At 43.7% G+C, this 144,179-nt stretch overlaps 1 protein-coding gene across 1 annotated transcript; it reads right to left on the reverse strand.

Moving 5' to 3' along the window:
- Positions 1-5,136: 5,136 nt before the first annotated feature.
- LOC126176592 (homeobox protein bagpipe-like) lies at positions 5,137-119,321 on the reverse strand. The gene is made up of 4 exons (XM_049923753.1): positions 119,172-119,321; positions 97,172-97,195; positions 20,914-20,991; positions 5,137-6,174 (listed from the first exon to the last, which is right to left on the reverse strand). The coding sequence occupies exons 1-4, from the start codon at positions 119,319-119,321 to the stop codon at positions 5,686-5,688; spliced, it is 741 nt and encodes a 246-aa protein (XP_049779710.1). The 3' UTR covers positions 5,137-5,685.
- Between the last annotated feature and the right edge of the window lie 24,858 nt (positions 119,322-144,179).

Raw genomic sequence — 144,179 nt, forward strand, 5'->3', positions numbered from 1 at the left:
CGCTGATCAAGGAAGTCAAGTACCACAATCTCCCCACCGCGTACATATGACCACAATCCTTTGGAATTCTGGCAGTTGTGAAATTTGAAGGTACTGGTCTATGCCATACCCATCAATAAAGTACACAAGATACACATGTTTGTGACCGACACTTGTGATCAAATCTCATAGAATGTATATTCTGCGTTACACATAAACTAAAGCATTTCTGGGTTATGCCTTTGACTTCTTGTTTCAAGAGCAGTAAATGTATCAGAGGAATAACTCTGACTTTGTAATTAATAACGGAAGAAAGAATAAAGAAAAGTCAGTGCCCCTTTTTGGGATTCGTGGAACTAAAGAAAGTCTTCAGCAGTTCAGTGCGAAATTGTGTATTCGAAAGCCTGACACTAGTGATGACAAAATGGAGGCATAGACAAGTGAATTACGATGTGTGAATTAAAAGAAATCAAGTTTTGTTAATGACAGTGGAGGGTCAAGTACGTGTAATGAAAGGGATGAAGGTGGGGTTGAAGTTCATCACCACTGTTGATTAACTTGCATACCGATTAAGCAATGAAAAGGCGAAAAAATATCAGCAGGGAAATAAACGAACAAGAGGACTCTATGCCAAGGCTCTCAGGTGACGTCCCCCTCTACTTAAAAGTGAGAATGACTTGCTAGGTTACATGGACAGTACAGCTACCACAGCCGATGTGTTAAGTATTAACAAAGTTGAGTCTAAAGTGCAGTAGTGTTACGGAGTGTACTTGCAGCTTAGTTAACACCAGCTTTGAGAATGACACAGAAATAAAAAAAGTGAAAGAATTCCCCTGTGAAGGAACAAGAGTACCCCGAGGGACCTATGTAAGAAGGACGTCAGAAAAAGCTGCCGCAGGCTGAGGACGCGTTCTTCAGCATAAGCGCTCTGCTGGTACCAAATTACTGTACTGAGCGAATATCGCTGGAGGCGATGTACTGTAAGAATATCATGATCGACCCTAGAAATCGTGACAATTTTTATTCAAAACGCAGATGCCAAATTTACATTTTTTTTTCTGTGCTACACTTTATCACAGTTTTCTATAATTTAGTATATTTGGAATATAATATTTGTCTGTTGGGTATAAATTTCGTGAACAGCAAAACATGAATTACAGTAACTTGTCGTCTGGAGACATCTGAGCAGCTGAAGTGCTGCGTAGAACATCACAAGCTTTCATTCGTTTATAAATTAAACGCTTTTTACTACCTGAATAATTACTACTAATCTTCCAGATGTGTTTCGTCCTGTGGATCGTCAGTGGATTTTCCGTAATAATCAATAGATTTTTATTTTTTTACATACATTACTTACAGAGTCTACATAAATAAAATATTACATGCAATTCCTTTCTGGCAGTCCTAGCAATTTATGTGTTTCTTTTTTTTTTTTTTTTTTTCTTCTCATGTGTACAGAGGTTATGAGACAAACTTCCAGTTCACTTAAGAAAATTCGAGACATATTCGTACCCAATTTTTCTGTTTTCCTGTTTCTGATTTTGCGTATAGTGCATTGCAATTGCATGAAACACTTCAACGATGATCTGCCAATTACTTCATTTTGATAACAAGAGACCTGTGATGATTTTTGCTAGAAACACTGTTTGCTTAACGTTTCCTTAGTTTTTGTTGTTGTACAGAAATAAAGAAACTCTAAGTAAACAGTGCGTGTGTGTGTGTGTGTGTGTGTGTGTGTGTGTGTGTGTGTGTGTGTGTATGTTTAGAACTGTATGTCATTCAGAATTAGGAATGAGTGGAAGACTGATGTTAACATATGCTGAGACAATCCGAGAGTGGATTAGGGGAATTGCAGGATGTGTTGCAAAATGTGAAATATATTAGAAACAGATGAATGATTCTCTGAGCAGAGGCTGTTTGCAGGGAATCAGGAAGGGTAAGGGAAAAGGGGACGTTTGACAGTATTCTGATTGTCGTTCAAATGATTTGTTAAGGAATGTTTATATATTCGCTACAGCGAATGGCCATACCAACAAATCTGTTACACGCTTTTAGAGAATTCTCTACAACGCTACAAGAGTGGACAGGCTGTTTCACGTATTCTCTGTCATTACTTAATTTAAAATAATTTTCTCGTTCATACATTAGCACTTTGTAATAAAAAGTAATGTTTCTACCTATCAAAGAAGTCGAGAGACTTTTAACGTTATCCACCAGTAACACTGGACTTCCTTAAAAATAGAAAACAGTAGACAATTTCATCTGGTAATTGAAATTCGTACATTCTTTTAGCTGTATAGTAAGACAGAGAATAAACTGTCTTCATTTCACAAAGAAAATGTGCAATTGTGTTGTTGTGCCGGCCGGAGTGGCTGAGCGGTTAAAGGCGCTACAGTCTGGAACCGCACGACCGCTACGGTCGCAGGTTCGAATCCTGCCTCGGGCATGGATGTGTGTGATGTCCTTAGGTTAGTTAGGTTTATGTAGTTCTAAGTTCTAGGGGACTTATGACCACAGCAGTTGAGTCCCATAGTGCTCAGAGCCATTTGAACCATTTTTTTGTGTTGTTGTTGTTGTGCATACGGAGTATCCAAAACAAGACGAAAAAAGCACATCCTAAGTTTATTAATTAATGAAAGACTGAGCAAGTGTTCGATAGTGGATGGATCTGTTTTACAAATGCTGTGGCCAGTTTACTACATACACAGGCGAATATCAATTTCTCGTTATATTTATAAGAGAAAAACTCGTTATTGGTAAATCTCATTTGTATATTTAACATCAACAATGCATTTAATCAGTACAGTGCCTGTTTTATTTGAATAAATTAACTTTTAATAGGATAACTATAATCTCAGTACTAGGGTAATAAATACTTAATAATATAGATTTACAATCAGTGCATTGCTTTGGTTTCAGTAAATTGCCGTAATGGGGTTCATAGTGAATTTCTCTTCTTTGCTATAACGTGATCAGTGTAATTTCTGAACAATATTTACATGTGATGAATACAACACAACGAGTACGTAACAGTCTCTAAGGTTTTACAGATGTATCGAAAGTAAACGTTTTGCATTAAGTGGCTGACCAAAAAAACAGCCACCACTTTTCAGAGTTCACATTCAACACAAGTACTTAACAGTCTCCAGGGTCTTACAGATGTGTCGAAAGTAAACATTTTGCATTAAGTGGCTGACCAGAAACAACTACCAGCACTTTCAGAGTTCACATACTTCTTGGCCTTCCCGAAAGACGTACGGAACGGCCACACGCACAGTCTTGGAATTACTTCAGAATGATAATTACACGCTTGCAGAAATGAAGATAGTTGGAAATAACGTTTTGAATATTTAAATTCCATGCACTGTATTTCATCAGTCAGGCACACCTATAGAACTCAATATGTTACACGAATCTTACGAGGCATTTCATTCCGATACACAGAATAGTTACATACAGTTTCTTGACACTTTTAAAAATTTAGACACGTTCTGTGATCTACAACGTACTTAAAAGTCATTAAAAAGTAACTAATACCTCTGATTTAATTAAGAAACGTGTTGTTAAGTAAGACGTGTCACAACTGTCGATAGTCTTCTCCATTATCGGTAACATCAGTTTGAAATAAGAACCGTACAAACATAAATTAATTAAAATATGTTCCAACTTCGCTTTAAAGGCTTCTGTAAGTTCCCTATGCAGCGTTTACAGCTATTCAGATTTAAGCAATGACGAGATTAGGCTGGTCTTTACGGTCCTAAATAATGAAAATAAAAGTAAAAAGAAGAGAAATCATTGGCGCTACAACCACTCGTACATTGGTGCGACGACATAACACTCCCCCAACATACGTTACTTCTAGTGAAGAGCTCAGGTATTATTATTCAACACGAAATGGAGCGCACTTTCGAGTAAATATCTGTGTATCTGTTCAAAAGAAAAGTATTGAATAAGTGCCAGGCAGTACACTGTCAGATACTCCGACTGAAGTGCAGCGTGGTTTCCTGCAAAAATATAAGCATCTTTTACTACCAATAATTTCTCAGCAGATGCCAGTACAAACTACTGATAGCATCAACTCATTTGTAAAAGAAGAACATCCGACATACAAAACATATCGATTCTATATTTCTTTGTTGACAATAGGAACACTACATATTTGCGAATCTACCCTTTTCTAACGATATCGTAGATGTGCATTGTGAAGCCATTAAAGAAACAAGTTTACTGCCTACAGAACTTCTTGAGAAGGGATGTGATTGTACCGCTAAATCCCTGTTGTTATTCAACAGAATAACGAACACTCAAGACAAAGTACTTCCTTTTACATCAGAAGTAGAGCGTGCTTGTTAAGTGATAATTCTAATAAGTGTGCTGTGTCCAGTATTTCATAGTAGTCCAGATAACCCTGAACTATCTACAAAATGTTCCCACAATAAGCAATATCCAAGAGGAGACTTATGAATTTACTTTCCACAGTCGACGTTAGAAGGATTGCACATTAGTAACAATAGCCGCGATTTCTGTCCTTGACGTAACCGATCGAACAGTCAGAGGCACAGAGAGTTGCAAACCGTTTCCCTCAGCATATTTCAGTGACTTTTGTTCAACGATATCTCGTCAACTGAAAGTCAGATTTTCTTTTCGTGCCCACAACTTTTACAGTCTATTTCGTAACTATACTGGTACAAGTGGCACAAAGAAAGTTTTCAAGAAGCATTGAGACCTGCAATGTCAACTTGAAAACAAGATTATTTAATTTCGTCCAGTACTTTATCTGAACAATAAAATTCTGTGTATATCCTGTAGTGATACAGTGAGTTTTGGGCGCTGTGCAAAATTATCGGGGATAAGTTTTGTTCTTCGTTTACTTGCAAAAGCTATTTGAACTTCACTGAAAGGCTTATCGTTTGTAATCCTCACTGAGACAAACAAATAATACCAGTGTGAAGTAACTTCTTACAAGTGAGACTAGCCTTCAGAACTATTCTTAGTAAAGAAAGAAAATCGAAAAACTGGCGATAAAAATCATTATTTAAGGAACAATATATAATAAGGTACATGACAGTGATTCCATGGAAATTGTAGAATAAAAGTTGATTCTGGGGCATGATCTGACTGTTTCCTCTTGATTGTGCATTAACACGTAACATCGACATTGTTTGTAGAGGTGCACACTATACATCTGCTTCACAAAATCTTTGGTTGTGGCTACAATTGCACGAGTGCCCCTCTTAACCATCTGTCCAGTGGTCGAGAGGGCGAGGGGTGCTGATTTGTCTGGAAGGTGTCAAAACAAACTCCACTGGGAAGTGAACCATCTAACAGCTAAATAGATGCAGTTAGGGGACTCCACTGCTAGATAATTTTGTCCACTGGTGAGTCACCATGAGCTTGTGGTTCCACTTAACAACGAACGGTCCAACTGGCAAGCCACTGGAGCTTTGAGGTTCCATTCAACAGAGGTGTATCAGTTGTGTGTGTATGCACTGTCTGGTGGCTCGACCAGGTGGCGATTTGTAGAACGAGTCTTTAGAGTAGTCTGGGGGTTTTGCAGGATTGCGAATTGTCAAATGGATTAGTCAGAGCCAGCAAGAGGCTCCACTGGGCAGCGAATTGTCCAATGGGTGAATCAGTCTGAGTCTGTGGCTTCACTGGGTGACCAACGGGTCAGCACGAGCTGGAAACTCCAATGGCCAGCTTAAGTCAACGCGGACTAGAGGCACCACTGGGCGGCGACAAGCTGGGGTGAGCCGGCACGACGCTTGGTGCTGGCTGACACAACAATGGGTGGTAGTAGTAGTAGGGGAAGGGCAGCGGCGGCAGCTGCGGCGGTGGAGGGGGGTACAGCGAGAGGGCTTTGCCGGCTGCAGCGGCGGCGGCGGCCGCCGGGCTCACGGGCTGGTCGTCCCTCACCAGCACTTTCACCGCTACTCTCTTGGCAGCCGCTGCTGCGGCGGCTGCAGCTGCGGCTGCGGAGGACACGGAGGTGGCCTGCAGCTGCTGGTGCTGCTGCTGCTGTTGGTGGTGGTGCTGCTCCTGCAGCTGCAGCTGTTTGCGCTTCGTCTTGTAGCGCCGGTTCTGGAACCAGATCTTCACCTGCGTCTCGGTCAGCTTGAGCGCGTGCGCCAGGTCAGCTCGTTCTGGGCCGGAAAGGTAACGCTGCTGGTTGAATCGGCGCTCCAGCTCGTACACCTGTAACAGTGGAACACCTCATCGTTAGGAACGCTGTCTACTGGAGTGTTTGAGTGCACCTCAGCTAGGAATGTGCTTTCGAACTTCGAAGTTCATCTTTACATACATATAATACTTGAATACTTAACAAAAAATGTTCAAATGTGTGTGAAATCTTATGTGACTTAACTGCAAAGGTCATCAGTTCCTAAGCTTACACACTACTTAACCTAAATTATCCTAAGGACAAACACACACACCGATGCCTGAGGGAGACTCGAACCTCCACTGGGACCAGCCACACAGTCCATGACTGCAGCGCCTTAGACAGCTCGGCTAATCCTGCATGGCAATACTTAACATTATATTGCGAAATATATTGGGTATATTGGTAGAAAGATCATTTTCAATGAGTTACGAGGAACATAAAAATACGCTCAGATTAAGTAATTATGAAAATTCGATTATTGGTAATCATGTAAGTGAAATAGGTCACCCCAGTTAGGGAACATACTTCGAAATCTTGCTAATAGAAAGAGTGGAAGGAAACACGACCTGCTGGTAAAATTGGAGATCGCCATTCATGCAAAGAAACATTGTAGTATACTCAAGGCACAACTGAAAAACAATGGAACGATATTTCTTAAGGGACAGGAAACGTAATACAGAAACAAGAAATAAATGTGGCAAATGAAACAAACAACACTCTGCAGAAAAGATAAAATATACCTAACACCACCACAGACTAATTCAACAAAGCAGATACATACCAGCTAAAGTGCAAAGACTGTGATTCAATGGACATTGAAGAGACATGTAGGAATTTTAAGATAAGACACTCAAAACATTTACGAGCACTGAAAAATGGCAGCATACATTCCATAGCGGCAGATTCCCTCAGCAAAAACAACCACCATTACAACAGTGACATGGAAACACGCCAAATCCAGAAAGCTATCACATACGGCAAAATAGTTATCAATCCTCAAACAGTATAATGTCACAAAGAGCTATTCAACACTCTTATCGAATTACCGGAAAACACACAAGTGCAAAGAACACACACACACACACACACACACACACACACACACACGCGCGCGCGCGCGCGCACGCACACACAGGCGCGCGCGCGCGTGCGCGCGCACAGGACTGAAACAAGCGGAACACATTCAAATTTCGCGGACGTCACTCCAAAACAAGAAAGTAAGTAAACGGAAGCACATCAGAGACGTAAATTTGTGCAGTGAAATGTGTGTCCAAGCCATAGCAACATAACAGGACTCAGTATTTACAAACTAGGAGGAGAAAAAGTGAGTAAACACTGTTAAAATAAGAAATATAATCCACGAATAAAAAAATGGTTCAAATGGCTCTGAGCACTATGGGACTTAACATCGGAGGTCATTAGTCCCCTAGAACTTAGAACTACGTAAACCTAACTAACCAAAGGACATCACACACACATCCATGGCCGAGGCAGGATTCGAACCTCCGACCGTAGCAGTCGCGCGGTTCCGGACTGAGCGCCTAGAACCGCTCGGCCACCGCGGCCGGCTCACGAATAACAGACTACGCGAAATAGTTCGCCATACCTAAGCTTCACTTAACCTTGATCGATGTTCACAGATTCAGCTCAACTAGACAAAACAACTCTGATACATAAGAACAAACTTGTGACAGGTAAGGACTAGCAAAATACTACAGTGGTAAGGCCAAAAACTGGCATACGCCACGAATTTTTCCAAAACATACATTTGAAGATCGAATAATATACTAAAAACTCAGTGCAGGAGATTTTCTGACATTCCTCATGTTTCCAGATGACATGGTGTACTAATTCAGACCCGTGGATAATTTTGGTCGGCTGCAATGAGACACACACATTGTAAAAGGTAAAGTGTACATGCAATTTAAATGACATTAAAATCTGATGTATCACGTTCCTTAACGTAAAAATAACATCTATGAACCTCAGGAAAATAATTAAGAAAACCACTGAAAAACCCTGCTGAGGATGCCACAGCTGTGGTCAAACATGTCTGGATGATAAAACAAAACAATAATTTGTGTACCTGCATAACAGGGCATCCATCCCTAATTCATTATTATTTGTTAATGGATTAGTAGAATTATTTTAAGGCAGAAAAAAAATGTTCAAATGTGTATGAAATCTTATGGGACTTAACTGTTAAGGTCATCAGTCCCTAAGCTTACACACTACTTAACCTAAATTATCCTAAGGACAAACACACACACCCATGCCCGAGGGAGGACTCGAACCTCCGCCGGGACCAGCCGCACAGTGCATGACTGTAGCGCCTAAGACCGCTCGGCTAATCCCGCGCGGCTTTTAAGGCAGACACGTAATTATAAACTTGCAGTACCACTCTGACGAAATAGATAGACGATCGTAGACTTAGGAAATGCGGAAAAGTAGGCGACTAATAGAGCAGCATTATGGTTGAGCCAATAGCTGCTCTTAGGCGGTAATACGACGGACATGGCAGTTCACAACAGTACCCGGACCTCTGCAGAAGCGTCACGTTGACCCTCTTAGAGCCCACACCAGGTCAGCAGGAAGAGACCTGGTGTAGTGGCGGTGTGAGATGGGAAGCCATCTGATAGAAGTCGACGATTTTAAACTAATACTTTATTCTATTTTATTTTATGAACGCCGTGATTATGTTGGTGCATTTTTTAGTGTTTTAGCCTCTTCAGTTAATTTCTTACAAACTGATGACGAGAGCTTGTCTCTACAAAACTGTTATCAAGCTGTATGTAGCAAAGAAATATTGTTGAACGTTACCAATTATTACTATAAAAACACACACTACGCTTCATTTAAGATGTATAATAAAGCGTAGCCTTCCCGTTCGAACCATGGCCCATGCCCCAGTGGATTTTCTGGGTGCCTCAACAATACAGTCTGCTGTAACGAAGGTTCAACCGAAACAGATGGGTATCTGTGGAAAGGCCAGACTAACAAGTGATGCGTCCATAGCGAAAAAAGCGTGCGGGTGAAAGCCAGTGTCGGCACATAGCCTACTTTCCTCGAAGAACACCAAGGCGTTCGCCGAGCTCCACGTTCCCCGTTCGACGAACGGATCACGAACTCAGTTGTATCACATGGACTCGCTTCATGAGGTATTGTGGAGAGTTTTGGAATTTAATCCAGGACAATGGTGCATGACTGGTGATCAGGAATTTCCACCACCGCCTCTCCTCCCCTTTACCGTCAATATTGCCAGTGAATGTTTCATCCTCCACCTGGATTCGAACCTGCTTACCTCCGAGACGAGTGCCAGAGCACAGGTGTGTTTTAGCGACCTCGGATACAGAGGCGTGTGTATATGTTATGAACCACGAAAATAAACTTAAAATGTGAGCAAACGAAGGTTAGCAGCCAAATATCTTCCATCTTCGTATATCCATAATTGTATGGGACGACTTGGGACGTCAGCTAGTATAATATATGTTAAAAAATGACGAAATACCTCCAGCTGTATTAAGGTGTTGGTTTTATTGGCAACTAGTTTCGATGTTGTTACACCATCATCTTCAGGTCCTGAATACAACATACCATACATAAACAACCCATGCAACAATAGTAATTTATGAGATATTATGCAAAACAATATTATTATAACCATATTAGATAATGGATAATTTTAATGAAACTAATTATATTTTTGGCCATTTCCGTTAAAATACCATCACTCTGGACATTAGCGATTTACGTGGTATTACAAAATACATGACCGTTTATTTCAACTGACATTACCTAGATTGCTTCTATTTAGAGCATTGCCATGTACCTGATCGTACTTTTGACCATGTAAACTTGCTGGAATTGATTATTTTAGACCCTGATGAGCCACCGACATAGAAATTATTTCAGCAACGTGATAACTTATACTGTATTAGAATTAATAGTTTTTTTAAATTGACTAGCATGTATTTTACACTATTGACTACCCTGTATCAACTGGGTTTCACACCATTTTTTCGGTCCCTTACCTATTCTTTCGTGGCGTTAGGAACGAAGTTGTCTGAGTAAATTACGCCACTGTTACTTTAGTACGACGACAGTACAGAATTTTGCAAACATAACTGTAGTCTACCTTGCCCACCGTTCACTACGAGTAAACAGTCAAGTTTACCTAACATATGTCTGGCTGGCAATGCGTATGTTATCCTTTTTATAGTTAATTATTAAAAAAAAATTTACAATGTTCCACGGCTATGTTATTATCCATTAGAATAATGGCTTGTCACTTAAGCTTCTATATACTCCCATTTTTTAATACCTGATATTAACTTATAATATAACGATTATGCATGTACAGCTTCATTTGTATTTAGTAATACCACGTAAGTGACTAATGTCCAGAGTGATGGCATTTTAACGGAAATGACCAAAAATATAATTAGTTTCATTAAAATTGTCCATTACGTAATATCATTATAATAGAACTGTTTTGCATAATATCTCATAAATTACTGTTGGTGCATTAGTTGGCCGGCCGGGGTGGCCGAGCGGTTCTAGGCGCTACAGTCTGGAACCGCGCGACCGCTACGGTCGCAGATTCGAATCCTGCCTCTGGCACGGATGTGTGTGATGTCCTTGGGTTAGTTAGGTTTAAGTAATTCTACGTTCTAGGGGACTGATGACCTTAGAAGTTAAGTTCAAAAATGGCTCTGAGCACTATGGGACTTAACTTCTAAGGTCATCAGTCCCCTAGAACTTAGAACTACTTAAACCTAAGTAACCTAAGGACATCACACACATCCATGCCCGAGGCAGGATTCGAACCTGCGACCGTAGCGGCCACGCGGTTCCAGAGTGTAGCGCCTTTAACCGCTTGGCCACTCCGGCCGGCTAGAAGTTACGTCCCATAGTGCTCAGAGCTAATTGAACCATTTGCATTGGTTGTTCATGTATGGTATGTTGTATTTAGGGCCTGAAGATGATGTTGTAACAACATAGAAACTAGTTGCCAATAAAACCAACACCTTAATACAGCTGGAGAAATTCCGTCATTTTTTAACAACAAATATCTTCCAGTCTGCAGGAATCGTTGACTTATCGATCTCGTAAGTGGGAGCAGTCTTTACGTGTGTGAATATTGCAATTTGGCCTTATACCGGAAGTTAAAAAGAAGTCTTAGAGTTTGTCATGTGAGAGACGCTTAAATGTGGTTCCTGGCAGTAAATTACATATTTTTTGGTTTCGAGATTGTGTAACAGACTGCTCTGGCAGCCACGAGTTCACTTTCTCAGTGGAGCATTGCAGTGCGTGGCTCTGCGTGTGGGCGCTGCTGGTCGGTTCTTAGGCAGGCTATTCCGGCAAGCGGGCTCCGGTGCTTCAGAGCGGGCGGCCTGACAGGGCTGGCGAACAACACAGCGACGCGGCCATTTGGCAAGCTCTCCCGCGCCTGCGCAGACTCACCGCTCTCGATGGTCCGGCCGCAGTAAACAGCAGCGCGCCGCTCCTCTGTGTGGTGTACAGCGAAAGCCAGGTTGGCCGGAGGGGACCTCTCCAAGGGTGCTAGAGAACAGTCCGCTCTCTGGCAGGGTGCACAGTAAGCGAACAGGCTGTTTTAAACACTGCTGCTCTGACCGGCTGTCGTAAATGTCAGTTCCTCATTGTCTACATCAAAGAGTGCTCGTCGAGATTCTAGGAAACGGACGTATACTTAGTGGAAGTGAAACCTTTCGGGAAACTCTCACATGTTGTTCTAGCAGCCCACTTCATTTTTTTTTCGAATTTTTATTTAAGAATGCAATTATCTACAATAAGAAAAAAGGTTCAAATGTCTCTAAGCACTATGGGACTTAACATCTGAGGTCATCAGTCCCCTAGACTTAGAACTACTTAAACCTAACTAGCCTAAGGAAATCACACACATCCATGCCCGAACCAGGATTCGAACCTGCGACCATAGTAGCAGCGCAGTTCCAGACTGAAAAGCCTAGAACCGCTTGGCCACAGCTGCCGGCTATCTACAATCCCTAAATTCACAATAGTCTCTCGTAGCCGAGTTGAAAACTACCAAATGAGTTCGGGTGGAGTATTCATACCCGTCTGATACTCGTTTTGTCTTGTACATCATGTAAGATATGACTAAACACTGTACAAGAGATTACAGCATAAATGTGCCAGTGGTGAAATGCTCCTATGGGAGCACAAAGCTACGAATAAACCATATTTCGTATGATATTCGTCGTCTTTTGATTAAAAAATATAGATTCAAAGTTGCATTTTGCAAGAACAACAACTCGCAAAAATATCTCATTCATAATCTCAAGTCCACAGTTGCTCTTAATCACAGTTCAGGAGTATACAAAATCACTTGTGATACGAGTTCTGTTTATTATATACGACAAAATGGAAGGTCATTTTGTGTTAGGTACAAGGAACATTTGTTGGGAGAAGGAGGCACTAATGTACATAATTCCACTTTTGTTGATCATCTCCTAATTTCTGGACACAAATCTAAACGCGTTGAAGAAATTTTCAATTTATATGGAGAAAGGAAAGGTGATAGGCTCGATGTACTCGAAGAGCTGGAGATTTTCTGAGAACGATGGCCTCAATCCCAGTGAACTGTTATAACTACGTAACAAATATTTTTTTAATGCTTTCAATCCACTGCTCGCATAATTTTGACTCCTCTATTCTTACTATGCTTTCCCTGCTTCTGGATTCGAAACACTATTTTCTACTAATCTCATAGATATGTTCTGCTGAAGTTACCTTCATGCAAATATTTTCTGGGTTGTGAACCTGTTTGTAAATTTTTTTCTATGTCATTCGTCCTTTACCAAATAGTATTCTGTAAAGCCTAACAGATGGCTCTATTATACTTAATCTTCTTCAATACTGTGTGTTTTCAAAAAGACGTAAGCTCTCATTATATATTGTTTTTAATATTAACTGTCGTTTTTTTCAATTATTTCTGTTATAATGTTTCAACTCGGCACATGTTACCCCTGCGTGATAGGCGGCGCAACTCGTATTGTTTTCGTAGCAGGAATGTAAACCACTGGGCCGATCAGTCTCATGTTCTCAATGTTCTTTTACGTAAGTAATCTATCTGCATCATGAAATTATCATCTTTATTAATGTGTTTTTGTGATACCTCTTTTTCTAAATATTATTTTACAGGCTTTAGCAACATTTCATTCTGATGAGGACGGCTCTAGTAGGCGACCAACCGTAGGTCAATGTACCTACCGTTTATGTGCATCCGGTTGGCTGTTTAATGCTATGTTGAAACTAATATACGGTGGCTGAATAACAACCACGCTCAAAACTGCAATATGTTCCTGTTTATTTAAGACGCTCTGACCGAAAAGTGAGGTACTGGCTACCTAATTCTACATTCCTCAACGCCTTTTAAAAATTTTCACGACAAATTTGGCATTCGAATATACTCGAGCTCTTTTCAACATGCAACTGACTGCAACTCCCACAAGCCCCCATAACTGTAACTCACTCACACGCATCAGTCCATCGCTGTAAGTTGCTCACACACATCCACTTCCAACTGCACTTTATGACTCACCAATTCAGCTTAACGTCTTGTCATTATCTCTTTGTGTCTCTCTGTCTCTGTCTCCTGTGTCACAGCGACAGCCCCTTCGTCCTGTCCAACTTCCTACTACTTTAGTCTCCTCTCAGTGTCACAGTCTTCCTCTAGCTCTCATTTACTGGTAATACTTCAGTCCTTCTTTCGTACTGCTGCTGTGTCTTCTCGCTATCACTAAATCTCTCTTCCTCGTTGTCATTGTCATTGACTGTGTTTCTCATTATCCCTGGCTCTCACCTACTTCCACTTTCTCTTTATTCCTCCTCCCTTGGTTCTGTCCCTTCCGAGCGAGGTGGCGCAGTGGTTAGTCACTGGACTCGCATTCGGGAGGACGACGGTTCAATCCCGCGTCCGGCCATCCAGATTTAGATTTTCCGTGATTTCCCTAAATCGCTCCAGGCAAATGCCGGGATGGTTCTTTTCAAAGGGCACGGCTGACTTCCTTCCCCGTCCTTCCCTAATCCGATGAGACCGATGACCTCGCTGTCTGGTCTCCTTCTCCAAAAACAACCAACCAACAACAACCTCTGTCCCTTCACTCTTTTACTAATATCATTCTATAACTGTCAACTATGTTCTGCTGCTACTGTGTCCCTCTCTTTCTCTCACATTGCCTTTTTCTCCTTCCCTCTTTCTAGAATAGAACCACTGTCTACTGTCTTCCAGTATTTATTACTTTTCCGTCTCTTTGCCGCTGTTACTGTCTTCTTCCCTCTGAGCATAAAAAAAGCGCAAGTACTTTCTCTTGTTTGGGAAAATTTTTGAAAATTCTAAGTAAGGTAGAATGAGGAAGCTGGCACCCCATTTTTCAGTCAGAGTCTTTCAAATACACGTGAAGACATTCGCATTTTTTATTCCCCAATAGGAGTACTTTTCCGCTGGCTCCCTTCTTTTCCGTGCTGCAGCAGAGCTTGTAACTCATATGGAAAGACACGTATTGGTCAGTGTAGTTTAGACATTTTAGTTATGTGATACTGAAATAACGCAGAACTTGTTTTAAACGTAATACTAGATTTTACGTTGAAAAAAAGAACTGCATGTACTTCATTACTACAATATGGACTTCATAGATAATAACGGACACTGTTTACAGCGTATTTCCCCGTGTTACATCACTTTGTAAATTACGTTTTGGCCTCACACCGGATTTTAGGTGCACAAGTAGGGCAAATTTTAATCTCTGTATCTCGGAAACGGATAAAGATATGAAGATAATTTTCAAGGCTGTTCGAGATCTGGATATTAGAAATAAATCTTAAAAATTTCAGTAATCTACGACGCATAGCCGTCTTAGGACCCTCGGTTCGGCTTTTGTCCGCTGGTGACCGTGAAAATGTAGTAAAACTATCCTTTTTTGGGGTTTTCCAGGAACCACCCATAAACTAATGGTGTCTCTATAAGTCCCATGAAGCCTATCGTACACCATATCAAATGCAAAAGGAACCAACCGATTCGCCACAATTGCCGAAGCAGCAGAACGTGCGTAATATTCAAAATACGACCCTGAACTGCGGGATAGCCCAAGGGCTCTCTGAAACACTTGACCTCACATTTCTATCACCAATAGAACCGGAGGACTCGCATTCGGGAGGACGACGGTTCAATCCCGCGTACGGCCATCATGATTTAGGTTTTCCGTGATTTCCCAAAATCACTTCACGGCCCAGTTCCTTCCCCGTCCTTTCCTAATCCGATGAGACCGATGACCTCGCTGTCTGGTCTCCTTCCCCAAAACAATCCAATCCAAGAACCCGAGGTATGAGCACTGGAAAGTCCCATTTATATGAGTGGAGTTCTGGAACATATTAGGTATGCATGCTGTCGCATGCATGCCGATCACATTTCAAACTTTCCTGTTAAATAAGCACATTACCACCTTATTTCGCGAACTAGTCACAGCAACAATTTTGCTGAGATTATTCTGTACCAGGATCGGGTGCAGTCCGTCAGTATAATCGAAGTGTTCCCTCTGTGAGTTTTGGGGTGAGGCACGGTCACCTCAGACGCTTCTGGGCCTATTTAGCCAGCGAGCGTTTTAGCCGGTATGCCAGCACGCGGTGCCGTAGCATTTCGAGCTAAACTCTTGTTCCAGGTTCCGCGCCACGTGGATGTGTTCCTTCTTCTCAGTGGTGTGCTGAATGCGGCGTGGCAGGCTATCAGTCTTGGCGAGAAGGCGCAGATTATTGTGGTTATCTGTAGACACAGCCTTTTCGCAATGTGATTTCTTTATGCACGCGATATATTTATAAGTGGCGAAATTGGCCCGTTTGTCGCGAGCGGAAGCATACTCGGTATGTCGTTACCAGTTCATTGTCTTAGGCTGTCTCTAGTTACTACACGTGGTACAGAATTCTCTGATTTAAATACTACATTTTCCCATGCTTTGCATGGATCTAGCAGCCAAGAAGGTAAGTCTTGACGCTGATGGGGCTCCGACAGACGCTGTACCTGTATTTACAAATGGTTCAAATGCCTCTGAAGCACTATGGGACTTAACATCTGAGGTCATCAGTTCCCTAGACTTAGAACTACTTAAACCTAACTAACCTAAGTACATCACACACATCCCTACCCGAGGCAGGACTCAAACCTGCGACCGTAGCAGCAGCGCGGTTCCGGACTGAAGCACCTAGAACTGCTCGGCGACAGCCGCCGGCCTGGTTCTACAGAAATGTACCTAGCCAGTGGTTCACAACCAGTCATGATCGGGTGATCTTTACACAGCGTTCAAGTACAACTTGATGAACTATGGATATTCAACCTCCCTAGGAACTTATAACTGATTTTTCATATTCGCTAGTGTTCACTTACTGGCATTACGCCTGTTACTTTTACACTGTGTGACTGTTGTGTGTTCTGCTCAATTCTTGTTATTTCGCTGGTCAGATTGTGATTAGTAATGAATTTTATGGGTCATTACTGGGATTATTAAGAGGCATATATTTCTCATAACACGACAAGACAGTCCTACCTTGCATTAAATAGTTTCCAGAAAGAGCAAACGGATTACAGATTACAGATATTTACCTGACATTTTCTTTTATGTGAAGACATTAAGCAAACAGAGCCAAAGCCAGAACTAACTACACGACGATTCGTGATGGATCGTCACATATGCTCTAGCTTAGCAAGAGCTTGGTTCACATCTTTTGCTACTCTGAAGGTGTCCACCACTAGCTTATTATGATACATTCAACAAAAAAAGAAAATTTAGTCGGTATCATATCTGCTAGTCGATTTAACCAAGAACCAAGATAACAGTGCTTCCTGGCACGCCTCCCGTCAGATCCAAATTCTCAATGTATGTCACTCCCACAGATGTAGTGCACCTTCTCATTAGCCTCTTTACTCGAAGCATCTGATGGGAGGCGTGCTTGGGTAGTCCTTGCGGTTGTGGTGACCACTGTGTCTGAATGTCGCGGTGGTCAGAGTATCAGCCTAGTAAGCAGTAGACCCAGGTTCGAATCCTGGTCCAGCACAATGATGCATTGATATAAATCAGTTCCAAGTGGAAGCTAACGCCTTTAATTGCCTCATGTCTGTTTTCATGTTATGTTCGTTACTAATCTCATTTCTGATACTTCTCGTTATTTTTATTCTCAGTAGACAGATCATTACATTTAAAAAGATCCTGTAATTCTTTCATACTTTCACTGAAGGTGGCTATGTCATGAGTGAATATTATCACTGATCTACTTTTAAAGTGAATTTTAATCCCACTTCAGCGCCTTGTATTTCTGCCGTATCCTCTGCTATGTGCAGGTTGAAAAGGAAGGGACAAAGATTACATCCTTGTCTTACACCGGTTTTAATCTGAGAACGTTTTTCTTCGTCTTCCATTCCAATTTTACCCTCTTTGTTCTATACAGTATCCGCTACGGCTTTAACCTGGTTTTCAGAGTGTGTCAAACATGGTGCACCAAGTTAATTGCCGAATTTTTTCTAGGCGACATATCCCACGAACATGTGTTGATATTTCGTATGTCATACCTCCACAACATGACAACTGTCTTTCTGGTGCCTTCATCTTTCCTACAGCCAAACTGCGGCCTATCAAATATGCTACTTCATGAAATCTGCCTCAGCACTGTAGTTTGTTGCAAGCGAGATAGTGTAGCGGTCACGCGGTTCCAGACTGAAGTGCCATGAACCGCTCGTCCACACCGGCCTGCGCCGCCATATGGCAGAGAACAACACGGGGGCCGGTCGTTACTGAACTGCACGACAGGGATATTACGAGGAGCTCTTTTTTTTATTCACTCTCTCATTTGCTCTGTATTTGACAACTCAAGCACTTATTTTATACAGACTGTGAGGTGAGAAAAGTGATGCCATAGTTGTATGCACATGTACAGATGGTGGTATTATCACGTACACAAGGCATAAAAGGACAGTGCACTGGTGCAGGTGTCACTTGTACTCAGGTGATTCACGCGAAATAGTTTCCGACGTAATTATGGTCGCACGACTGGAGGTATCAGACTTGCCAAACGAAGTGGCGGTTGAAGCTAGACCCTTTGGACATTCTGTCTCCTAAATCTTTTGAGAATTCAGTATTTTAGATACACATTGTCAAGAGTGTGCCGAGAATACCAAATTTCAGGCACTACCTCTCACCACGAACAACTAGCAACCGACGGCCTTCACGTAACTCACGAGATGAGTGGAGTTTGCGTAGAGTTGCTAATAGACAAATAATACTGCGTGAAATAACTGCAGAAATCAGTGTGGGACGTATGACGGACGTATCTTTTAGGACAGAGTGTTGAAATCTAGTATTAATGTGATGTGGCAGCAGACGACCGACGCGAGTGTCATTGCTAACAGGACGACATTGCCTGCAGCGCATCTGCTGGACTCGTGACCATATCAGTTGGACCCTAGACGACTGGAAAATAGTCGCCTAGTCAGATGAGTCCCTGTTCCTGTTGCTAAGAATTGATGGTAGGGTTTGAATGTGGCGCCATGGACCATGAGCCGAAACTGTCAACAAGGCACTCTGCAATTTGGTGAGGTTCCATGATGCTGTGTTCTAGATTTACATGGAATAGGATGGTTCCTCTGGTCCAACTGAATCGAGCATTTATTGTAAATGGCTACTTGCAGACCATTTGCTGCCATTCATGGACTTCATGTTCCCAATCAGTGATGGAATTTTTATGGATGGCAGTGTGCCATGTCCCCAAGCCACAGTTGTTAGCGACTGATCTGAAGAAGATTGTGGACAATTCGAGCGAACGATATGGCCACCCACATCGACCGATATAAATCCCATCGAAAATTTATGATAGATAATGGAGAGGTCAGTTCGTGCACGAATTCCTGCACCGGCAACACTCTCGCAGTTACGGGCAGCTATAGAGGCAGCATGGCTAAAACTTTCATCAGCGGACTTCCAATGATCTGTTGGGTTCATTCCTCGTCCGAAAAAAGGAGGCCCGATTCGATGTTAGGATGTAAACCATGAGTTCCGTCACTTCAGTGTAATGATGAGGGAAAACGTGCAAAACCGCAGAACATATGTGAGCTGAATGTTATGTCCGGTTTTGATTTTTTCTTTTCATTGTTCAGCAATATGTGTTAATTTTTTGCAAATGGGCTTTGAATTTTACAATCACACAGACCTCTTAAAAATACAACAAACGATCTCATTTATTCACACACTATAGTACCATATATTAAACGATCTCGTTTATTCACACACTACAGTACCATATATTTAAGTCACAACCATCATTCCATTCCCAAATGTGGATGGCTAGTCAGTCATGTCATACTTCCAAAACACTGAGTACATTCAGATGTCTCGCACAAGCACAGTAATGCATACAAAATGGTTCAAATGGCTCTGAGCACTATGGGACTTAACATCTGAGGCCATCAGTCCCCTAGAACTTAGAACTACTTAAACCTAACGAACCTAAGGACATCACACACATCCATGCCCGAAGCAGGATTGGTAACGGCTTCTGTTAGCTCTTAGCGTGCTTGAATTGTTGAGTTGAAATCATGTTATTTCGCTTTTATTTTCCCTGTTGAATTGGTAAGTCATACCTCTAGCTAGACGTATTACAAGGTTAAGGTGAACATCTCTCTGCCTAACGGGAAAATTTTGTGTTTCCTAGTAAAAGAACTTATTTTTCGGCAGACTTCTCTTTTATCTCAATTTACTTTGTCCAACGCTTTCCATAAATGCCTGATACTGGGAAGCCCATAAAATATCAATTTAGGTGTTTCATAAACTCTTCATTGGACACAAAACGTTTTGTAGCCTCATATTACTTTAGATATGGAGGAGAGAGGTGCTTGACCTACTGAATAGGGTGGAAGGTGCTACAAGTCGTGTTTGTATAGTTTTCCAGCTATGAACGCGTCCTGCACTTTTCAAATGCTTTCTGACTTATTTTACACTCCAGTCCTCATATGTGTTATTCCATCCACTCGTTTCACAAAGGATACTTAGTATATGGGAGTTGCCGCATTATCCTTACCAATTCAAACATTAAGATTAATCTCTTTTGTAAAATAAATATCTGCACTGGATAACAACCAGAGTATGAATGGTTGTTATATTGGCGGTGAATAATTAGTTTTCCAATATTACATTTGCTCCACAATGGAAATGAGAAATTAACGAAAACCGTCATACTGTCAGATGTGCCAGGTTCTAGAAAAAAGCTAAGGTCGATTAGAGCGGAATTCAGTGAAAAGAGCACTATCCTCACGCGTTTCACCATATTAAGACAGCTATGGTTTTGGTTGCTACACAGTATTGCTTGCATCGTTAAAAACAATCCTATCAAGATAGCACGGTTTTGCGTCGCGGCTGTAACTAGCTGTGTATCGAGTGAAACACGTGTGCCAGTTATTAACACAAACAGAGCAATAAAGCAGGGTTCATAGGGTTAACACACTATGCTCTTTCTCTCGTGATCTCCTCTATTGCTTACAGTATAAACCCTTGTGTGAAGTCGAGGCGAGTGGTAGTGAACAGTGGAAAATTGTGGATGCTCGTTCGCTTTGGTGGCCATGGTGGTGTAGCAGATAGAGTCTACAGTCAGGCCAGTAGCCCAGGTTTGTGACACAGACAGTACCACTGCCGTTCGCTTCCACTTGCTTCGCAGTAATCGATTCTTTACGTGGCTTTCGACTGTTCTGGACTCACCTGCGCATGCGAGAAGGCCGCCCTGGACCTCTTCTTGCGCTGCTGCTGCTGGTGCTGGTGCTGCGGCTGGTGCTGGTGCTGGTGGCCGTGGTGGTGCGTGGGGTGCGCCGCCAGGAAGGGCGACCTCACCAGCCCGGAGGAGGGCGAGAGGGCCGCCGCAGCCGCCGCTGCAGCCGCCGCCGCTGCAGAAGTCTGGTGCGGGGGTAGCAGGCCCGCAGGCGTCGCAGGCGGCGACCCGAACAGCAGCGGCGGCGACGGAGAAGGCGAGCCCGAGTCCTCCCTGCAGCCGCTCGTGTCGGAGTCGCAGCCATCTACAAGGAGGCGCCAGTCAGCCACTCTTCGTACAATAACACGTCATTGTCAGTGGGAATACGTTGTATTTTCTCTGTCACGTTTTATTGTGTAAACTGCTATAACCTCATGCAAAAGCTTAAGTACATTTCGTGTTTCAGCCATATGAGGGGTGCCCTAACAGTCGTCAGACACATTTAATTTGATATTTCGGCAGACATCTGCAATCTGTTTCACTGTGGATGTAGAGAAACATGGTGAGCTCCCGTTTCTAGATGTTTTGGTTCGTAGAAAAAAAGACGGCTCCATGGGTCACAGTGTGTTCCGGAAGCCTACGCACACAGACTTGTATTTAGAAGCTACGGGCCGTCATCATCCCTCACAGCGCAGCGGCGTATTACGGACGCTAGTGCGTAAGGCTAGAGCCATCTCAGATCAGGACAGCTTATTAGCAAAGCTTAGCCATCTCCGCTCTGTGTTTGCCCAGAACTGGTACTCTGAGAAGCAGATCCGGAGTGCATTTCGACCAGCACGCTCCTCAAAAACAGCCTGAAGAAGCAGAGAACACCACGGGGTTGGTTTCTCTACCGTATGTCGGTGGCGTGTCTTTTAAGATGGGCAGAATTTTCAAAAAATACCGGATTAAATGTTTCATATCAGCGCACACTCCGCTGCAGAGTAAAAATCTCATTCCGAATTAAATGTTGTTTGCCAGCCGGAGTGGCTGTGCGGTTCTGGGCGCTATAGTCTGGAACTGAGCGACCGCTATGGTCGCAGGTTCGAATCCTGCCTCGGGCATGGATGTGTATGATGTCCTTAGGTTAATTAGGTTTAAGTAGTTCTAAGTTCTAGGCGATTGATGACCTCAGAAGTTAAGTCGCATAGTGCTCAGAGCCATTTTTGAAATGTTGTTTTCCGGCCCCAGCACGAGTGCAGTCAATGATGGGCTCTGTTAAAGACAGCCTCGACCTGAGAAGACCAGGAATATATAAAATCCCGTGCCACTGTGGGAAGTCTTATATTGGCCGGACGTGTCGTAAGGTTAAAGACAGATCCGACTATCATAAAAGTCACACGAGGTTGGGTCAGCCAGAGCAATTTGCGGTTGCTGAACACTGCCTCGACACGGGACACAGCATGAACTATGAAGAAACCAAGATCCTCTCGTATACTTCCACATACTGGGACTCCATCATCAAAGAGGCGGTCTAAATACGTATAAGCAGTGACCTGAGCAAAGCCTCGGAGCCTGCCTTGGCGGCACTAAGGAATCGTCAGCCGCAGATTAGTAACTGCACCGAGTGAACGCAGATGGGAAACCTTAGCGCAGATGCTTAAATCGCGCGCCAACACATCGCGCGCGCAAACGGGGTCCGTCGCTCCCGGCCGAATTTTCCCGCGCCGCAGCTCGCTTCCGGAGACCGCGATCCATTTCTCCAGCGCAGGACTCTGGTATTCGACGCCGTCCACGATTGGTCTTCGATGACGTTATGCCCCCGCTGGCTCCTGCGCTGTTCTAGATAGCCAACATATAAATTGGCGAGCTTCTCAGCGACGCGACAGTAGCACCTGAAAATGGCGGGCAGTTGTCTCGCTGAAATATTGTGCCGTTTCTAGAATATTATCTGGCGTAATTTCCGGAGCCTATCAAGCATTCCCGGGAATCTATCAAGCATCTGCAATTTCGTTTGTGCAGTGTGCACCTAGAGTCAGCCCAAACAAGTACTGATCCTCATCTCTTTCATGTGATGCACTGTGGCGATCGACAACGTCGATTTCTTTACCGTTACAAACAAAATGGTTTTTAAAGGAGAGTTTCACATGCAGAATCGGTAGAGCACGCTAACTGATTCGCTGCAGTGATAACACCAGTTCCCGCCAGATTACCGAAGTTAAGCACTGTCAGGCTTGGCTAACACTTGAAAAACTGTTCAAATGTGTGTGAATTCCTAAGGGACCAAACTGTTGAGGCCATCGGTCCCTTAGCTTACACACTACTAAAACTAACTCAAGCTAACTTATGCTAAGAACAACACACACATCCATCCCCGATGGAGGACTCGAACCTCCGGCGGGAGGGGCCGCGGAATCTGTGACATGGTGCCTCAAACCGCGAGGCCAATCCGTGCAGCAAGCACTTGAATAGGTTCAGGTTCTGCCGAGCTCTGTTGGCAACCGGGGTGCATTCAACGAGTGTGAAACTCGTTCAACTACTCGATTGAGAAGTAGCGGCTGCAGTCACGAAATCTGACAACGGCCGGGAGAGTGGTGTGCTGCCCACATGCTCCTCTGTATCATCCAGTGACGCATATCGGCTGAGGATGACGCGGCTGTTTGTCGGTGCCGTTGCGCCTTCCGAGGCCTGCCAGGACGGACTCAGTCAGCCACTTACTCAATACCGCAGTCCAAAGTAGTGCAATATTTGTTTTGTCAATAAGTAAGAGGCCTATTCTTGTTTCAAGACCTAATCGGTTGCGAATCAAGACCTCAGTGAAAAATTCGTGAAGCTTTGAGTAGATATGTTGCGTAGAGTCTCTAACACGCCCATCCATCATCTTATATCGCGCTTCTCAGTTCAGAGTGGGCAGTGAGCACGTAAAGGTGTCTGGAACAATAGTGTCTCCCACCAAGTGTGAAGTGTGTGCTGTCATTCGATTTCTTTTTGCTGAGGGGTTTTGCTTAATTTCCAGGCACCACATATAATATAACTGTCATGAGTGACAGCAAAGTGAGGCTATGGTACAGAAATTTTAAAAAAGAAGGTACAGATAATCGCCATGCAGGTGGTCAGGGGAGGAAGCGAGTGTCAACCGAATGCCTTCTTCTGCGAGTGGATTCGAGAAAGCCGTCTACGAAGGGCAAATCAGAACAAGTGGAGAGGAATGTTGTCCTCAGGCAATGCCCTTCATGACAATGTTCTCCCACACACTGCACCTGCAACAAAGATGCTTTTGCAGCGTTTTCGATGCGAAGCGTTTGACTACCCACAATGCAGACAGTGAGCACGTAAAGGTGTCTGGAACAATAGTGTCTCCCACCAAGTGTGAAGTGTGTGCTGTCATTCGATTTCTTTTTGCTGAGGGGTTTTGCTTAATTTCCAGGCACCACATATAATGTAACTGTCATGAGTGACAGCAAAGTGAGGCTATGGTACAGAAATTTTAAAAAAGAAGGTACAGATAATCGCCATGCAGGTGGTCAGGGGAGGAAGCGAGTGTCAACCGAATGCCTTCTTCTGCGAGTGGATTCGAGAAAACCGTCTACGAAGGGCAAATCAGAACAAGTGGAGAGGAATGTTGTCCTCAGGCAATGCCCTTCATGACAATGTTCTCCCACACACTGCACCTGCAACAAAGATGCTTTTGCAGCGTTTTCGATGCGAAGTGTTTGACTACCCACAATGCAGACACTGAGCACGTAAAGGTGTCTGGAACAATAGTGTCTCCCACCAAGTGTGAAGTGTGTGCTGTCATTCGATTTCTTTTTGCTGAGGGGTTTTGCTTAATTTCCAGGCACCACATATAATGCAGCTGTCATGAGTGACAGCAAAGTGAGGCCATGGTACAGAAATTTTAAAAAAGAAAGTACAGATAATCGCCATGCAGGTGGTCAGGGGAGGAAGCGAGTGTCAACCGAATGCCTTCTTCTGCGAGTGGATTCGAGAAAACCGTCTACGAAGGGCAAATCAGAACAAGTGGAGAGGAATGTTGTCCTCAGGCACTGCCCTTCATGACAATGTTCTCCCACACACTGCACCTGCAACAAAGACGCTTTTGCAGCGTTTTCGATGCGAAGTGTTTGACTACCCACAATGCAGACTGTACGTGGCTCCCTCTCTTTGCTTACATGAAACGCTGGCTGTGAGGACAGCATTTTGGCACAAATAGCGAGCTGCTGACCAGTATAGAGAAGTGGCGGAAAAATACAGGCCTTCTACTAAAAGGGTATTGGAAAGTTGGTAACACGCTACGTAATATGTCTGAGTCGGAGCAGCCACTATCTAGAGAAGTAGTTGGAAGGTGTGGCTAAATGATGTAAATAAAACATTTTTTATTTTCACCGTCTTTTCCATTTCGCAGCCGATAGGACATGGAAATAAATGACCCTAATACATATCGATAAAAAGAATATTACCTCAGATTAATTTGGGACCGCTCTATCGAATGTGCACTTAAAATTCCTCTTTCAAAATCATTTTGTTTGTGATGGGAATAAAAGCTACACTTACTGTCGACACTGGGCATCGCATTAAAGATGTGGTGAACAGTATTTGTTTGAGCTTACTCCAGATACACATTCCAAAGATGAAACCAAATATTTTCTAAAACACAAGCAAAAATGCGCCTGATCACTCTTAAGATGGACAAAAGCAATGAAAATTAATACTATTTCGGTCACATGGGAAGAAATTTCTGAATTCGAAGAAAGCATAGACAGTTTATCACAAGGCTCCATCGTTGGTCTTCCACAGTTTCTAATATGAATTATTTTACAGTAACTGGAACTCACCTGTTGTGGATAATTGTCGAAAATCATACTGAACCAATGACGGCTGCTACGAAAATTTCTGTTACTACTATCCTGTGTGGATACATGCATGACGTCCACCACCCTACAAGACTAGTCATAAAGTTCTAATGATAATCCCGCCACCCCCCCCCTCCAAAAAAAAAAAACAAAATCCATAATTAATCTTTGGTTTGTTTCTAGGTACTATCATCTCTCAAATATGTCTGAGCGACATGAATCGCGTTACGCATGATTTGTATGCAGTCCACATAACTTAGTTTTCTTGCAGATATTATAATCTCTTTGTGGTACACTCTATTGAATATTCAAAATGTTTACCGCAAGAGACCATGAGAGAACGTTGTTTTTTTTTTGGCAATAAATCGAGATGTAAATTAATACCAAGATATTGCAAAATTAGAAAACACATTATTAGAAATAAGATAGTCCTCAAGGGTTGTAAACTCAGATTTATTACAGTGAATGTCATTTCAAAAATATTGCCACAGTAATTTCCGACATAACTAAGAACCGTAACTCCCATCATATAAATCAATCAGTAATGAGTAGTCATAAAGAAAACCTTTTATGAATAACAGATTTTAAAAGAACTGACTCCAAAAGTTCTACGACAACTCTAAGAAATCTTACTCTCTAACATCTACTAACTAACCGCTGAACGCGTGGCGGGTGGTTTGTTCAGATTGATGGATGAACTAATCATGAATCCTGTGAAAGGGAATATAGAATTCGAAACCAAATCTAGTAGCAAAACTTCCGGCTTCGCGAGTCGAAATAAAACAAGAAGTAAGTGTCCTATGACCATATGTGACGATTGTTTCATGAAATAAAGTTTCTAATCTAAGAAGGTTTACTGGTAACAGGTACTCTGTTTGTGGCAACTGCCGCCTCTGTCGAGGTCCGCTCTAAACCGATTTATTCGTAGGCGTCGGCGGGGAACATCTTGTTTACTATGGATGCTGAAGCATTGTGCAATCCGAAATTCTTCAGCTGACATTACTAACGGTGAAAGAATCTATCAGTATCTGTTAGAAATGGATGCGTTAAGTGGGAATCGTACCCATGCCTGGTGCATAAGAAGTTACCAGGCCCTTATAATTACCAAGCAGTTACCCGCAGAGGTCCAGTGTGGGCTGTAACCATACTATAGCTATGTGTAACTTGGCAGATATACTAATGCGTTAATGCTGAAACAATGATGCCCTATACGTGCTCTATTGGAGACAGATATAGTAATTGAGTGGGCCGCGGAACATGCAGAAATTTCGTAGAGCATGTTAGGCTACAACATTGGTACGTGGGCGAGTGTTATCCTGTTGGAAAACACGCCCCGGTATGCTGTTCGTGAATGGAAGCACGAGAGGTAGAATCACCAGACTGACGTAAAGACTGGCAGTCAGGGTGTGTGGGATAACCATTAGAGTGCTTCTATTATCATTCGAATTCGCACCTCATACCATAACTCCAGGCGTAGGTCCAGTATGTCCAGCACGTACACGGCCAACACTGGCACCGGGGCAGAACTAATTTTCACCTGGTAACACAACAGGCTTCGATCCTGGTCTCCAATGAGCTCTCGCTAGATACCACTGAAGTCGCAAATAGCGGTCGTTTGAGGCAGCGGAATGGACGCCACAGGACCTGCTCTTGAAGTAACTAATTTCTAACAACAGTTCGTTGTGTCACTGTGGTGCCAACAGCTGCTCAGATTGCTGCTGCAGAGGAACTACGATTCGCCATACGCCGAACACAATGGTAGTGCGTCGTGGCCGTCCGGAGCTCGTTCTTACAGCTACCGTACATTCTCGTGACCACCGCTGCCAGAAATCATGTACAGTGGCTATATTCCTGCCACGTCTTTCTACAGTGTCGCAGAATAACATCCAGCTTCTCGTAGTCTATTACACGAACTTGTTCAAACTCAGTGAGGTGTTGAGAATGGCATCTTTGAAGCCTTAAGCTGTTTCTTGACTAACATCAACTTACCACGTTGAATCTCAAATGTAGCTAACGACCACAACCGTTACAACGTGCATTTCAATGAAACCTGATTTGCATCCTGAGACTGACACCACTAGCGCCACTTACGCTACTGAAGTGGAATCTGAACAGACCCTATCTTTGAGATGCAGAAACACGCCTACCAACTATCGTTTATGCCGCCCAACTCCTTGATTTTGCAATTTTTTCCCGTCAGTGTATACACGTCAGTGTCCTTCTAACTCAACCATCTGAGTTATGCACTTGATTTTGTTACCTGACGACCATTGGTCAACAAGACCAGGACTAATATTTAATACATTTTTTGTTTTCACAATAAAGATATCAAGGAGTGACCGTCTAGTTTTTTTACGTCAAGAGGAAGGTAACATATTCATTTCTGTTCTCTTTATATACTTGCCGACACAACCTCAATACTGACGAAAGCACGAACGAGACATCGCTTGCTTTTAATACCAACCAGAAGACACAGTATATAAAGGCAAAAAAGAGGCAAACGGTCTGTGGTGTACACGCAAAGTCGAGCGCTTGAGGCCACTCGTGCCGCAGTTACAGCTCTATAATTACGAATACTTTAAGCACTAGGGTTTATCTTATCAGTTTATGTTGTACTTCTAAAGTAGTAACCAATTACGGTTTACAGAAAAATGGTCCAAATGGCTCTAAGCACTATGGGACTTAACATATGAGGTCACCAGCCCCTAGACATAGAACTACATAAACCTAACTAACCTAAGGACATCACACACATCCATGCCCAAGGCAGACTTCGAACCTGCGACCGTAGGAGCAGTGCGGTTCCGGACTGAAGCGCCGAGAACCACTCGGCCACTGTGGCCGGCTTACAGTTTAAAGAACTGACAGGATTCGAACACAAATCCAAGACCTGCAGCATGCAAATTTAACGATTTAACAATTACAGCACTACTGTACCGTTGCGCAGCAGCTCTGTTCCTCGGTGCACGAATAAATTTTCGAAGTTACTGCTCTACACAGACGGTAAAATAACCAATTAAGACTCAGACCGGGTGTCACTATCATAATCCGGAGAACCCTAAGAGTGACAGGATTGTAAAAGTAGGGCAACAGTCAGAACTCACTGCTACACAGTGAGGGGAACTATCAAGGAGCGCAAATGGTGCAGTACAACGGCACAAAAACATCGTTCTGCGAATCCTACAGTACGTAATAATAGCATGCAGAATCTGAGCTCCGCCACTCCAAGGCATTCTAGTACTGACGATAAATGCAAAGGCATGGAAAACCGTACTTACTACAGTACAGAAAGGATCACCGACACCTGTGGTCAAACGCGGGCAAATGGCCGCCTAGCCTGCTACAGTAACGTGATGCTTGGCTTTAAACGCCCCTGTTTTGAACATCTCGTCCTGAGTGGGTGGAATCCCGATGGAATGACAGCCTTGCTAGTTACAACTTAACTGTGCCGGCGAATCGTGATGTGCTGCTCACTGCCTGTTTGATGACTTCAGCTACGAGAAAGCAGCTAGCCGTCTGTGGGTGGAATTCGTTTCTCCGTGCTGCCGCCACCGATGGTTCACAGCCACGACTGATAGGATGCGGACTGACTGGACCTTTCTCTGGTGAAAGGCCAAACCGACGGAATACAAGTTGCCATCTTCCACTCGGTGGGTGGGTGGCCGAGTACCTGTAGTACACAGTGCACCTCCCTCCTGGCGTTACGCTGTGTGTACTTGAGTTGGGCTCTACCAAAACAACGAATCGATAGTTTTGGTACACTAAATAAATGACATAGTAAATGGTAGGATTAGGGGTAGTATTAGGAATAATGGTAGGGAAAGTGTGTAAGAGAGTACCTACTAACCGATGACTTCTCGTTGTTTCGTCCGTCTGTTTGTTGTAATTATAACCACACATAATTCTGTGTTAGTCCATTGCGTATTTTATATGCTTACAGAATATAAACTGCGTTTTATAAGTGATAAAAATTAGTCGATCGCGTGACTTATGTGCCTTTATGATACAAGTAAAGCTTACGCACACAAACATGAAAAATATGTATAATGCTTGGTATCTTGTACTCAACAGAACATTCTTCATCATGATCAAAGGCAAGAGATTCCAGCTGTTGTTGGTAAATGCGAATGTTGTTTATGAATGACATAAATACGTTTTATATGTGTTCGGTGAAGTACTGAAGCAATGTTCGATACATTTTTCTTTTCCTTTTTTTTTTATTTTACCTTTTTGTTGAGAAAAATCGCTTTTTCTAGCCCTATATGATAAATTTGTATTGTTTTCTTTATTTTTACTAGACATACCAACGTTTCACCTACGAAATCAACAAATTCCGAATAGAACCGGAATTGAATGTTGAGAGGTTTTATTTTGTTCTAAATAATGTTTAATTTTGACTAGGAAACACGAGGATAACTTTGTGGCACAAAACTGTTCTGTGGGTTAAGCGCCCACTTATACGTCCATATTCAGTTTCTCGACCGTACACCACTTCAAGTTTTTAGAGTGGTCTAGTAACACACCTGTCGCATACGTAAGGAAACCGATCGTTATCAGGTAACTCCTGATAGGTATGCAACACACCTAATTTACAGGCAGCACTGGTACGACTAACTGACCAAAGCCACTAGTAAAACTACCGTAATCTTACTTACGATAACCTACGGTAACCTACAGTACTTTTACAACTCTAGTGTGTACTGACGGAGCCCTGGGCAATCAAAAATGGGTCAAATGGCTCTGAGCACTATGGGACTTAACATCTATGGTCATCAGTACCCTAGAACTTAGAACTACTTAAACCTAACTAACCTAAGATCACACACATCCATTCCCGAGGTAGGATTCGAACCTGCGACCGTAATGGTTGCGCGGTTCCAGACTGTAGCGCTTAGAACCTCTCGGCCACTCCGGCCGACCCCCTTGGTTAATCTGGGCGGTTAGTTGCTCGTCTATTCCCTGGTACATACCTCCGGAACCGTCGTGTACCCCTGCCACTTATGGCTCATTGCCTCTGCGTCGGTATTGGATTATTCCATTTTACCATCCACGCATACTTTAACGACGGCTGTACCTGAATAGTTTACAGACTTTGTCGTTTTGGAAATGCTTCCACCCATGGCCCTAAAGTTAATGATCATGCCTTTTTGGACGTCAGATAAATAGCTCCTTTTCGGCCTTGCGTCAACAGCACCTTTTGCACGTCCTCCGTGCATGGTTTATATCCCCCTCCACTGCTATTGCTGCCACCTACAATCACTAGGTGGTGATAGAACTTTGACATCGAAAAAAGGCGGTAGTCACATTAATGTGACAAGATCATGTATAATAATTGGGATAACTGGTGGTCACATTAATGTGACGGGATCATGTATATTAATGTTGAAATAACTTATTTACATGTGTGTTTTAGTATTTTCCCTACCTATTCCAAGAAACTATCTCCAGCCTTAGGTGTAGCAGACTAAGAATGAGACTTCCAGACTCCATGATGAGTGTAGCATAGAAACTCCCCTGAGCCTAGCACGCTGAACCGAACGTGAAAAACCTGGGATTAAACTGTGGGATCTGCCCCCCCCCCTCCCTACCACCCCTCCCCCTCCCCCTCCCCACTCCGATCTCATGGACGTGTTGTTGCTCAGTAATTCCCTTAAGTTAATATGAATATGTATGGGATTAGAACAATTACTGAAACAGAAGAAGCAATTATGTCGAGTGGAGTGCCGCTGGAAGAAGACGTACCTCACATTACGAGTTTGGTAAAGGCTTCCAACAGTGTGAACGTTGGAACTACCTTTCACTGCTACACTGAAAAATAGGCTGGATTGCATGGATAGTTGAATAAGTTACAAACTACACAAAAATCAGATCACAAAAAATGGTGTAAATTTAAAAATAAAGAGGTGTAAAATCACAAAAGAATTAAAGCAGAGACATCCTTTGTCCTCAGAAGTGTTGAATACTATAAGCCATGCAGCCCATGAAAGAGACAAATAACAGAGATTAAATTCAATGGTGAAGAGATAGCTACATTAGATTTGCTGATGACATAGCGACAGTGGATCTTGTCAAGCCCACTTACAGGTTTCTGGCCGATCCTGCACTTCTCAAAAAGTGTTTTCATGGCAAAACCCAAAATCCAAATGGGTCTTTAAATCCACTCATATGGAAACGATGCCCTAAAAATACATTTGCATCTGGTACAATTGTCAGAATTGCTACTTATGATGGAGTTATTGTATTTAATGATGGAAACGTCGGGAGGATGAAGATATAAGAAAGAATGAGCTTCAAGATAGGAAATTTTACTTAAGACATCCTGAGAAAAATACATTTACAGCGCACCTCTGCAGCTGAAAAGTCAGTTGAAAACCTGGAAAAGGGATGAATCCAGACAACAAGAAACCAGAATAGAATCCTTGAAGGGGAAGACGACTCAGAGTACAAATGTGGTGCCTTCTGAAGAAGTGACATAATGGAAAAAGTTAGATTGAACTTTAAATTGCGCTTCCTGAAAGGTTTGTTTTTTAATGTTTATGTACCTTTTCCTCAGATTCTGTGAATGCTAGAATTATGAAATTTTGTACACATATTTGTGCAAACCTAATAAATGTTGTCTCAAGAGCAAATCTTGAAATTTTGATTGCAAGCTGAGATATGGGACGAAGTGCTTGGAATTTTGCATGAATTTAAAATTGTACTTGTGGAATTATAATTAAAAATTAAGAAAATTCTCCTGCTTGAGATATTCCAAAAACCTCATGAAAGAGGCTTACAACATATAAAGAGATTAAACAGAGAAATTTTGGTAGAAATCTCTTGAATACATTCTGAGAAAAAGGAACATACATAATATTTTAAAATAAAACTTCAAATTTAATTCAAAAAAGTTGACTATATGTAATCAAAGGATTTTATATGTAACTGTGTTACTTTCATATAAAGTGTAGTACATAATTTCATTGCCATACCTCCAAAACTGTGGATTTGGTGCATTTTTGAAACAGTGTGTGTTTTTCATCAACGTCTCCCTTTAAGAATATTTTTTTATGATTTTGTTCACTTTTTGATGTGTGAATCCTTCGTGAACGCCTTTTGTGGGGGTTACAAGAATTACTAAACAAAAGAATATAATCTGACACGCCAGGTAAAAACCGACTAATCTTCCCTCACCCGACCAGACTTGTACAATAATCGCTTCGCCAGTCGGACGAGAAGAACTCGTAGCTTCAGTCCATTTCCATTCTTCTTCATGATCCCCAGTTCTGATATTAAGTTTCTCGTTGTTCTCATTGCTGCTACTTCTCATTCCTTTCGTCTTTCTTTGATTTACTCTCAATCCACTTTTTTATTCATTGCACTATTCGTTCCATTCAACAACTCCTGTAACTCTTCTTCGCCTTCACTGAGGATTGCAATATAATCAGCGAATATTATCATTGATATTTCACCACGAATTTTACTCCCACTCCAAAACAATTAGTTTTTTTAAATAAAAGTCATCATCAATGGCAGCCGAAGACTTCCAGCATAAGAAGTAATCCTCGATCTGCCAACGGCCTTGACAAAGAGGGCAGAGCGGTGGATACAGCTCCAGAGCACCCTCTTACACTTAGGGTGTGAAACTGTCGCTAAGAGACAGAAGAATCAGGAGTGGTAAATGGCATCACAATGTGAAGGCAACAGAAACCACTGCATTAGATACACTTGTACCCACTGGACACGTGGCCTGTAATTGCAAAAATGACGATCACTCCATTGGCAGAAGATTCCGGATTAGTCTCGCATTTGGGTCTCCGGGCGGGGACTGGCAATGGGAAGGTGACCACGAGAAAAAGCTGGAACAACCACTGACTGGATGGCATTCCACGAGTCGGAGTATGGAATATCAGAAATTTGAGCGTATTAGGAAACCTAGGAAATCTGAAAAGGGAAATGCAAAGTCACAGTGACAAGAATTTCTGATCGGACAGTACAGAGTGATATGAACAGCTGCAGAACATGGTCTAACGAGATTAGGATTTGTTATGAGTAGGAAAGCAGGGCAGATGGGGAGCTACTGTGAACGGTTTAGTGATAGGGTTGTTCTCACCAGAGTCAACAGTAAACCAATGACGACAAAGATATTCCATTTATACATGACAATGTCATAAGCAGAAGATGAAGAGGTGAAGTTAGTATTTGAGGATACTGAACGTGTAATTCCGTATGTGTAGAGAGGTGAGAATCTAATAGTCATGGGGGACTGAAACGCAGTTGTATTGGAAAGAACGGGGGGAAATGGTTACGGGAGAATGTGGGATTTACAGTCAGAGTGAGAGAGCAGAAACAATAATAGAATTTTTCAATAAATTTCAGATGGTAATAGCATATACTCTGTTCATGAATCACAGGAGGAGGAGGTATAACTGGAAAGGACGTCGAGACACGCGAAGATTCCAGCTGGATTACATCGGAGTCTGCACAGATTCCGAAATCAGATACTGGATTCTATGGCGTGCACAGGAGTAGATAGGGACTCAGATCACAATTAAGTAATGATAAAGAGAAAGATGTTTCAGAAAATCGTCCGAAAGATTCAATTTGGAAGAAAGTGAGACACTGAAGTACTGAGGGATGATAAGACGCGTATGGAATTCACTAAGATTATGGATACTGCGATAAGGACTACCAGAGTAGTGAGTTCAGTTGAAGAGGTGTGGGCACCCCTACGAAGGCCACTCAGAGGTGATGGACGTATAGACACAGTTGTAAGGAAGGTAACAGTGAAGAAACCTTGGGTAATAGAGGAAATATTTTACCTGTTCGACGAAAGAAGTAAGTACAAAAGCACTGAGGGAAAGACAGGAATGAAACAATATAAATCTCTTAGTAATGAAATAACTAGGAAGTGCATGACAGCAAAGAGGAAACGGCTGCAAGAAAGATGTGAAGAGATGAGAAAAGAAATGAGGACAGACTCAGTATGCAGAAAAATCATAACAAGATCGGTGACACTAAAACCATGAGGGGAAACATTAAGAGCGCAGCGGGGATTCCTTTACTAAACACAGAGAAGAGAGCAGATAGCAGGAAAGAGTATAGTGAAGCAGGATTTGTCTGATGACGCGACAGAAATTGGAGTCGGTATGGAAGACTTAGGGGACCCTGTATTACAGTCAGAATTTACATTTCCTAAACCTAACTGAAGATCTAATAGATCGCCAATTTTCTTTTTCATTCTTCTGTATATTATTCTTGTCAGCAGCTTGGATGCATGAGCTGCTAAGCTGCTTATGTGACAGTTATCACACCTGGTGCTCGCTACCATAACGGAAATAAGAGAAGGTTCAAGAGTGGGATTAATATTCAGGATGATGATGATGTTTGGTTTGTGGGGCGCTCAACTGCGTGGTTATCAGCGCCCGAATATTCAGGATGAAATGACATCAATGATAAAATTCGCTGATGACACTGCTATCCTTAGTGGAAATGAAGAAGAATCGCAAGATCTCTTTAAAATAATGAACAATCTAATGAGTTCGGAATATGGATTGAGATTAAACTGTAAAAAGACAAAATTAACGAAATGTATCAGGAATGAGCACAGTATGAAACTTAACATCAAAATTAGTGATCACGAAGTAGACAACGTTAAGGGATTCTGTTACTGTGCAAGCAAAATAACCGCTGGCGGGCGAAGCAAGGAGTAGATAAAAAATCACATCAGCAAAGGCAAAGTGGCATTACTGGCCAAGAGATGTTTACTGGCGTCAAACGTAGATCTTAATAAGTTTGAGGAAGAAATTTTTGCGAATGTACGTCTGGTGGACAGCATTAAATGGCAGTGAATTATGAACAGTGAGGAAACCTCAAGAGAAGAGAACTGAAGCATTTGAGATACGGTGCTACAGCAGGATGTCGAAAATTAGATGTACTGATTAAATAAGGAATGGAGGCTCTCCACAGAATCGGTGACGGATGCATCACATGGGAAACACTGGCAAGAAGAACATGACGAAATTACATGTGTTAAGACTTGAAGGAATAAGTTCCGCTGTGCTAGAGGGAGCTGTAGAGGGTACAGACTGTAGGAGGAGATAGAGGTTCGAAAACACTGAACACATAATTAAGAACGAAGGATGCAAGTGCCCCTCTGAGTGGCTGTATCAAACCAGACAGAAAGCAGATGACCCAAAAAAACAGGGGGTGAGGGGTGGGGAAAGTTGGTTTTTAACTAAACTGAGGTGCGCCAGCCTATCGCGACAATAACTTATTTGGATGACATCGTAATTTTACTACCAGCGTCGTCTCACCATACGGCCATTGCACTGGAAGGTGTGGTCTCAGACTGGTCAATGGCAGAAGAGAATGGCTTGGATAAATTGCCTTAAAATTCCACCGTACACTTGTGTGAGCTAGAACTAGGGCTGTCTTTCTCACTCCACTCTACTCTGAGTGTGACCAAGCCAGTGTCTACAAAAGGGGACAGATCACGTTTTTGGAGCAAGCTTTTCGCAACACTGTACATTTAAAGCAACTTTCAGATTGATAACTGGCGTTTCCTCTAGGACACATGGAGCATGGGTGGGTCTCAAAAGAATGGCGCACGCCGTGATGGTACCTCCTTTAGCAGTCTTGCCACAGGGGCTCCCTGTTTTCCGAGCGTTACAACTGTTACCCCCCGTGAACTAAAGAGACAGTGGCCCGCGTGAGACGCGCACCCCCCTTCGATACGATGGCGCCGTGCCCACACGCTGCTACCGACTCCCCTATTGTGGGGAACTACGACTAACAGGAAATTCCGTTACTGGAGCGACGTCTCGTTTACTTCATTTGCGACTAACCTTGCTCAGTCACAGAGCAACAGTGAAAGGTACTTACACTACACAGAAAATGGGAGGTTAAATGTGTTATTTATTGATCTTTCGCAACATTGATTTTGCTTAGAGATCCATGTTCATTCTGCCTCCAACCAGAGAGATCTGTTGTAGAATTTTAGAACATGGTTTTTTCTCGAGTATCATGTCGTTTTTGGAAACCCAGAATCTACTCTGTAGGAATCAACATGGATTCCGGAAACAGCGATCGTGTGAGACCCAACTCGCTTTATTTGTTCATGAGACCCAGAAAATATTAGATACAGGCTCCCAGGTAGATGCTATTTTCCTTGACTTCCGGAAGGCGTTCGATACAGTCCCGCACTGTCGCCTGATAAACAAAGTAAGAGCCTACGGAATATCAGACCAGCTGTGTGGCTGGATTGAAGAGTTTTTAGAAAACAGAACACAGCATGTTGTTATCAATGGAGAGACGTCTACAGACGTTAAAGTAATCTCTGGCGTGCCACAGGGGAGTGTTATGGGACCATTACTTTTCACAATATATATAAATGACCTAGTAGATAGTGTCGGAAGTTCCATGCGGCTTTTCGCGGATGATGCTGTAGTATACAGAGAAGTTGCAGCATTAGAAAATTGTAGCGAAATGCAGGAAGATCTGCAGCGGATAGGCACTTGGTGCAGGGAGTGGCAACTGACCCTTAACATGAACAAATGTAATGTATTGCGAATACATAGAAAGAAGGATCCTTTATTGTATGATTACATGATAGCGGAACAAACACTGGTAGCAGTTACTTCTGTAAAATATCTGGGAGTATGCGTGCGGAACGATTTGAAGTGGAATGATCATATAAAATTAATTGTTGGTAAGGCGGGTACCAGGTTGAGATTCATTGGGAGAAAATGTAGTCCATCAACAAAGGAGGTGGCTTACAAAACACTCGTTCGACCTATACTTGAGTATTGCTCATCAGTGTGGGATCCGTACCAGATCGGGTTGACGGAAGAGATAGAGAAGATCCAAAGAAGAGCGGCGCATTTCGTCACAGCGTTATTTGGTAACCGTGATAGCGTTACGGGGATGTTTAGCAAACTCAAGTGGCAGACTCTGCAAGAGAGGCGCTCTGCATAGCGGTGTAGCTTGCTGTCCAGGTTTCGAGAGGGTTCGTTTCTGGATGAGGTATCGAATATATTGCTTCCCCCTACTTATACCTCCCGAGGAGATCACGAATGTAAAATTAGAGAGATTCGAGCGCGCACGGAGGCTTTCAGACAGTCGTTCTTCCCGCGAACCATATGCGACTGGAACAGAAAAGGGAGGTAACGACAGTGGCACGTAAAGTGCCCTCCGCCACACACCGTTGGGTGGCTTGCGGAGTATAAATGTAGATGCAGATGTAGATGTAGATGTAGACGGAAACTGGAACTACACGAAACAAGTCGGACTCACATCTGGCGGACTCGGTTCTACAGAAACGAAGAAACTTTACCATTACCAATAAAAATATATTTTGTTAGTACTAAAATTAATGAAGTAAGCAGACCGACTATCTCGGCAGCATAATTACGGAAGGTAAAAGATATTTAACAGAAGTGAGGAGCGGAATGGCTTTAGCGTATAAATGGGTATGCAGGTTGACTGTAGAGAATCAATTCAGATGCTGCGGAAAACTCTCCAGCTATAGCAGGGTGCAAAGAAAATGAAATCTCGAAGTGGTCTTAAGTCAAATAAAACGAATAGAATGAAACAAAATGAAATTTGTAGGATGTATTCTCATAAATACAGGGTGTAGAAACACTACGTACACAAAGTTTTTGTGTGTTTGTAGAATGTAAAAGCCACATCTTTATGTGTCAAAAAGTCCCAGGTGCATAGCTTCCCCTCTAGGGGGCTGTCAAACGTTTGAAGCGAGTAATGTGCAGAGTCTGTGCTCAAACTGCATCACGGTGAACATTGTTTCAGAGATGTTGTTGAAAATGTTTTTTCTTTACATTAATATACAGGCATCTGCGTGCTAATGCTTGTCTGATGCGCCAGCTGTTTCACAAATAAAAACTGCACTTTCAGCCAAGCGGGCAACCAGCTCTTGTGGAGTGTTTATCGGTGTCCCGTACATCAAACACTTCATTTTCCCAAGTAAAAGAAATCCACAGGAGTGAGCTCGGGACAAAGTGGTGGCCACTTTATTGGTCCATCTCTCCCAATCTAGCAAATGAAGTAAACATTGTATACAAGTACGTCAAAGTGTTGTTGTTAGCTAACTTGGTCAGAGTGCAATCAGCCAGCAAGAAATTACAAACATCAACAGACGCTTTCATGTAGACGCAGCATAAAATAAACGATAACGATGTTATCCAGGGACATGGAGATACTTAGCAGTAATGAAAATTTTCCCTTCCCAATAGTAAGATGTAACTGTGTTGCAAACCAGATTGCAGCGTCAGTGTGGTGCGTACGAAGCAGTCAAACCAACTGCGAACGTTGATCAAGGGGAGGTTTAGCGTGAAATCCCTCTAAAACTCCTAGTAGGGAATGGGTGCACACCTTAATAACGTAAAACAATATTTCTTTTTATCTTCTCTAAAATCTCAAATACTTTTTATACGTAGTTCTTTTTTTACATCCTGTATGGTTGAAGACCAGGTTTCAGACAGGAAACAAATTTGACGCCGGAGAAAACTCTGTGGCAAGAAAATTAAGACTAAACTACTCTACCTCGTATGCAAGATATATCAACAGGGGGCCTTGAATAAAACTGCAATAATTCCCACTACTAAAAAGGCGGGTGGTGATAGGTGTGAATATTACAGCACCATCAGCTTAATAAGCCATGGTTAAAAAAAGAAAACTAAAGAGGAGTGGAAAATTTTGTAAATATCTAACTCTGGAAAGATCAGTTTGTACTCCGGAGAGATATTTTAACACGCGAAGCTATACAAACCCTAAAACGTATCTTACAAGATGGACTTACAAAAGGTAAACTTACGTCTACAGCACTTGTAGACTTAGAGACAGCTGTTGACAAAGTAGACTGCAATACACTTATAATTCTGAAGGTAGCATTGATAAATTATAGTAAGCGGTAAATTATCTACGACTTGTACAGAAACCAGACAGTGATTATAAAAACCGAAGGACATGAAACAGAAGCGGGAGTTGAGAAGTCAGTAACACGGAGTTGCATCGTGTTTCCTATGTTGTACACTCAGCAAGCGGTAAAGGAAAACAAAGAGAAAATATAAATGCAATTAAAGATCGAATCATGCCTCGGGCATGGATGTGTGTGATATCCTTAGGTTAGTTAGGTTTATATAGTTCTATGCTCTAGGGGACTCATTACCTCAGCAGTTAAGTCCCATAGTGCTCAGAGCCGTTTAAACCATTGGAACCATGAAATGAACACTTTGATGTTTGCGATGACATTGCAAATCTCTCAGAGCCAGTGCAGGACTTGGAAGAGTAGATGAATGAAATGGATAATACCTTAAAAAGAGGATACAATATGTGTATCAGGAATAGTAAAAGAGTGGTAATGGAATGTAGTCGAATTATATAAAGTGTCACGGGAGGAATTACAGTAGGTAATGAGGTAGTAAATGTAGCTGATGAGTTTTGCTATTTATTCAACGAAGTAGCTGATGGTGGCTGGAGAAGAGATGATATAAAATGCAGACCTGCAATAGCAACAAAGACTTTTCTGAAAAAGATCAATTTGTTTACATGGAATATAAACTGAAATGTTCTGAAGTATTTTCTGAAAGTATCTGCCTGGAGTGTAGCCTTGTACAGCAGTGAAACGTAGACGGTAAGCAGTTCAGGCAAGAAGAGAACAAAAGCTTTTCAAATGCAGTGCTCGAAAGAAAGTCAAAATTAATGCGTAGATAGAACAGCTAAAGAGGAGATACTCAATCGAACTGGGTCAAAATGAAAGATGTTGTTCAATCTAACTAAAAGAATTGAATCGTCAGTCTGGTAATGAAAGGAAGTGTGGAATGTAAAATTCGTAGACCATTTATGCTTGAATACAGTAAGGAGACGCAACGGAGGTGCGCCAGTGTGCACACGTACGTATGTGTGTGTGTGTGTGTGTGAGAGAGAGAGAGAGAGAGAGAGAGAGCGTTCACTTCCTTATTTCACTTGTTGTCGAAGTTTTATTATTCCGACACTTTTATCCACATTTGTCTCAAAAACTTTTAGTTCGTGCACTGAAGACCTCATCGCTGTGCGCCCTACCAATACATTATCATCACTACCAAATAGAGGGGAGAATGATGGTGGTATCGTATTTATTATTTCCACGGCAGAACACTGCCCTCATTGTAAGGGATACTTAACTTTTTTCCCGCTGTAGCCTAACAATAAATGTCTTACCGCTGTTTACGTTTGTAACGCTTCTGTTCTGCTGGGCGCCATTGGCTTAACCGGCAACGCGCATGCGCGGGTCGCACAGTGGAGCGAAACAGCCATCTCTGGTGTGGCTTTGCCACGACTGTGGAGGGAGGGGAGGGGCAGAGTGACAGTGGCAAGGTACAGGGTGGCACCGTGTCACACGCCACGTGACTTCACTGGCCGCTCTCAATTACCAGCCGCTATTTTTTGTGCGCCTCGGGAAACTTGTGAATTAAATTGTGCTGCGTGCCTTTTAGAGGGCCTCTGCTTCGGGGAAATGCATCGCTGAGCGCTGTAGATGGTCGCCGTTTTTCTCCTGTTGTCACCTCTGGTCGCATCGATAGTAATGGTACCATTTTTGTGGTTCTCTAGTTTCTGTCGTCGTAATCTTCCAGAAAGTGAGAAAACTTTTACAATGTATAGTATTATCTGCCTCCGCAAAAAAGTATGTACAAGAAGATGCTTTTTTCCTTAAATCTGAGCATCACACGCAAAAATTGCATTAAGACTCGTGCTTCTTGGTGGCTTGTACTGGTAGCGATGAAACGTCTTAGTAAGCATACAGCGCGAAAGCGACAATAAAATAAAACTTTTAATATCTGTAATTTCGTAATGGAGCGGTGCTGGTGAGGCTTTGGTACAGTGAAAAATAACTGACAATATGTACGGCTGCCTAGGTTCGACACGTTAACCGGTCGATGAGGCTTGCCTATCCCATATACGTTACAAAAATGCTTGCAGTATTTCAGTGAGTAATTGTTCGTAGTGGTCAGTACATGAACACACTTAGTTCAGAAAAATGTCCGATATGGTTGGGCGGTAAATCGCATACTTAAAAACTTGTTCACTTTCGCTGCTGTGAAATACATCCCTTGTACCCAACAAGTGCTCAAAACTCTTAGGTACGCATTTTAGAGCCGGCCGATATGACCGAGAAGTTTTAGACGCTTCAGTCCGTTACCGCGCTGCTGCTACGGTCGCAGGTTCGAATCCTGTCTCGGGTATGGATGTGTGTGATGTCCTTAGATTGGTTAGGTTTAAGTAGTTCTAAGTCAAGGGGATTGATGACCTCAGATGTTAAGTCCCATAGTGCTTAGAGCCATTTGAACCATTTACGCATTTTAGAGCCTATGTTTATAGAAAATATTCTTCTGGTTTTGCTCCATATGTCACCTCTCAAAATACGTAGTAGTTTATTTTAATATACTGTACTTATGTGGTTCCCGCGTTGCTTACGTTGCGCCTTACACTTCTGTTGATTGGGTGTACACTTGTCAAGTCTAAAGTAACGGTTAGCAGTTTCTTATGCCCCAAACGTAGTGAATTAACTTAACTTCTTAATTGTGACAGACGTTTACAGCTCCTATGGAATCATCAACAGATTCTTAGTTGCTGTGGAAGCCAGCTTAGGGAGAATAATGCATGAGAAATAAACAGAAACCAACATTTACAGCAAAAATATATGTTGCATGTTGTACGTTTCTTAACCCTGATCATTCAGAAATGAGAACGGAATATGCTAATTGTTCCAAATAACACAGTTGTACCATACACTTCCGATAATACAACGAAAAAGACAAAAATACTCTGTCGAGTACAAGAAGTTTCGACATTGGATCAGTAAAAAATATAGAAGAGCTAAGGTGGTGGTTTTAATGCTTTAGATGTTCTACATTGCTTTCCCCCACTTGAGTACAACACACACAGCACGGCCTCATGACGAAGTGAGACTGCCAGAAAAATCTTTCTTTGGGATGTCATTCTAGCTGCACGTCATTTTGGCTTGAATGTCGGTTATGTCGACAAAGTGTTGACAATTCGTATTGAATTTTTATTTTTCAGAAGAAAAACAAAATGTACTCGGCACCATATCGGGTGAGTGTGGAGTACGTTTGAGAACGGGCACTTGTTTTTTCGCTAGAAATCTCAGTAGAACTACAGCCATGTGAGCGGGTGCGATGTCATGCGAAACGAGATATCCCTTCCCTTCCACTGTTGACAACGAATCCTCTGAATACTCTTGCACAAGCAATCTAAGTCACCCGAATAACACATAGAGATAGTAAAAACAGACCAGTTAAAACCGATACCGGTATTTTAGTTCTTAATAACCTGTACTTTTCGGTATTTGTTTGATGTAGCTTTAGAAAAGATGTTTTCTTCTTAATTTTATTATTAATAAAAAACGGAAATATCAATCAGCCATAGCAGCAGTACTAAAATTTTTCGTATTTAAATAGACCTTTTTTTTAAAAAAAAGGAGCAGTTTTATTAGTATAATTTGCATTTGTTTGAAATATTGCGTTACTATAGAAAGTGGGATAAGTGACATTTTAATAACACTGCCGTCAGAAACGAGCAACAAAAAAAATTGCATAAGAATTGGTGTAGGGTTGCAGAGACAGTAATGACCTTGTTGCCGTGTGTCTTCGCGTAAGGGAAGGTTTACTGCCTTTTGCTTCAAAAAACGGATTTTTTAAAAATTGCATTTTTGGATCCATAAAAGTATTTAGAATCCACCTCTGAAACGATTTTTCCAAATATGGAACGGAAATGTTTGTTATTCGCGGTAGAACAAAAAAATGCACCTTCCTGAAATCGGCCTTTTTCACATACCAGCTTTTTTCTTTCGGAGGACGAGTTATTGTACCGGTGCTTGGGAGGAAACACACGAAATTCAAATGATAGTTTGAACACGTGTGTTTGGAAGTTAGCCCCCAAGCATTTGCATTCTGGTGCGAAGACTGTGGAAATTGCGACTTTCCTTGCAGTGAGCAGCTTCAACGAAGGGTATTCAGCAATTCTTAAGACCATGACAACGATGGACGTCACCCTGCGACTCTATTCGATGCAGTTCGCCAAGCATTCGGACGACCACCGGATTCAAGCGACCGAAAACCGCTTGTCACCGACCGTACGAGCGGCTCTGGAGCAGCGCAGGATGGCCCAGATCGAGGAGACCGCCCTCTACGAGGAAGGACTAGTTTATGGACCCGGAATAGCAGATTAAACGTACGTTGCATAACATTGCATTTATATGTAGTCAAAACTTCAAACGCGTTTTTCTCGAAATGACGTTTTTTTTTGTCGCGTCGCACGGTATGGTAACTGCAAATCTACTGAACCGATTGGCATGATTCTTTGTTTCTAACGGAGCTAACTAAATTGTCTAGGAGTTGTACCACTTTTATTCCGATCCATCAACTATAAATATTTTTACTTGGCCGACGAAGTCGAGAAATCGATGGAAAAAATCCTATTTTTTTAAATGGCTGCCTATTTGTTTCCTATGGTCCAAATAACTTAAGCGAGGTATAACTCCTAAAGAATCTTATATATTTCGCTAACTTCAACTCAATTTTGATTTCAGACGAGCCGGCTGACATGTGACATACCACGCGTGGAGGCCTACATCGAAATTTGTTTCGTTCCGACTGCACTTCCGCCTTTGCTCTTCGATATTTCCGGTCGACAAAATTCCAGTTTGTAGAGGAAATATCAGTAAACACTTTGACCAAATTTGACATTGATATCTATAACACATCCAGAGAAAAAAATTCTCAAATAAAATGCCTTTTTCGGGCCAAAGATAGCAAACCTCCCCTTAAGGTACGCGTGTACGTTCAGCGTGCGAGACCTCTCCCCTCCTGGTCTATAAGGTAGTTTTCTCGCTGTCGCCACCGGACAGCCGCTGTGTTGCAGAGTAGCACCAACCACCTAGTCTGTAAATATTTTTATGAAGTGACGTAGCAATGAAGGACAATGCTTGATTTACTTAAAAAGATTAAAACTTCGTCTGCCGTTTCTACGAAGTAATAAAAGAGGAAGAAAATAATGGTAACAGTAATAAATCAAAAACTTAGCGAGAATTTATTGATAGAATACAATAAAAATAGAAAGTATTTGATCTGCGGCCTACGTCTACATAATATGCCGTTATCCTCCAGTGGCCCTTGAAACCGGACAAATTACCAGGAAGAACAGAGATTCTCAACCTCACTTTTCACCATTTAGCACTGACTATTCGTAAAGTCAAAATAATGGTATGATAGCCTATTACAGCATGATTTTTGGGCACAGTTTCAAAAAAGTAGAATGAGTAGGGGAATAATCGTGAGTTTTTGTAGTTTCAACCATTTACGCCATTTCGTGGAAAGCAACGGACAGTAGACTGACAAAATTTCCTTTTATTTTCTCTTTAATTCAGTATTTCTATTCTATGTGTCTCGAAACTAAGTGAGTCAAATTTTTTCAATTTTTCTTCCATTTCAACGTCTGTTAGAGGGAATAATAGGAATACAGTACCGAAATGAGTTATTTCAGAATCCAGTTTTTTGAGTCGTTTGGCACGAGGAAAAAAAAACGATTTATGCGAACATCGGTTGTTTTAGCGACAACCGCCATCCCTATTAATACTGGGAATCCACAGTGGTATTAGTGGGAACAAACTGCCTGTGGATAACGCCGTGAGTGTCACTAAAGGCGATGATCATTGCCATGCCTTCTTTGGTCTTGGTGAACATTCAGAGACAGATTCTGTGGTGTCACAGCCAGACACCACACTTGCTAGTTGGTAGCCTTTAAATCGGCCGCGGTCCGCTAGTATACGTCGGACCCGCGTGTCGCCACTATCAGTGATTGCAGACCGAGCGCCGCCACACGGCAGGTCTAGAGAGACTTCCTAGCACTCGCCCCAGTTGTACAACCGACTTTGCCAGCGATGGTTCACTGACAAAATACGCTCTCATTTGCCGAGACGATAGTTAGCATAGCCTTCAGCTACGTCATTTGCTACGACCTAGCAAGGCGCCATTACCAGTTACTATTGATACTGAGTCATGTACAGTCAAGAGCGACGCTCATCATTAATGGATTAAAGTTAAGTATTCCACCAGCTACGTCCGTTTTTCTAAAGTCTAATTTCCTTGTCCTGTTCCAGACCTCACGCCAGCCTGCGTGAGCTAAAACGCGTGCCTTTCGGCTTCCTCTAGTACCCGGTGTTGGCTCTCCTGCCAACCCACAACAGATTCTCCACTTTGTCGTTTTGTGGTAGGTTCTTACTGACAGCATCAAGTCTTGTCACTTGGTACGGTTTTCAGAAAGGAATAACTGTCCCCGTTTTTCCAGTTCAGTTAGGTAATGGTAGTCGTCCACCAGTCGACCTTTTGTTCTGGAGTCGGGGTTTGCCTGGCAAAATTTGCACACACTTTTCTCTTCTTCAAAACGTTCTGGATAATATCTTGAGTACTTTATTTAGGATGTGTCGTTCTTCATTAATAGCTCTGCAAGAGAGGGGAACTAATTTTCTCATTGTTTTAATCGGATGAACCTGAGTTGGGACAGCCAGACCCCTCTTTTTTTCTCGCACGATATCTTTACTATAAAACGTTTACACCATCTAAACACTTGTGCACGGTCTGTTGTTCACGGTCTCCAATTGTCTCCTTAGCCATTGTACCTAGCTGTACATGAAATCGAAGTACTGCTCGTTGTTCTATTGCGATCTGCATCTCAACACCGTTGACCCACTACGGCCGCACGTCCACAGCTAAATACTGCCTGCTCGTAGCTGACTAATCGAATTCATATCTGCTGCTTACAAGGTCAAGCTGACTCTGTAGTTCCTGTGCTGAAGTCGACGCCAGCAACAAGATCCCTCTTGGAATTTTTCGGACAGGCTATGTATTAGCACAATATTTTTGAAGTCCGTTCCCGGTCATGAGGTGTCGGAGAGGTGAGACACTGGGTTCATATAGTGGAAACAGTAGCTCAAATCCCCATCCGGCCAACTAGATTTAGTAATCTGTGATTTCCGTTTGTCGCACAGGACTCAGGCCGGAACGGTTGTTTTGAAAGAGCACGCCCGAGTTTTTTTCCTCCTCTTCCCCAATCCACACTCGTTTTCCTGTACTGATTTCGTCCACGACAGGACATTGAGCCTAAATCTTTCTACTGCGACCGCCATCCCTCAGGCCACGAGCTCAGTGGACTTCGATGTACGGCAGGTGTTAACAAATAACAGAGGCCAAGCTCAGAGGTCTGTTCTTTCGTCTACGGCGATATCTGTAACATTTTATTAACTTGAGGTACAGGAATTGGGGCGGGCTGTTAGCTCGGGAGTTGGTGAGAAATGCTAGACCCCCGCACTCTGGCATCTCACGTAGCTTGCGACAGGGCAGGTACACTGCGTGACAGCGAGGTGGTGCGGGGTTCCGTAGCGGGGACCGCTGTCCACGAAGTGATGTGTGCCGGAGGGCACAATACGCGCCAAAGTCATATTTCTCCCCCTCTTTTCCACTCGCGGCTCGCGCGAGGGAAAAACGACTGACTGAACGCCTCAGTACGAGCTCTAATTTCCCTTATCTTTGAATGGCGATCATGCGCGATTTGAAAATTGGGGCTAATAATAAATGCTCTACACCCTCGGCAAAGATTGGATTACGGTATTTAGTGAGCAGCTCCTTCCGTTTAGCGCGTTGTCTATCTGCAAGTGTGTCCCACTTCAAACTTTCTATGAGATTTGTAATTATTGATTTGTAATTATACCAGTCACGAATCTTGCCGCTCTTCTTTGGACCTTCTCAATCTCTTGAATCACACCCAAATGGTAACGGTCCCATACAGACGAACAGTACTCTAAGACTGGACGAACGAATGTATTTCCTTTGTTGAAGGACTGCATCGCTTCAGGATTCTATCAAGAAACCGCAATCTAGAGTTCGCCTTGCCCGTTACTTGTGTAATCTGATCATTCCATTTGAGATCATTTCGAATAGTCACACCACGATACTTGACGGATGTTACCGCTTCCAAAGACTGGGTGTTTATTTTGTTCTCGTAAATCAATGCGGATTTTCGCCGTGTTATTCGCAGTAGGTTACACTTAAAAATATTGAGAGATAACTGCCAGTCATTATACCACGCATCTATTTTCTGAAAATCCTCATTGATTTGTTCACAACTTTCGTGTGATACTACTTTCCTGTAGACTACAGCATCACAGCAAACAGTCAAATGCCGCTGTCAATACCATCAACCAGATCGTTTATGTAAATCGTAAAAACCATTGAACCTATTACGCTGCCCTAGGGTACACCTGAAGTTACGCTTGTTTCTGTTAAAGTCACCCTATTCAGGACGACATACTGCTCTCTGTCTGTTAGAAAACTTTATATCCAACCGCATATGCCATCGGATAGACCGTAAGTGCGCATGTTTTGGAGCAAGCGACAGTGCGGAACTGAGTCGAACGCCTTTCGAAAGTCGAGCAATATGGTCTCAACCTTGGAGCCGGTATCTAGAGCCTGTTGTATATTATGCACAAAGAGGACCAGCTGTTGTAACGTCCCCTTAGAAAAATTATTGAATTACTGTGCTTAAACTGACACACAATATTTTTAGCGCAACGCAATCTGACTTTCAATAATCCCTACAAAAGAATGGCCCTGACTGACATTAACCTATACCTTTCACAAATCACTTACCTCACAAAGATCTTCGTTACTCAAGCTACTGCAATACAGCGAGCGCCACTACTGCCAGCTAAATAAAAGATTCAAACTACTGAAGACACTAACTACTGATAGGTATAATTAGCAAATGAAAGATTTTGATAGAGAACAAACAATGTATTTACCGCAATAGTGTTCAAAAGTCACATTGTATATAGCAGTTCATGACATCCAGTCTTACAAATTTCAGAACTCCGCCATCTCTCTCCCCACATCCACCACTGCTGGCGGCTCACCTCCAACTGCGCAACGCTACGCGCTGTTCACATCCAGCTGCCCAACACTACAATGGCAGACAACAATGCAAACTAGCCACAGACTGCACACTGCACAGTCAGTGATTTTCATACAGAGAGCTACGTGGCGTTACCAATAAGTAAACATAAACAGCCTACTTACACTGTGTCTCGCATGACCGCTGTTTCCTAAAACCGTGCTGGTTTCTGCAGATGAGCTTCTCAGAGTCTAGAAAGGTCATTATGTCTGAACACAAAATATGTTCGATGATTCTACAACAATTAGATGTCAGTGAAATTGGCCGGTAATTATGTGCATCCGATTTTCTACACGTTTTATAGATTGCTATGACCTGGGCCTTCTTCCAGTCCCGTGGAACTTTCCGCTGTTCCAATGATCTCTGATCGATGATGGATATGAATGGTGCTATATTTGAAGAATGTTGTTGTTGTTGTTGTTGTTGTTGTTGTCTTCAGTCCTGAGGCTGGTTTGATGCAGCTCTCCATGCTACTGTACCCTGTGCAAATTTGAAGCATAGTCAACATATAATCTTACGGGGATACCGTCTGGGCCAGATACCTTCCTGGCGTCTAAGTATCTTAACTGTTTTACAATCCCGAAGACACTAAGCACTATGTCAGCCACATTGTGTTTATTTGCCTCTGTGGATACCATGGGCCTCAGAGCTCTCGCGAAGTGTCGTGCGCTTAGACCTGTACCCACAGGTCTTCCGAATGGTGGGTGTCGTGAAGGCCGAAGCCCAGGGCTTCCTCATCACATGCAGTGCCTACCCAGGAAGGCAATATACACACTCAGGTGCCCACTCAGCAATCAGAAGATAGCACCTTGCAGTCAGACGGTTTGGTCCGTCATCAGAAGAAACCGGTAGGTTCACATCCTCTACCGGTCGCGGCTGTGACCCGTCGATACGGGCAGCATGGGCGTTGAAGTCGAACCACAGCCAGTAACCTACAGTCCCGTAGTTGAAGTACTCAGGCAGGCACCAAGCAGCACATTACATTTCTCCAGTAGAGGTAACCTGTATTTACCGAGACTCTCATTCGTGCTGCAATGACCAGACACTGAGACCGAAGTGTCTGAGACAAGGGTATTCAATATTCAAAATCATACATGACATTATTGTAGAACGTTAGGTGATCATTTGCTCTTGTGTGTCAGCAGTCATGTCCGCACCGTGGTGTCTCGGTTAGCTGTGCTATTCCCGTGCCTCTGCATTTCTCATCAGTACCATAACGCCTATGAGTGCCGGTTGGTTGGTTGATTTGGGGGAGAGGACCAAACAGTGACGTCTTCGGTCCCATCGGATTAGGGTTCAAATGGCTCTGGGCACTATGGGACTTAACTTCTGAGGTCATCAGTCCCCTAGAACTTAGAACTACTTAAACTTAACTAACATGACATTACACACATCCATGCCCGAGGCAGGATTCGAACCTATGACCGTAGCGGTCGCGCAATCCCGGACTGCAGCGCCTAGAACCGCTCGGTCACCTCGGCCGGCCATCGGAGTAGAGAAGAATGGTGGAGGACGTCGGCCGTGCTCTTTCAAAGGAACCATCCCGGGATTCGCCTGAAGCTATTTAGGAGTGCCGGAGCTCTGGTGTTGGATGTCATTACTATGTATTGAAAGGGTTGCAGAACGGCGTTCTGGATACTGTCTTACTACACCGTTGGCGCTTTTTGCTAAGATTTTCCTCGCTGTGTGGCAGTTAGCAATGTCCTGCTTTTGCAGTATTGTCACTCTTCGTATGTTCCAGATAATGATTGAGACACACGGTCTGGGTCGGATTCGGTGGAGCAATAGCATCGGAAATTTGTTCATGCGCCAGGGAACGTGGTTGCTGTGCAACAGTTTCTTGCTTGCTATCGCACTAGAAGTGTTCCCAACGATTTAGAGCGTCTTGTTCTTGAATATCGTACGCCTCTTTACCTGAGTTGTCAACGCAGCTAAATGCCGTGCGAGGGGCCCGGTTTCGATCCCCGGCCAAGAAGTCGCCCGGGGACTGGATGTTGTGTTGCCCTCAACATACACTCCTGGAAATGGAAAAAAGAACACATTGACACCGGTGTGTCAGACCCACCATACTTGCTCCGGACACTGCGAGAGGGCTGTACAAGCAATGATCACACGCACGGCACAGCGGACACACCAGGAACCGCGGTGTTGGCCATCAAATGGCGCTAGCTGCGCAGCATTTGTGCACCGCCACCGTCAGTGTCAGCCAGTTTGCCGTGGCATACGGAGCTCCATCGCAGTCTTTAACACTGGTAGCATGCCGCGACAGCGTGGACGTGAACCGTATGTGCAGTTGACGGACTTTGAGCGAGGGCGTATAGTGGGCATGCGGGAGGCCGGGTGGATGTACCACCGAATTGCTCAACACGTGGGGCGTGAGGTCTCCACAGTACATCGATGTTGTCGCCAGTGGTCGGCGGAAGGCGCACGTGCCCGTCGACCTGGGACCGGACCGCAGCGACGCACGGATGCACGCCAAGACCGTAGGATCCTACGCAGTGCCGTAGGGGACCGCACCGCCACTTCGCAGCAAATTAGGGACACTGTTGCTCCTGGGGTATCGGCGAGGACCATTCGCAACCGTCTCCATGAAGCTGGGCTACGGTCCCGCACACCGTTAGGCCGTCTTCCGCTCACGCCCCAACATCGTGCAGCCCGCCTCCAGTGGTGTCGCGACAGGCGTCAATGGAGGGACGAATGGAGACGTGTCGTCTTCAGCGATGAGAGTCGCTTCTGCCTTGGTGCCAATGATGGTCGTATGCGTGTTTGGCGCCATGCAGGTGAGCGCCACAATCAGGACTGCATACGACCGAGGCACACAGGGCCAACACCCAGCATCATGATGTGGGGAGCGATCTCCTACACTGGCCGTACACTACTGGTGATCGTCGAGGGGACACTGAATAGTGCACGGTACATCCAAACCGTCATCGAACCCATCGTTCTACCATTCCTAGACCGGCAAGGGAACTTGCTGTTCCAACAGGACAATGCACGTCCGCATGTATCCCGTGCCACCCAACGTGCTCTAGAAGGTGTAAGTCAACTACCCTGGCCGGCAAGATCTCCGGATCTGTCCCCCATTGAGCATGTTTGGGACTGGATGAAGCGTCATCTCACGCGGTCTGCACGTCCAGCACGAACGCTGGTCCAACTGAGGCGCCAGGTGGAAATGGCATGGCAAGCCGTTCCACAGGACTACATCCAGCATCTCTACGATCGTCTCCATGGGAGAATAGCAGCCTGCATTGCTGCAAAAGATGGATATACACTGTACTAGTGCCGACATTGTGCATGCTCTGTTGCCTGTGTCTATGTGCCTGTGGTTCTGTCAGTGTGATCATGTGATGTATCTGACCCCAGGAATGTGTCAATAAAGTTTCCCCTTCCTGGGACAATGATTTCACGGTGTTCTTATTTCAATTTCCAGGAGTGTATTTCCATCATCATCGACACGCAAGCAGCTCAATGTGGCGTCAATTAAAAACACTTGCAGCCTGATGAGCGAACTTCCTCCGCTGGGAACTGCCGGCCATCAATGCGATTCGATCATTTCATTCCATTTTCTCGAACAGTCTCAAAATTTCTCTCGCATCAAATGTATCAGTCCCTGAAAGTTATCTTGTAGCTATTAGAGTACTCGGTTCTTCTGGAAGAACTTCGAGGAAAAAAGTTGCTAAAGGGAGAGCACAAGTTTCTGTAACTACTCTCACATCGCTAGGTGACTGAGTGGACACAAAATGATACGGTAGAGAAGGCACCTTACCGGGTGTTGCAGCAGTTTCCGTTTTAAAACAGCAACTTTCAGTACCGAGTGGGAGTGCTTACGTCCACAGCGTAGAGCGCCGAGGCGCAATCTGCGCGTCATTACGTAATTAACCGGCTGACTGGTGGTGGCACCATTACGCCGCCGCCGCCCCCGGCTCTGGCGCGTGTCGCTCGCGTTGAGTGAACCCCTCTGAATGAGAGACCATTTGTCAGGCCGGCCCCGCTCAGGCCTCTCGGACGAAATAAGCAATAAACGAGAGTGCTGCGGCGCTGGGCCGCCTTTTGAAGAGCCCAACAGCAGGTGAGCTGGCCGCAATCGCTTTCCAAGGACGACACGTTTCGGCGCCGTTGTTCCGTACGGACCTATTTATGAAAATGGGTTTCCGAGGAAAACTTTGATGGAAGACTTTCCGCTTCGTGTTATTTCACCATTATCTGAAAGCTACGCAGTTGATGTATTGAAAGGAAAGACTGCTAACGTCACTCGAGCTACTTTCTTACTTCTGGTACGACTGCTTTACTCGGTCACTGTAGATAGCTTTGTTACCAAAATAAAAGATACTTATTATCGGTTTGAAAGAGAGGACCAATTTCCTTACGTCAATCAGTGAAAAAGCATCTGTTTTACGTTTCAGCTGAGTACAGGAAAAAGAGCGAAGTGGTTAAGACACTGCAGACGTATTCGGGGTTGGGCTTTAATGTTCCTGTCTTACAGTTCACATTATGGTTTTCCGCCTTTTCTCTAAATTACCTCCGATAAGTAGCTCTCAGCCGATTTCTTTCCTTACGCCTTGTTCTAGCCGAAGTACGTATCTCGGATCACACCAATTTTGCAACATTTCCCTGCTCAGCACGAGAGCTTCGTAACGTTTCTCTGCTCAACGGCTAAGGTCCGCAACTATAACCTGCTCGGAAAACGAAAATGGCTCTGAGCACTATGGGACTAAATATCTGAGGTCATCAGTCCCCTAGACTTAGAACTACTTAAACACAACCAACCTAAGGGCATCACACACATCCTTGACCGAGGCAGGATTCGAACCTGCGACCGTAGCGGTCTCGGAAAAGGACGCTGCAGTTTGTCTAATACTGTCCTCACTGCCCCGCAACTAGCAGCAGGCCCCAAGTTTTGTGTTCGTGACTTCTCCAACGTATCAGTAAGCCATGTAGGAACGTAGAATTGTTAACCTAAAGATAACTATAACATTTTTATTCAAAGTCTGGAAACACTAAATTATTATGTCATATACCCTAGTTGACTGAAAGATAACGAAATAGTGCTTAAGGGAAATACATTAGATAATAATGAATTTCAAGTTCAGGCACTTCAGGGGATATTTGTAAGCAAACAATAGTATTTAAGCTTTCTAAGGAATACACTTCAGTAAATCAAACCTTTTCGTTCAAACATTTTGTGGTAGCACAGTTTGGTTCTGGATGACTACTTGTTTTCCTCTGCAGTTTCTGGTATCGCAACAACTATACACGTCAGAGGAGGACTGATTTGTTCCTCTTGTAAAATGAGAAACGCCAGAACCTGAAGTGCCGATATCGCGTGGACATACATTCTACCAAACTGACCCGCCTGCAATAGAAATCGTGGTTCTTATATGTATTAAACTTAGAGGTGTTACAGAACTAGTGGGACCTTTCCAAAAGGTGGGGCTATGTGTCAGGAGGGAGCAGATCTGTGACGCTAGCGACATTAAACTGATGACTAAGTGTCGTTTTTCAATTTCAGATATTCCATGGTGTCGTGGGCACATTCTTTATAAGTTCAGGAATTTATTAAAAAGGGTGAGTCACTCAAAGTAACGTGCACTTCGTGTCCACTTCCCGTTCCATCCTTTTCCGAGAAGAAAAATATGCTTATGCTTGGACATCAAATTTCAGCTAACAAATTCTGCAAAGAAACGGATTTCGCTTAGTGTCGAGCTTCAAGTGAAGAGTAACCTCTATGGCGCTCTGCGAGAAACCACGCAGCATGTCTACACGTAACTCATCGAAGTGTTCGCGAATTCTTTGCCGAGATGTGAAAGTGAACGCCTTCAAAGGTGTAACTATAAAATTTGATCAAAACGTCCGGGACCCCTATGTAATGCGGAACCTACTACTACATGTCAGGAGAGGCATATCAGAGGCATATCCACCAGTGTATAAGTAGGCGAGGGGGACTGAGTCGCCGTCAGCAGCGAATGGGTCGAGCAGGATAGCTCAGTGAATTCGAACGCGGACTGGTCATTGATGTCACTTGAGTAACGGATTCACCACGAACATTTCAGTCCTTCTACGGCTGCTCAAGTCGACTGTTGGTCACGTGACTTCGGTGTGAAATCGCAAGGTATCATCCACAGCTAACACAAGGTCATTAGCTCTCGTGTGCTGACGAAAAAGGACCGTAGGAATCACTTGTGACTTTCAAAGTGCTATCAACAGTCATGCTACTACAATGTGATTAGGGAGTCCAAAAGACTGGGAGTACAATGGCCGAGCAACTCCTCTTAAGCCACACATTTCCGTAGACAATACTAAGCGACACTTGAGGTGGTTCAAATGACTCTGAGCACTATGGGACTTAACATCTGAGGTCATCAGTCCCCTAGACTTAGAACTACTTAAACCTAACTAACCTAAGGACATCACACACATCCATTCTCGAGGCAGGATTCGAACCTGCGACCGTAGCAGTCGCACGGTTCCGGACTGAAGTGCCTTCAACCGCTATGCCACTGCGACGGGCACTTCAGGTGGTGTAAAGAGTGAAGCCACTGTACAGTAGATGATTGGAAACGAGTGATTTGGAGTGACGGATCTTGCTATACCCCGTGGCTGGTCGGTGGAATGGTCTGGATTTGGTGAATTCCTGGACGACTGTACCTGCCATCATCTGTAGGGCCATCAGTAAAGTATGGAGGAGGCCGTATTACGGTGTCCGTGGTTAGGTTTTGTAACTCTTATTTTACTGAATGCGGAAGGATATGAACATATTTTTTAACAATATGAACAGTATTCAGTTGAGTAACAGTACGGAGACCTTGATGGTTTGTGTGAGCGTGGTACAGCATCGTGTCATAAAGCAGCATCTGTAGGTTTGCTCCGGACCCCAGAGCCCCTCATCTCTACCTTCTCTGTTTTCAGCTCATGAGGAATAATTCCTCCGCAGACATCCAAGCACAGTCAGAAAGGCAAGGGTGAGCACACAGCACACATCGTGTTACTGTCCGCTAACAGTGTAAGTAGGCTGTTTAGGTTTTCTTATTGGTAACGCCACGTAGCGCTCTGTATGAAAATCACTGGCTATGCTGTGTGCAGTCTGTGGCTAGTTTGCATTGTTGTCTGACATTGTAGTGTTGGGCAGCTGGATGTTAACAGCGCGTAGCGTTGCGCAGTTGGAGGTGAGCCGCCAGCAGTGGCGGACGTGGGGAGAGAAATGGCGGAGTTTTGAAGTTTGTAAGACTGGATGTCATAAACTGCTATATATATTATGACTTTTGAACACTATTAAGGTAAATACATTGTTTGTTCTCGATCAAAATCTTTCTTTTGCTAACTGTGCCTATCAGTAGTTAGTGCCTTCAGTAGTTTGAATCTTTTATTTAGCTGGCAGTAGTGGCACTCGCTGTATTGCAGTAATTCGAGTAACGAAGATTTTTGGTGAGGTAAGTGATTTGTGAAAGGTATAGGTTAATGTTAGTCAGGGCCATTCTTTTGTAGGGATTTTTGAAAGTCAGATTGCGTTGCGCTAAAAATATTGTGTGTCAGTTTAAGCACATACAGAGTGCTGCGTGGCGTTACCAATAAGAAAACCGAAACAGTCTACTTACAATAGGTGTTTGGATACATTTCATCAAATAGTGTACACTAACAAAGAGACTGACATTCTGCATAGAGATCTTGTTTGGAGAAATCCTCATACAAATTTAGTTTTTTTTTTTTTTTTTTTTTTTTTTTTTTTTTTTTGCGAAGCTTAGTTTCGTCTCGTAGGCACAATCTACAGGCAAAATTTCAGACACACTGGTCCGAGAATAGCCTCATGCAAATTGTGCGTCTCATTGCTCTGATGTGACATCGTGGCGGGCGGTTTTAAAGTTAGGTGTGATGTGTGATGGTATCGTACATTTTTCGGAACAGTTTGGTTATTTTGATTGCCCACTGCTACCAACTTTTGTATGGTAACTTTTAACGGAATTTTCAATGAATGTCGTGTAGAAATCCTTATTTCTTATAATGCACTTACGATCTTCAGCTAAATGTTTTCTGCTTCCGCCACACGGATGAGTCGCCTACACGCCCCCAAATCTGGTTCTTTTCCTGCAGTATCGTGTCATGTCCAAGGTATTCCGATATGGGCCCCAAAATTGAGATGTATCAATGAAACTATGAAGCTGCTGTCATTCCGTCTGAAATTACTGTTGTCTAAAATTTCCTAGAGAGTATCAAAGACTGAATTAACCGTGGGAACTTCAACTAAGTAGTCTACTGCTTAAGAAGAAGTTGATAAATGCTACATTATATGTACTGTATTCCAAAAAATCTATATTTTTTCGCGAGCTAATATGATTTCATTCAATTTACTTCCAAAAGCTTGGAAGTCATAACTACCTCTTATGACTTGCTGTGGAGTAGAATTCCTAGGAAAATTTTTAACCACTGCACACTAAAAATCTTCTTTTTTTCATTCGATCAAAGTTTTAATCAATAACCGACGTCGAAGTATGTTGTTCAGGCTGTAGACACAACTTTCAGAGCCCACATGTGTCAATAGCTGACAACTCGTCACGGATATTGGAACAAATAGCACAGAGAGACTTCTTGACGGTAGTCGACAAGGTGAGGCCAAAATATGGAAGAAAAACAGTGCATTATTCGTCCAACGACAGTCTCCAGGTAGCATCGGCTGCTAAATTTGAAAAAAGTTTCATAATTCCGAAGTTACGACTATAGTTCAGCTGGTTCGCTATTGAAATTTCCTAATATTTTGTGGGCAACACACTTCGTTTGTACGAAAGCTCCGATTTCACATACACACACAAAAACACTGTTGCTCATATAATGTAAAGTTGTCATAAAAGCCTCCCTCGTAAATCAGTCTACACTGACTAGTCCGAGCATTATGACCACCTGTCTAATAATCGATACGTCCATCTTTGGCATGGATAACAGCGGCGACGCGTCGTGGCATGGATGCAACGAAGCCATTAGTAGGTCCCTGAAGGCAGTAGGCACCACATCTGCATCAATTGGAACTTGAAACTATGCTCCTCGCACCACTCCATGACAGTCCAGGTCTTGTGACACGGGGCGCTATCTTGCTGAAAAATGCCACTGCCGTTGGGAAACATGATCTTCATGACAGGATGTACGTGGTCTGCAACCAGTGTACGATACTCATTGGCGTCATGGTGGCTTGCACGAGCTCCACTGGGCCCTTGGGTGCCAACATGAATGTTCCCCAGGGCATAAGGGAGCCACCGCCAGCTTGTCTCCATCCCACTGTGCAGCTGTCAACGAGCTGTGTGGACTGCCGAGGGTCACGTGTCCATTTTAGTCGTAGTTCCCTACCTCGTGGTGTTAACATTTACACATGCTTCGGTCGTTGGCTGCGGAGGCCAATCGTTAGGAGTGTGCACTGTGTGTTCAGACACACTAGTACACTGCCAAGCATTAAAGTCTGATGTTAGTTCCACCACAGTTCGCCGCTTGTCCTGTTTTACCAGCCTGCCCAGCCTCCGACGTCCAACGTCTGTAATGAGGTGCCGGCGAAGTGGCCAAGCGGTTCTAGGCGCCACAGTCTGGAACCGCGCGACCGCTACGGTCGCAGGTTCGAATCCTGCCTCGGGCACGGATCTGTGTGATGTCCTTAGGTTAGTTAGGTTTAAGTAGTTCTAAGTTCCAGGGGACTTATGACCTCAGCAGTTGTTTGTGGCCGCCCAACACCACGATGTCTGGACGTCGTTTCACCTTGATTTCACCACGTGCTGAAGACACCCAACACGGCACTCGACAAGCCGTGTAGTTTCCGAAATGCTCTTGCCGAGTATCCGGGCCATCGCAACCTGGCGTCGGTCAGCCAGTGAACGTTTATCTCAACCAGCTTCCGAGTGAATAGTGTGATGGGACCCTCATGAAAATAGTATTTGGAGAGTCTGGAGGTACCAGTGTGATGTTTTGGGGGTGTTTCCCATACCAGTGACTCAGGCCCACTCATTAAGGTTACCGTGAAAATGGACAGGATGTTTATTTCAACATTTTCGGACCATTTATTTTACATCTTTATGAATAGTTGCTGTGGACACTCGTGGAGTCTGATGCGTCCAATCGCACTCCGATTTCACGCTAAATTACCCAATTGTAATTCCAGAAAACAACTATTTGGAACAGCAGGCGAAATGTAACGGTGAACACCTTCACAATTTGCAAACTCTACAGTATCTAATTATCAATGAGTGACTTCCGGTGGGTACAGCATCCCTGACGAAACATACTGACTGTTCCTCAACGAACTGAGGACATTATTAATAATTAATTTAGAGATATCCGCTTGAGTTAGACCACGACCGGTTTCGGGACTTAAAACCACATCTTCAGGTGTATGAAAGTATTTTATTTTGTAACACATAACACGTAGAAAGCTACAAGAGCTGCAGTCACGGTCCGCCGCCATGCAGCCGCACAGTAGGAACGGCAATCATAACTGGGTAGAACTGAAGATGTGATTTTAAATCCCGAAACCGATCATAGTCTGACTAAATAATTAGTACAACTGAAGCGGATCATTCTTTATTAATTATCATGCCTCTCAGCTGCGGATGTCCTACGAACAAAATTTCAAGACATTATTGAAAGAAGCAGTGGTACTCGATGTTAGCGTGATGTCTTCGGAGTTAACTGTTTATTTCTCCGTACTGTGTATTGTCACTATACTCGGCAATGACTACTGGGGTATTGTGAGTAATGAGCAGGACACGTGTGCGATAGACAGGATGTGGTGAAACAGCGAGGGCAGCTGACAGGCACCAGCCGAGCAGGTAGGCGGAGTGCGAGTGACGCAGCGAGTGAAGAGTGGGGCCCACTTGTGCGGCCATTACCGGCGCGGTACAAGCAAACTGGGCTAATCGACAGCGGCCGGTGAAGCCAATCGACAGCAGGCACAGTGAGTGACGGCTGTTTACTCTGCGCTACCGTGTGTGTGCCTGCAGGCACTCCGCGAACGAGGCCGTCCTGAGAGCTGCCCGGTCTGACCACCGGCATCGCCGATCCGCGCTCGTTCCACGTGTGGTGCTGAGTTGCGAGCACCACTGCTGGCCCGCGCTGCAGATGTTAGAGCGGATGGCTGTTTAATCTAACATGTATGGTATCTCCGGAAACGCAGGGAATTAAATCTCTGTGTTCTTCTCCGTCACTGTCAGAGATCATAGATTTTGCTTGTCGAGTAGAACTGTAAGACTTAAGTTCTACCGCGCGGGGTTAGCCGAGCGGTCTTAGGCGCTGCAGTCATGGACTGTGCGCCTGGTCCTGGCGGAGGTTCGAGTCCTCCCTCGGGCATGGGTGTGTGTGTTTGTCCTCAGGATAATTTAGGTTAAGTAGTGTGTGAGCTTAGGGACTGATGACCTTAGCAGTTAAGTCCCTTAAGATTTCACACACATTTGAACATTTGAACCTAAGTTCTCAATACCCACGCGACTTTCCTTGTACAGCAATGAAAATTAGAAACGAACATCCTGTAGCAATTGTCGGACATGAATGTAGTTTTATTCACGTATTCTACTGTATAAGTGTGGTGTCACCGCAAGACACCACACTTGCTAGGTGGTAGCCTTTAAATCGGCAGCGGTCCGTTAGTATACATCGGACCCGCGTGTCGCCACTATCAGTGATTGCAGACCGAGCGCCGCCACAGGGCAGGTCTAGAGAGACTTCCTAGCACTCGCCCCAGTTGTACAACCGACTTTGCTAGCGATGGTTCACTGACAAAATACGCTCTCATTTGCCGAGACGATAGTTAGCATAGACTTCAGCTACGTCATTTGCTACGACCTAGCGAGGCGCCATTACCAGTTACTATTGATACTGAATCATTTACAGTCAAGAGCAACGCTCATCATTAATGGATTAAAGGCAAGTATTCCACCAGCTACGTCCGTTTTTCTAAATTTCCTTGTCCTGTTCCAGACCTCACGCCAGCCTGCGTGAGCTAAAACACGTGCCTTTCGGCTTCCTCTAGTAAACCTGTGTTGGCTCTCCTGCCAACCCACAATAATAAGGTATGCTCTTATATAGCAGTAACAGCGTTAAGAGATACCCACTGAAGATAACTTTCAGCATATCCAAGTTACGCGCAGTCGTGGCTACTCTCCCACGTGTAATGAACATATTATTTTGGACGTCGGCCAACCACAGCCAAAATTCCATGCGGTGAATAAAATTTTCTACACTGCCACTTAAAATACTTTCCTTAAACTGTCACTATCGGTTACGCATCAGTGGAGATGAATTTCCACGTGATCTGTACAAAAATTAAAACATTAGATAATTACAATAGTTCGAAAATAGACGTGTAAGACCTTAAAGCGCGATAAATCGATGAAAGCTGGATACTCACATAGCGCCCTAGAAGATAAAACTGACTGGAAGCACAGAACACCTATAAGTGGTAGGAAGCCGAATAAACATATTTAAGTACCTGACTCCCGTATAATTATGGTAATTGATTGCTTGAAGCTGGCCGCTGTGGTCGAACGATTCCAGGCGCTTCAGTCCGGAACCACGCGGCTGCTACGGTCGCAGGTTTGAATCCTGCCTCGGGCGTGGATGTGTGTGATGTCCTTAGGTTAGTTAAAGTTAAGTAGTTCTAAGTCTAGGGGACTGATGACCTCAAATGTTAAGTCCCATAGTGCTTCGAGCCATTTGAGCCATTTTTTTATTGCTTGAAAATACCACATTAACATGTCGTAAACTTTGACAGACGGCTATAATGGAGCCTTGAATGTTTTATCTTGCCGTAGACAGCACAGCAGTATGCACGACGCCAGCGTAAACTTTACTGATGGGTCGATATTACGAGCCACATGTGTGAAGTGGTGCTAGCCTGCGTCGTGGACTCAAACAATGCTATCTGTGACAAGGAAGTGGGAGCTGGCTTTACAGTACTTCTAAATGACGTGCTACTACGTGTTATATGGTCAGTAGGAATTGTTCTGTTTTGAGACATTCGTAGCTATAGCAATCAAAAACATTAAGAAACAAGATAATATAACCATAAAAAACCTAACTAATAACAGGAATTTTTTAATGCTATATTGTACATTTTTAGAATCAGCAAGCATGTAGCGTATCTATAGTACTGCAGAGCACACAAAGAAAATTTGCTTGAAAGTGCAATAATTTCAATTTATTTAAAAAATTAAAAAAAGGTCAAATTAAGAGTTTATGGTTCTCAAATTGAGTTTTTCAGTCCTTATTATACGCCGAATGAACAAGTGAAAAAGAGTCCGTACATCATCATTTGAACTGGCCGTCAATGAACGTGAAGCTAAGAAGAATGTGCGTGTCTATTGCTTAAAAACCATTAAGACCTATACTACGAAGATTCTGTCACGACAATAGTTGTCTTTCCAACATGGTCTTTAAGAAGTAATTTTTCTTTTTATGCACCTGTGGAGGCCTTGAGATTGTAGCTCCTTCACTGTAATACACTACAGGGTCTGCTAATGCATTACACAGTCTCATTTACACAGTATAAACCATTTACTTCAAAGACCAGTTTCGCATATCTAGTATCCATTTTTAAATGATCTAAAGCAACAACAATAAAAATGAGGTTACTAACATACTGCGCAATCTCCACGTGATATTTTATGTATAATAAATAATACTCACGGATCGGTCGAACAAGTGTTTTGTAAGGCACCACTTTCGTGGATGAATTACATTTCCTTAAGAGTCTTCCTAAGTCTCCCAGCCAAGTGTCTACTTTTCCTAATATTAGTTTTATGTGATCATTGCATCCGTTTCTGATGGGTAACCCCAGATATTTAACGAAAGTTACTATTTGCAACTATTTGTTGCCATTTTGTGTAATACAACAGTGGTGGATTTCTGCGCCTGAATACGTAATACCTTTAAGTCTACGTAATAAGTAATGATAAATTCACTGAATCTGTATGGATCAAAGGTTCGAACAAAGTGATTATAAATATTTTTCATAGTGCCAATTCACATCATCTTTCAAACAATATACCAATACTATTTCACTGACGCGCACACTTACCTTTCCCTCATGTTTCATAAATCTGATTCTGATATCTGTTTTAAATACATTGAGCCGATTTTGTACCACCTGAACTTGTGAAAATCAGGTACGTGGAGTGTCCAGTTCTTTTTTTCTATTGCCGTGCGGAGTAGCCACGCGGTCTAGGGCGCCTTTCCATGGTTCGCACGGCTCCTCTCATCGGAGATTCAAGTCCTCCTTCGGGCATGGGTGTGTGTATTGTCCTTAGCCTAAGTTGTTCGCAAAAGAAGGTCTTTGCAATTTAGATATAATTTAAAGCAATTTTCAGCACAACCATTATATAAGTCATAGAAAGTAAAATGTGCGTTTAAAATACACTCAATCCAGTAGTAAATGGGTAGAATTAGATTTTCACTCTGTAGCGCAGTGTACGCTGATATGAAACTTCCTGGCAGATCAAAACTGTGTGCCGGACCGAGACTCGAACTCGGGACCTTTGCCTTACACGGGCAAGTGCTCTACCATCTGAGCTACCCAAGCACGACTCACGGCACGTCCTCACAGCTTTACTTCCGCCAATACCTCGTCTCCTACCTTCCAAACTTTACAGAAGCTCTCCTGCTCGCAGACGCTGTACTACTGAACAGTGGAAAAATGTTGTGTAGAGTGGCGAATCACGGTACACAATGTGGCGATCCGATGGCAGGGTGTTGGTATGGCAAATGTCCCGTGAACGTCATCTGCCAGCGTGCGTAGTGCCAACAGCAAAATTCGTAGGTGTTATGGTATCGTCGTGTTTTTCATGGAGAGTGCTTGCACCTCTTATATGTTTTGTGTGGCACTATCACAACACAGATATACACTGATGTTTTAAGCATCTTCTTGCTTCCCATTGTTGAAGAGCAGTTCGGGGATGGCGACTGCATCATTCAACACGATCGAGCACCTGTTCATAATGCACGGTCCGTGGCGGAGTGGTTACACGCCTGTAACATCCCTGTAATGGACTGACCTGCACAGAATCCTGACGTGACTCCTACAGAACACCTTTGAGATGGTTTGGAAGGCCGACTTCCGTGCTAAGCCGCACCAACCGATATCGATTCCTCTCTTCAGTGCAGTACAATCTGGAGAATGGGCTGCCATTCCCAAAGAAACCTTCCAGCAACTGACTGAACGTATGCTTGTGATACTGGGAGCTGGCATCAAGGCTAAGGGGGGCCAACACCGTACTGAATTCCAGCATTACCGATGGTGGGTGCCGCAAACTTGTAAGTCATTGTCAGCCAGGTATCCGGATACTTTTGATCACATAGTGTATTTCGCTTTACTGGAGCAACAGTTATTAATTCAGTGTGTACAATCAATCCTAATTTTGTTCATTATAAATGGCTTTGCGAAAGCCTGCGACTGTGAAAACAAAGGGTTTGTTTGTAATAACTTTTCTGCCACCAGCCAGGATTGATTCTTATTGCACACAACGCATTTTGGGAAATGATTACCATTTTAAAGTGTGTTTTCTCTTTGTACCACGCCATTTTAACGTAATGTTTTCGATGTGTGACGTTCTGCTTCATTTTGTTGACTACAATATGCAAAAAAGTGTGCAATTTTCAGTTAGTTATCGATTTTCTATATAGTTAGTGGCTAAATTTGGAAGAACTTGTATTTATAGTTTAATTATGGCCCATTTATGCAAAGTCTCACAAATGTTAAAGATCACACACAACTTCCAGTGCACAGTATATATTTAGAATAACTTACATAAACGGACAGTTAGAAAGATGTGGTTTACAAAGATAACGTTACAGGTCTTCCACAGAGTGTGAAATGCCTTTGCATAGAGGGTATTTATCTTAACAATATGCCAGAGGGTGTTTATCTTAAAAATATGCATCATAATTTGCTTATACCTATTTTTAAATGGTGTTTATTTCTGTGTGTTACTACTTTTAATGAAGTATATTGTAGAAAACATCTGAAGAAATTCACTAATTAACTTTCAACTGTTTCGTTTCATCTTTTGTCTTCACATTTTCTACACCGTACTGTGAATATATCTCCAACAAATCCATGTCATGCCCTTTATTTAGTCGGTGGATTACTGTGACTTTTTGCTTCACTTTTCCAAATGGGTGTCCTGTATTACGTATGTGCATGGCTATTGCTGATGTTGTGTGTCTATTGTGTCTGTAGGCTTTAATATGCTGTACGTAGCAGGCGTTGAAAGTTCAGTGGATCGTGAACAAGACAAAAGCATTAGTTACCTGGACCTAAATATTCAAGAAGCAACAATACATACAGTTTCAGAGTTGATGAGAAAAATATATTGAACGGCACCACAACTTCACGTCACCTGGACATACATAAGCAGGTAGCATACAGATCATTGCTACATAGGGCAACTAAAATATCTTTGAACCATGAAACAGTGCATCAAGAAATACATATAGTGGAACGGATTGCAGTTGCCAATCATTATACTGCTTCCATGGTTGACACATTTCTAGACAAAGTGTAGAAAGACCCAAACACAAAGTGCATCACAGAATAAACAGTCAATAACAAATGCATGTCTAACATCCCATACATTGACAATCCAGCACAGAAGCTCGTAAATATTTTCAAATATTGCAAATTAAAAGTTGTATTTTGTACATCAAATAAATCACAACAAAAACTAATTTATGATATAAAGTGTAATCATGACCCATACTCAGACTCTGGTATATACAAACTAATATTTCAGGAATGCTCCATGTTCTACCTACGACAAACAGGCCGAAATATCAGCTCCATTAGGTACACATAGCACATTAAAGCCAAGACTCACAACGGATACACATCAGCAATACCTACACACATACACAATACAGGATACCGATTTGGAAAATTAGAGCAACCAACCGCGACATGGTCGCATATACAAACAGTGATCCAATATTGTCAAATGTTTTTTTATTCTAGTCTTTGTTCACAATATGAATTCTTTAGACGATGATCGGTTTCAGTGCGTAATGACCATCCTCAGATCTTGTTTACCCCATGTCCATTATGGCTAAAAATGGCTCTGAGCACTATGGGACTCAACTGCTGAGGTCATTAGTCCCCTAGAACTTAGAACTAGTTAAACCTAACTAACCTAAGGACATCACAAACATCCATGCCCGAGGCAGGATTTGAACCTGCGACCGTAGCGGTCTTGCGGGGTCCATTATGGCCTTATCACTGTAGGACATGGTGTAAAATAGATCTGAGGATTGTCATTACGGACTGACACCGGTCATCGTCTAAAGAATTCATATTGTGATCAAAGACTGGAATAAAAAAAACATTTGAAAGTAGAGCAAAAAGTCAAAGTACTGCCCGACTAATTAAGGGGAATAAAATGGATTCCTCAGAGGAATGTTAGATATACTCACAATACAGAAAATATGAAGACAAAATGTCAAACGACATAGTTGAAAGTAAATTAGTGAATTTGTTCAGATTTTTTGAATGTGCACTTAAATAAAAATAGTAACACATCGAAATAAGCACCATTGAAAAATTGGTATAAGCAAATTATGATCCATATTGTTAAGATAACTCCCCTCTGTACAAAAGCATATCACACTGTGTGGAAACCCGTAACACTACCTTTGTCAACTGCATCTAAAAAGATCTTTGGAACTGTTTATTTATGTAAGTTATTCTCGATATATATTGTGCACAGGAAGTTGCACAAATGGACCATAAGGAAACGGTAAGTACAAGTTCTTCCAAATTTCGTCACTAAATACATATAAAAAATCGATAAAAAAACTAAAAATTTGAGAAATTCAGTGCAAGAGAAATAAATGTTCGACTAACAGTAGAACTTAGAATACTTGCAGGGGGTTGCCTGTGTAATAACTGCACTGATTGCAGGCAGTCATTTCGTTAACAATCGTTTACTTGTGGCACCAGCCAGAGGAAAAGTGATGTTTACCCGTTCATGAAGATGTTTATCCAGTTCATAGGCAGGTCGACGTAGATTAGTTACAGATTTTTTTTAAATAACAGAAATTGACATTTTACGTACCTGATTTGTGGGTTCTCAGCTGATGCAAAACCAGCTCACTGTATCAAACACAGCTACCAGAACTTGCTTCAAGAAACATGAGGAAAAGGCATTAACGTCGACGAGGATGCCCACCAACGAAAGTGTGCAAGTTATGGTACATTTTTTTAAATATACTGTGAATCGATCGTATGAAGAATATTCATGATAACTCTCTTGAAGTCTTTGATCTTTACAACTTTCAGTGTATTTAACCTTTTTTATTACTTAGACTAACGTACTGAGGATGATTAGTCTAAGAATCCCACTACTTCTGGATTACAGCACTGGCGACAGATCAGTGAAACCAATAACCGTCGTAAAATACTTGGCAGTAACCATCCAGATCGACGTAAAGTATAACGGTCACAGAAAACAAACTTTAGAAGAAACAGATAGTGGGCTGAGGTTTAGAGGCATAATCTCATCATCTTTGTCTCCTTCCAAGAATTAAATGCATTAGTCACCTGTCCCAGTGTACATCCATCCACCTAGTACGAGGTCCGATCGACCGACCATTATTTTTGTGCCAAATACTTTCTATCAGTCTATATACGTGAGCCTTCCACTTCATTCTATTCTCTTCTGTCTTTACCTTAACAGAAAAGACCTTTAAATCTGAACTTGCTCTTTTCATTCCTTATTTTATCTTTTTGTTACAGGCCCTTCCATATCTCATGAGTTTCATCTCTGCTGCCTGTATACCTGATTTTTCCTGTTTTATTATTGTCCATGATTCGGAACCATATGCAAGAATAACTATAGCTATAACTTCACAGAATGTCACTTGTGTGTCATTATTTGTTTTTCTTCCTAAAATTCTTTCTACTGTTTCGAAGACAGCTTGAAATTTATTAACCTCCTTCTTAATGTCTTTGTCATAATAAAAACGAATATTACATTATCGATAAGTGATGTAGGATACTTGTTCTAAAATTTCCTCATTTATTATTGTTTTCGATGTGATTCTATTCCTTCATTTAAAAGCCATCTTTGAAAGACCTCTGAGTCTGAAGTCTACCATTCCTTCAAGAGCACAGCTCAAAAAAGTCTCCCTGACGGGTCTCTAGTGCATGGAAGTGCATTTGCCTTGAGAACTAGCCTTCCTAAATTGATTGCAAATTTTGAAGCAGTGAATGATGTTGTTGATGTTGTGGTCTTCAGTCCCCAGACTGGTTTGATGCAGCTCTCCATGCTACTCTGTGCTGCGCAAGCCTCTTCATCTCCGAGTAACTACTGCAACCTACAGCCTTCTGAATCTGCTTAACGTATTCATCTCTTGGTCTCTCTCCACGCTTCCCTTTAGTACTAAACTGGCGATGCCTCTATGCCTCAGGACGCGTCCTACTAACCGATCCCTTCTTCTAGTCAAGTTGTCCCCCAAATTCCTCTTATCCCCAATTCTGTTCAGTACCTCCTCATTAGTTACGTGATCTGCCCATCTAATTTTTAGGATTCTTCTGTAGCACCACACTTCAAAAGCTTCTATTCTCTTCTTGTCTATGCTGTTTATCGCCTATGTTTCACATTCATACGTGACTACAATCTATACAAATACTTTCAGGAAATACTTTCTGACACTTGAGTCTATACTCAATGTTAACAAATTCTGTTCTTCAGAAACGCTTTCCTTCCATCTCCATTCTGTATTTTATATCCTGTCCTAATCTAAATGACAGATTATCCAAATTAAGAATCAAGTATGCCAACATGACTTACACCCTAATTATCACACATGCACCTATGCAGTTTGTCAAGGATGAAGGGATAACTTCCAGGATATGGTGGATAAAATACTAGCCAACGTGTCAAAATATTGTACCAAGTAAATCTTCTTATGTGTGATATCAGCATCAAGCGTAGGTTCCGGAAAAGGGTCGGGCAACATAGAACTTCCTCCCACACACATCGCGCGGTACGACCACGACGAGAAAATCATAGAAATTAGAGCTAATACTGAGATTTAATGACAATAATTCTTGCCTTGTAGCATTCGCAGACGGAACAGGGAAGAGGGCAAAAGGTAGTGGTACTAAAAGTACGGTACCTTCCGTCACAGACGGTAAAGGTGTTTGCGGAGTAGCTGTGAAGAGGTAGATGAGATTCTGCATCTTTCTGATGTGCTTCGAGAACTGAGTACTAAAAATGTTGTTCTTTATTTGACTCCATTTTCCTTGGGTGCAACAACATTGCAAACACGGAGAACATAGAAATCAGCGAGTGTATTTTGAAACCATTTATTCAGTGATGTGCTAAGAGATAGAATTCTAACGCAGTTCCTTATCAGGCAAATTGTTCATTGCGCAAAAGAAATTAACCGGAATAATGAATGGACTTCATACATCCTGAAGTCACCTGTTCAAACATTCGGCAACACCGATTAGTGCCCTTATGTAAATTTATTCAGCGACGAAGTTTTGTGCCAACAGTCTCTTCTGGCATCATAGTAGCTGTGATTTTTACAAATAGGATACCAGAAGGAAAGTGATTTGTATCATGCTCTAGTAAATCCTATTTTTACAGTGAAGGTGGGAAGCACATTAAATATAAAAACTCTGACATACAGAACTAGTTGTTTCTCCTTGAGAATTACTTACATTTCTTATAGGATTTATTGAGTTTAAGTAACAAATCATTTTTTGTGGCTTTGTAACTAGCCAGTTAAAAACGTCTGCAAAGTCAATATGCATATTTTAGAGAGAGGCGTGTAACTGTTACGAAATTGAAAGTTTCATGTCTTAGCGTTTCGCATGACTCTGATTTCTCGAACATGGTACTGACAAAATAAGAACCGTGCCAGTATCTAACACGCACTGTAACTCTACGATACGTTTTTAGACTTCCGCGAAGACATAGTATCAAAAGAGTGATGTGCCATTGTCTGCAAGTTGTCAGAGGCCGAGATGCTGAGTGTCATTTCCTAGAACCTGCGTCGTATAGTTAGCACTGTGTGAGATGCGCCAGTCCCTTCTGACAATAAGCACGCATCAGTCACGCATCTTACGCTCTCTCGGCTGAGCCACTCGGTGGAGTACTCGACTCGTGAACGAGGTAAAACGTTTCTGCGCCGCGGGCGAGGTCCTGTCGAGATCGCAGGTACTCTGCGTGCCTATCTAAAAGTAGAGTCACTTTGCGGTAGGAGGAAAAACAAACAGGCGGATGAAGTGTTTGGACCAAACTCTCTGGCGATGCACTGCTTCAAAAGTTCCTACAGTGCCGTTTACGCGTCAGTTGTCCACACTTTGAACGCACATCTGAATTCCTTCCAGCTGTACGGAAGTGTGTTATTCATCATGGTTGCAGATACTTTAGCGGTCTGTGGGGGGTGTACGGTGCGCCTGCTGCGTCTTCCATAGCAGATGCATGTGAAAACCAGAATAGAACAGTATTATTAAAAAAAAAATAGAGTAAAAGGTAGCGTATCTTCGTAAATGAATAGCTAGCTGGGTAGATATTGTATCAATAAGAGAAAAGGACGCTCAATATCTATGAGAGAGTTACGGAGATAAGTTGATGGATATGGCTCACGATTTTCGAGATAGACACTGAAGGAACTTTCACTTAGTCCACCTCTCTTGTGTCTATACAGTGTCCACACTAATCGATAAAAGGTCCCACATCAAAGCGACAGCTCATAAAGGTCGCGTGTCACGTGTAATGGAAATGAGCCAACATGTGGGACACGTGATACAGAATACGAAAAAAATTTCAGAAAAAGTATTGAGTTTGGCATAGCACAAGTAACGTCATTACGGAAGGCAAGAAAACCGAACTGAAAGGCAGCAGATGCAGCGTTTTTAAGCTGGTGTCTGTAAGCTGCGCAGGAAGTAGGTGCCGTCTTTCTTACAGATTTTCTCTCAGCACAGGATGGGACTCGAAAAACATGACTGGGAGTAGGAACACCCCTACTGACAGCATCCCGAACATTCGAATGGTTCAAATGGCTCTGAGCACTATGGGACTTAACATTTGAGGTCATCAGTCCCCTAGAACTTACAACTACTTAAACCTAACTAACCTAAGGACATCACACTCAGCCATGCCCGAGGCAGGATTCCAGCCTGCGACCGTAGCGGTCACGGGGTTCCACACTGAAGCGCCTAGAACCGCTCGGCCACCAACAGCCGTTTCCCGGACATTCGCCTAAGGAATTAGGTTAAAAGATGGAGCTGGCCATCCTTCGTCCTGAATTTTCACTGTTAATACAGGGCCTGCCGGGGTGATCGAGCGGTTCTAGGCACTACAGTCTGGAACCGCGCTATCGCTACGGTCGCAGGTTCGAATCCTGCCTCGGGCATGGATGAGTGTGATGTCCTTAGGTTAGTTAGTTTTAAGTAGTTCTAAGTTCTAGGTGACTGATGACCTCACAAGTTAAGTCCCATAGTGCTCAGAGGCATTTTGTTAGTACAGAATCCAGAAGCTCTGCGAGTTTGAAAGCTGTGATAAAGTTGAGCCGTCAACTGTTGTACTGGCAGACGGAACATCAGAAGCGTCAACCAGATTAACTCCGTAACTCCACAAGGGGCCTACCGCTGTGTTCCGTAAAATATGTGACCACGTGTCAAAAGCCTGAATAACTACCTTTCCCAGCTCGAACCTCGGCGAGACGTGCAGAAAGAGAGTAATGAGGAACTGGAAGGTACAGAGAGGGATACTTAGCAATGCTGACTCTAAATCCGTTGCCGGCTCCGCTATGTTTCTCCGTTGAGGATCCGTGGCGCAAACAACCCTATCGAGGTAGTCCCACGGATTCGATTGGTGGTCATGGGAGTACGGAAACTCATTCTAGTGCTCTTCGAACCACGCAAATACGCTGCGAGCAGTGTGACACGTTGCGTTGTTCTGCTGGTAGATGCCATCGTGCCGATGAGAAACAAACTGGACGTAGTTGTGGACACGGTCCCCAAGGACATTTGCAGACTTGTGTTGATACGTTGTGTCATCCAGAATGACGACATTACCCAGGGACTCCCATGAAAACATTCTCAAAACCATATGATCCATCCTCCGGCCTTGACACTTAGGATGATCGTTGCAGCGTGTTTGCTTTCAGACGTTTCACGTTGGTGGAACGCAAAATGTGGTTTATTGGTTTGTAAGGCCACCCATCGCTGATCAGTGTACGTCCAGTAGCGGTATTGGCAAGCAAATTCCAACCACCGTTGCCGATGAACGACAGTCACCATTGGCGTATGAACCAGTCTTCTGCTGCAAAGGTCCATGTGTAGTAACGTTCGCTTAACGGTCGATGAGTAGACACTCTTGGTAGCCCCTTCGGCCATTTGAGTGGTCAGTTGCTCAATTGTTGTACGTCTGTTCGCTCGTACAAAAAATGGTTCAAATGGCCCTGAGCACTATGGGGCTTAACTTCTAAGGTCATCTGTCCCCTAGAACTTAGAACTACTTAAACCTAACTAACCTAAGGACAGCACACACATCCATGCCCGAGGCAGGATTCGAACCTGCGACCGTAGCGGTCGCGCGGTTGCAGTCTGTAGCGCCTAGAACCGCTCGGTCACTCCGGCCGGCGATCGCCCGTACACATTTCTTCAGCTGTCGTTCACCCCTGTCATCTATGGCACCTGGTGCACCACAGGTGCCTTGGAGTCGGGTTTGGATAGCACCATATTGTCATACACACTATACTTTAACCACGACGTCACGCGAACAGCTAACAGACTTAGCCGTTTTGGATATGCTTCCACTCTTGGCCTGAAAGTCAATACCCTTTTGGATGCCAGGTAAATCGCACCGTTTCCGGATTATGACAACCACTGCACTGTTTTGTGCATCCCCCAAACACGCTTCATATACCCTTAATTGCTAGTGCTTCCACTTCCCATTTGTCGGTGGTTATTGCACGTTGAAATCGAACACAGGCAGAGCTGACGTAGATGTGACTGGGCCGTTTATATCCCCAGTCACACAGATACTCCTTATTCGAATACACCCTTTACACTGATGGTTAATGTATGCCAAGAAGTTTGGGTTCCCCAAGAAGTCGGTTACCACTCTGTGAGTTAAACCGAGAGATGAGTATGAGGATAACAGTGTGCTGCAACGGCCTGTCAGTATTCCACAAGCGACTACTCGACTCACGAACATATGACTTTGATGAAGAATTCTGATCACAGTGCCTTCAGGAACGGTGCTGAGTGTAACTCCAGGTCTCATTAATTCAAGTATTTACTATCGATTATCGACGCGAACTATAAACCATATCCGCCTTTGGCTGAACATACTGCTAGCTGAATTGTGTACAAAAATTGTAGTCACAATTTATGAATAATAGGGCTCTCATTTTTTGGAATTTTGTGGTAAGTTCATATGCGACCAAACTGTTAAGTTCATCGGTCCCTAGGCTTACGCACTACTTAATGTAACTTAAACTAACTTACGCTAAGGACAACATACACACCCATGCCCGAGGGAGGACACGAACCTTTGACGGGGGGAGCCGCGCGAACGGTCGCAAGACGCCTGAGACCGTGCGGCTACCCCGCGCGGCTAGCCGATCGCTATTAAGCAACCTGACCAGTTTCGAAGGTCGACCTGACTCTACCCACCCAAAGTTGTTCCTCCTCACTACATCCGATAAATGTTGCCAACGGTACCACTCGACCGATTCGGCCATGACAATTGCCTTCTGTCACTCTCGAATCGTCTGCTCTCGTCTCTCGCTCACACCTAAGTTGCCAGTGATGAGGGGACGATACAAGCCGTGTACAGCTGCGATGGTTATCTTGTGACAGTTCAATGGAACACCAGTGCTGTAATCATCATCATCAGTTATCTGCTATATTAGCAGGTCCTTTGCCTCTCCATTTTCTGCGATCCATTGCTTCCTTCTTAAGGCTGCTGTATGTTGTACCGTCCATCATGTCATCCAATATCTGGAATCTCTTCCTTCCTCGCTTTCTTTTCCCTTCTACATAACTTTCTAAAACTGTTTTTATCAGTCCGTCATTCTTTCTTAATATATGTCCAATCCAATTTCTTTTTCTTCTCTTTATTACATCTAGTAACTGTCTTTTCTCTCCCACTCTTCTCAGTACCTCTTCATTCTTTACTCTGTCCATCCAACTTATTCTTTCCATCTTCCGCCATGTCCAGATCTCAAAAGCCTCCAGCCTTTCTCTGTCTTTTTTCCTCATATTCCATATTTCAGCGCCATATAGAAGAACACTCCATACAAGACATTTCATGAGTCTCTTTCTGAGTTCTCTGTCCAGACCGCTGCAGAAGATTCTCCTTTTATTATAAAACGCTGTAATAACACTCCTCAACTACGTGTGAAGAGCTTCATATTTTCTCTAGCAATAGCTGTCTTTCTGGTGTTTGATTACCTGTTTAATCTGTTCCACACAAACCAGAGAGACTTTACATGATACGTGTGGGACAAATACAGGAGGATTATGTATATTATGAATATTTTTTCGGTTTATAAACAGCGTACACTTTACAAGTAACATAGTCTGAAACAGTATGTAGTGTGCAAAGCTTAATGGATTCGTTACGAATATTTCCTGCAACAGTGAATAGTTCATTGTCTTTTGTAGGTTGCTAGGTTTGGAACTTTCGTTAGACAAGGATGAGCTACAGCCAAGCAACTGGAAGGTCATCTTAGGGACCATCTCATTTAATCAGTGAGTACAGAGAGGTTCGACAGCACCCCTTCACACACTGTAGATACTGAAGTAGGTAACATGTGCACAGTGAATGCCTTCAGACGTTTTGGTCGACGCTACTGGGTCATTTATCCTAATAATAAGCTTTCCAAAACGTAGCGGAGATTACGACTAATGCCGAGATGATCCCTCAGACTAATCCATGGCAATGTACTTTCCAATTCTTTCCCAACTGTACTTGATTAATTAACGCTATACATAGTAAAATTAGTGTTCAGAATGATATAATATAAATGCCATCGATAGTAACATGGCAACGACTGGAAGAGAATCTTGGAAAAAAAGTACTGTTTACCTAGCTTCCTTTTCATTCAGTTACTAATCTTCAATTTAATATTTATTAGCTACTGGAACCAAGCCCATACAACCACCCAAATTGTTTACAGCAACCTTATCTAAAAACTTCGCACACACCTACTCCAACACATTTACACGTAGATACAGTGATCAGAGAGAACATTACGAAAAGCGTCAAAGCTTTTCATGTTTTTCATTAAAGGAGATATTTGCTTTTAAAATCAGTCTTTAGTTTATTGCAATATATGAAGTATGATGGAGGTGAATTATTGTGTCATTAACCATCGGTAAAGGGCTATGATTCCTCTCTTTGCAAACTTGGTACACTTTGTGCATGAAAGGAATTCTTCTGATGCGTTCCTAGCTGGGAAGCCTGGAGACCAGGTGGACACAGGTAGTGCGCCCACGGGCGAGCAGCAGTCGCGCGCCCTTTCAAAAATGGCTCTGAGCACCATGGGACTGAACTGCTGAGATCATCAGTCCCCTAGAACTTAGAACTACCTAAAGCTAACTAACCTAAGGACATCACACACATCCATGCCCGAGGCAGGATTCGAACCTGCGACCGTAGCGGTCGCGCGGTTCCAGACTGTAGCGCCTAGAACCGCTCGCCCACTCCGGCCGGCGCGCCCATGTCGGCACGCTTCACAGAGAGCAGGCCTCCAGAGGATTAGCGAAAGGCGAAGAAGCTGCATACATCAGCACGCTGCCAAAGGAAGCCGTGAACATTCGCACGTGTGCTCTAGGCAGCGGAAACTATAAACTTAGAGCGAAAAACAGCTTTGCCACGATTCTAGGTAACGCGTACAGAGTGGTGAGTTGAATAGCAACAACACGACTTGGGTGTCCAAGAATCTCAAGTGGCCCCGGGCATTTTGGCCGTTTCCCGCGAGCAGAACACCTGGGAACGTAGCAGCAATACTCAAAGGAAGAAGTCTAGGTTTATTTGTATACTATGTCTCACACAGTGTATCGCTCTCTTTTCCTCACGGAATGCGACGGCAAGGAGGGAGGAAATTTTGAAACGGACCTCTTCATTGGCAAGAATCTCATATTCGCTTTGAAAAATAGTACGAGCTACGTGATTTGCTGAATGGCGCAGACAAGATGCTGGAGGGGAGCGGCTCTCTCTCTCCAGGTGCGAGGAGCGCACTAGTATTAGGGATTCCGAATTTTGCTTCTGAGGAGGCAGGAGTTCACCCTTGACTGCTTCCAGTAACTCGCAAGCATTCTCATATCGCTAGATATGAGACAACGCACTTCGCATTCGTCGCAAACAGCGTAGAAAGCAAAGTCTGTTAGATCCAAGTAGGCGAGCTTCACTCACTGTGCTCGTTATCAAGAGCTTAACTCAGGATCACATTTTGATTTACTACATGTCCGATGATGGCAGTACTGTTAGAACAGTTTTGAACTTTGTTTAATGCAGTTTCGCGCAGGTTTGCACTTGCAGATGGACGCATACCGTAGTCCAGTAACGATAACTTCCAGTAGCAGGTTTCGGTCACTATTTTCAGCGCGGGGAATGTTAGACGCTATCAACTACGTCGCGGGCAGAATCTTGATGCAGCCGCACGCAATCAGCCGACTTCACCGCCACGCCGACCACGCTATGAACATGGTAATCAGAAAACGCCTGCTTTCCTAGCTGCGCATTCTCCTTTCGCTTTCCTCAATTTCCTTGCAAGGTGTTAAATGCTCATAAAGACACAAGGCACAGTATTTACCGTTTGCCCGCTAAGGGAGCCATATGGTCAGCTGTTTTCTTTTATGCCTTCCTCATTTATTACACCAGGTCAACCCGTCTCGTGTAATTTATTTATATGTTAAATTAGAATGAAGTCATACAATGCTCATGTTAAAAGGCAAATACCAGGGCAGGCACCTTCAATTCAATTCTATTTGTCGTTTTTTTGTGTTTTTTTGTGTTCTTTTTTTGTTTTTGATACTTTCTACAGTATCTGGGGACCCAATCTTTTTTATTTTTGTTTATCATTATTTGAATAATTTGTGAGTGAATGTTTAATGAATTTTATAAAATTTCAATAATTATTGCATATGCAGTCTCACTGAATAAACCACATATATGTTGAACAACACTCCTTGCATTTCATTTATAGAATCTAAATAAAATTCACATCTCTTTCTCCCTCACACACGTGGTATCTTGCAATTATGACCACCGACTTACTAACTATATAAACCGGTCCAGGCAATAGCAGCGTTGCCTGGCGAGGAATGGTTGCTCGTCAGAGACAAGCAAGGTGGGTGTAGTGTCAGTGAGCGTGCTGTCCGTGTTCAGAATGGGGAAGGTGCGCAATCTGTTTGAGTCTTCACCATGTTATGAAAAAAAAAGGTGAAACCATGTCCAGGCATCGTGGGGTTGGACGCCCATCCCTTATTACAGAAGTCGGGCGTCGTAGGCTGGGCAGACTGGTGAAACCGAACAGAACAGGCAAAGAACTGTAGAACTGTGCCAGAACTAATATCAGACTTCAGTGCTAGACAGGGTGCAAATATGTCTGAACACACAGTGCACCAAACACTCCAAACGATGGACCGCTGAAGCCAACGAACCATGCATGTCCACATATTAACACCACGACACTGGCAACTATGACCGAAGTGGGCATGTGACTATTGATATTTGACATTGGCGCAGTGACAGAGCATTGCATGGTCTGATGAGCCACGATACCTTCTTCATAATGCCAGTGGGAGGGCGCGAATCCATCGTCTTCCAAGGGAACAGCTCCTTGACATCTCTACTGGAGGACGGAGACAAGCTGGCGTTGTCAGCTCCATTGTGCTCTGGAGAACATTTACGTGGGTGTCTGTGGGTCCAGCAGAGCTAGTGCAAGGCACCATGATGGCCAAGGAGTGTCGTATACTGGTTGCAAACCACGTACACCTCTCCGGTCGCAGGTTCGAATTCTGCCTCGGGCATGGATGTGTGTGATGTCCTTAGGTTAGTTAGGTATAATTAGTTCTAAGTTTTAGGCGACTGATGACCTCAGAAGTTAAGTCGCATAGTGCTCAGAGCCACGTACACCTCTACATGACGATCATATTTCTCAATGGCAGTGGCATTTTCCAACAAGACAATGCGCCATGACACAAGACCATGAGTGTGATATAGTTGTCATACGTCTGACCTTTGTATCTGCACAATGAGTGTACTAATGTGTGCAAACTTAGCTTACCACTTAATGCACAAATGGACAAAACATCTGAAATGTCTTCTCAAGTCCAGACATTCTAAATACATATGACCCTGGCCCTGTAAGGCAGCTAATATCAGGTGTGGATCATAACAAAAATCATTAGAAATGCTGCTGTCATGTACCTAGAATGCATGAATTAATAAAAGTTGAAGTTTGGAGTCTATTCTAGAAAGACAAAACTGGTATTACCTTTTTTCTACATATAATATATGAACTGTTGCTTTCGGGGGTCAAGTGATATACATAAATCATGTGCAATTACTTTGGACACTCAATAACAATAAATTTAATTCTGGGACATACTGAAATGACGCTTATTAAAAGCATTATCTCTACATATGAAAGTTTTTTATCACCAGAAAGAATAATAATTAAAAATCCTCATCAGCTCATTTAAATCTTTGTTGTCATACCTGGTCAAAGCACTGAGTTGGTGGAGAATAAATTTACTTTTTGAATCAATGAAAAAAATCCTTCTTCTGCATAATTGGAAGGTAGGTTAGTACCCAAGCTTTTGACATTCATGGTCAAATAGTACGCAAGTTGTAGTGAGCAAAATCTAGACTCATCATTTACTGTGGCTTAATGCGCGATGGTACTTTACGAAAAGGCATCTGCAATGGCGTTGTCCCTGTGCTGGATCTAAAACGCTAATTCCCTACTCTGGCCTTGACTGAATTCACTCAGTCAAAACTTTCCTACGTTAGGTACAACGTTAATCTTTACCTTGTCGAAATAATGGCTATTGCACACTCGATATGGGTTGGAGTGACATGCACAATTTCTTTGCGCACAAAAATTCATGCAGAAATAATTGACTACCACTTTGCTATCTGTCGCCATGATGCATGAAGCGTATCTTACTCACTTCACAGAAAGCTAAGCTCTCAACGTTCTCACTTATTTCCACACACTTGTGTGGTCCGTCGTGAGACGAGAGAGAGAGATAGAAATTTGAGGTCTGAAAATGCTTTTACATGATGGGGATCTTCATGCCGTGTCGCGTCTGCGTCATCAAGTATGGCTGTAGCCAACCACCGTCTCGCTAGAAGTGAATACATTTTTATTTTTCTTGTTGGGTCGCAGCCTAGCCCTGTTAATGACGTGCAGCCAGTTACCCTCCGTCCTGGCCTTATCTCTTTCTGCGCTGAAGCTCGCTGTTCTCTTGCTTAATGGGAGTTTTATGATATCATTAACCACCTCCTCGGTTCACCTCAAAAATGCGCTTCGCTTTAACTTGTTTGTTCCATGCCATTGTCCATATTGTTTTGTTAGTTTTAGGTACGTGAGATTAACTGCAATTGTCTTTTGTTGATATAATGTAATTATTATTTTCTGAGGATCTCATACTGTATCATCCTGTCGTTATGGCTCAAGCTCATGTAAGGTGCGTGAAATCCGGACGCCTTACGAAGTGATTGCAGGAACACAGTGGCGAGTTCCATTTGACGTGCTGGTTGTCCAACTCACCAGATCTGAACCGGATCGAACACATCGGGGATGTGACTGAATGCGTAGTCAGAGCTCATCACCCTCTCCCCAGAATTTATGGGAATTAGGTGACTTGTGTGTACAGGTACTGTGCCAACTCCCTCCAGCGGCCTACCAAAGGCTGATTACTTCCACGCCATGACGTATCGCCGCTGTTATCCATGCCAAAGGCGGACATACGGCGTATTAGGTAGGTGGTTATAATGTCCTGGCTGACCAGTGTACTTACATAAGCAAAAACACACACAAACATATATACCCATTGGCTGATGTTAACTGTACATTTCATCACATAGTACATTATTTGGTAGTGTAATTCAATACCATTATGTAGTTTCATTACTACACTACTGGAAATTGAAATAAGAACACCGTGAATTCATTGTCCCAGGAAGGGGAAACTTTATTGACACATTCCTGGGGTCAGATACATCACATGATCACACTGACAGAACCACAGGCACATAGACACAGGCAACAGAGCATGCACAATGTCGGCACTAGTACAGTGTATATCCACCTTTCGCAGCAATGCAGGCTGCTATTCTCCCATGGAGACGATCGTAGAGATGCTGGATGTAGTCCTGTGGAACGGCTTGCCATGCCATTTCCACCTGGCGCCTCAGTTGGACCAGCGTTCTTGCTGGACGTGCAGACCGCGTGAGACGACGCTTCATCCAGTCCCAAACACGCTCAATGGGGGACAGATCCGGAGATCTTGCTGGCCAGGGTAGTTGACTTACACCTTCTAGAGCACGTTGGGTGGCACGGGATACATGCGGACGTGCATTGTCCTGTTGGAACAGCAAGTTCCCTTGCCGGTCTAGGAATGGTAGAACGATGGGTTCGATGACGGTTTGGATGTACCGTGCACTATTCAGTGTCCTCTCGACGATCACCAGTGGTGTACGGCCAGTGTAGGAGATCGCTCCCCACACCATGATGCCGGGTGTTGGCCCTGTGTGCCTCGGTCGTATGCAGTCCTGATTGTAGCGCTCAACTGCACGGCGCCAAACACGCATACGACCATCATTGGCACCAAGGCAGAAGCGACTCTCATCGCTGAAGACGACACGTCTCCATTCACGCCTGTCGCGACACCACTGGAGGCGGGCTGCACGATGTTGGGGCGTGAGCGGAAGACGGCCTAACGGTGTGCGGGACCGTAGCCCAGCTTCATGGAGACGGTTGCGAATGGTCCTCGCCGATACCCCAGGAGCAACAGTGTCCCTAATTTGCTGGGAAGTGGCGGTGCGGTCCCCTACGGCACTGCGTAGGATCCTACGGTCTTGGCGTGCATCCGTGCGTCGCTGCGGTCCGGTCCCAGGTCGACGGGCTCGTGCACCTTCCGCCGACCACTGGCGACAACATCGATGTACTGTGGAGACCTCACGCCCCACGTGTTGAGCAATTCGGCGGTACGTCCACCCGGCCTCCCGCATGCCCACTATACGCCCTCGCTCAAAGTCCGTCAACTGCACATACGGTTCACGTCCACGCTGTCGCGGCATGCTACCAGTGTTAAAGACTGCGATGGAGCTCCGTATGCCACGGCAAACTGGCTGACACTGACGGCGGTGGTGCACAAATGCTGCGCAGCTAGCGCCATTCGACGACCAACACCGCGGTTCCTGGTGTGTCCGCTGTGCCGTGCGTGTGATCATTGCTTGTACAGCCCTCTCTCAGTGTCCGGAGCAAGTATGGTGGGTCTGACACACCGGTGTCAATGTGTTCTTTTTTCCATTTCCAGGAGTGTATATGATACGTGTGTCACAGTATGCCCTCCACCACAGTATTATATGATTAATTGTGTTTTAATTAATGACACACTGCTTTGAAACATTTTATGTCTCTGAGAACTAACAGTGTTTACAGACCAAGGTGAGGTCACAATTCAATCTCAGTACCGCTTTTATTAAATGAATGATTTTCATTGACAATGTCATTCACCCAAATAAGACGTGATTTTTATCTTTTTACTCGTCGCAGGTCCAGTTCTCCTGTTCGCTTGTTCAATATACCTGTTCTGAATAAATGTTTCCTATGGCATTAAATTTATATATCGAGATAGGTATCGAATATTTTCTGGAATATTTACCTGTCAAACACTATTGCTGTTACGGGATTTCTAACCACACGTCTTCCCACGTTGTTCTTTTTTATGTTTGTCCTACTTCAGAGTTTTTTCTTTAAGTTTTAGTTGTAAATGTGACAAGGGAAATATCGGGATATTATTGGCATCCACTTGTCCTTCACACGCCACTCGCTTTGCTTTCTTGTCAATCTCAAAATAATCTACATGTAAGATGTACTACTATTAGGTTTAAAGTGATTTCTTAGCCGCAGTAATGTTGGTCGAAGCTATATCTATGTATTTGAGTGGCTGCAACGTTACTTCCACATCTACCCTCATTATCTTCGACACCAGTGGATGTGTGTGTTATCAAATTGCGTGTTTGTTTTATTTGCGTCACCACTTAGGATAGCGCAATTAAACTTTGAACCGTCAGTGATAATCGTTGTTTTGTACTTGCTTGCAAGCTGTTGCTTAATTCTTACGTATTTAGTAGAACGCACTTTGTGGAGGGATCAACACACAATTCAAGCTGACACTTGTTGTCTGATAATTTAGACTGATAGCAAAGCAGATTTACGGTGTGAATGCGCTACCGATGTGCTTAATTCCATCATATTCTTGTACTTTAGGTGAACGTTTGTCTACCTGCTTTAATACCAACAAAACGTACGCTGCAAGGCAATGTATTATTTTTCTGTAATTTATTTGTCCAAACAGTATGTTATAAGTATCCATCAGCTTAACAAACGGAAAACTTCAGTCATATGTACTTACGATAGCAGAACACAGAAGTTCAAGAACAAGGAATTTTATGGTTGCAGAGGAGTTGTTGCATATAAAGCAATTTTTCCTTGCATGCCTTCTTGTTTCTTCACTCACAACTATATCATTGTCATAAAGAGCTACGAAGATTTATTAGACCCTTCTGTCGCTTTTGCTTTCTCATTGTGTCAATTATCTACCGACAGGCATGTTGGAGAGCACTAGCGGCGATTCCTCTAACTTGTGTAACATGTTGCCAAATGTTTCCTTGTGATTGGCGTCCCTCGCAATTCGGTAATATTCCCCTTCAATACAGGAAAAATATTCCGAGAATGTAGCATCTATGTTCTCAGTAATGTAAGGGGCTTTGTGTCCAACCATCCAAATAGCTGTACTGTGTTTACTAATTGGGTATAACCTGCTGTCAAGCCGCATCATTTCCCGAACGTCCATACAACATGCCCTCGTCCTATCAATGTCGGCTAGTCGAGCTGAGAAAATTCCATATGTCCTCCGTTGCTCCACAAACAAATCTTGTCTCGAGTGAGTCAACGTTACCACATTCGGGACATTGAGGTGAATCCCGTGCAGTTTGTCGTTCGTAGCGTCCTGACCAATAACAATTCTGAGTCATCAGTCTAGTCACTAGTCTGATGCGACCCGCCACGAATTCCTCTTCTGTACCACTCTCTACATCTCAGAGTGGCACTTGCAATTTATGTCGTCAGTTATTTTCTGGATGTATTGAAATTATCTTCTTCTACAGTTTTTACTCTCTACAGTTACCTCTAGTAGCATGTCTTAACACATATGCTAACACCTTGTCGATTCATCTGGTGAGTATTTCCCATATATTTTGTAAGTAGGCTGTTTAGGTTCTTATATTGGTAACGCCGCCGCCACGTAGCGCTATCTGTATGAAAATCACTGGCTGTGCTGTGTGCAGTCTGTGGCTAGTTTGCATTGTTGTCTGCCATTGTAGTGTTGGGCAGCTGGATGTTAACAGCGCGTAGCGTTGCGCAGTTGGAGGTGAGCCGCCAGCAGTGGTGGATGTGGGGAGAGAGATGGCGGAGTTTTGAAATTTGTAACACTGGATGTCATGAACTACTATATATATTATGACCATTAAGGTAAATACATTGTTTGTTCTCTATTAAAATCTTTCATTTGCTAACTATGCGTATCAGTAGTTAGTGCCTTCCGTAGTTTGAATCTTTTATTTAGCTGGCAGTAGTGGCGCTCGCTGTATTGCAGTAATTCGAGTAACGAAGATTTTTGTGAGGTAAGTGATTTGTGAAAGGTACAGGTTAATGTTAGTCAGGGCCTTTCCTTTGTAGGGATTTCTCAAAGTCAGATTGCGTTGCGCTAAAAAATATTGTGTGTCAGTTTAAGCACAGTCATGTATAATTGTTGAAAGGGGACGTTCCATATGTCGACCCTGCCATATGTCGACCGCTTGGCATTCCAACACTGTAACCACTTATCCAAGATGCGATTTATGTTCCTGTATCCTCTATGCTGCACTTCTTGTTCTTGGACCGTTCGCTGTTTCTATTTTGCTTCTTTTTCTCGTAGTCCAGTATACCTTTTTCTTGTTTTCATATTTTATCTGTGTTCAATTTTTGACGGTCTGTCCTCTGAGCGCCGGCCGCTGTGGCCGAGCGGTTCTAGGCGCTTCAGTCTAGAACTGCGCGACCGCTACGGTCGCAGGTTCGAATCCTGCCTCGGGTATGGATGTATGTGATGTCCTTTAGGTTGGTTAGATTTAAGTAGTTCAAAGTTCTAGGGGACTGATGACCTCAGATGTTAAGTCCAATAGTGCTCAGAGCCATTTATATGTCCTCTGAGCCCTCTTACCACTAAATCTGAGGAGGACGCGATGGGGACTTTCCCTTGTTGGTGGATTATAATCTGTGTTGCACAGTCAACTCTCCATATCACCCCGGAGATAACTGTAGCTGTACCGACTTTAATGTTGACGAAACAGTATACATTATTCACTTTAAAAAGCTGGTTTGAGTGTACCATTCCGACGTGTGGATGACTCTACGTCGTCCTTAGAGGCATGTGTTAGGAAATTAATTGTACACCTGTACGTTTAATTGAGAGGGCGCAATATATCGTTTAAGCTTGGGACACAGACGGGTAGGGGAACGAGGGGCTAATAAACGCCGCGAAACGTCAGACGGAAATAGTGGCAGAGTTCCGAGAAGAGCATCCAAAACCACCGCCGCGCACGTGTCCGGCAGCAGGCCATAGAACGTGCAGGCCCCCTCCGCCTCCCCCTAACCAGAAGTGCTCCATTACGCGAGCATGAAGTGCGTTTTAGTGAAGCGCTCCCAGAGTGATCAACACGTCAATCAGCGCCCATCTGTGTACACAAAGCGCCGGCTGGCCTTTCTCCCTCGCTCCGCTCCTTTCTTCTTAATTTTCTCCGTCCCTGTGTCGTTCCCCCCGGTCTCCTTTGACTCCTTCCGTTTACTTCTAATCTGCCACCGGCAGACTTGTCTCATTGTTGTTGACTCTTGGTCGAGAGAAGTGAGGTTCAAAGCCTTACGGCCATCCAGATTTAAGTTTACTGAATTTCGCAGATCATTTTATTCCAATTCCTGGAATGAGAACATCATAGTGTCAGCTGCTGTTTTCCTTCCCACCTGTCTAGATGCTCCATCGCTTACGGATGTGTCTCCAGCGGGACGATAGACATACCTGTCTGTCTCTGTGCGCGAGATTGTGTACGTACATGTGATTGAAGTTTCAACTATGAGAGCAAAAATACGAGTAACTACTGTAACCTTATCCAATTAGCATCAAAAAAGTCGTCTAATAGGTGGAAGTTGAAACACGGCCGCTTCTGCGCGACGGGTGTCTCATATCACGTCATTTTTACCTGTCTCAAGATGACTGGGTGTTTGTGTTGTCCTCATCATCATTCATGAAAGTGGCGTGTTTGGACTGAGCAACGGTTGGGATTTTGTACGGGCCCTGATAACCACGCAGTTGAGCGCCCCACAAACCAAACCAAACATCATCATCATAATCATCATCATATGACGTGTAACCCAGCGGCACTATTTTATCCACTTATTCCAGAGGGTCTAAAAATGGTTCAAATGGCTCTGAGTACTATGGGACTTAACAGCTGTGGTCATCAGTCCCCTAGAACTTAGAACTACTTAAACCTAACTAACCTAAGGACATCACACACATCCATGCCCGAGGCAGGATTCGAACCTGCGACCGTAGCAGTCGCGCGGTTCCGGACTGCGCGGCTAGAACCGTGAGACCACCGCGGCCGGCTCCAGAGGGTTTCCGTTCCACTGAGTTTCGACTGCTAGTGCAGTGTTCTAATGTGTGTGAAATCTTATGGGACTTAACTACTACGGTCATCAGTCCCTAAGCTTACACACTACTTAACCTAAATTATCCTAAGGACAAACACACACATACATGCCCGAGGGAGGACTCGAACCTCCGCCGGGATCAGCCGCACAGTCCATGACCGCAGCGCCTAGACCGCTCGGCTAATAGCGAGCGGCAGCTAGTGCAGTGTGTCTGTGCGACGTTATGCCCACTGATGTCTAGGTCGCTCGCAGAGAGCTTTGACTTGTAGCAGCGACTCAGGTAACAGACTGACAAAGTTCGGTTACGGTACGGTATGGTTTTACGAGTAAAGCGAAATTTAGCTTTCTGTCTGTAGCATTCTGAATATGGATCCTCCATTCGCTGCTTCCGTCGCTGTTTTTAGACGCTTGTGTGTTCGAGATGGGCGCATTCTACTTGCTGCTACAAACAATGTGCTGAGGTCGCAGCTTGCTTAGGGCATTATTATATTTATTTACCTTCCTGGAATTTGCATTTGCTTCAAGCTATGAACAATCGAGGTTGTTTCTCGTGTTCCATTATTCTTCTAATCGCAGTGGGTGGATTACTACTTTTATAGTCACGCGATTTTATCGGAGCTGACGCTAGCCAGTAGTAGTTCCAAGTGACTAATGACAACTCTCTTTCACGATCGGTAACTTAAGGCTTTTTTTCTGAAGATGTACATCTGGCTTGTTCAACATGTTAAATCTGATGCCATGTAACCACCTATGAAGGGTAGCCCACGCTTTACTTTCTCTGTTGGATAGTTATATTACGTTCATAGTACTCCTGGCATTGATGAAATTTATTTTTCACACACTTGCTTTTGCCTAATGATTCCGACAACGTGTCCGCCACGTGGGACACTGCTACACGAAGGTGTGCTCCGGTCGTTTATATTCCATTCTGCTCAGAAGCAACGGTATTTAATTATGCAGAGCCCATGTTTTGTGGTACGTAAGAGTTTTTCTGCACTACAGGATACGTGATACAGTATTAGGAGATACGCAGTTTGAGAGACGTCACCGGAAATAATTTCTCCATCACCCCATCTCATAGTACTTTTGTCCTACACTAGTGGAGCGTAGAAGACACGCCTTATTATACGATGAATCTTCATTGTTTATGATTAGCAATTGAAACTCAGAGCTAAATTTTTCAGAATTACTTCATATTAAAGCCCTTCATTGCGCTTACAAAAGTATATCCCATCTACGAAGTATTTATAATTCAGTCAAATTGTGTTATCAAGGATCTCATTCAGTATCTTCAGAGCAAAACCATGTTTAAACTGACAAGAAGTGGAAAGCTTTCAAAGTTAGTGCTAATTCATAAGAGATAACCGGACGAATCATGAAGAAAGAAGCAATTTCAATTATCAGTATTTCCTCAGAGGTAAAGAAAATATGGTCTACAGAAAGTGATGGTCAGATTGTGCATTAAAATCTTGGAATGAATCCTGTGGCACTTTGCGGAACCCTTCAGACGCTGTTACTAATAGTTTTTTGCAGGTACAGCGGCCCTCTCGTCGTTGTTGGAAACTAGTAGGCAATGATATCAGATTAAACCAGATCAACTGTAGTAAGAGCAGACATTCCGTGCAAGGGGACTGTTAAAACTAAGTTTTTGAAAGCAGCCACAATCATGCTTTGTAATATTGATTTACCAGTTTCTCTCTTCAAATGAACAAGAGTATAATTAGAATCTACGCTGTAAAAGATACAAATTGAGGTAATAAGGAAAACTTACATTGACGTTGCGTAAAGTACGTATTCTGTATCCAGAATGATGACTTACGTTTAAGTTGCACAGCCAGTTTAATCTTTAGAGTTGTCAGCCAACTGTAAATGCAATCTTCAACGCTGTCAAACAGCTTTGAACGTAAGTCACCATACTGGAAACCAGATATGTACTTTACCTCAATTTTCATCTTTTTATTTCAATTTGTATCTTTTACTGTGTATATTCTGATGATGCTTTTCTTCATTTGAAGAGCGAAACCGGTAAATAAAAGATACAAAGCGCAACTTGTAGCTGGTTTCAAAGACTTCATATCAGCTCTTTTCATTTTGTAATTTCTTACTACCACTTAACGAATATTACAACGTTAACAGTAGACTTAGACTGCACAATTATCCGTAACGTCGTTCCATATGATAAAGATTCAAAGTTGACAGTTCATTAACAAATTAGGGTGAGTCAGCGGAAGACCAACGATTCGAGGGTAACAAGAAAATAATGTGGAGTACCGTTCCCCTTTCCCGTTTCCGAAGCAAAATATTAACTTCAGTGTGGCGTTTCTACACGCCACAATGTTGAAAATAAGAAACCGATTATGAGTCGCGCACTGTTTGCAGTTCTTTCCGTTTTTCGGCTTGTATAGCTAAAAAATACACAGCTCAATAAAATATTTAACAGTACTGTTAGTTGCACTACAAACAATGAGACAAAATAACGTATTTGTAAAGCAATTGCCATATAAATCAATAACAGTGGTTTCAATATCCTTCTCTGAGATGTAATGTGAATTTTCAATTATCTGACATAATTCGCAGGATCTATACACGCTATTCTGAAAGTAACCATATAAAAATAGAAGTGAGATTACGATTTTACGTCCCATCGACGATGAGGTTATTGCAGAGGAGCACAACGTCGCTTGGCCAACGGACAAGAGAAACATCCAGCCATTTGCCGTCAGCGATTTAGATTAACAATGGAAAACATAAAATTTGGATCGCCGCAGCTCGCTTCTGACTAATATGAATGCAATACAATAAGAACTACTCCACATCCTACCGACGTTTCCTTTAGTGACTGCAAAATGTTCTACAAATAATATCACCCTCACATTAGTTGCGAGCGCCGTTATGCCCGCCTTAAAGGCCTTTACGGGACAACTGTTGAGCAATGAAACTTATATAGCGCTCCATGCGTGTGGGAACAAGCGACATATACTGCAATTAAGATTTTCAAACTTTCAGCTGAAGTGTGGTGGAGTAAGAGGTAAGGTGGCGTTAGAGAGGGACAAAGGAGGATCTCTTCGCGTTTAGATAAAACCATCAATGTAAGTGACCACTGATAGAGCTTTCAGAAACGGCTTCGGGATGTTCAAAACAAACGTCAGAGAACGCTATCACGGGGAATTTGTTTACCATAGGGAAAAACAAGATCAAACACTCTGCGTGGAACACGTGTGTTGCCGCTGCGGAGTTGAGGCGTATCTACAGTACAGTTTAGATCTGGTCCATAGAAACTGTCATTTCTTTCCGAAGTTGACAAAATATTTCGTTACAAATCTTTTTCAGGAGTCGCAAAAGTTATCGAGGCAATATTAATGTGTTTTTTTTGGAAAGAACCACTTGTACGACAGCGGAGTAAGGAAGTTGTGGGCAGATTCACGACTTTATTAGTTCTCCATGGTGATGATGTGGAAAGTAGCTAAACATCAAGCCATACGAAAATGGAATGTTTTAGAAATATTTTGAGTGATTTCCTCCTTTAATTTGCGTAAATTCCACGTGGCGTCTCGTAGGACTTACACAGAATGGACAATGGTTGCAAGTTTTCATGTACGTAAAGGAATAATCAGTAATTTTTGATTGGTTATGAAACTTCTTGACAGATTATAACTGCGTATCAGGCCGAGACTCGAACCAGGAACCACGCTTTTCGCAGGTGGTGGTCATAGTAACCGAGCAATATAAGCACAAGTTAAGACCCATCTTTGCAGCTTCATATTTGTCCGCACCTGTCCCAGATTTTCCTGACCTTGTAGAAGTTCTCTCGCTTTCCTTGTTGCACGAACACTCCTGGAGGGAACGATATTTCGAAGAAATGACTTACAGCGTGTGACTTTGAGAAAGGAATATGAGGTCGTGCGTGTGTAGCTCCGTCGCTGATGTTAACAGAATGTAGCGACAAACGAGAGCATGAATATTATCGGCCTGACTGACTCACACGTGTCTCAGATATATGGATTTGCTGACACGGCAACCAATGTGTTTACTACTCGAACACGATATGTAATTGCAAGTGGCCTCTCGTGGTCGTTATCGGAAACATGCGGTGACATTACAATGAAAAAAAACTTTGGTGGTTAAGGAAGACGCATCGAACTGTGAATGCTTTCAGGACACTTGTGGATATACTATCAGGTGGGTCACACAATATGAAAACTCACTAAAAGCTGACCGAAGCGATCTCGCTACCAGGTGCAACAATACTGTGGTCGATAAATACCTGCAAAGGCTACAATGACAATCGGATCTGAATAAAAAATCAGGTAACGTTGCTAAGAAGAAATAGCGGTAGATTCATCACTACGGACGAACAAATTTTAACGGATGTGACGTACTTTCTGATATAAAATAAAAATCTAACGAAATTACATGGCAATTGGAAATTTGATTAATTTTGTCATTCATAAAGTAAGTATGGACAGTTTTAAAGAATACATATTCTGCATTGTGGCAGAGCTGTACAAACAATTTTAAAAAAGCAGTCACATGACAGAATTTGGTAACGTGCTAGAAAGCGTTTCTGGGGGAAGACATAGGATAATGTGGTGCTGGAATCATTGCAATGCGTAGACTTGCAGTTTAGAAGCATCAACAATGTGCGTAAGTATACAGTTTAATGCTTTATTTTAAGAAGGAAACTATTCCACCAGGTAGCGTTTTAAGTATTTTACTCGCACTACTGGTTTCGGGCGTTGCCCATTCTCAAGTACATCTGCAGTAACAGATGTGCATAGATCGTCCTTTGTTCGTCAGAAAAGAACATGGAATGCACATTTGTGCACAGCATGGTCGTCAGCGTTCATCATCTTCTAATATTCATTAGAAATCACGCTATAAACTATTCTTCATGTCACTGGCATGCGCATGATTTAATGGGAAATCTTTTTTACGGAACGAGGACGATGTAGCAATATCTGCTACTGTAGATACACTTGAAGATGGGCTGTATCCAAAACTACACTACTGGCCATCAAAATTGCTCCACCACGAAGATGACGTGCTACAGACGCGAAATTTAACCGACAGGAAGAAGATGCTGTGATATGCAAATGATTAGCTTTTCAGAGCATTCACACAAGGTTCGCGCCGGTGGCGAAACCCACAACGTGATGACATGAGGAAAGTTTCCAACCGATTTCTCATACAAAAAACAGCAGTTGATCGGCGTTGCCTGGTGAAACGTTGTTGTGATGCCTCGTGTAAGGGAGAGAAATGCGTACCACCACGTTTCCGACTTTGAAAAAGGTCGGATTGCAGCCTATCACGATTGCGGTTTATCGTATCGGGACATTGCTGTTCGCGTTGGTAGAGATCCAGTGACTGTTAGCAGAACATGGAATCGGTGGGTTGAAGAGGGTAATACGGAACGCCGTGCTGGATCCCAACGGCCTCGTATCACTAGCAGTCGAGATGACAGGCATATTATGCGCATGGCTGTAACGGATCGTACCGCCACGTCTCGATCCCTGAGTCAACAGATGGGGACGTTTGCAAGACAACAACCACCTGCACGAACAGTTCGACGACGTTTGCAGCAGCATGGACTATCAGCTCGGAGACCATGGCTGCGGTTACCCTTGACGCTGCATCACAGACAGGAGCGCCTACGATGATGTACTGAACGACGAAACTGGGTGCACGAATGGCAAAACGTCATTTTTTCGGATGAATCCAGGTTCTGTTTACAGCATCATGATGGTCGCATCCGTGTTTGCCGACATCGCGGTGAACGCACATTGGAAGCGTGTATTCGTCATCGCCATACTGGCGTATCACCCGGCGTGATGGTATGGGGTGCCATTGGTTACAAGTCTCGGTCACCTCTTGTTCGCACTGACGGCACTTTGAACAGTGGACGTTACATTACAGATGTGTTACGACCCGTGGCTCTACCCTTCATTCGATCCCTGCGAAACCCTACATTTCAGCAGGATAATGCACGACCGCATGTTTCAGGTCCTGCACGGGCCTTTGTGGATACAGAAAATGTTCGACTGCTGCCCTGGCCAGCACATTCTCCAGATCTCTCACCAATGGAAAACGCGTGGTCAATGGTGGCCGAGCAACTGGCTCGTCACAATACGTCAATTACTACTCTTGATGAACTGTGGTATCGTGTTGAAGCTGCATGGGCAGCTGTACCTGTACACGCCATCCAAGCTCTATTCGACTCAATGCCCAGGCGTATCAAGGCCGTTATTACGGCCAGAGGTGGTTGTTCTGGGTAATGATTTCTCAGGATCTACGCACCCAAATTGCGTGAAAATGTAATCAGATGTCAGTTCTAGAATTATATATATTTGTTCAATGAATACCCGTGAATCATCTACATTTCTTCTTGGTGTAGCAATTTTAATGGCCAGTAGTGGAGAAGTGCCAATAAAATAATTTAAATCACAACCTGGTGGAATAATGTCCTCCAAATTTATTGAGGGTGTGGGGCCCACCCTGATGATAATAATGTTTTTTCGGTGCAAATTTACAAACTATTGTAAAAATTACCGTAATTATTGCTTTAATTAGTTAATTAACTTATATTTAGTTCTTATTCAGTTCTCCTTTAATCTGCATATGAAGAATATCTTATAGCCTTGAGACAACTATTTACTTAAGATGGAAGAAAATTATTGCCTTCAGTTAAGAAGACGATTTATTTGAAATTAGTTTTTTCCTACGGAAGTTCAGTTCTTTTGGATACACCATTGAGAAACCACATTGGCAAAAACACTGCTTGTGAAAAGTGAGGTTCTGGATTCGAGTCCATGTCTGGCAACCAATTTAAATTTGTAAGGAAGCTTCGAATAACGCACACTCCGTCCAAAGTGAAAAATGAATTATGCAAATCGTTTTTTACTCGGTAGTGCAACACAGGACAGTGGTCGCCCGGCGACAGACAGAGTGGCCCGCGGTGTCACGCGACGTAACGTAACTGCGGAGGGGGCGCCTTGCTTTGAGAGGCCGGGATCAGCGGAGGCACGTGAAGTGGCCGCCGGCTCAGCCCCGCCGCGACTGCCGCCTTCCGGGGCCCGCGTTCCAGCGCGCTGACACTGGAGCCCCTCTTCTCCAGTCGAGACTCCACTGGAGGAGCCGCGGACGAGCCGTCGAGGGTCGCCATTCCACAGAAAAGCCGACGTCTCTCGCCGTCCGTGACTAACTGTGCGCTCCTGTCCACACACATCGGCGAAGATATACACAAGTCGAAAATGAAATAAGAAACACTCAAAGGAAGTGGCGAGGAGAAATCACAGACAGTCTCACAGACAGCAGTAAGGAGGATCTTTCACATCATCAGACACTACAGAATGCACCATTGCGCCTCCTGTGCCATATCTTGCTCCAGTATGGTACAGGAGCAGACAGACCAGGAAATGAGAAAGGCATGTGCCTGTACATCTGAATGAGTCCATGCGCATTCTACTAGGAGTGCCGAAGTCTACTCTAGCAATTTAGCTCTGCCATACCTGAGGTGACAACAGGCCATTAAGTATGAAATGGAAGAACTTCATTCCACCATATTCTCAAGAATACTTTCAGTTCACAATATAATGCCGCCTAAAGTCCTGAAGACCTTCGCGGCAACATGATGTCTTGTTGCAGCGTCAACCTTCCCTCCTGGAGAGAGCAAGGAGAGAAATACTGGCACAAATGTTTCCATCATTTTGGCTGCGAGATTCCAATTACACCAGCGTCAGTTCTTGTGCTAGCCACAAAAATTTGGTGCTACCTATAGAGGAGCCGTACATATCGCGTCAGAACTAGGACTACAATATATAAAAGGGGCATCGTCAATAATTCGGAACGTAACAGTGCAGCAGCAGAGCACACATGCACCACGTCTGCAAATACAGCTATCTATCGCTTGTGCCTTTGTCCCGCATTTGCGAGGGGTTGGCGTGGTTAAATCAGATTTGGCATGTTAATTTGAAGGGGTGGCAGAATGCCCTTCTTGGCGCCACCCCTTACCCCCCTGGACGGAATTAGAGTACCCCATCCGTCTGCGTCTAGTGTAAATCATGGAAAAGTGCGGATGTGTTTCAAATGTCTGAATCATGTAACTAAGGCGGGACGTGGGGACCAGCCTGGTATTCACCTAGAGGGGTGTGGAAAACCGCCTAAAAACCACATCCAGGCTGGCCGGCACATCGGCCCTCGTCGTTAATCCGGCGGGCGGATTCGATCCGGGGCCGGCGCGCCTACCCGAGTCCAGGAAGCAGCGCATTAGCTCTCTCGGCTAACCTGGCGGGCTACGTCTCCAAATAGAGCGTCACAAGAAAATACTTTGGGAACTGGAGTGATCTCTTGAAAACAGCAAGTGAAGTTAATAATAAACTGTTATACATCATCTGATCAGAAATATCTGGACGCCTATTAGTGGACATTAATATGATGTCGGTCCACCCTTCCCCTCATAATGGCTTGGACTCTGTGGGGAGCTTTTCATCGAGGCGTCTGAATATCTATGGAGAAACTTCGGCCCACTCTTCCTAAAGGGTTAGTATCAGAAAAGGTAGTGATGTTGAATGCTGCGGTCTGGAGCGAAGTCGACGCTCTAACTTATCCCAAAGGTGTTCATTGAGTTCAGGTCGGAACTCTGTGTAGGCCAGTCCATTTAATGAATGATACTGTCCATAAACCATTCCCTAACAAATGCTGCTTTACAGCGGGGTGCACTGCTGCAAGACAACAGGCCATCTGGCACCTTCATATACTTAAAGGCCATCAAATCATCCTATCCTGCATTTTTAATATCTGAATTTGCGTACATGCAAATCAATGGCTGTATATCACTGTCATGCAGAATTCCGGCCTGTGTGGCCGAGCAGTTCTAGGCGCTTCAGTCTGGAACCGCGCGACTGCTACCGTCGCAGGTTCGAATCCTGCCTCGGGCATGGATGTGTGTGATGTCCTTAGGTTAGTTAGGTTTAAGTGGTTCTAAGTTCTAGGGGACTGATGACCTCAGATGTTGAGTCCGATAGTGCTCAGAGCCGTTTGAACAATTTGTCATGCAGAATGGGTAATTGGATGCTATGTACCATATCAACATGATAAGCAGTAGGATGCATGCATATTGTGACCCTGTTCATTAAATATAGGAAATGAGTGGGAACTTTTAGGCTGTGAGAAGGCTAATCACTCTAATCACTCACAGTACCAGGAGGTGGGGGGGGGGACACATATAGTTACTGCCAACCGCGGGCGGAGTCTTGACCCATGGATGACGGCTTTCTCTTTTGATGTCGGGTCTCAGGGGCCAGAGCGACGGACAGTCGCTAGTTTTACAATGGCTGGGGGCAGTTTTCTCGCGGAAGCCTCATGTTTTGGGCAGCGCCATCTCGGCGCCACAGCTCTCTTATTGTTTAAGATGTTTCGGAGAAATGATCGCTGAGCTCCACAGGATAGCCAACAGAAACGACACGTTCCACCCCGCTTATGATATTCCGTTGGCACCCATAATTACAAAGCTTCCCGCACAAAGTGCTGGTGGAGACTGTGATAGGCCACCAGACTGTTACGTCAGTGCCGCGAGGGATTAGCCGAGCGGTCTGAGGGCGCTACAGTCATGGACTGTGCGGCTGGTCCTGGCGGAGGTTCGAGCGCTCCCTCGGGCATGAGTGTGTGTGTGTGTTTGTCCTTAGGATAATTTAGGTTGAGTAGTGTGTAAGCTTAGGCACTGATGACCTTAGCAGTTAAGTCCCATAAGAGTTCACACACATTTGGACATTTTCTTTACGTCAGCATACGTTTGCAGTCGCGGTTGGGAATTGGCGGTAAGGAATGGTATTAGCGTGTAGGTTGATGGAGCACGGTAGTGGGAGTCTAAACGAAATTGTTTTAAGGAAATTATTGGCGAAAGGTTTGTTTATAGGCAACGATTGGCCCAGTTCTGGCACAAGCCAAGCATTCGCTCTCTGAGCGCGGGGCGGAAGAAGATATTGAGGAGTAGGTTCCTGCCCGCCACTAGAGACAATTGCCTACTTTCCCGTCCTTGCTGCAGAGTAATTTCATTAGCCGTTTCACTTGTCCAGCCAGACGGAAAAACATTTAGTTTTTGTCGCGCTCGCGCTTCGATACGTGTCCAAGGCACAACCCCGCTCCAGGCAGCGTCCGACCACGAGTAGCAGCCGTCATCAGCACGCCACCTTGCGATGTATTGCTGGTAATATAGGCACCTCTGGCAGGGAAGGTTTCAGTTGATTTTTGAGCCACCCAAAATTTGAAGTGAGGTTTCTCAGTGGTGGCATCTGTAGAATCATTTTGCCTCCTTAAGTGATATTGTGGTATTCCATCCGATAACCCACTTGTTTACCATTATTATACAATTCACCTGTTCTCTTTGCTCCCCGTTCTCGTAGTGGAGAGGCACACTAGATTCCACACAGTGTCTTTTGTACTAGTTTCTTACCAATATCTATCTCAAGTAAGGACTAGTTTCATATTTGGTTTACGTTAATACACATGACTGTTCCTTGCACAATTTCATGGTCAAGTTTGTGTTCCCTTTCAAGGAAATAATAAATCTAGTTCTAAATTTTTAGAATGGAATTTATCTGTTAAACAGCTACACTAACTAGACTCCTTTCCCATCATCATTTTTAAGGGGAACTTTTACTAATTTAATGAATAAATTATATGAGAGGCTACTCACCCCACGTAGGATTTATATTAGGGCCATTATAAAACTGCGTTACACAGCTTGTGCAGATTCAATATCAATCCACTTTGGTGTGACTTACATAACATAGTGATACTGCCTCCTAACTTGTGCATCAGTTCAGGGTCCCACGATATGAAATACGCTGCTGGTTGTCATTGCTATGCTAACAGAAACAGTCATCGTCTCCGAAATGTTGCTCAACGGTAAGCAGTACGCGATCTTGTACATTGTGTTCACATCCTTCTGCATTTAACGTTTTATTAAGGACAGTAAAGGGACCAGACCCTAACCACGAGAAAAATTCCCTTGCCATAACACCAAATCTCCCGTACTACACTTTCGCCGAACGCCACAGGGTATAAAGTGTTTCATCACCCCAAATATCTCTTTTCCAGTCATCCACTGTCTATTAGCATTGCTCTTTACACCAGCTCCAGCGTCGCTTGGAACTGACTACTGAAATATATGGTTTATGTGAAGCTGCTGGACCATTGTACCTCATTCTTAACTTCCTACGCACAGTCATTGTGCTAGGATGACTGCTCGTAGCACTCGAAATAATGAGTGGTTCCTTCCGCTGATTTTATGCGATTTTTTGCAGCCATTCTCCGAATTGAACGATAGTCCCTGTCCTTCAGTACATGCGGTCTGCCTCGTCTCGGTCCAGTCGTGGTTGTTCCTTCACAATTACATCTGCAACAGTCTATTTGGACAATTTTGGAAGTGTCATTATGTCTCAAATGGATTTGTTACTCATGTGATAATCACTGATTAGTTCACGTTCGAAGTCAGTGCGCTCTCCTGACCGATCCATTCTCCTGTTTCTGCTTCTTTATTGACAACTGAATATTCCTCGCCTCCTTTCATACTGGCGGATCCGCTTCTGGTAACACCTGGTGGTCAATTCTGTTTTGTATAGGGATGTCTGGTTACTTTTGATCGGGTAGTATGGTTCCGTGAGTATGATGTATCAAAGTGATTTTTGTTGCAGAATTTGTAACTAGTAATTGTTATATTTGGAGCTTTGTTACACGAAAAGTAAAGCAATCAACGAAAACTCTTAATCCATAACAATTTACGAGGCTGATACCGAACACAGCATAACGGATGGTACGCGAGGAAAGTTTTACACTGAAAATTGGGTACACAATGTTACTAAGACACTGGTACATATTACTTATGAACGTAGTCAGCATGGCTGGTGAAGCATTTGTTCACTGCTTAGGTAATTTGTCGAGACCACCATATAAAAAGTTACGGTCCACGTCTAGGAGCTGCTTTACAATGACCTCCTGAACGTCGGAATCAGTTATGGAGTGACGACCGCTGAGTGCTTCTTTCTCTTTGAAAACCGCTTGGTGCGGGATCTGGGCTGTATTGAGGGTGTTTCGATATTGTGAATCGGCGGACGAAATTACGCTTAATAGAAGCCGAATGCGATCGGCTGTTGTGCAACGACACGACGCCTTTCGAAAGCAGTTCCGTTCGCATCCCACGAATGGGCCTTCTGGGCTTACGTATGCACCCACATTTGGTGTGCAGTGAAAACACGCAGTATATTGGATAACATTGTCGGACATAATCGTTTTGGTGGTCAGATGTTACTGTATCGTGAGGTGTAATGTTGCATAGGCGTACCAACCTACGAATCTTTGAATGTGGTACATTCACTGGTCAACGTTATTGTGACACAGTACTCCTTCCCCGTATGCGTCATTTCCGGGTTGCATTAGGCCTTCAATTTTTGCGGATGACAATGCATGACCACATCGAACAGCGTAGGTGGTGGAACTCTTGAAACGTGGCGATACTCGGCTAATTTACTAGCCTACCAGTGCCCCTTACTTAAATCCCATCAAGCAGGTGTAGGATGTGTTAGGGAGACGTACTGCAGCTCGTTCACCTGCTCCAATGACCACCCAGCATTGGAGGAAGGTGGACGAATGGTACGACCTTGGGGCAGCATAGCAGCACATCGCGGAGCATGCGTTGCCACCAGTGGTGATCACACAACCAGTTAGGACGCGTGTCCCGGCGTCTGTAGTGTTCAGTGGGCCATGATGAATCACGGTGACTTAAGTGCATGTGTTCTCTTACACTCCTGGAAATTGAAATAAGAACACCGTGAATTCATTGTCCCAGGAAGGGGAAACTTTTTTGACACATTCCTGGGGTCAGATACATCACATGATCACACTGACAGAACCACAGGCACATAGGCACAGGCAACAGAGCATGCACAATGTCGGCACTAGTACAGTGTATATCCATCTTTCGCAGCAATGCAGGCTGCTATTCTCCCATGGAGACGATCGTAGAGATGCTGGATGTAGTCCTGTGGAACGGCTTGCCATGCCATTTCCACCTGGCGCCTCAGTTGGACCAGCGTTCGTGCTGGACGTGCAGACCGCGTGAGACGACGCTTCATCCAGTCCCAAACATGCTCAATGGGGGACAGATCCGGAGATCTTGCTGGCCAAGGTAGTTGACTTACACCTTCTAGAGCACGTTGGGTGGCACGGGATACATGCGTACGTGCATTGTCCTGTTGGAACAGCAAGTTCCCTTGCCGGTCTAGGAATGGTAGAACGATGGGTTCGATGACGGTTTGGATGTATCGTGCACTATTCAGTGTCCCCTCGACGATCACCAGTGGTGTACGGCCAGTGTAGGAGATCGCTCCCCACACCATGATGCCGGGTGTTGGCCCTGTGTGCCTCGGTCGTATGCAGTCCTGATTGTGGCGCTCACCTGCACGGCGCCAAACACGCATACGACCATCATTGGCACCAAGGCAGAAGCGACTCTCATCGCTGAAGACGACACGTCTCCATTCGTCCCTCCATTCACGCCTGTCGCGACACCACTGGAGGCAGGCTGCACGATGTTGGGGCGTGAGCGGAAGACCGCCTAACGGTGTGCGGGACCGTAGCCCAGCTTCATGGAGACGGTTGCGAATGGTCCTCGCCGATACCCCAGGAGCAACAGTGTCCCTAATTTGCTGGGAAGTGGCGGTGCGGTCCCCTACGGCACTGCGTAGGATCCTACGGTCGTGGCGTGCATCCGTGCGTCGCTGCGGTCCGGTCCCAGGTCGACGGGCACGTGCACCTTCCGCCGACCACTGGCGACAACATCGATGTACTGTGGAGACCTCACGCCCCACGTGTTGAGCAATTCGGCGGTACGTCCACCCGGCCTCCCGCATGAGGGCGGCGGTGCACAAATGCTGCGCAGCTAGCGCCATTCGACGGCCAACACCGCGGTTCCTGGTGTGTCCGCTGTGCCGTGCGTGTGATCATTGCTTGTACAGCCCTCTCGCAGTGTCCGGAGCAATTATGGTGGGTCTGACACACCGGTGTCAATGTGTTCTTTTTTCCATTTCCAGGAGTGTAGAATGCCGGCCGGTGTGGCCAAGCGGTTGTAAGCGCTTCAGCCTGGAACCGCACGACCGTTACGGTCGCAGGTCGAATCGTGCCTCGGGCATGGATGTGTGTGATGTCCTTAGGTTTAAGCACTTCTAAGTTCTAGGGGACTGATCACCTCAGATGTTAAGTCCTATGGTGTTCAGAGCCATTTGTCTTACAATAAAAGGGCCATTTCTGGTGGTCTCACTGCGTATATCTTTATTTACCTCCTGTAGCATACTGCGGCAGTTCATTCTCAGTGCGGTTCAACTTTCATCGGGATACAGGGGTGGACAGAAATATGGAAAAAAATGCGAACAATGCTTATTTGCATAGTCGCTCGTCGTCAGAACAGTGTTCTGTGTAGTTGTTAGTGCATTATATTGAGCTAAGTGACTTCGAATATAAGCAAATTGGTGGTGATGATGATGATGATGCTGCTGCTGATGATGATGATGATGTTTGGTTTATGGGGCGCTCAACTGCGCCGTCATCAGCGCCCGTACATAGTCCAAATTTTTTACATAATCCAATTTTTTCACAGTCCAATCTAACCACTGTCATGAATGATAATGATAGTATGCAATGATGACGACAACACAAAAACCCAGTCCCTGGGCAGAGAAAAATCCCCAACCCGGGAATCGAACCCGGGACCCCGTGATCTAGAGGTAGCAACGCTAGCAAAGTGGTGGTGCTCTTAAGGTGGGTTCTTCCGTAACCAAGGTAGCCCAGGTGTTCGATGTCTCAAGGGGCACCATATCGAAGATTTATCGACATATACGGAAAGCGGAAAAACGTCATCCGAATGCGGACGGAAGTGTTTGTTTAGTGATCGTGACAGACGATCATGGAAGACGATTGTGAGGAAGAATCAGAGGACGACAGCTTCAGCATTCACGGAAGAACTGAGTGTCACATTCGTGAACCCTTTCAGCACCAAAATAATACAAAGGGAGCTCCGCAACTGGCAATTGCAGAGCGAGCAGGAATTCAGAGCGAGCAAGATTTCCAGCACCACATCAGTGATGCAAAAACCCGTAACAGCAAATCGAAATGCCGAACCCATAAAACTTGGACAATGGAGCAATGGAAGCATGTCGTTTGGTCGAATGAGTGTTGTCACACGCAAACTTTTTGGACGAGTTTAAGTTCTAAGAATGAAACATGACTGGGTGCACGTGATAATTGGGCAGTCAAAATTTGGTAACTGAAGACCAGGTGGGTATTGTGCAAGGTGCCATTTCTGACGAGGCTGATAAGGTGCATCTTATCATACAAAAAATGTTTGTCCCTCAGTCGTGATGTTGTGTTCCAAGGCGACAATGCCCCTGCTCACACAGCTTGCATCGTCCAGCATTGGTTTTACAGGCACTAGGATGAATTATGGTACGAGGGAATTATCGAACGAGGATGAATTATGGCATGTCCCCTGGCCACCGTCGTCGACACACGTCAGTGTTACTGAACCTTTGTGGTCTACGTTGGAGAGGATGGTGTGTGAGGATATCCACTTCATTGAGCATTGCCTGAACTTGCCACTGTTTTACAGAATGAATGTAACTGAAAACCGTACAGGACCTGTATTTATCCGTTCCAACTCGGCTTTGAATGCCAACTGTTTTCCTAAACTGTATTAAGTAAGGTAATGTTTTGTGTGTGCGTTTTTTTATGTTTTTCCATGTTTTTTGTACACGCCCTCATGTTATATCGCAGTGACACATTATGCGAGAGTTAGTTTCGTCTTGAAGGTTGGCAGTCAGTGTGTTATTAATTCGCGTCAGTTGTAGCAACTGGATATAGGTTTGCGGGTTCATCGCATTCATAGCCTACGTGTGTGTTTATATTGTGTGATCACTTGTATGGTTATTATCGTATAGAAATTCTCGTAGTACACTCATTTGCGTTTGTGCCTCTGTGCTTCACATGAACATCTGAGATATCCAGTTTGCATTCACAGAAGTGTCTTATACACAGTCCAAACGACAATCAACTAGCGGGCGGTACAGCACACACAGGCAATTAAGGACGCTTGGAAATATTTGCTCCTTAAACTAACTCATGGAGTGATTGTTTCATCCATTCTCCATACGTATTAACAAAAATTCTTGTCATTACTGAATAAGGGATTATGTCTTCAACATTGTTTACCCTAAAATGCAAAGTAAATACACCAGAATAGAAGCAATAATACCTTTCGACGAATATTTTCATAGAACGTAGCTTAGTGATATATTTGTTGTAGGTGATAAGCGCTAAGCGACACCGAAGCACTACGGGAAAACAAAGGTGGACATGACAGTTTTCTTCACTGTTAATGGTTTGCAGTTTATGCTGCTCTTGTGATACCATTAGATTTTTAAACGCAAAACACAATTTCGCACTTTGCAGTGCAAATCTAATCTTTAACTATCATACCGTCGTAAATAAGGCCTAAGTAGCCGGCAAAATATTATAATATAGCATAATCTTAATTCCAGACCACATAATTGAAAATGAAGATATATTCGTAATTGTAATTCGACAATTTTTCACTCTTATACCTCACAGTTTATTGTTCGTGATGAGAATAAAAGTATGTGTTCAAAATCATGTAGTCACAATATGTTACTTATTAGTAAGGCTTTTAGGAGTTTATAACTGTGAATCACGTTTTTAGCGTATCACTGGGTGTCTCGTTCTACTGATCGCATGAAGACATCCCAGTGTCGTCAGCAATTACTTGCTTGTAGGTTCACTTGTAATTTAAAACGTACGGTAGATATTGCTCCTTCTTGTCTGGGATTACTTGCACTTAGAAAGAGAAAGAAAGTTTTATTTGGTTCCACCGAATCGACCGTAGCTACCTATCCACACTAATAAACACTCTGTACCATTGATAACTTTCTTTCTGACCTTTACACCTGTGTAAGAGGGGCATAAAATTAGTTTCCGGAAATGACAAATGACAAGCTACAGTATTTATGTTGCGTATTTCATAGCGAAAAACGAGGTCCACAATGTTGACATAAATTACAGTTTCTGGTGCGTAGCTGTTCTCTGAATTATTTGCTACTTCTGCATAAAACTTTTACTGATGCCTAACTTTGATTCATGGTTGTTAATCCCAGAATGATTCCTTAGAGTTTGGCTCTGTACGAATTGTGTAATGTAACTTCCCCACACCCTATTGTGTTGTAGCCGTATTACTCGCTCCTTTGACTTTTTTAAATATTCTCATTGCATTATTTCGGAAAAAACTGTTGATAATTATTTCAGGTATTGTTCATGTATGGTCATTGAGAAACAGATAACACAACACGCATGAACAATTAATATCAAAATGGAAAATGATTCAAAATATTTGCAGTTACTTCCTCAGATAAATAAATAATTTATTCCATTCAACAATAAATGAGTTCTTCATTTCTTTTTCTTGGTATATAATTTCTATACCTTATGTCACGTTTTATAGAAGGGCATTGCTTCTTACCCGCATAAAATGAGTCTCCGTGTGTTGGCGTAAAATTTCTATCCACTTACTAAATAAGTGGTTGTAGTCAGTGACTGTTGTTTAACATCGCAGTCACCCCAATAGACATACATAACTCTAATTGTCCATTTTCTTACTTTGCCGGTATAGTGACTTACACACTGATCCTTCTGCTTCCGTAAGCCTGCAGTAGGAGCGTTAATTCTGTTTTGGAAGTGACGACGGCTCAGGTTTCTACATCAAGAGTAAGAGGGATAAAAAGGAGAGAGGGAGAGGGAGAGAGAGAGAGGGCCAATGAGATTTACACAAGCCTACAGTTCCTGTACTGACTCCTTATGTAAACATGTTGGGTGTCAGGCTCTGCGCTAAACTGCCACTCACCACTAAACTAAACATTGCTGCGTTCGAGGAGACCCTTGCATGATTTTTCCATGCCTATTCTGTCAAACTCGCACCGCTTGAGACACAACCCACGAGAATAAGTTTATAATGGCTTTAGTCGTGAGGACTATTGCGTACAGTCTGGTTAGATATTCCATGTAATGTTGCTGCCAGAAAAGTAATCTGATGAAAAGTGGACGACACCGATCATTTTTCATTTTATTCAGGTATACACTGTCAAATTCATGTCGACTTACAACTTCTTCTTGGATCTAATTTCTAGTTCGAAAGACATATGTTAGTTTGATGTGAGTTCATATTTGTATCTGCAGCAGTAACATCTGTTTTCCCAGTTAATACAAATGTTAGACTGCTTACATGACCTAAGAATCTTATCAGCTAATTCGGCAATCCGTCCAGGAACATGCAGAACATGAATAGCAGACATGCAAAATTTTCGAACCTTATTAACAGTCAGACATTATCTGTGACATTATAAATGATGCAGCCGAGCTTTATCTAGTATATGACGGCACCGTACCCAAATTGAATACTGTAATTGTCGCAAGGATGAATTAAAATTCACGTTTAGAAAGTGAGTAACTAGTCGCAACACACGAAGATATTTTGTCCAGTGATTTTCTGAAAACAGTACAGCCGTTCTGCATAACCAGAAACGTAATTCTTTAAATATTTGAGTTAGTTGTTCTTAAAATTAATCACGTGTTATAGGTGGTTCGTTTGTGTCTCTCCATTTACCTGCTATCACTCTTAACGATATTTCAGTGTGGCAAGTGACGCTAAGAGCAGTCTAGTTATAATCAAAGCTGATCCGCTCTCCAACTAAACGTAGCATGCAGCAAGAAAAGTGTGGTTGGTGTGATGTTGATATACTATCATCGTGTCGCAGGAATAGTAATTGTAATACAAATATTTCTATCAGTAGACACTGAATCGTAGTACTGAGGAAAAATGTAACTATGACGGAGATGACAGCAAATTTCTGGATGACGATGTACTGGTGTCTTAGTGAAGTACGAAGTGGAAAGGTTATAGTACTGACATAGCAAAAAAAATGCAATTACATATAGAATATTGATTAGCTTCTTTGTCAGTTAACTAGAAAATGTCACTCGTAGCTACAAGAGTCCTTTCTAGTATCATAGAACTGTTATTTCTCTGTGTTGTAACGAGGAAGTACACGAAATCATTAGGGACAATTAAAACACAATTTCTTGCTGTTATTCTTTTGTCTGTTCTTATTGCATAGATTCGTTTGATGTTGCCCCCCATATCTTTCCTTTCTGATTATCTTTTCTCGTCTCTGCGTACGAGGAATATTACTGTAGCATTCTCTATAGTGTGTTTTGCTAGTTTCAATCGTTGTTTGACCCTGCAGTTTACCCTCTCCACTCTTCCCTCTAGCAGCTCATATTCTAGGATGAAATAGCAACATCCACTGATCCACCTTTTAGGATAATATTTCCCTTCACCTATACCTTCTTATACCAATTCATTTCGTAATATTTTAACGTACTTAGTATTTTAACAATCATCCACAGCATAACGTTTGAAAACTTTCGTGTTTCTGTTGCAGTGAAATTTCCATGACCTACGCTTAACTTCGATACAGTACCGTGTTTGTGTGTGTGTGAATTCCTAAGGAACCAAACTGCTAGTGTCATCGGTCCCTAGTCTTACACACTACTTAAACTAACCTATGCTAACAACAACACACACACCCATGACCCAGGGAGGACTCGAACCTCCGGCGGGAGGGGCCGCGCAATGAGTGACATTACGCCTCTAACCGTCGGTCACTCCGCGGGGCAGTACCGTGTTTCACACTCACACATTGATTAACTTTTTCCTCAGATTCATATTAATACTCTATGTCTGCGGAAGCACCCACGCCAATTCGCTTCTTTTATCATTCTCTTCTTGGCCGTTCTGTGCAAGCTTGAAAGTTAGAAGAATTCTGTCTCATCTTCTAATAGTGTGTCATTTGTAGTTTGGATTTTAATCGCTGTTTCCCCTTTTACCGATCATTATTATCGTCTTAACATTGTTTGCCCTAAATCCAAATTTTTTACTAATCAGATAGGCCTTTCCATGCCGTGGGTCTTCTGCATCTTTCTATTTTCGCCTAGGCGGTATACGTCGTATTTATTGATTTATGTTCCCTACTAAAATATCATTCCACTTTCTTCATTTGTGCTCGAGCTAACAAGTTAAACCACCTACATCTCTCTTGTAGCTGTATCTATAAGTAGGACTTAGATGTCTTTTTTTTGCACTTTTGTTGTAGCAACGTAACTCTTGGTGATGTTTGTATTGTCTGATATTCCCATGATCAGTGCTAATTATTCCTCCATCTATGGAAGATCTTCTCTCATTTGCGAGCTATTCTAAAAATAAAAAAAGACTTTCAGACGGTTCTTATCGTGCACATACAAGTTACAAGTATCGTTATCCCTTCCAGTGTATTCCACTGGTGTATTCCACATGTAAAACTGTATATATACGTTTTCTCCCATTTCTGTAAATTTTCTCATCTGTGAAGTCTACTACAGTTTATTGCTGCTGAAAAGCGGAGGTTCGAAAATTCGTTCTGATGGTGGGGGTACCTGAACAGTTACCGAATTGGTGACTGAATAAAAATGTGAATGTTCTGCTTCGCACTCATTTATAATGTCGTTACGCGCTTCTCAGATACACCTTCATCATCAAGGGTGGTTGCTTTCACGTATCATTAGGCCGATTTCGTTTATTTCTAGCCATTTGTCCCTTTGCCCAAAAATATACGAAAACAGCCCTTCACCTAAACTTTGCATTAACGCAGAGAGTCCAAGAAATGATAGCCTGACGACGGAACGCGTAGTTCCATTCAGATGAAATAGTGTAATCCGTTAAGTAACTATTTTCATAGGCTTAAATATTAGTTACGTATCTCATCAGCTAGTAGACGAGTTACAAAGAAAATGAAAACAGGTTGTTCCTTGGTATTTAAATTTAAGTTGCAGCTGCCATAAATATGAATTATGAATGTGTTGAAATGTAACAGTACGGGCTGAACAATAAAGATGACATTAGAAATCGTGTAAAATATACACATCCCATTTCAGACTTGAGAATGTTTGTTGACTCGGTAGCAAAGGACACGAAAAAAGATAAAATCCCTGAATTCATCATCTGTTTCTTATTCGACACGGAGAGATACGAATGATGCCGGGGAAAAACAAATAACAAAATGGTTCATATGGCTCTGAGCCCTATGGGACTTAACTTCTAAGGTCATCAGTCCCCTAGAACTTAGAACTACTTAAACGTAACTAACCTAAGGACATCACACACACCCATGCCCGAGGCAGGATTCGAACCTGTGACCGTAGCGGTAGCGCGGTTCCAAACTGTAGCGCCTAGAACCGCTCGGCCACTCCGGCCGGCAACAAATAACATGAGCGCAGAAAGACTAGACAGTATTTCGGAATATTACTTAATAATATCATATAGACAGATACGGGACAGACTCTCGCAGGAGGATGTCGCCGAATTCCACACGTTAATTCTGTGTAGGTTTGACATTTTGGAAAAGAAAGTTGATGTTGCACAGAGTTTAGGGAAATACTCGTAACATGTAGCAGGCTCGAAAAGCGCAAGTTACCAGCACTGTGCGAACACTAAACTCTGTGTGCCTAACAGATACTCCCTACCGTTAAAAGGCTCTTTTACTTTCTTCTTTTTTTGTAATTCATTTGAAGGGGTTTTAAAGAAAGGTGGTTTTTACTGATGGTAAATGGCTGTTCTGATTTTTCAGAGGTATGAGTACAAAATTACTTCAGAAACTCATTGTCTCAGAACGGCGTATGTCTTGATCAACATTTGATACTTCATCGCTTAAGCCTGTCCTAGAAGAACGCAAATTTACCGAAAGGCTATTGAAAATGCAGTTGAAAATTTCACATTCAGCTATAATTTCTATGATTTTCTCGAGGAGTACTCAACATGACACTAGTGAGGACGTGCATAGCTACAGAGGTCGAACTAGCGTTCATCTGGTGAGCAGTCTTCGGCATTTACGGGTGGCATGGAGGAAATACTGCACGACGGTCGTTCAGCATATGAGCCTATAGACTTTCACTTGAAACTACATCCTGCAACTCTTTCGTATGTACTTAATACATTTATCGACTCTATGCATTCATGCCTGTGAGACAACGTAAAATAAGAGATACAAACAGACAAAATAATGAATCAGCTTTTCAACATTTGTACAGGTGAATTCGTGGTATGACTTATTGAGGTATGTAAATTAATACAAAACATGATCCTTAGAAATTGTGGGTTCCGTAGGCATAATTTGGTGAACATGGTAATCGTAGAGGAGCCAGGACTAAATGAGAACTGTTGTGGGTATTAGGAAGTGTAATATGTAACAAAGGCCACGGATGCTGAAATCAATAAATAAAGGCATCACGTACCGTAATACAAAAGATCTGGAACTAATGTAGCAGCACGTGAAACGAAATTACTGCTCTTTCGTCTTCTTGTTTTATAGAGAAATTAACGGTACTGTGAAAGCACGAAATGGAAAATGTATCGCCTGTTATGCATGTCGAAAGGCTAGTGACAGGCTGAAAACTAACCTGCAACAAGGTGTGAACGAGAGTATACTTCCAGGAGACAAAGACAAGAGATAGTACCGTAACATTTAAACCCCGACAAGAGTTACTCTCATGCCTCACAAAATTACACTCTTTCATGCAGATATCAACAACTACCAGTTATTATTGTAATAAGCAAAATCAACTTTCAGGAAGATAATACAATTAATAAAAATATCTCAAACTTTCTGTATGTTAACGGAGAAAAATGGCGAAGGGATAAAACAGAACCATCATTTCAGCCGGAAGTGCTAATGAGAATATAAATAATTTTACTAATGAGTCGCAGTCACTTGTAACTGATTATTATTGCTGCCCCAGTGAACGTGACATAGTAAATTATGTCACACTGTAGTGCGTATATATTAGCAGCAAATATTATCGTAAAATAAGATTAACGTGATATTACGAATAAGTAAGTAAGCTGTCTCTAAGGAATTTTATTAACATCGTAGTTTGTATTTTTATTTTCCGAAGTCAACTGACAATCATAACGATGTTTAGAGAGCTTTATCCTTTACTAAACTAAATAAGTTAAAAATCGTGTTAAACCCAGTCTGTTGCATTGATTCATTGTGCATTTGCGGAAGTGCTGTATTTATTGTCAGAATGTGCCCATTTAATAGATAATGCTTACATACTTAGTCGTCAGTTAAAACATGTGCAAATACTGTACGTTTCCGACAGTGCTAGGGACATGTAGTTAGGGGTAGTTTGTTCCGTGTTCGACATGTAACGAAAAGTCACTTTTGTTGCTTTGGGACACACACCTCGGTAGAGTTATAACTATTTTTAAAAAAGCGCCTTTGGTATTTGTACTGAACAGTGTTGACAAGGTAGAGAGTGAGTATTCCTTTTTCAGCATCTGACTACACCTCCCTCTGGTGAAATCGCTGAAGGAGGACGAAAGCAGGGAAAACTCTTGATAGGCTTTCGAATGGAGGCGAGTTAAAATCCCCGGGAGCTCATTTTGGATTAATTATTCACTTATTTCCCCAAACAACTTCAGGTGAATGTCGGTGAGATTTTTTTTTTCAAAGAGGTCGCTACACATTCTTTCCACAATTCTCGAAACTGGTGTACCGGCTCTGACGAAACAGTCACGCAAGGAAATTTAGTAATAATGGAAGGATGGGAAAATAACCATCTGTAAAAATTGTTGGTTATGCTACCCATATCACATTTTTCTTCAACGTATTTTGCTGGAGGACTAAGAATTTATGCTCTAAGTTATTGATGAATCAGATGTCAGTAAATTTTAATTCATGTCAACTTCTACTAAACTAGAAATGAGAGATTTGTCTTCAGAATTTCACTAATTTCTCTTGAGGAGCTCTACTGCAGCTTCCTGAAGCAATCACGTTAGTTGTATTCGGTTCCTTCTGGTCATTTTGTTTGCGTTGTTAACCGCTGCCGGCCGGAGTGGCCGAGCGGTTCTAGGCGCTACAGTCCGGAGCCGCGTGACCGCTACGGTCGCATGTTCGAATCCTGCCTCGGGCATGGACGTGTGTGATGTCCTTAGGTTAGTTAGGTTTAAGTAGTTCTATGTTCTATGGGACTGATGACCATAGCAGTTAAGTCCCATAGTGCTCAGAGCCATTTGAACCATTTTTTTGTTAACCGCTGCTAAATAGTAAGACATTGTGTGGGTCCTTTTTATTAAGTAGGATGAAAAGCAGAGTTGCACACAAAGTAATATCACCAAGAAAATTATGTGAAGTTTTTGTAGTAACGTCGCACCCCATTAGTTACAAATCAATAATTATTTTGACGACATATATTGATAAGGCGAGAAGAAATACCTAATAATTATCTACAATCAAATCAGCACTTTCATTTTCTACAAAAGTTTAAAGGAAACCTAAACGTTTGGCACGCATGGATACCAAGGAGAGGAGCACGTTCCAAAATGGTCCTAGGAACGAAATTAGGCTTGATAGAACCAATATTTATAACAAGAACTAACAAGAACAGGAAAGGAGTGAATATGAAACCTGTCGGGCTATGATTTATATACAACTTTGAATAAATAAAGATTCGTAGACGTTTTGCTGTTTTAAATTTTGTAGTAATGTAGATTATTCCTAATATCTCCATCTACTTCGTGAAGACATATCTTCACTCAGTAAGTAATTTATCATGTTTCCTGTCTGATGATAGTTAGATGACAACTTCTTTGCTTCCTCTGCATAAGGACTTCGTCAAATCGGATTTCTTGCTCGCTCATCTGAAATCTGTGGCTAAATGGCTCTGAGCACTATGGGACTCAACTGCTGTGGTCATAAGTCCCCTAGAACTTAGAACTACTTAAACCTAACTAACCTAAGGACAGCACACAACACCCAGCCATCACGAGGCAGAGAAAATCCCTGACCCCTCTGAAATCTGTCTTATAAATTAACACGGTTGTCAGGTGTAGGCGTCTTTTTTGTGTATGATAATGTGAAGTATTGAACGCAATATGCATAGTCCAGCGACGATAAGATTACTTCTGCTAATAGGAATATGAAGGGATTGTGGAAGGGGCAGGTTGTTATTATCATATGCCAACAGAATGCGAATGACGGGATAATCACTAATTTTCGTCAAGACTTTCGACGTCCTGGATTCACCTGGTCTTAAGACAGCCTTCTGCTTTAAAAAGAAATAAAGCGCCAGAACATGGAGCTCTTAGTAATGGGTTTTATGACTGCAGAGGTTGCATCTTTCAGAGCTCTCAACTCATCATGCATTGCTGCAAATGCTTCTGTACAACAAACGACCCACCCATGGGTCTTGCTGGATGGGCCCGACGACGTCGTATGCATTGTTAGTGGGACGTACCATGCACCAGTGGAATAAAATATTTAGTTAGTAACAGAAGGATAGGAGGAACGTTAGTGTATTTGTTTCGTCCGCATCGCAGGCAGTAACGACAAAATACGGAACAAAGCGACCTTCGTCTCATCGAAATAAGCATCCCAGCATTAATGCACGGTAATTTAGAGTAGCCACAACAAATCAGAATGAGGAGAAGGATAAGGATCTGTTACTTCCAAATACAAATGAGAGGACAGGAACTGTTGTGATTTCTGTGAGTGTCTTCAGACACCTGGGAACAGAAATGTGAGTTGTGGAGTGGGATCATTTTTTTTTTATATGTCTGCCTATACTTGTACTCTACGAATTACTAGAATGAGAGTAAATATCATACAAATGTCAGTACTGTTAATATTGTGGTAAGCAAATTTCTCATATTCTCATATCATTACGCTCCTATCAAATTAATCGAAACTGGAGAAGAAGTTAAATGGTAGAGGGAGGAACTAGACTTAATAAAGTATCGTTAGGATTTCGTCCCAGTACTTCCAAGAAGCTAATGAAGGCAGAGTGATAGTTTAAGTTTCTTTGTATGTATGCTGTTATTTGTCTAGCTTCCTCTTCTCTGTCTATAAGGAGGCAAGTCGTAGCGGAGTAAAGAGTACTTTTTTTCATAAATTCTAGTTGTTCGTTCACGGCTTTTTATTACCAGGTTTTCGCGAGCCGCATGTGTTCTTTCGTGTGGCTACCTGTAAGACTTATCAGCAACTGTGGAGTAGTCTCTTGCCTGTCTTCAACACCTCTGTTGTTCTTTACGTACGACTGTTGACTCCGTTACTCTAATCTGACACTTATCTCAGCAGTATTCCAGATGGGTCCTCTTTTGTCATTTGCAGATCGTCTGGACTTCCCTACTACCAAAGCAATGAATCCAAGTCCGCCATTCATTTTACCAGAAACTGAGCCTATGTGATAGTCCCACTTCACAACTCACATTTCTGTTCCCAGGTGTTTGTATGACAAGACTAACTCCAGACGAGCAGCTACGCAGTTCAGTATAAGAACAACGAGTTGCTGGTCTCTGTTGCAAGTTGATTTTTGCAAATATCTTACTGTATCTAACTTCTCTTTCTGTCTAATAATAATCCATTAGTGATGACATCATAGGCTCACTTCAGTACGTCACTAAGATGCACCAGAACGCAACAAGAGATACCCACTATATTGTAAAGTGTAAACTCTCAGCCGGTCGCTGCGGATGAGCGGTTCTAGGCGCTTCAATCCGAAACCACGCTGCTGCTACGGTCGCATGTTCGAATCATGCCTCGGCCATGGATGTGTTTGATGTCTTTATATTAGTTAGGTTTAAGTAGTTCTAAGTTCTAGGGGACCGATCACCTCAGATGTTAAGTCCCATAGTGCTTAGAGCCATTTGAACCATTTTTGAAACTCTCAGGTTGTCATAACCATAGGGCTTGCTGTCAGTGAAATGAAGACTAGGTACCTGAATCTCACCAGGAAGGAAAATAACAACTTGGATAAACTATCAACTTACAACATGTGCAGGATTTTCCTATCTCGATTCTAATGCCAACGAGATAAATTGTGTGACATCGGAAATAAAACGGCGCGTCGTAAGTGGTAAAAGATGTTTCCTCACGTTTAAGAAATTGTTGGTTCCAGATTATGTAACATACAGCTGAAATTGCAGAAACATGGACATTTACGAGTAATGATCAGCGGCGGCTCAGGATATAGAACGAAGGCTTCAGTGCAAGCTCTGTAGCACAGTTCAGCACAGCAATGGCCTCCAGGTATCCACATCTACGTCTATATCCGGCAAGCCAAGGCATCAACAAATGGAGCGGGGGATGAAGTACTGTTTCCGCACGAACCGTAATTTCTCTAGCTTGTCTTCGCTGTTCTTACGTGAAATATACACTGGCGACAGTAGAATCATTCTCATGTTGCTGCAGATGCCTGCTCTCTAAATCTGTTCGATAGCGTTTGGCGAAAAGAACGTCGTCCTCCCTCCAGGAATTCAAGTCTGGGCTCCCGAAGTATCTCTGCAATACTGGCGTGTTGATCGAACCTACCTGCATCAAATCTAGCACACGACTCTGAACTGATTCGATGTCTTCCTTTAATCTGACCTGTTGGTGAGCCAAACAGTCATGCAGTACTCAAGAGTGGGTCGCTCAAGTGTTCCATACGCGATCTCTTTGTAGATGAGCCATACTTTCCTAAGACTGTACCAACAAACCGAAGTTGAGCATTCGCCTTCCCTACTAACCTCCTTATGTGTTCGTTCCACTTGCAACTTGACGCCTAGGTATTTAATAGTCATGACTGTGTCAACCATATACCAAATAATACAGTATTAGAATATTATAGGATTGTTTTTCCCTTCATCGGCATTAACTTACGTTTTCTACATTCACAGCTGACTGTAACTTATCATACGAAGTAAAAATTATATATAAGTCTTCCTGTATCTTTCTACAGTCATTCACGACGATACTTTCCAGTATGCTAGAGCATCATCAGCAAAGTGCTGCAGATATCCGTCATATCATTTATGTGTATGGAGAACATATATAACACTTCCCTGGGGCACTCCTTGTCTCCGACGAACGCCCCCTGTCGAGCAAAACATAGTGGGTTTTATTATTTAAGAAGTCTTCGAGCCACTGACATATCTGGGGACCTACTCCGTATGCTCGGACCTTAGTTAACAGTCTGGAATGGAGTACCGTATCAAAAGGTGCCCGGAAATCTAGGAATATGGAACCTGACTGTTACCCTTTGTCCACGGATCGCAAGATACCTTGCGAGAAAAGAACAAGCTGAGGTTCGCACGATCGATGCTTTCTATCTCTAGAACGAACGTTGAGTTGGACTTCCTCAGACAAGGAGAATGGCCTGGCTTGTACCTGTCCTTACGATAGATGGTGGAAGAACAACTAAAAAGGGTTTTAAATGCGGGGCAGCTGACATAGAGAGGAAAGTCACGGAAGTAGTGGTCAGACGATGATAAAGAATGAAATATATCAGAGTCAGAGGATGGTCGACAATCCATCACGAGAGGGCAGAATTGAGGAAACTTGTTGAAGAGGCTACGGCATAAAGTAATCCTCACAGACGGCTGATTAACTGATAAGTTGCAACATATCAAACTTCTCACTTCTCTGTCATGCGGCGATCTAGAAAGTATTAAGACGTAGGCAGCCTATCAAATAACTATTATCCGTGTTCGTATTTTCTTCTTTCTATTGTTGTCGAAAGTCTTTGTGTGTCTTTTCCAAAGGAATCATTCCAGCATCTGGTCTAATGGAATGTGAGTACACTTGTTAGCACGACACCACCTCACCAGCTGAGCGAAGGGGAGGGAAGGAACCAGATCAGGGGCTAACGCGCGGCGTAAGTGATACAGAGCAGAGCCTGCGGCGTAACTGACAAGTAGCCAGCGGTAGATCACGAAGCGGCTGCCGCGCTGTTATTTCGCAAATCGGCTACGCACAAGTGTGAGGTCCATTTTAATGTTTGGCAATTTCGCAGGTCTTAGTCTCTGAAAAGAAACTGGAAATAATGACTGTATTAAAAATTATATCTGCACTGTTTGCGGACTTGTGTGAAAAGATCTGACAATGTTTACCAGCAACGCCTGATGCCAAAGTGTCTATTAGACATTTAGAGCACATTTTTGAACGTGCAAACGAAACAAAAACCTCTCAGAATGAATTAAGTTTATTGTTCTGCATAGGAAACTACGTATCACACTGTTCATTAAAATACGTAAATAGGTACGATAAATAGAAATCAGTTGTCACTGGTGATGAGTTCACGGCAAGCGAGGAAAGTATCACATTAACTCAAATTTGCACAATCTGTGCAGAGGCATGTTAAGCTAGTTATGTAATTTAATACTTCAAAGAGGGTGCCAATTGCTTTAAGCATTTAAATCTGATTACTTAGAAACTTGATTCCTAACCAGCACAAAAAAAATAAATAAAGAAGCGGTTTAGATAACTTCTGGAAATTACCATTAACTGTGTCTACTAGCCTTTCAAATGTCTGCACTTGGAGAAAGTATGTGAAAGAATATACTTTGGTGGCATGTAAAATTTGGGAAACAGTTTCACAAACAGTTATTCTAAAATAAGTAAACGACATTAGACGGACGTAACCTGCATTTTTAAATAACTGCAGAATGCTATGTAGTCGTGTGTGTTATTCTTAATCGTTTTAGGTCCAGAATGTTTGTTTTCTTGTACTAGGAGATAGAAAAGCTCCTCTTTTTGGCAATGAATCAACCTTTAAGATCTGACATTTCACAAAAGGTCGAAAATGAATCCTCTTATCACTTTGCAACTACAACTGGTTTACAACAGTATTGCTGGAAAGCTTTTACGGTTATAATCTCCTTTTTTCAGTTCCTCTACTGTGACATGCGTGAAACGGACAATGTATGACGAGTAGTGATTAAGTATTAATTACCACTAAGAAAGAAATCAAATTGGGTAACTAATTTTTTGTCTGTTTCGACGTACGTGTCTGGAGTCCTGATACACAATGTAATTTACACGCCACAGTACAGCAGACCGCCGCTAAAGGTGACAAAAGAGAATGGCACAGTCAATCGATAAAGTTGATTACTATGCGGCAGTTCGTTCTCGACCAGTGCGAACGGTTAAGAAAGCCATCTGGCTTGGCTTAATATAGCTGTAACATTTCCGCTCTTCCGTGATCGCTGTCACTGAAGATAAAATTTCCTAGGCTCTTAGGCTGTATAATGTTCATCATGAAAAGTCTTTCTTATAAACCGATGTTTCGACATCTCTGCTAGGACCTATTTCAGGCTCTTCTGGTGTCCTCGATTCGCTGAACGCTTCCGCTCGAAAATTGAATTTGTGAGGAAGCAGTACGAAGGGGAACACGATTTCGCGTGACAACCTAGAAGATTTTACCTTCAGTTTCCACTGCTGCCAAAAAGTAATCACTGCACGACACTCCACTTTATCCGTTATTTAACCTTTCCGGCTGTAGACGAGCCAATGGAGGCCGACCGACCTCCGTGTCATCCTCAGCCAATGGCGTCATCGGATTCGGTATAGAGAGGCACGTGGTCAGCAAGCCGCTCTCCCAGTTGTTGTCGGGTTTCTAGAACGTGGAATAGCTACTAATCGGTCAAGTAGTTCCTCAGTTAGCCTCCAGAAGTTGAGTGCACCCCGTAGCCGGCCCTCCGCAAAGAAGGAATCGCTAGCAGTTCCGGGAATCGAACCCGGTTCCTCCCAATGGTAGTCTCGCTGACTACTCAGCTATAGAAGCTGACTCATGCCCATTTTATTCTTGTTGCCTCACATATACGGAGAGTAACACTTTTTTTTACGATATCGATGTTTGGACTACATATTTTGGCCTACGATGTGGTTCTTCGTTGTTTCATTAGGTTTGTTGCTTCATCTGTGTACCACTTAGGCCTATATCAACACAGTGTCCGTTCGGAAAAAGTGGTCACTCTATCCGTGGTAGGGGTAAAATACAGGGAGCGAAAGGCTATTTACAATTTGAACAGAAACCACATGGCGGTTATAAGAATAGAGGGGCATGAAAGGGAAGCAGTGGTTGGGAAGGGAGTGAGACAGGGTTGTAGCCTCTCCCCGATGTTATTCAATCTGTATATTGAGCAAGCAATAAAGGAAACAAAAGAACAATTTGGAGTAGGTCTTAAAATCCATGGAGAAGAAATAAAAACTTTGAGGTTCGCCGATGACATTATAATCCTGTCAGAGACAGCAAATGACTTGGAAGAGCAGTTGAACGGAATGGATAGTGTCTTGAAAGGAGGATATAAGATGAACATCAACAAAAGCAAAACGAGGATAATGGAATGTAGTCGAATTGAGTCGGGTGATGCTGAGGGTATTACATTAGGAATTGAGACACTTAAAGTAGTAAAGGAGTTTTGCTATTTGGGGAGAAAAATAATTGATGATGGTCGAAGTAGAGAGGGCATAAAACGTAGACTGGCAATGGCACGGAAAGCGTTTCTGAAAAATAGAAATTTGTTAACATCGAGTATAGATTTAAGTGTCAGGAAGTCGTTTCTGAAAGTATTTGTATGGAGTGTAGCCAGGTATGGAAGTGAAACATGGACGATAAATACTTTGGACAAGAAGAGAATAGAAGTTTTTGAAATGTGGTGCTACGGAAGAATGCTGAAGATCAGATGGGTAGATCACATAACTAATGAGGAGGCATTGAATAGAATTGGAGAAAAGAGAAATTTGTGGCACAACTTGACTAGGAGAAGGGATCGGTTGTTGGGGCATATTCTGAAGCATCAAGGGATCAACAATTTAGTACTGGAGGGCAGCGTGGAGAGTAAAAATCGTAGAGGGAGACCAAGAGATGCATACACTAAACAGATTCAGAAGGATGTAAGTTGCAGTAGGTACTAGGAGATGAAGAAGCTTGCACAGGATAGAATAGCATAGAGAGCTGCATCAAACCAGTCTCAGGACTGAAGATCACAACAACAACAACAACCGTGGGCAAGATGTTTACCCAGTAAGAGCTAGTTACTTCCGTGCATCATACTGCAGATTATCTGGTCTTTCAAACCCCTTTACATACAGAACTGTCATCCGTCATTCTATTCGGCCTAACTCAGAAGTGCTGTTGAAAAAGTCTGTTGCAGCCTCTTAGCATTGTTTCAGATACTATGACACCAAGATGCGTAGAGAATATTTCGGAAATCAGAACAGCAAACATTCTATGCTGTTGTGATGGTCCTAGCCATTTGCCCCCTTGGATAGGGAAAAGTGGTCACTACTTAAGCCTTCAGAAAAATGCACGTATTTCCGATTTATTATTTTGTTTTTCACTTAAAATATTTGTCGTGATACCATGTATTATGTAGATTCAAAATGTGTATGTGGCATGCTTCTATCAACAACCACAGTTTGGTGAAAACTGAATTTCTCTTGGAGTGGCCACCTTGCCCCCTTCCCTCACTCCTCGTACGAAACTTATTTGCTTGCTCTAAAATCTCAAGCGAGATACAGTAATATCACAAACTGGGTCCGCCTCGATGCAAAACACCGTGTTATTTGTTTATTTCTTTATTATCCCAAACTAGTTTCGGCGACAAATATCACCATCATGAGTGGGGCTTTTTTAATCTAAAACATGCAGAAAATTGTATGGTTGTAGAAGCACAGTAAAACGTTATTACATTTTTACAAATCGTCTTTTGAAATATAGTTTTATATTGATACTTTCATACTACCTTATTTGTTGTACGCTACAGCATGTTTTAAACTATTATTGGCGCTGTTTGTGACATATTTTCCGTGCTCTTTTTTCTGTTGCCGTCTTTTTCATTGCGAACATCACGTCATCTGCAACCATGTGAGCGGCTGTTAGTAAACAAATACTCAAAGGTGAACTTCGTATGTTCGGTAAGTAAAAAGAAGGCAACAGAAAAATGAGAACAAAAATATGTCACAAACAGCGCCAATAATAGTTTAAAACATGCTGTAGCATACAATAAATAAGGTAGTATGAAAGTATCAATATAAAACTATATTTCAAAAGAAGATTTGTAAAAATATAATAATGTTTTACAGTGCTTGTACATCCATACCATGTTCTGCATGTTTTAGATTAAAAAAGCCCCACTGATGACGGTTGTGTTTGTCGCCGAAACTAGATTGGGATAATAAAGAAATAAACAAATAACACGGTGTTTTGCATCAGGGCGGACCCACTTTGTGATATTACTGTTTTTCTATGCTAACACGGACCAAATGGAAGAGTTCCAAGATAATAATATTGCTCAAGCGAGATGTCGTCCCGCGATCTGCTAGCGTCGCCCCGCCCTTTGATGGTGTGCAGCACTGTGACGTCACTGGAGACAGTCACGGCCCTCCGGTCAAGTAGGCCTCGAGTAAGCCGGGACGAGCGAGTGCGCAGCGGTACTCACCGGTGAGGGAGGCGGCCGTGGAGGCGGCGGCGTCGTTGTCCGTCTCCGGGTCGGTGGCGGCGTCGGGGGCGGCGGAGGCGGCGGTGGCGGCGGCCGGCTTGCGCGTCATGTCGAGGGCGTGCTCCTGCGCACGCGCCTGGCCGCGTTGCCGGCTCATCAGGATGTCGGCAATGGAGAACGGCGTGACGGAGGTCACGCCCGCGCGCCGCGCCAGCTGCTCCATGCCCATCCGACTCGGTCGCGCTCTCGCTGCCCGCCGGCCCCTCACCGCAGCATCGCCGACTGCCGTCCTAAACTCCTCCTCCCAGGCCGTGCCGAAAGTCGCGAATCCCTCCAGTCCACTGTCTCTTCCCAAACCGCACAACTTCGCGATCGCTTACGGCCAGCCTCAAAAATCCCTTCAGCTTGTGTTTTCCCCACCAGCACGAATCTCTGGATCCGTTACTGAAGTTTGGATCTGCCGCAACTATAGCCTTGCCCACTTGCAAGCTAACTTGAAGCTTCTATCTAAAAGGGTACCAACAAAAACAGTAAAATACTTATTTTTTCGCTAGCGGAGCGGAGTCTAATTTTCCTTAGCTAATCGAAGCTTCCGTAGGGCACAGCGAACTGTACTTCCTTGCGCCCATCGTGTATCAAAGTTTTTCCATGAATGCTGATGTTTCACTTCTGTGCATAAGTATGCATCGCTATGCGTCTATGTGCCAATGCAGCGTTAAATCACGCATAACAAACAGCTGAGAACCACCTCTTTCAATCTGAATCCCACCTCTCCTTTTTTTATTCTTGAATATCAGTTCCACAGCTCCCTTTTCCGACGTCCTGTTCGCTAGAAAGGTTTTAGGACTCTACTATGAGCCTCTGACTGTTGATTTCGCTCACTGTCCCGCTGCCACGGTTGATAGTCTCAGTGTGACAACTTCCCAGAACGCGGCACTCCCTTTGCGTGCGCAGCGTGTGTGCGCGAAGCGCGCGACTGTCTCGCTGTCAGATAGGCGGCGTGCTCGTCCCGCTTGCGTGACGTCTCCGCCCCCGCACGTTGCCAGACTGGCGCTGCCGGCTCGAGGAGGAGGGCCCGCGGCTGCGGGCTGGCCACGCCCACCGCTTCCCCCACCAATCGGCCGGCGCCCAGTGGCACGGCGCCACTCCGGTGACGTTAGCGGGACGGCCGGCGGACCACGTGAGAGTCGATGTCAGCCTGCCGGGCACTTGGCGGCGATCGCTTATTACGACCTGTCGGCGACCTCGATGGTGCCACACGTGACACAAAATCAAACTACCGCATATATGTACAAATCTATCTCAACATCTATTTATATACTCTACAAGCCGCTCTGCAGTGCATGGCAGTGGATACATGGAGAAATAGTATCGATTTAATTAGTTCGTTTATAAATATCATTTCTGCTGCCAGTCGCCATTTTATTTTATTTATATTTTACACTACGCGTTTCGGAAAACGATTCCCATTTTCCGGGGCGTTTATCTCTTTGTAGAATCCCATTTTTTGGTAACGTTTTTGTTGTGTGAAATTCTGCTTTGTTCTGTTCACTTCACTGCAATACACATAGTGATTCAAAAATGAAGAAGATATTTCACTTGTTTATTGCAGACAAATTATGAAAGACACGAACATTTAGTGGATGTCACCGGGTAGAGGAAAGTTCAAAGTCTTACATTCACACAGACCACTCAACAAGAGCTCCAGGCGTTGGTCGAGGATCAACGAAACGGTAATGCATTTCATTCGACAGACGAATCAACGGGTCCCTATTTATTGAATCGACAGCTTCAACAATTCGATTTGTCAGCTCTTGAAGAGTAGTTACCGTATGTGAGACAAATACTCTGTCTTTTATGCACACCCACAGAAAAAAAATCGCAAGGTGTGAGGTCTGGTGACCCACAAGCCAAAAAACAATGGACAAGATCTTTAAAAAGAGCAGAAATTGCCTGCAGGGATGGGGGGGGGCAGCCAAAAGTCACCCTTTGTGTATTTTATTTCCGGTTTTGCTCTTCAAATGAACAACAGCATCATTAGAATATACACTGTAAAAGATACAAATTGAGATAATACGGAAAACTTACATTAACCTAACTTCAAGTAGCTATTCTACACTGCTGGAAATTGAAATAAGAACACCGTGAATTCATTGTCCCAGGAAGGGGAAACTTTATTGACACATTCCTGGGGTCAGATACATCACATGATCACACTGACAGAACCACAGGCACATAGACACAGGCAACAGAGCATGCACAATGTCGGCACTACTACAGTGTATATCCTCCTTTCGCAGCAATGCAGGCTGCTATTCTCCCATGGAGACGATCGTAGAGATGCTGGATGTAGTCCTGTGGAACGGCTTGCCATGCCATTTCCACCTGGCGCCTCAGTTGGACCAGCGTTCGTGCTGGACGTGCAGACCGCGTGAGACGACGCTTCATCCAGTCCCAAACATGCTCAATGGGGGACAGATCCGGAGATCTTGCTGGCCAGGGTAGTTGACTTACACCTTCTAGAGCACGTTGGGTGGCACGGGATACATGCGGACGTGCATTGTCCTGTTGGAACAGCAAGTTCCCTTGCCAGTCTAGGAATGGTAGAACGATGGGTTCGATGACGGTTTGGATGTACCGTGCAGTATTCAGTGTCCCCTCGACGATCACCAGTGGTGTACGGCCAGTGTAGGAGATCGCTCCCCACACCATGATGCCGGGTGTTGGCCCTGTGTGCCTCGGTCGTATGCAGTCCTGATTGTGGCGCTCACCTGCACGGCGCCAAACACGTATACGACCATCATTGGCACCAAGGCAGAAGCGACTCTCATCGCTGAAGACGACACGTCTCCATTCGTCCCTCCATTCACGCCTGTCGCGACACCACTGGAGGCGGGCTGCACGATGTTGGGGCGTGAGCGGAAGACGGCCTAACGGTGTGCGGGACCATAGCCCAGCTTCATGGAGACGGTAGCGAATGGTCCTCGCCGATACCCCAGGAGCAACAGTGTCCCTAATTTGCAGGGAAGTGGCGGTGCGGTCCCCTACGGCACTGCGTAGGATCCTACGGTCTTGGCGTGCATCCGTGCGTCGCTGCGGTCCGGTCCCAGGTCGGCGGGCACGTGCACCTTCCGCCGACCACTGGCGACAACATCGATGTACTGTGGAGACCTCACACCCCACGTGTTGAGCAATTCGGCGGTACGTCCACCCGGCCTCCCGCATGCCCACTATACGCCCACGCTCAAAGTCCGTCAACTGCACATACGGTTCACGTCCACGCTGTCGCGGCATGCTACCAATGTTAAAGACTGCGATGGAGCTCCGTATGCCATGGCAAACTGGCTGACACTGACGGCGGCGGTGCACAAATGCTGCGCAGCCAGCGCCATTCGACGGCCAACAGCGCGGTTCCTGGTGTGTCTGCTGTGCCGTGCGTGTGATCATTGCTTGTACAGCCCTCTCGCAGTGTCCGGAGCAAGTATGGTGGGTCTGACACACCGGTGTCAATGTGTTCTTTTTTCCATTTCCAGGAGTGTATTTCCAGGATGGTGACTTAGCCCGCTCGGTTAGCCGTGCGGTCTAACGGACGGCTTTGCGTACGGCAGGCGTGCTGGTCTCCGGCAAAATCCGTTCGGCGGCTTCGTGTCGAGGTCCGGTATGCCAGCCAGTCTGTGGATGGTTTTTAAGGCGGTTTTCCATCTGCCTCGGTGAATGCGGGCAGGTTCCCCTCATTCCGCCTCAGTTACACTATGTTGGCGATTGCTGCGCAAATACTTCCTCCACGTACGCGTACACCACAGTTAGCCTACCACGCAAACATTGGGGTTACACTCGTCTGGTGTGGGACGTTCACGGGGGATCCACTGGGGGCCGAGCCGCACAACGACCCTGCGTTCGGTGTGGGGCGGCGGAGGGGTGCGTGGACTGCTGTAGGCTGTTGTGGGGTTGTGTACCACTGAGGCTACGGCGAAGACGAAGGATCACCGTCGTATCTAGTCTCCAGTTGAGTACAATACAGTACAATACAATATAATGGTGACTTACGTCGAAAGCTGGCTGACAGCATTAGAGACACCGTTTAAAATTGCCTGACAGCTCTAAAGATTAAACTGGCTGTACTATAATGCTTAAACTTACGTTTTAAGTAGTGTAAAGTGCTGCAGTAAATGATGACATTCACAGCGCCAAAGATGAAACTGACTGTACAACACCACTTGTACAGTCCATGGCGTACTGTATCCTAAGATAATTTACAACTACATTTTACATTTTAACCTTCGCTTTTTTGGGCTTGTGTATAGACATGTCACATCTGTACATATCTGCTTACATTTCAAAAAGTAGGGGCACATATGTAAAAATTAAAATATCTTTCAAAATACATTCTAAAAAATCTGAAATGATTAAAATCATCAGATCCAGCACAAACAAGCGTATTCCTATTCAGCCTTACTCAGACTGTTACAGTTACCATTCACAGACGAAGACAGAGCTACAGAATTACAGACAATGAAAAAGGCGACTTTAAGGTCAATTAACAAGAACGTGATATGATGAAATTGTACCACACTATACAGAAAAATACTGATCGAAAGGAAAACAATAGATTCTTTAAAGTCAGTACCACCATTAGACTGTTGTTTATTTACAGTGTTGCCGGCCGGTGTGGCCGTGCGGTTCTAGGCGCTTCAGTCTGGAACCGCGTGACCGCTACGGCCGCAGGTTCGAATCCTGCCTCGGGCATGGATGTGTGTGATGTCCTTAGGTTAGTTAGGTTTAAGTAGTTCTAAGTTCTAGGGGACTGATGACTTCCGATGTAAGTCCCATAGTGCTCAGAGGCATTTGAACCATTTACATTGTTACACTTACACTTACACAATCATGATTTCTGCTTCAAAGTGCCATTATCAAGTGATTTACGTGTTATAAATTGCCTAAGATGGCATACTGTCGTATTAAAATACACTATTAGACACGACAGTATGCCATCTTAGGCAATTTATAACACTTAAAACACTTGATAATGGTCCTCTGAAGCCGAAATCATGGTTGTGTAAGTGTAAATGTAACACTGTAAATAAACAACAGTCTAATGGTGGTACTGACTTTAAAGAAATATAGTGTGACTGTGGCCCCGTATTATGAAAAAATTAGAAAACAATGGTACTGGCAAGCCAGTAGTAAAGAAAAGGTCTTTTACACTCATGCTTATCAAGACAGAAAGCTAAAGTAGCATTTCTAACTAGCAACGCCCTTAGACACGCACTAACACACAAAGAGGATGTAGATAAGGACAAATACAGTAATTCCGGAATAAATAAAATGAATTGCCACAACTGCCAGAGAACGTACATCGGCCAAACTGGAAGAGCGTTTAAAATACGTTATAAGGACCAGCGTTATCTAAATTCGAATCGTACAGCAATGGGTGAACACTGAGAGCGAATAAACATACATTAAGTGAGATTCAAGACAGCATGAAAATTATCCGCATCATAGGTAAAGGTCATCTGTTAAATGTTTTGTAAAAAAGAAAAAAACCTGCAAAATTTATTAAACGAACAAAACTAGTTTAATTTACATGGATGCTTCAGGTTATTAGATGAAGTTCTGTAGGCAGGCAATCAAAATGTAATACCTGCCGTTTTATTTTAACAAAAATATTTTTAAAAACGGTAGTTTTGAAAGCACATCTGTAAAAAAAATTAAATATGTATTTTTTATACAGTATTTTGAAAAATATTTTACTTTTTACAGGTGTACACGTATTTTATGAAAGACAGCAGATATATACAGATGTGAAAGGTCTGTACATATACCCATAAAAACAGCGATTAAAATGTGAATTTAGTTTTCTGTAGTTATAAATTATCTTTGGATACACTATACCGTGGACATTACAAGTACTGTCGTACAGCCAATTTCATCTTTGGCGCTGTCAGTGTTATCATTTATTACTGTACTTTAAACGTACTTTAAATGTAACTTTAAGTACTGTAGTACTGCCAGTTTAATCTTTAGAGCTGTCAGTCAACTTTAAGAGCAACCTTTAGTGCTGTCAGCCAACTTTCAACGGAAGTCATCATACTGGAAATAGAATATGTATTTTACGTGACGTCAGTGTATGTTTTCTGTATAATCTCAATTTGTACCTTTTAAGGTGTATATTCTGATGATGTTCATTTGGAGAGTGAAACCGGTAAATAAAAAATACAAAGGGCGACTTCTGCTGTATTCAAGAACTTAGAACAAATTCTTGTAGTCCACCTCCTCCAGTCCATCGTTGTGGGAAGGTAGTGTTAATATAGCCACACACCCAAGGTGAAAGCGAGGCGGGGCGCCGTCGTGCATACAAGTCAAATCATTGAAATCTTTGTGAAGATAAGGAAACAACCAATCTTGCAGCATGTAGGTCCAACATTCCTGTCACAATTTCCGCCGCAATAAAGAAGGGTCCATAAACTTTGTGAACAGAAGCGGCACAAAAGACATTCATTTTCGGTGAGTCTTTTCGTTATCTGATGACGACGACAGGATTTTATCACTTCCAAATTCGTGTATCATGGCGATTTATTTTACCAGATAGATAAAACGTCGATTCGTCCGACAGTACACTATGTTATCAAAAGCATCCTGACATCCCCAAAAATATACCTTTTTCATATTAGGTGCATTGTGTTGCACCCACTGCCAGGTACTCCACATCAGCGACTTCAGTAGTCATAGACATTGTGAGGGAGCAGAATGGGGGTGCTCCGCGGGACTTTACGGACTTCGAACGCGGTCAGGTGATTGAGTGTCTCTTGTGTCATACGTGTATACGCGAGATTTCCGCACTGCTAAACATCCCTAGGTCCACTCTTTCCTATGTGATTGTGAAGTGGAAATGTGAAGGGACACGTGCAGCACAAAAGCGTACAGGCCGACCTCATATGCTGACTGACAGAGACCGCCGACAATTGAAAATGTTCAAATCTCTGTGAATTCCTAAGGTACCACAGTACTTAGGTCATCGGTCCCTTGACTGACACACTACTTAAACTAACTTAAACTAACTTATGCTAAGATGAACACACATACACACACATGACCGAGTGAGGACTCGAACCTCCGGCGGGAGGGGCCACGCAGTCCGTGACATGACGTCTCAAACCGCGCGGCCACTCCGCGCGACAGTTGAAAATGGTCGTAATGGGCAATAGGCAGACATCTATCCAGACCATCACAAAGGAAGTTCATACTGCATCAAGATCCACTGCAAGCACTATGACAAGCGAGAAGTGAGAAAACTTGGATTTCATGGTCGAGCGGCTGCTCATATGCCACACATCGAGCTGGTAAATGCCAAACGACGCTTCGCTTGGTGTAAGGAGCGTAAACATTGGACGATTGAACAGTGGAAAAACGTTGTGTGGAGTGACGATTCACGGTACACAATGTGACGATCCGATGGCATGGTGTGGGTATGGCGAATGCCCGGTGAACGTCATCCGCCAGCGTGTGTTGTGCCAACAGACAAATTCGGAAGCGGTGGTGTTACGGTGTGGTCGTGTTTTCCATGGAGGGGATAGCAGCCTTTGTCGTTTTGCGTGACTCTGACACAGGACAGGCCTACATTGATGTTTTAAGCACCTTCTTGGTTCCCACAGTTGAAGAGCAATTCGGGGATGGCGATTGCATCTTTCAACACGATCGAGCATTTGTTCATAATGGACAGCCTGCGGCGGAGTAGTTACACGACACTCGCATCCCTGTAATGGACTGGCCTCACAGAGTCCTGACCTGAATCCTACAGAACACCTTCGGGATGTTTTGGAACGCTTACTTCGTGCCAGGCCTCACCGACCGACATCGATACCTCTCCTCACTGCAGCACTCCATGCAGAATGGACTGCCATTCCCCCCAAGAAACCTTCCAGCACCTAATTGAACGTATGCCTGCGAGAGTGCAAGCTCTCGTCATTTCCAGCATTACCGATAGAGGGCGCCACGAACTTGTGTCATTTTCAGCCAGGTGTTCGGTTCCTTTCGATCACATAGTGTAGAATGCAACAGAATTACTTACAAAGAAGAAGATAGAGCAAAAAGAAAATTTCGTTAGTAAACTGTCATAGTATCCGTAGCAAAGTTCCTGAATTTACTGCTCTGACGCGCTCAAATTATTATGGAAGCCGAGAGGTGGCTGAAGTACACACATAAAAAAAAAATGTTTTGCATCACCTCGGTTCCAGGAGTTCCGGAACTTGTACAGAAAATTGGAACAGAGATCAACATAAACATCATTTCCATCCTTTTTATTGCTCATGAAACCACACACTGCATGTTGTACCACCATACAGCAAGACCTTCAGAGGTGGTGGTCCAAATTGCAGTACACACCGGTACCTCTAATACCCAGTAGCACGTTCTCTTGCATTGATGTATGTCTGTATTCGTCGTGGCATACTATCCACAAGTTCATCAAGGCACTCTTAGTCTAGATTGTCCCACTCCTCAACGGCGATTCGGCGTTGGTTGGTGGGTCACGTCGTCCATAACCAGCCCTTTTTAATCTATCCCAGGCATGTCCGACGTCTAGTCGAGCGATGTCGTTTTCCTGAAGGAAGTCATTCACAAAATGTGCACGATGGGGGTGCGATCTGTCGTCCACGAAAACGAATGCCTCGCCAATATGCTGCCGATATGTTTGCACAATCGATCGGAGGATAGCATTCACGTGTTCTACAGCCGTTACGGCGCCTTCCATGACCACCAGCGGCGTACGTCGGACCCACATAATGCCACCCCAAAACAGCAGGGAACCTCCACCTTGTTGCACTCACTGGACAGTGTGCCCAAGGCGTTCAGCCTGACCGGGGTGCCTGCAAACACGTCTCCGACGATTGTCTAGTTAAAGGCATATGCGACACTCATCGGTGAAGAAAACGTAATGCCAATCCTGAGCGGTCCGTTCGGCATGTTATTGGGACCATCTGTACCGCGCTACATGGTTTCGTGGCTGCGAAGGTGGACCTCGCCATGGACGTCGGGAGTGATGCTGCGCATCATGCAGCCTATTGCGCACAGTTTGAGTCGTAAGACGACGTTCTGGGGCTGCACGAAAAGCATTGTTCAAAGTGGTGTCGTTGCTGACAGGGTTCCTCCAAGCCGTAATCCGTAGGTAGCGGTCATCCACCGTAGTAGCAGCTCTTGGGAGGCCTGAGCGAGGCATGTGATCGACAGTTCCTGTCTCTCTGTATCTCCTCGATGTCCGAACAACACGCTTTGGTTCACTCCGAAAGGCCTGGACCGTTCCCTTGTTGAGAGCCCTTCCTTGCACAAAGTAACAATGCTGACGCAAACAAACAGCGGTATTGATCGTTTAGGCATGGCTGAACTGCAGACAACACGCGCCGTGTACCTCCTTCCAAGTGGAATGACTGCAACTGATCGGCTGTCGGACCTTGTCCGTCTATTAGGCGCTGCTCATGCATGGTTGTTTACATCTTTGGGCAGGCTTAGTGTCATCTCTGAACAGTCAAAGGGACTGTGTCTGTGATAAATATCCACAGTCAACGTCTATCTTCAGGAGTTCTGGGAACTGTGGTGATATAAATATTTTTTTGGAAAATTGGAAATTTGTGGTAAGTTCTACGGGACCAAACTGCTGAGGTCATCGGTCCCTAGGCTTACACACAATTTCATCTAACTTAAATTAACTTACGCTAAGGATAACACTCACACCCATGCCCAGGGTAGGACGCGAACCTCCGACGGGGACAGCCGCGCGAACCGTGGCAAGGTGCCCGAGACCGCACGGCTGGCCGATAATTATTAAGCTACCTGACGTGTTTCGTGTTAATAAAATTAAAAAAGTTCGTAGCCAGTATTAAAGACCTGTGCCTAATCGGGCGTTCTAACTTCTAATTTTTTAATGTCTTATGATGGCAGTAGCCGAAATACCGTAGTAAATAAAGGAAATTTATTAAGCTATCTAAGCGGTTTTATACACAAAATATTCACAGTTTTCGGGAACTCGTAAAGGAAATTTATTTCCTTCCTTAATATGTCGTGTCTCTTTAAAGGGTTCCAGTACAGGTGACAACTTCAAAAAGTAAGTAAGTTAGAAACTATTGTGAAACGACAAATAACTTTTACTGAATACAGCGTAACACTTCAAAGTGGCACATATATATATACCAGTACATAACAATATTTTTCAACATACTCAGCAAGTACCTGTAAACAACCACCGAAACGTTCTACCAGTTGTACAATTCCTCGACTGTAGAAATCCGTTCCTTCGTAACGCAGCCATCGAAGAATGTCATCATGAGCTTACCAGAACTTGTGTGAACAACTTTCGATTCGTTTGGCGGGTGAGACGTGGGATGTTTTTCCACTGTTAGCTTTGCCATTTGCCGCCGGGCTGTCGGAGAGCTGTCTGAGGGACGGAATCACCCTTTTGCACTATAACGCCCTCTCCCACACTGCCAACCGGGTGAAGGCTACGCTTCATCTATTTGATGTGGAACACTAAAGCATCCACCATAAAGCCCGGCTCTTTCAGCGTGTGATTTTCACATCTTTTGCTTTCCGCAGAACGACACGCGTGGACGTCGGTTTCAGTCGGACGAGGCAGTCCAGGAGTGGTTGGGGTTGTTGATCTGTCAGCGGCCGTCCGCGTCCAACGAATGATCGCCTCGTTTCTAAGAGGGATTAATGTCTTAAATTGCGTGGTGATTACTTTTGAATGTGAACGGTGATTTATTTTCAAAGAATATTCTTAAGAATTTATTTTATTTACTAGCGATTCATCAAGAACATTAACACATTTAATCACTATTTAAGCATGGAAGTAGTTGCCAGGGAGTAACTGATGAAATCATAACCAAATTCCTTTTAACAAATAGGAATTTTATTCACTTTAATAGCACCTGAAAGCCTTTTTTTTTTTTTTTAAAGAAACAGATTTAAAATTATAATCAGAAAGCACCCTCTAAATATCAAAGTTACAATTTGTTCAGAGGCAGAAAGAAACAAGTTTTGACTGTATGAGCTTTCGGGCAGAGAACCTTGTCGCTCCCTTTTGACACGGCCGTAGTTACGACCCCTCACAACAGCCCCTGAAAGACTACACTGGTGCAAATCTGCAACGCACCAGATAACTTTAAACTAATAGTTTAAAAATTTACACAAGCACACAAACTATGCACCCCCGTAGGGGGGATGGAAATGGTACAAAACACTAACAATTAAAATATTAACCTTGCCACCGAAGGTGCTACTTGATTTTAACTTCTAATAAAAGTCTAACGCTGAAAGGGTGGCAACTTAATATACTAAAATGGTCTTTTAAATAAAAGTCCATGACATGCAATCTTATATAAAATTCTACAAGGTTGGCCAAACAATAGTTAAAGATGCTCTACAGTACACAGATACCGCCTCTCAAGATCATAGGCAATAATATCAAAGTTTCCAAAGATCAAAACATGTTTCAGGTATTAGGCCGTTACACTCCAAGCAATAAATTCGTTAACACACCAAATCCGACAAACATGACAGAGGCAGCTACTAACGTATGGTAGATTGATAGGGAGATTACCGAACAACCCGAACCGCAGGTTGCTCTAATCCGCCCCTACTCCACAAGGGAAAAACGGACCACCAAATTTATAAATAACCACCTTCCCGCGGGTGGGCAAACGGAGAAGAATGGTGGGACGACCCCAAAGCAAAACGGCAGGTGACCTCACCAAGAAAACAAGTAGCATTCGATACAGTTCTCCACAGTCGTTTAATGAACTAAGTAAGAGGATATGGACTATCAGATCAATTGTGTGATTGGATTGAAGAGTTCCTAGATAACAGAACGCAGCATGTCATTCTCAATGGAGAGAAGTCTTCCGAAGTAAGAGTGATTTCAGGAGTGCCGCAGGGGAGTGTCGTAGGACCGTTTCTATTCACAATATACATAAATGACCTTGTGGATGACATCGGAAGTTTACTGAGGCTTTTCGCGGATGATGCTGTGGTATATCGAGAGGTTGTAACAATGGAAAATTGTACTGAAATACAGGAGGGCTGCAGCGAATTGACACATGGTGCAGGGAATGGCAATTGAATCTCAATGTAGACAAGTGTAATGTGCTGCGAATACATAGAAACAAAGATCCCATATCATTTAGCTACAATACAGCAGGGCAGCAAGTGGAAGCAGTTAATTCCATAAATTATCTGGGAGTACGCATTAGGAGTGATTTAAAATGGAATGATCATTTAAAGTTGATCACCGGTAAAGCAGATGCCAGACTGAGATTCATTGGAAGAATCCTAAGGAAATGCAATCCGAAAACAAAGGAAGTAGGTTACAGTACGCTTGTTCGCACACTGCATGAATACTGCTCAGCAGTGTGGGATCCGTACCAGATAGGGTTGATAGAAGAGATAGAGAAGATCCAACGGAGAGCAGCGCGCTTCGTTACAGGATCATTTAGTAATCGCGAAAGCGTTGCGGAGATGACAGATAAACTCCAGTGGAAGACTCTGCAGGAGAGACGCTCAGTAGCTCGGTACGGGCTTTTGTTGAAGTTTCGAGAACATACCTTCACCGAGGAGTCAAGCAGTATATTGCTCCCTCCTACGTATATCTCGCGAAGAGACCATGAGGGTAAAATCAGAGAGATTAGAGGCCACATAGAGGCATACCGACAATCTTTCTTTCCACGAACAATACGAGACTGGAGTAGAAGGGAGAACCGTTAGAGGTACTCAAGGTACCCTCCACCACACACAGTCAGGTGGCTTGCGGAGTATGGATGTAGATGTAGATGTAGATGTAGAATTTAACAAGAGTAAATCAAACAACATATCACCAATCACTTAACTTCTAATAAACTGTGATTTTTCGAGAAGACCTGGTGCAGCACCTCCAAATCGTTCTCCCGAACCATCCGCTGCCCGCCGCTACAACGGACGCAGGAAGGCGCGCCGATCTCCCGTCTCACGGTGTCGCAGCTCGCACCGGCCAGACTGCTGTCGTGGGTTGACTCCTGTTGCTCTCGTGTCGACCGCGAAGTCATTACCCCTCGCTATGCGCCGCGGCCCACTGAAATCACGTGGCGACCTCACATGCGCCGACGCTCAAGACGGACAAGTCATCTTGTGTCTCAGTGCGCGACCGACCAACCGATCGATCCAACAGCCAATGACCATTGCCTGAGCAAACACCAGCAGACTGGCGGCCTAACGCGCAGACTCAGATGCAGGAGCTAAGCCGCGACCGGGCGGCCACTCGCTGAGCTCTCTTATTGGCGGAGTTGAAAGACTCTCATTTCCCGGCTTTAAAGCCTAACAAATGCGGACGAGAGACAGACTAGAAAGCTGGGGACGAGAGACTGACCATGACTGACCAACTGGCGAGCTCATGGCGCCCCTTAAATGCACGTGAATAGGCAACCTTTCCTCTTCCCACCAGAGGGAGACACCAAAGCTGCGATAGCCACAGCGGCGCCACCGCCAGAAATGGAGGGCGACTGCTTCTCACTACGCGATGCGGCGCGCTCTTCAAAACAGCAATTTTTAACACGGCTCAGAATGGAACGATTGCATGTTCCCGTTGTAGCTGATGTACTGGTTTCATCTGACGGTCCCTCGTAGTTCCCTGAATTCAGGCTCCGACGCTTTGTGATAATTAAGTCGTCTGTCTTTAAAGGATCCCTATTTAAGTTCCGCAAGCTCTTTGGTTACACTTTCGTATGAGCTGTACCGTCATGTTAACGATCGTAGCAGCGTCTCTGTGAATCAGTCCGATCTACGCTTTTTCTTTACATATTCCTGCAGAATAACGTCGTCAAGGTCCAAAGTATTAGAGCAGGCCTTTTTCTGTCGTAATTACCTATTGATTCATAGTTGAGCATTCCCTTATAGCATGAAGATAAGCCAAGAATTGATGGGCTCCAGGCTGTGTATGTTGCAATAAGAACACGTAATCAATATTTGAAGATACAATGGGCTCTGCAAGCAGAATACGTACAGTACGCAGACGTGCGGTAGCGGCGCACGTAATTCATAATCGTCTAAATATCTTCCGACAAGTGATTGTAACAAAGGAGGCAGTACTGTGCTCCATTGCTAATACTGTTAACGTACTTCAAGGACGAAAATAAAAATATTTTTATTCCCTCTTTTTATTTGTTTTTCTTTATCCATACTGCTTTAGTTATTATTTTCCAGTTTTCGTGCTGTCGATTTTAAGGTTAATGGCACCATCGTCAGCCGCAAGAATGCGGGAATCGATGTCGTCCTACATCCGGAACATAAAATCGCATAAGATAACAAAGAGGTTAGAAAACTTTTTGTCCATCCATGTATCATCAAGCACAAATACACCTCAGCTCTCTGATCCAAACAAGTGCTGTGGATAACGGAAAAGAAATGAAATTGAGATATAGGAAGTATTTGTTTTTCACCATGAAGTTCTCGGCAACTGAATTTTTCACCATATTCCGTCACTATGGAAGCTACTCGTTAACTCTTCAAATTTATGTAGCCAGTTACTGAAGAAAATATTATTAACATCAATGGCCTCTTGAGGAGTACAGATATACAGCGACTGATAATGTTTATGCTGACAGTTTTGCACTCTTCTCTAAGGGAGATACAGCAAAGCTGCTACTCATGAGACAGCGTTTGTCACTACTTTAGGCAATGTACTACGCGTCAGTGGTAAGGTTTACTTTATAGACATAACGGACGTTCAGTATCACTCACGTTTGTATTGCCATGCAGCGGTTCTCAGTTCACTGAAACACGCTGCTTATTAATTTGCATCTGATCGAAAACTACCCTACAGTTAAGAGGAGCTTAATGCAGTATGTGTTGACACCAGCATATCTTCCCTCTTGCCATTTCCTAGATGTTTCTCTTCTGTCTCGCTGTTTCTAGTATTGGACCATTCATCATCCCTATCGTTACAGCGCGGAAAGTCTATAACAAATATGTCTGAAAAGGCCGCGCACGGAATCGTGGTTTAAGGGAGGTAGGGGTGGCGGGAGGGGGGGGGGGGGATCGTCTTGGTGTTACAAACATAGGGAAAAATGTTTGCGGTCTAGTCTGAACCAGTGGCCATTCGTACAGCATTCCAAGATCTGTGTTACTGCAGCTAGTTTACAGTATATTAAGCTAGATTTGAACGACGAACCTGAGCTGGCGCCGTGGCACATTGTGCGAGTTGATTAATTCCTTTTGCAAAAGACTTCAGTGGGACTGAAATTATGCTGCGTTAATGGCAACCATTGTATGAGGACCGTTCGGATTTTGCATGCAAAAACAGCGACTCACGTTAGGATTTTACGTGCAAAACCAATCACCCTTTAGTAACTCCGGACTGGAGCGAGACTGGTGGTTCAAATTTGGTTTGCAGGTGTGTCGGGCCTTGGTGTAAGATAATTTTTAACCTTGTATTTTTTTCGCGAATGACTTAAATGATATATAGCATAAATTCATTTGATTTTTCTACGTTTCTCTGAAGTGCTTTATGTACAAATATCGATTATTTTAAGTGTCACGTATAGTATAGGAGGTAGTATTGGTCAAAAATATAAGAAATATTTGTATAACAGTATGTCCGGAAACACTATTTGTTGAGAAGTGGGCTTTTGAAGATCTGCAGTTCAGAGCTTCTGTTTCATTTGCGGATGAGGCAGAATTCAAAATGTGTGATATAAGCAAATTACCATTATACGTATGTGTGGGTAGATGCAAATACTCGAGCAGTCACGGCGTGAGGCATCAGTATCGCTTCAGTATCAGCATATGGGCAGGAATTGTCGTTGACAGACTCATGAATTCAATCAGATTAGTTGGTGCTGGGTATCACAGACTTCTGTGTGATGAATTACCGGTGCTATTAGAGAAACTTGCCCTTGCAGCAAGACAACAGCTGTGGTGTATACTCGACGAGATATTACCACATTTCCCACGGTTCGTGGGACAGAACCTCACCGCAACATTTCTTGGGCAATGTGTTGGTCGAGGAACTCCGGTATTATGGGCTGCCGATTCACTGGACTTGAAGCCGTGTGGTTTTTGGCTATGGAGGCATTTAAACGAATTGGTGCGTGCCAACCCACAGACAATGTGCCAATGTGCCAGTGTGGCTACCAGTATACGTGACGAAATCCGAATGGAGAGCTTGGTTCAAGTGGCTCTGAGCACTATGGGACTTAACATCTGAGGTCATCAGTCCCCTAGAACTTGGAACTACTTAAAGCTAACTAACCTACGGACATCACACACATCCATGCTCCGTATGCCCTGGATCTTTCACGATGTGAATTTCACGTCTTTGGCGACCTGAAGAAAGACATGCATGGACGTCGGCTTCAGTCAAACGAGGATGTGCGAGAGTGAGAGCGATTGTGGATGCCTCAGCGGCCAGCCGCGTTCTACGAAACAGGAACTGATCGTCCCGACTCCCAGTGGGATAAATGTCTTAACGTATGTGGTGATTGCTTTTAAATGAATCCATTTCATGGACCCATCGTGCCGGGTGTTCGGTTTCCATTTGATTGCCCCTTATATATGGCGTGTTCATCTGACATCACAATGTTGAGGAAATATTCAGCTGCGAATTCCACAAAATACGTTGCAGTAATTACGACTGAGAGTTGTAAGTTAATAATCGTATCAAGAATAATAATTATAGTATTAAAATGGGGAGGTGAGGGACCCCTTTATCCTTGGTCCATGGAATGTGAATTGCGACGTCCGATTTCAGCAGACGAAAGTTCAGAACAAGTGCGAGACTATCGTCAGAACTCCAACGTACCGAAAGGGTGAAAGTGGTCCACAATATTTCAATAGCTGTTGATGCGAATGCAGATGAAAGACTCGTGGATACGATACGCGTTTTTCTTATCCTCGCAGACCTCTTCCCGCGGACAATAGTCGATTAAGGGTTTACGCTCAACGGACTCCAGAATAGCAGATGTGACCCACCGACGTGAAATGAGGGTGGCAACGCCTTTGAAGCGGCCGATGGCGCAATCTGGCTAATTGCGGGGCGCCGCACGCGGCCGCCAGTGGGTGGCGACACGTGGCTACCTGCTGCTCACGTGGCCGGCACGCGTATCGGCCGGCGCGAGCTGGCACCGCACGTGCACAACCACCAGGCGGGAGACGCGAAATGCTCTGTTTGCCCTGTCTGTGCGACTCCTACTGGCATATCCCCGCTCGTCAGTACTTACAAACCTGTTGCACTACATCGAAATCTGCACCTTACTTTTAAGTACCTATGAACGCTCTAAACAACAGTTCCTCAAAAAATTTTCGATGCTGCGGAGCCACAGACATACGGTGTTTTTGGAATAAATACACCGCCATTTTACTGTATGTTTCTGTATTCTTCCTGTGTACAGTTTAGATTTGGGCTTTCACGTCATTATAACGTACAAAGCTAAAGGAAAAGAATGTGCAAATAGTAGGCTAGGACATGAACAAGGAAACTGAAAATTTTAAAAAACTATTAAAAAATACAGATGCGAGTACAAAAGCGTTAAGGGTTTCTTGGCCACTTGTTGACAAATTGCCTTTTGGTTTCTGTCTAGGGTTCTTCCGTCGACATTTGTTTGATTTTTTTTATGATGGTACGCTATCGCGAGAGGCTGGTACTGTCAAAGCTCCAGCCACCACCACCAATGGAGGGTCAACCTTTAGCGATGCCAGCCACACGTGCTGACAAAATGTCAGAAAAAAACAACGCTGGCCGAATAATCCGAGACAGAAGCCAACAGGCAATTACAGATAGAAGCTGGTACGAAATTACGAGGTAAGGTAATCACGTACGGTCTGATGACACCCAATACTAGTAACCTTATACATGATGACAGTTACTAAACTATATGAAATAAAACGACATAACTTCTCAACGATTTGCGTTATGATGTTCAAACTGCACGGTTGTCCGCAAGGCATCGTGGGAATTAGTATGCGCATGTAAGGTTTGGTTAAGCGACGAAGCACTTTCATTTGGATGGGTTCTTCAATAAGCAAATTTGACGAATTTGGAGGACTGAGAATCCGCATTTTTCGATCTAGAAATTTCTTCACCCTCAACGAGTGACTGTGTGGTGTGCAATATCCAGTCACGGAATAATGGGTGCGATATTCCTTGATGGCACGGTGGCTACCGAACGATAGTTGAAGGTTTTGGAAGATGATTGCATCCCCACTGTCCAAAGTGAACAAGGTTTCGACAAGTTGTCGATCATGCAAGACGGAGCTCGACCCCATCGAAGCAGGAGAGTATTCGATGTCCTGCAGGAGCACTTCGGGTACCACATTTTGGCTCTGGGGTACCCAGAGGCTTCTGGCATGGACATCGATTGGCCGCCATATTCTTCGAATCTGAACACATCCGACTCATTATTGTGGGGCTGTATTAAAGCATAGGCGTACGGCAATAACCCCAAAACCGTTGCTGAGCAGAAAACAGCCATTCAGGAGGCCATCGACAGCATCGTTGTTCCGACATTTCAGCGAGCCATGCAGAATTTCGCAGTTCGTTTGCGGCACATTATCGCCAATGCTGGCAAGTATATCGAACATGGCATAATCTAAATCCGAGCATCTGTGACGTTTACATGTTGAACGTAGTGTGTGCACGTCGTAGTTTGTAACTAATTTAAGTTTTTCTCATGTAGTTCAATGAATGTCAACCTGTATTTTTGATACTTCTACGTTCTAAAGTGTCAGGTCTTCTAGAGTCCACGTTCTTTGACATCACTTTTATAATCACGTTTTAAATTATTACGTTGATTTTCATACATATGAAGTTCTTATACAATAATGTGGCGCAATCTCACAAGACGTTAATTTTGTACTATTTATATAATGTTAAGGAAATGTCTTGTACTGTGTACTTGTCGTACTGAATAGTAAACAGCTAAATTATGTTCAAATGGTTCAAATGGCTCTGAGCACTATGGGACTTAACAGCTGTGGTCATCTTAGAGCTGCTTAAACCGAACTAACCTAACGACATCACACACATCCATGTCCGAGGCAGGATTCGAACCTGCGACCGTAGCAGTCGCGCGGTTCCGAACTGAGCGCCTAGAACCGCTCGTCCACTGCGGCCGGCTGAATGATGTTAATAGTCTAGGAATTAAGTGCATATCTCGTAATTGTGTACCAGCTTACATCTAAAATTTTTTTCAATATATGACCTGCTATTTGCAAGTTTCGCATGTAGCACTGTACTCGATAATGGCGCGAAATGATATGTCATTCTGCACAGTACAAAGCAAAATACAAAATGGGCTAAGATTTAAGTGCATATCTCGTAATATTGTACCAGCCTGTATCAATACTTTTTAATATACTTTTTTTAAATTTTTTAAGTTTTTACTTTAAGTCTTACTATTTGCATATTTTTGCTTCTCCAATTGTACTCGATAGTGGCGTGAAAGCCTAAATGCCGGCCGCGGTGGCCGAGCGGTTCTAGGCGCTGCAGTCCGGAACCGCGCGACTGCTACGGTCGCAGGTTCGAATCCTGCCTCGTGCATGGATGTGTGTTATGTCCTTAGGTTAGTTAGGTTTAATTAGTTCTTAGTTCTAGGGGACTGATGACCTCAGATGTTAAACCCCAGAGTGCTCAGAGCCATTTGAAACATGTGAATTTTTGAAAGCCTAAATCTACATTGTATACAGGAGATATAATTAAAATGGCGGTGTATTCCTTCAAAAAAAATCTTCAACTTGTGATATGTTTCATGCAAGAATGGTGGATACACTACTCTGCCGTGACATGGAAAACAAGCACGCTGGCGTAGAAATCCCTCACAGAGGAGTGTTCCTCGCATATTACTCCGGTGTCCAAAACGTATGGACCAAAGTAATACTCGCATTATGTGTCACTGCTAAGTTTCATAGCTCGACGAAACTTTGACCATACGTAGAAAATACTCCAATAGCAGTGTACAGAAGCTAACTGAAAGAAATACGTGATGAGAAGAACCGAAATGACACTTCTATTCAAAGGTAATAATGACGTAGAACTCAGCGCGATTTATGATGATCCTCTGGACGTTACAGAAGGCGGGATATGAGTTTTGATAGGGTGTGTGATGACCTCGGACTGCACTGCATGCTCTGCAACGTCATACTGGCCACAGGGTTGCTGTGGAGTCCTTGTGGTAGGGCTTTCAAAAATGGCTCTGAGCACTATGGGACTCAACATCTTAGGTCATAAGTCCCCTAGAACTTAGAACTACTTAAACCTAACTAACCTAAGGACATCACACACACCCATGCCCGAGGCAGGATTCGAACCTGCGACCGTAGCAGTCCCGCGGTTCCGGACTGCAGCGCCAGAGCCGCTAGACCACCGCGGCCGGCTAGGGCTTTCCATTCCTCCAACAGTGCGGTTGGAAACTGCTTGCTGGTCGTTGCTGCAATACGAGGTGTCGATATGAAGTAACAGGGCTGATGCTGTCACAGGGTAGCTACGCATGCACCAGAGATGAATGACCAATAGCTGTGAAGCATGAAGCCTTCTCAGTCGAATGCGATATCTGTGATGTCTGTAGACAAACCAGTGTTACCGTGGCCTTCGTTTGTGTAAGAGCTGGTTTTTTTTTTTGCCGGAAAGATGATAAGTAGAACAACTGAGCAACGAATGTTGATAAGATACTTGGAAAAATTACTACCGACATCTACGTTTTACTAAAAACAGTGCATGGTGAAGACTGTAGCATGTATGCGAGGTTTTGAGTTTTCAAGCATAGTCGAGAAGACGTTGAAAGTGACTCACACGCTGGATGTCCTTCAACTTCAAAAACGGATGATAATATCGAAAAAGGAAGTTATCTAATTGATCTGACCGTCTGTTGAGTATTCAATCGATTACGGGAAATGTAAGAATTAACAAAGAATGCCGAAGGAAATATTTTCATATCCAGTTTAACATGAGAAAAGTGTGCGCCAAAACGGTGCCGAACATTCCCGCGATCGAATGTGAAGAAGCTCGTGAAAATGTTTGTACTGTTACTTTGTATACCAAAGGAAATGATCCTAATTTTTTTTTGGGAGGAGTGATAACATGTGACGAATCCTGTTTTTCACTTATGATTCAGAACCTAAGCGTCAGTCTCTGCATTAGAGGGGACTAACGTCTACTAGAGCGAAAAATGGACTCGAATGAGCAAATCAAGATCCAAAATTCAAAGCCATAATCGTTTTTTTCCGATAGTCATGGAATTGTGTTCCTTCGCTGGGATCCTGTGGTCAAACTATTAATCAATTAGGTTCTGGCTTTTCTCCGCGAGGAAACAAAAAAAAGCGACCCGAATGATGCAAGAACAACTCATGGGTTCTGCATCAAGACAACACACCGGCTCATACCGCACTGTTATGAGGTTTCTAGCGGAGTGTCCCCTGCTTAGCTCCACCGGCACGGTAGCTCAGTGTGTACGGTCAGAGGGTTAGCTGCCGTCTGTAATAAAAAAAAAAAACTGAGTGAATGGGCGGGCGTCAGAGGTGGTCCGCCACGAACAACTGCAATGAAAAAAAAAGGAAAAAAAGCTGGGTGGTAACGTGCTCGTCTCCCATGCAAGCGGGCAAGAGTTCGATTCCCGGCCGGGTTGGAGATTTTCTCCGCTCCGGGACCGGGTGTCGTGTTGTCCTCATCATCATTTCATCCTCATCACGGCGCGCAAGTCGCCCAATGTGGCGTCGACTGGAATAAGACTTTCACTTGGTGACCGAAATTACCGGGATGGGGCTCCCGGCCAACGATGCTATCGATGCCATACGCTCATTTCATTTCTAGCGGAGTAAAGCACCTCATTCTTAGACCACCCAACTTAATCGACTAACCTAGCACCAAACGACTTATCTGTTCGCCAAGGGCAAATCTGCATTAAAAGAATCAAGATATCAGTCCCTTGAAGCAGTGAAAGTAAAAGTGGGAAGAGTCATTATAGAGCATACAGGGGTAAAATTCCAGCAGTTTCCATCAATGGGCCGCGCGGGATTAGCCGAGCGGTCTTAGGCGCTGCAGTCATGGACTGTGCGGCTGGTCCCGGCAGACGTTCGAGTCCTCCCTCAAGCATGGGTGTGTGTGTTTGTCCTTAGGATAATTTAGGTTAAGTATTGTGTAAGCTTAGGGACTGATGATCTTAGCAGTTAAGTCCCATAAGATTTCACACACATTTGAACATTTTTTTCATCAACAGAAAATTCGCATGGAGCGTTGTAGGGATAGAGGAGAGGGGTACTGTTGTGGGTGACAATGACTAAATATGTATGTTTTTGAAATGAAATGATTCACAGCAATATTTCCGTTATTTTGTAGCCACGTCTCGTACGTCTCACCAACATATCTTTTACGTGCTCTAAGGACATCCGTTCTCGCTTCCCGAGCACGGGGTCCCGTATTCCCGGCAGGGACAGGGATTTTCACCTGCCCGGCATGACTGGGTGATGTTGTGTCATCTTCATCATCGTTCATCCCCATTACGGTCGGAGGAAGGCAACGGTAAACCATCTCCATTAGGACCTTGCCTAGTACGGCGGTGCGGGTCTTCCGTATCGTTCCCCTACGCTCTGTCAAGAAGGATGGGGCTTTCGTTTTAAGGAGATCGGGAAGGCTATTCCAATCGCCAAGTATCTTCTCGTTTCCAAGAGCTCGTCAACCTCTGCTGTTCGATTCGGTCAGGCATTGTCATCCATTAAAACGGAGTCAGGATCGAACGCATTCCCGGTAAGACGCACATGGTGAAGGAGCATAGAGTCACAATAAAGTTGGCCGTCGGATGTACCGTATTCAAAGATATGGAGGTCAGTACGTCATTGTAACATTATGCCTCCTCACACCATAATACCTGGATCACCAAAACGATAATGTTCTACAGTGCTCTACATGCCCTTGTGTGGCTTAGTTTTTCGTATCCGGAACCAAATGTCGTCTTTCAGCGCAGTATTAGGCTTTGTCCAGGGAATCTTCCTCGTCCAGCGACAAATCACCAAGGTTGCATTGTGAGGACGGTTTGGACAGGCAAGGAGTTCCTGCGTTACTTGCACAGCGCTTGTCATCCACATAAACGCAACGTCACCTGATCATAATTGTTTTCACGGGCGCCACTCCTGTTCTTCTACGGTTCACTGTCCTTCATCTTTTCCACTTTGTTGTGGAGCCGCGATGTACAACCTGTGTTGGTGGAAAGTAGGGTAGTGGTTCTTGTATCGCAGTGTTTAAGAACCTTTGACGGGACCTCAGTCGTCCAGAATTGCAACTCAGTGCCTAAGAGAGGATGTCGCTCATCGATGGTTTGTCTGTGCCTCGCAGTGAATTCGCGACAATTTCTTCAGGAGCTGGGGCTCCGACGGCCAGCAGCTCTGTAAAGGTTTGGTAGGGGCGTGGGATTCATACGCCCTGCTGTTATTCGGCATATTTCGTTAAATCTCGCGTCGACTTTCTTCACGTGGCCTGACCTGATCCATGCCAGAAATTCGTATGCAGCTGTAGAGAAGCATAATGCTTGTGCGGTGTTACTTAGGATAGTAGATTTTGTTCCCCATTTGCTGCTTACGAGTTTCCTCAAAATACACTCCTGGAAATGGAAAAAAGAACACATTGACACCGGTGTGTCAGACCCACCATACTTGCTCCGGACACTGCGAGAGGGCTGTACAAGCAATGATCACACGCACGGCACAGCGGACACACCAGGAACCGCGGTGTTGGCAGTCGAATGGCGCTAGCTGCGCAGCATTTGTGCACCGCCGCCGTCAGTGTCAGCCAGTTTGCCGTGGCATACGGAGCTCCATCGCAGTCTTTAACGCTGGTAGCATGCCGCGACAGCGTGGACGTGAACCGTATGTGCAGTTGACGGACTTTGAGCGAGGGCGTATAGTGGGCATGCGGGAGGCCGGGTGGACGTACCGCCGAATTGCTCAACACGTGGGGCGTGAGGTCTCCACAGTACATCGATGTTGTCGCCAGAGGTCGGCGGAAGGTGCACGTGCCCGTCGACCTGGAACCGGACAGCAGCGACGCACGGATGCACGCCAAGACCGTAGGATCCTACGCAGTGCCGTAGGGGACCGCACCGCCACTTCCCAGCAAATTAGGGACACTGTTGCTCCTGGGGTATCGGCGAGGACCATTCGCAACCGTCCCCATGAAGCTGGGCTACGGTCCCGCACACCGTTAGGCCGTCTTCCGCTCACGCCCCAACATCGTGCAGCCCGCCTCCAGTGGTGTCGCGACAGGCGTGAATGAAGGGACGAATGGAGACGTGTCGTCTTCAGCGATGAGAGTCGCTTCTGCCTTGGTGCCAATGATGGTCGTATGCGTGTTTGGCGCCGTGCAGGTGAGCGCCACAATCAGGACTGCACACGACCGAGGCACACAGGGCCAACACCCGGCATCATGGTGTGGGGAGCGATCTCCTACACTGGCCGTACACCACTGGTGATCGTCGAGGGGACACTGAATAGTGCACGGTACATCCAAACCGTCATCGAACCCATCGTTCTACCATTCCTAGACCGGCAAGGGAACTTGCTGTTCCAACAGGACAATGCACGTCCGCATGTATCCCGTGCCACCCAACGTGCTCTAGAAGGTGTAAGTCAACTACCCTGGCCAGCAAGATCTCCGGATCTGTCCCCCATTGAGCATGTTTGGGACTGGATGAAGCGTCGTCTCACGCGGTCTGCACGTCCAGCACGAACGCTGGTCCAACTGAGGCGCCAGTTGGAAATGGCATGGCAAGCCGTTCCACAGGACTACATCCAGCATCTCTACGATCGTCTCCATGGGAGAATAGCAGCCTGCATTGCTGCGAAAGGTGGATATACACTTACTAGTGCCGACATTGTGCCGACTCTGTTGCCTGTGTCTATGTGCCTGTGGTTCTGTCAGTGTGATCATGTGATGTATCTGACCCCAGGAATGTGTCAATAAAGTTTCCCCTTCCTGGGACAATGAATTCACGGTGTTCTTATTTTAATTTCCAGGAGTGTATTATTTCTGGAGGCTAAGTTCTGGCTGATCCTTTCACCGTGGTGTCTATATCTCAGAGATCTA

Source organism: Schistocerca cancellata, chromosome 3 (assembly GCF_023864275.1).
Source record: "Schistocerca cancellata isolate TAMUIC-IGC-003103 chromosome 3, iqSchCanc2.1, whole genome shotgun sequence".
Taxonomy (NCBI): Eukaryota; Metazoa; Arthropoda; class Insecta; order Orthoptera; family Acrididae; genus Schistocerca; species Schistocerca cancellata.

What these genes read in the sequence shown, in the direction of transcription:
- LOC126176592 (XM_049923753.1), bottom strand. Translation starts at nt 119,321, where the DNA reads ATGGAGCAGCTGGCGCGGCGCGCGGGCGTGACCTCCGTCACGCCGTTC. An exon ending in AGAGCGCACTGACTTCGAAC is followed by an intron (nt 20,992 to 97,171) that starts GTGAACTAATCA and finishes CACGGCCACCAG; the next exon opens with CACCAGCACCAGCCGCAGCA. An exon ending in CGGCCTTCTCGCATGCGCAG is followed by an intron (nt 6,175 to 20,913) that starts GTGAGTCCAGAA and finishes CCACTGTTACAG; the next exon opens with GTGTACGAGCTGGAGCGCCG.